We start from the raw sequence: 136259 nt of genomic DNA, 5'->3' as shown, positions 1-136259 counted from the left end.
AAATTGAAGTCACAGATTATTCTGCTGCATGTCAACAAATGTCCATTGTGGGCACAGACAGCAGAGTCTAAGCAGATGAGGGCAGAGCTCTTGTCTCTTTATTTGCTCATAAAAGTAAGTTTATTTAAGCATGAACACAAACTGGGCCAGTGGAACTCTAGGCATCAAGACCAACTTGCAGCAACCCATGTTGAGTTAGTTTTTCTTCTTTTCACCTTCTATCATCGTTTCGGGTTAGGCAGGTACCATCCCCCTTGGCTTTCCTTCAGATCCACCCAAATTCTCCCTCGTGAATGTCTAGAAATATATCTTATTGGCCACGTGAGAGCATTTCAATGCCAGACATTCAATTTCAACGTCAAACGTTCAACGTCCGACTTTCAAGTTTCACTGCCAAAGTTTTCATATTTATTTCAGTCACTTCGATAATTTTCAGTGTAAAAGGCTCTTAAAGCTGAATGCTGAGGTCTGGAACTCTTCATCCTCCTCATACCCTCAGAGCCACACGGTTCACCTTGTTTGATATTTGGGAGGGTTTTACCTTTGTGTGATACCTTTGCTGATTTCTGCAAGGAATTGTGGACAATTCCACTGCTCCCAAACTACTGGTTAATTTACAATCCTGTGTGATTCAGCAGCAGAGTGTTTTGAGTTGTCACGCTGATTTAGTTGACAATTATCATACATTATAATATTTATTACCCAGGGTCCATCTCGCTGCCTCCTCAGCCGTCCCTAACGCCATCCCCCTTCGTCTGGCCTTCTCCCACACACCGGCACCTTCCCGCTGCCCTCAGAGCTCGTCCTGCTCCACTCAACCACCTCTGGAAGCGCTGCCATCCTAAACCGCCATTTCGGCACCACACTGTGCAGAGACCAGGATCCCCCGGCACTGACGGACGGTTCACCTGACTCCATCGCTACCTTTACGGGATATTATTCGGGCTCGGACACGACCCTGCAGCGTTTTCCCGTCGCCTCACGGCAACGCGGGGCCCGGAACGCCTCAGGGACCGCGCGCCTCCCGTGAGGGGAAAAAGGCGCCAAAATCCCCTCAGGAACCGCGCGCCGCCCGTGAGGGGGAGGAGGCGCTAAAGCGCAGCGGGCACGAGGCGTCCACCGATCCCCCTGTGCGCCCGTCCTGCGCCGCAGATTCGCCACCGGCAGCCACCACTCGGGGCACCGTGACCGCGGTGCCCGGCGCGGGGGAAGGGGACGAGCACGATGCTGGGCATTGCGGGTCTGGGGCGCCTCGGGAGCCCCGACGACACCGCGAGGCAGCGCCTCCGTGCCGGTAATGGCGGGCGGGGTCACCCCTCGCGCGGCGTTCGTATTGCACCCCGCAGATTCGCCACGGCCCCTGGGGTCGCCGCCGTCCCGGAGGGCGCAGGGACGGCCCTGGCCCTTCAGTGGGGCGCGGGCAGCCGAACAGGCCCCCCCGATGGTGAGTAGGAAGTCCCCGGTGGGCCGGGGGCGATGTGTCGAAAGTGCGGAGCGGAGTGCGCAGGCGCCCGCGCCGCCGCCCCGGCCCGTGGGAACAAAGGGAGCGCGGCCGCGCCGAGCGGGTGAGTGTGAGGGGCTCGGCGGGTCTGGCCGGGGGGCTCGGGACGGCCCCGGTCCTGCACCGCAATCGCTGCGGGGCTCGGGAGGGCCCTCGGGCCCGGGGAGGGAGCGCTGGGGCCGAGGGACCCCCCCTCTCCCCGCCGGTGGCCGCCTTGGGCCCGCTCAGGCTCCACTCGATCTCCCCGAGCCAGCCCCGTGTGCGAGCCCCGGAGCACGTCGTTAGTAGGGATTCTAAAGGCGGTTGCAGCCGCCGTGGCGTTATTTGAAGAGAAAGGCCGAAAAAACACTTCGTTACAGCGTTGTTTGACGCATTCCTGGTTTCGGTGCTAAAAGGTTAAGCATTGCCTGTGAGACCGCAGCTGCCGGGCTCGGTGATTGTTGTATGTACCCTGTAAAGGAGAGACACATCATTTGGTCATTTATGTATGCATACCAGATTTCTGAAACAGTGAGTGTAAAATAATGGGCTATGTTCTTTTTATTCCGTAAGGGGCAAAATATATTTACTTAGATCCTTCAGTATGAAAGTGACCTAAACCTGTGTGCTCTTGCACAGCTATTTAAGGCCAGGTTCCTTGGAAAGTCCATTCGTTTTGCAAAGAGATAACGCCTTGGTTTCTGAAAATTCTTTTGTCTGTATTCCAAAACTGACAAACTTTGATGATCACTGGTATCGATAACAATTGAAGCTTCAACGTTTGGGGGGGGGGAGGGGGGCAAAGGCACAACATTTACTAGCGTGATCTTCTTTTGTCTTGCAGAAGTAAAAATATAATGTCAGGTGGCTGAAAATTTGACTATCAAAATGTCAAGTAAGTTTTTTTTTTTAAAGGTTTTTTTTTGTTTAACTTGATGTTTTAAAGATCTGTTTCTGCAGAACCTGTTTGTGAGATAATGCCATTATTCCTGGCATTAAAAGAAATTGTAGGAAGTGCAGTGACAACTCTTGGCCTTACATCCTGCTGTGGCTGATTCCTAGCATATTGTTCTCATAGGAAATCCAGATATCACAGCTTCTAAATCCTGTTTGACTGCATTTATGCTTTCCCTCCATGTAATTGGTGTGCATATTAATGAATTTCATATTCTCCAGTTTTCTGCTTGAATAAAAGTCTGGGACTAGAGCAATGGGGGGGCTTCAATTTTTCTTTCGCTTGTGTTGCTTTTTGCTCTTCAGTGGCAAAATATAAAGTCTTTCACAGTAGAATTTGTTTGTTTTTATAAATTCCTTTAAAAATGTTGTTCACAGCAGATGCCTTAAGAATTCGTTCAGATTTTCAAGAAAAAAAAAATGTGCTTACATTTCTATCTTAACAGAAAGGCCATCCTATGCCCCACCTCCTACCCCAGCTCCTGCAACCGTAAGTATAGCGATTTTTCTCATTAACACAGAGCCTTTAGTAACCTCCCAGAAAAGTAATTATGGAGTTGCATCACCTTCCTGTATGGGAAACACGATACTAATTAATGTGATATGAATTGTTTAAATTAATATCATTCTTTTTTGAGAAGTTTGGGAAAGAAAAGCTGAATAAATTTGTTTTGCCTTCAAGGCTGGGATCTTGCAAACACTGAATTTTCTGTGAGCAGTCGCTCGTCTCAAATGACTTACAGTGGGTTGCAGCAGTACTGGAATAGTTAAGAAGCAACTGATATATTTGATGGTAAAACATCCTACTCAGCCTGTGCCCAAATCACGGGCAGACATTGCGTTTTTCCACATTCCTGTTGTACTGAGCTGCTTTTCAGTGGAACGTAGGATTATGAAACATCCTGTTACATTGGCTCACAACAATGAAACTCTCCTGATGCCAGTCTTGCATTCCTTGAAATCACTGGTATTTTGGAGTCTAGGGCCTAGGAAATATTTCACTTTCTAGTAAAGTGGTGTGGCATGACACTGAGGAAAACATGAACAGGAGCTTTGAATCCTGTCCAGTGACATTCCTGGATGTACAAAGGTGCTGCAGTAACAGTGTGCTGTGGGCAGAGAACTGTTTCAAAGCAAATGCACCTCTTTGGTCACATTTCTGAATAGTTTGGATTTCAGGACAAATCCTTTGTACAGAAGAATGAGCAAAGATGCTATAATGAATTTTTTTACCAAAGTAAATTGGAAAACTATTACCCAGTAGTATGTCTCTGATTTCTGCAGGATGGGAGTTAGAAGGAATGTGATCCTTCAAATTTATTGTGCCATACTTTACAGGAAAAGGCTTGAAAATTATATAATGCATAAATACAAGTTACGTTTTTGTAAGTTTACATAAATAAAACTTGATTTGTATAGTTTGCTCAGAGTTTTCATTTTGCACACAGCGAAATAGATCTATGGCAGTGTTAGAAGGAACATGATGGATCCACTCTGACCACTGGATTCCTGCATCAAGAGTTGTGCATACACGTGTGATTCCTTTGGGATGTAGCATGGATGCAGTTTTTTAATGGTTTACGTTGATGTGGTGGTGCAGTCCTTCAGAAGGATACATGAAGCACATGTCAGAACTGCAACCAGTGATGTGCATTGCCTGTCTTACAAGCATCTTTTTTTTTATTATTTTGTATTACATTTTATACAGTTCTTCAGATGATGGTCTGTGCTCTGTTAATGCAAGTCACAAAGTAGCCAAATAACCTTGCTTGTTCTTCCACAGCCAGTTCCAGGTGCTGCAGTCAACAAAATCCCAGTAATTCTCATAACTGCAGTAATGTAGATGAAATAAAAGTTCTCCATGTGATGCAAGGTAGTTCCCTGGTAACATTTAAATCCTGTCTTGCAGAAATAAAGAATTAAGCAGACGGAGATTACAATTGTCACCTGGTTTTATTGAAGAGGTGTAGTTCAACATATTCAAAACCTGTTGTTATGGTAATACGAAAAACTGTAGTAAAACGGTGTCTTATGAAGTAGTGAATGTGTATGTCATGAGCCCAGGCATACAGATGAGCACATCAGCTGCTGTCACTGAGTTAAAAAGCTTGGCAATAAAATCTGTATTGAAGACTGACTGTTAAAGGATAATTTTCCTCTGCACTTGTATATTTAGAAATAAACTCCTGCAGTGTGTCTGCATTGACCTGAAACCTTCATAGTTACTGTAGTCAGCTCCTAGAACACTTCTGTTCAGTGTTCGTATGTGTCATACTTTGGTTCTTAGAGTCCTGAACCTATTTGTCAAATTTTTATAACTGTAATCTGGAACAGGTCCAGTCAGCAAACTTCTGTGAAGGACTCTTGAAGTGTTTATTAGGGCTGCTGGAGAGTGGGACACCGGGGGAATGACACCTAAAATGTCCAGAAACACTCCAGGCTCTTGTGAATCCTAATGGAATCATAGAACCACCAGTCAGGACTTAATCACAATTATCATTAAATAGTTGATCTATTTTTCCAACAAAATCCAATTGGTAGAGGGGGGATAACGGGAAAAAGAAATGTATTTGAGGAGGGGAGTACAGGGAACCTGGTGAAACTTGAGTGTCCATAGATAAGTGAAAAGGGAATGTAAAGAAACGAGATTTTTTTCTGTGTGACTGAGGTGAGAACAAATCAATCCACTTTCATGAATGAAGATGTATTGATTAACTTCTGAATTGTCTTGGATTTGGTGATCTGTTCAAACTACTTTAAAGTTTTTAACTTACAGGTTTTACTACAGATGTAGAGTCCCTCAGCTCTGTCAGTCTACAGCCTGCCTTATAACAGAGGGATGTCTCTGGAAATTGTCTTCAGCCACTGGCGGTGGAGCACAAATGGTGCTTTGAGAGATTTCCTCCCCTGGCCCCATTTGTTGGGAAGGCAGAATGCTGGGAAGAAAAGCAGGCAGGGATTTTCATTGGTGTAATGAATATGGGTACTGGGGATTTCTGCCCCACCACCGGGTGCTGTGCTGCCCTGTAACTTTCACTCTTTGGGGACAAGAGTCTTCTGAATTCCTTGGTGGCTTATGTTGGAAAACTTTATTAGCCATGAGCTGAATTTACAGAATACTTGTTTAAATGAGTTACACATTTAATAGAAATAAAATCACCAGTTTCAGGCAGAAATTTGTAGTGACACATTTACTTAAAAGTCCTGTTTCCTTACTAGGTTTATACTGGAGTAAGTTGTGTGTGTTGGGAAGACACCAACTGCTACACCTCATTGCTTGTTTGAATTCTGGTTGCTTTTGCATGCCATATTGCAGTTCATTTTCATTTCTGTGTTTTCCTCGTTTGAGCTCATTTCTCATTCGTGTTTTTGTCTCATTTGTTTCCATCAGCAAATGCCCAGCACCCCAGGGTTTGTGGGATACAATCCATACAGCCATCTGGCCTACAACAACTACAGGCTGGGAGGGAACCCGGGCACCAACAGCCGGGTCACGGTAGGAGAATCAACTATTACATCCTCCGGCAAACACCAGGAACTGACCAGAAATGGCTTTAGGGTTAGGTTCTTCGGAGTCTTGGCTGCTGCCACTTCTTTATAAAAAAAAAACCAAAACCAACTTCTGATTCTTACTCCTCACCCTCCCCCCCTTCCCCTTCACTCTGAAACCTTTTGCAGGAAAATGGGCTTTTACTCAGCAGGGAAAACTGGTAATGGTATATGATGCAGACGTCCAAAAAGACACTTTGTGGTCTTCAGTGACCACTGCATGCATAGGAAAAAGTTCTGTAGCTGGGTATGAATTTTTGGAGGGAGGGAACTGCTCTTTTTGCTGATTGGCACAAAAATAAGGAAGAACATTTTGCAAACTGGAGATCGTTGATAGTCGTTTCATCATCCTGTTGAGCCATGTGAGAGGTACTGGCCTTTATTTTTCTTTCTGGTCGTAGTCTGGTAATAACTGCACAGTCCCAAGTTCAGTCATTATTTTTTCAACAAAAACGTGATGATGATAAAAAAATAGAATCCTTTTAGCTCGTATATATGTCATTGTGTGGGAAATGGATGTTACATTCATTTTTCATGGTGTAAACAAAGTGAGATAGAGACAAGTGATGAGGTAGGTGACAGTTTCTTTCAAATATGAATCAAGTCCTGAGCATTGTATGCAGTTAGGAAACAAAAATAGGCAGTGGAAATGTAACACTTTCATAACACAACAGAAATAGAGTAAATCCCTGGTATTTTCTTAAATATCTCACAACTTTAAGGTTTTTCCATGTAAAACTTTGTACCTCAAAAATTCTGATCAGTTTGGAAGGTGATACAAAGGTTTCTCAAGGACGAAATACATGGTGCTTTTAAAGAAGTGAACTCTTTTTATGCCTCTTATTTAAACCTTTCAAACTTCATATATGAAGTTCATCCAATACCTTAAAGCATTTACAGAAAGGACCTTCCCCTACAAGCTGGAATTGACTGTCCGAATGGATACTTTCCTTATACAAGACTAAGTCAGGTTTTGTCTGAGAATTTCATTGTTTCTGTATGTCACAAGCATACACAGCCTGCTCTGCCATGCATATCCCAGTATATGGATGGTGTCTTTAAATCCCTCTTAATTTAAAAGCATTAAACAGTTTCCGTTAATGTTTTTCCAACCCATCTGTATGTGTATCTATGTATACATTTTGGTAATGCATATACCTCATGCACATTATTTATACACAGTTCTGTATGCATTGTTCATAGAGCTCCATAAATTCAGCAGAAAAAACTATCAGGAGGAAAACCGAGTATTTAATGTGAGCCTTCTGGGCTACACCCAACTATTGATCTACAGGCCACAGCCCTGAAAGATCTTGAACTTGCTTTATATTTTCATGCAAATACTCAAACTTAATAGAACTCCTGGCATGTGGAAGTGCTGGAAGAGTGGACGGTTTCAGACCCTGCAGTTGACAGGAGCTGTGATGTAATTGCACTGTTTTAGGAGCAAACCCTGGTCAGGTGTTTTGTGGGTTGAGGGGACATGAGGGGAGGCAGCAGCTTTCCAGCAGCAGCATTAGAGCTCAGTGGCCTTTTGTGTGGTGCCAGCACTGTGTCTGGCAGCATAAAGCCAAAGGAAGACAGAGCACAGGAGCATGTTCCAGGCTTGCTTGGGACAATTCATTACAGCTTGGCTACAAGTAGAGCACATATTTACTTTTTAGCTGCATAGGGTTGTTTTCTTTCCATAAAGAGTCTGTTAATTGGCTCCAAATTACCACTGACAAATTTTGCAGACAAGTAATTGTGAACATTATTTGATAATGTCTCTAACTTAATGGTTTAAAACTTTCTTCATATCTTTTTTCACCTGTACAGTAGCCACATTAAATTTGTCAAAACAGATGAAATAAATTAGTCATCAGAAGTGAGAAAAAACAACCTGCTGGGATTGGTGTTTCCATGTCAGTTCCTAAGCTGTGTAGTTCAGTTTTAAGAACATGGAGCCCTTTTAAGGATTTATCTAGTTACTGCTCTGTAAACTTACAGAGAAAAGGACAAACTTACATTGGGAATTATTCCTGTGAGGACCAGCTCTAGTTAGTGCTTGTTCACTTACAGACTGGGTAATTTTTTTGATGTTGCTTGCTTCTCTTGGTGGGGGTGTGTGAATGCACAAGAATGAGTGTTTTCCAAAACTAGTGCGTGTCCAGCGACCCCATTAACAAATGGATTTATCCGGTTCTTTTATAGGCTTCCTCTGGTATTACCATTCCAAAGCCCCCCAAACCCCCAGACAAGCCCCTGATGCCCTACATGAGGTACAGCCGGAAGGTGGGTATTACAGTGTCCATCAGTAATAAAGTCAGTGTTCGTTTGTGCTAACAATTAATTGCTATGATCTTAGTTTCAGCTTCTAAACGTTGACTCCTAACAGCCTGCGCTCTCTTAAGGGGATGTAAAGTACAGAGTCTGCCCTGCAGAACAAAGGCAGAAGTAGTCTGGTCACACAGTTGCCAATTTCTGGGGGGAAAATTGCTAAAATGCTAATTCCTACCACTGTCTGCTGACAAGGATCCACCCCGCCACATTCAGAAGTTCCTGTGACTTACTGACAGAACTTTTTTATATAAAGGAAGTATTCCTTGCGTTTTCTGGGCTTGGTGCAGTGCTGTAGCTGGACTGAAGAGTAGCAATGAGTGGACTTTGCATGTTCTCCTTCACCACCCTAGCCTGTGGCAACGTTCGCTTCGCTATTCTGTGAACTGTTTGACAGAAAGTAGGAGAGAGACTCTTGTGGAGTCTGGAATCTGATGGGGCATGGGGAGGGCATGGCAGCCTGGCTGAAGCAGGTGAGCCAGAAGGAATTTCTTCCACTTCTGGTAAAGTATCTTTACCAGCATGTCTGTCTTAGGCCAAAAAACATCAACACACACACAAAAAAAAAAAGTCAAGTGGCACAGCAAGAAATTACACTGGCAGCTCTCCTTTTTTTTTTCCCTATAAAGTTAGAAACCTTTTTGGTGGAGTCAGAACTTGTTGGAACTCAGATTGATCAGCAAGACTGAAATATTGTGAAATGTTACATTCTGATCTGAAAAGCTCAGTCTCTTTGTCATAATCTACTGCTGGATGTGTTTACTCAGTAGCATTTTCTCCCCGAGATGCAGCGATGTGCATTTAAGAAGAGAATTGAGAGGGTTAAAGGCAATATTCCCATGAGACCAAAGCCACTCAGCAATTGCCTGGTTCAGTAGCTGGCTTCCTACTGACTTCCTGCCCCAGAAAATAGTCCAGATAGTTTAGCCAGACTCATTCCTAACTTTATCCTGTTTTTCATGGTGATTCCAGAAAGAACACTGAGATGACAATATAAAATGTTTAATTTGGAAGTATTTAGATATCATTAGTAAAGCTCCAGCTGTTTCTGTTAAGGTCTGGGACCAAGTGAAGGCGTCCAATCCTGATTTGAAGTTATGGGAAATTGGCAAGATTATTGGAGGAATGTGGCGAGATCTCACTGATGAAGAGAAGCAAGAGTATTTGAATGAATATGAAGCTGAAAAGGTAAATGGAAGAAATCTGGGATGTTTATTACAGCTGATTCTTCTAGGAACTGGTCTGAGAAGAAAAATTCATCTTCCCCATGCAGGGGTGTTTGAGGCATTCACGAGAGCCCTGTATGTAACTTAAATGGAAGTTTGTCCTGACACGTCTCTTAGATTTTTTTAAATAACTGTGCATCAACTGTGACTGGTCAGTTTTTAGACCTAATTCAAAATGAAGTATTTATAATTGAGTGTCGATTTTAACTGTTTAATGAATGGATTTGATTGTACAACATCAGTATTGAAAAGATTGTCTCAACACCAAAATCCTCTTTCAAAACTGGTGCTCTGCAACTACTGCTGTTGTCATGAACGTGTTCCTAAGAGACTTCCAGTCACGTGGGGTTTGGTTTTCCTGGTGGAACTCCACGCTGTGGCATTAGTGTTTTGTTTCTTAATAGAAAATGCTACAACTTGTAGGGGTTTTTTGTGCTTTTGTTTCGGTTTTATTGATCTTAATGACAAGAGATGACAGCTACCTCGTGTCTAGTTTGGTAAGTGTTGAGCACCTGTACGAGACTGTTCTTGTGATTCTCAGGTACCAAGGGAGAATTGTCCAGCTGATGTGTTGTGCTTACACCTGGCAGGCACCTGAGGCTGTGGATACCTGGTCAAATCTCAGCTGGTTTTATTCCAAGGCAATAGAGAAGTACTGCAAAGCTGGGTGCTCTTAGCTGAGAAAAAAAAAAAATCCAGGAATTACTGGTTTTACCTTGGTAATGATGTTTAGATTGTAAGCTCCTTGGGGCAGGGGCCAGCTGGTTTCTATTTGTGCAGTGCCAAGGCAGAAGGATTCTGGTCCTGATCATAAACAAGAGTTTTAGGTACCTTTAACAGTATCATAGATTGTAACTATTTTTCATTGGAAATACCTGAAATCACTGTACAAAATCTTAAAAGTGAGATTAAAGAAAGCAAATCAAAGGGAAGAGGTAATTTCAAAGAATGTGAAAAATAGTGCTGCTGTCCTGCTGCCAGAAGGAGACAGGAGCCTGGCTGCAGCTTTCTGTGCCATCCCAGTGCGGGGATGGGTCAAAGAATGGACAAGTCTTGAGTGATTTTGAAAAGTGGTTCATGACATACTGGCATAAGGAAAGAGAAGAAATCAGAACCACAGATTTAGTTAGAACTCCAGAGAATTACTGAGAATATTTTGTGTTTGCTAATTTCATCTTACCAGAACTTAAATGTTCTGAGGTGTTTGAATTTGAAATCTCAGAAAACAAAGCTATCATAAGACTTCCAGGTAGTAAAACTGAAAAGGACCTAAAAGACCAGCTGTGTTTTTAAAACACGAACGACTGTAGAAGAAGTTCTAATTTGTAAAAAAGAAAGACTGAGAGAATCTGGTCATTTGTCTCTCAGCCAGACAATTCAGAGCAGCTTTATCTGTGTAACCGCACTGTGAGTTACACAGCACAGTTGTGGCGAGGTGGGAATCACCCAGTGGTGCAATCAAACCGTGTTGGTCACCTTTCAGATCGAGTACAACGAGTCCATGAAGGCCTACCACAACTCCCCTGCCTACCTGGCCTACATCAACGCCAAGAGCCGCGCCGAGGCAGCGCTGGAAGAGGAGAGCCGGCAGCGGCAGTCGCGCATGGAGAAGGGGGAGCCCTACATGAGCATCCAGCCTGCAGAGGATCCTGATGGTAAGGAGTGTGTGTGCACTCCCAGTGGGACACCTTCCTGGCAGGATCGGCCATGGAGATACAGAAAACCACTCGTGTGCACCTTAGGCAGCACTTCACATGGCTTCATTTCTGCTTTGGTGCTTTAATGCCAATTTTCGTTACCGCATTTTGTTCCATACAGCTGACTTTGTTCCCAAAAGTAAGGTGGCACCTGTGGCAAAAGTTATTCCAATCCATCCTGATTAAGTGTGAAGTAATGCTTAATAGTTCAAACCAAATCAGTCTGCTTACAGCTCCATAATGGCTTTAGCACATGCTTTAGAAAAGGCTTAGATGCCTGATTTAATCCGACTTGGATGGAATGTTGTGCTTTATTACCAGAAGTGCGTAAATCTGACAGGCAGAGTTCTGGTGTCATTAAGAGCACCTGAACTTTGATTGTGTTCAGCAACTGTCATTTGAGATTGTGTAGGGAGTGAGGTGCCCTTGCTGCTGACAAGTTGATGAGAAAATTCTGAAAGTTTATTTGACTGCGAGGAAATGCACCCCACCCAGTGGGAAAAGTCAGCCTCACACACCTCATGGCTGCTTTTAAATTCATCACCAAATACTTGTTGAAACCTGAGGGTGAAAAATGTACTCAGTTACACCCTTTTTTTTCCTTCCCCCTTGTTAAAGCACACCCCTGAGATAAAGCTCATGGCAAACGGCACTTTCCCCCGTGTGAGGTAATTGCAACATTTATGTAAATACATTTCATGTTGGAATAATTGGAACCTGGGGACTTGAGATTCTGTTCTGTGCTACCTAAGCCAAGTAGACTCAGGCAGAACCAGCCGTTACCTCTTTTTTGCTTTGTTTATTCAGATACCCCCATAAGAAACTGAATATAACACTTCGAAATAAAGAAACTTTCATTACTAGTTCTCTTCTTTGGTAGTGTCTGCTGGCATGATGTTCAGCTTCTTAAGGTTTCTGTGAATAGTTGGGATAGTCATCTCCAGTAGGAATACTTAACGTAAAACAAATCAGACTTCTGGACTTTTCTACATGGCATCGTTCTGGGACATAATTCGTACTTGTTGCTTAACTGGTTTCTCTTTAGAGAAATGCACTTACTAATAAATAATCGAATACTCTTAATACATGCCTATGAATTTTCAGTGATGAGTAAACATGTCTTACTGCTTCATGCTTTCAGTCCTCGGTGTTTCAAAAGAATAAGTGGTTTTGATCTGTGCTACAAAGGTTATTTATAGAGGAGTCACTGTCCTGCTGACGTTTTGTTCTGCAAACATGATTAATCAGGAATGGGTCTTCTATTTGGTGTATTAATAGTCCCTCTTACTGTGGAAATATGGAAGGCAACAGAGTGAATAACTAGGTCAGTCCCAGTTTCAGCTGTGGGAAATGCATGTGAAATCAGCCATCGGAGCTGTGCTAGGTAAATTCTGCCCTGGCCACACTTTGTCTCCTTTTCTGATTCCCTGATGCTCTGTGTTTGTTACTGTGAACTTTGTGACGTGACAGCTACTGGTGTTAGGGCTGATATTTTGTTTTTGGTGAGTGGTAACATGGGTATGGTGTCGTTAGACTTGACACTCACTTTGTGGAATCAAAGCAGTTACCCCTTAAACTCGTGTTCCAGATTATGATGATGGGTTTTCCATGAAGCACACGGCCACAGCTCGGTTCCAGAGGAACCACCGGCTCATCAGTGAGATCCTGAGCGAGAGCGTGGTGCCCGACGTCCGCTCCGTGGTCACCACAGCCAGAATGCAAGTCCTGAAACGCCAGGTTCAGTCTTTAATGGTTCATCAGGTAAAGAGAAAGGATGCGGATGCAGCTAAAACACGGTGGTGTTGGGCTGGACTCCAAGTCTCAGATCATTTGATCACCTACATGACTGTTCTTGCTGGGTGTCAATGTTCTGTGTGCTCCAAGAGCTGATCCCTGGGATTTCTTGGGAGCTGCAGAAGGTGAGACTTCACCTTCAGTGCAGTTTTGTTTCGGAGGATCATGTTAAGCTCTGTTCTGTTCTTTGGGATATCCTAAGTGTTAGTTCCATAGTTCTTCATTATTACACACAACCCTCTGTATGCAGTGTCAGTCTGCTGATTAATAGGTACTGGTAGGGTTGTGATTTCAGGTACCTGACCACTCATCTTGTTTGTAATGATTCTTTTTTTTTTTTTTCAGTAAATTGTCCCTATTCTAACATTTTTCACTGAAAGTTAAATTCATACAAAACATATGGTGAAGTCACACCTGCACATTTTACCTAGCTTTGGGCATATGCCTGTGTTTTCCAAACACTCATGTTACCAAAAGAACCCTTTCAGCATGGTCAATGTGTGTGTGGGTGAAGCGAGACCAGAATTAGGTAGAGATTTGTTGGGGGTTTTTTAATTAGAAGATTTTGGAGGGTGGAGGGGGTGGTTGTCCTTTTTTCCTGCAAATTGTGGTCTTTGTTAATTGATGTGGAGGGTGTGTCTATACCTGCAAGCTGTGTATATACAGACCTGTGGGATACGTATGTACAGACCCGGGGGGTGCAGAGTAGGAAAGAAAATGTGCAGATTTCATGCTGGAAGCTTCACCTCAGGTACACAGTGTTTCATTTACAATATGCTTGAACTGCTGCACAGACCCATTTACTGTTCCTACTTTTCAGTATGAACTTCTGAGCTAGTGGGTATCAGAGGCAGGCAGAAGGATGTTTACATGTTAGGCCAATATTTAAAAATAAACCCATATGAAAATTTGTATGCGTAGCTGTATCTTTGCCCAGCTCTCAGGTGGCTGCACAGTGAGGTTCTTGCTGTTGGTTTCACTTCCAGCGTAAACTCGAAGCTGAGCTGCTGCAAATTGAGGAGCGTCACCAGGAAAAGAAGAGGAAGTTTTTGGAAAGCACAGAATCTTTCAACAACGAGCTTAAAAGGGTACAACTCATTTTTCTCACTTTGAGGAAGCTGCTGGTTCCACAAGTGCTTCAGTTCTCTGTTCAGTTCTGAGCAATTGCCCAGCTGCTGGGGCAGTGCCCTGGTGTGGGTGGTACAAAGTGCAGGATGATTTCCTGCTCCTTCAGTGACCTTTAGTGGGGACATTGGAGTGCCTCCAGGCTGGGCTGGGTGAGTTCACTCAGAGCAGCTGGAGGAAGGTGGTCTGAAGCCACTGTGGAGGTCACACTGCTCTCCTTGGCTGCATTCAAATAACAAGTTCTGTGTTGTTTATTTATTCCCTCTCCCCTTTTTTTTTTTTGTAGTATGCCTGTATCTCCCTCCCTAGTTACTTTTAATATAAACTTTGTAAAATCAAAAGGACTGTGCTGCGTGTAGAAATAATGAACTCATTGGGGTTTACCGATGGTTTATTTCTCAGGGTAACTGAAGTAGTAAAAGAGCTAAAGAGCTTTCCTTTGTTTTGTTTTGTTTTTAATTGCTAGTTGTGCAGTTTGAAAGTGGAAGTGGATATGGAAAAAATTGCAGCTGAAATTGCTCAAGCTGAGGAGCAGGCTCGCAAGAGACAGGAGGAAAGGGAAAAGGAAGCAGCTGAGCAAGCTGAGCGCAGTCAGAACAGCCTGGCAGCTGAGGAGGAGCAGGCAGCCAGCAAGGGGGAGGAGAAGAAGGAAGAGGAGAGCACTCCAATGGAGACAGGTAACTGCATCTGAACATCTGCTGCAGAATCTCCAAGGATCAGTATTAAAGCGTCTCTGAGGAGAACAGTTCACTGCATCTTGGTGAACACAGGCATTTGCTTTCTTCTCATTAAATTACTCATTTTTAAAAGAGGAGAGGATAGGATCCAACAGAGGCCCATGTCATGCTTTGTGTGTGATGTACCCAGGGGAAAAAAATTCTAAACCCAAAGTTAGACTTCAGTTAACTGTGTTTCCTTGTCCCAGTGTCTGTGTCCAGCCAGGATGATGCAACAGCACTGTTTCCTATGCTGCTGTCAGGCAGATTTTCCAGCTGCTTTGTGCTTGGAACAGCAGCAGTAAGAAATGTTGCTGGATTCAGGAGTCTCTGTGTCACTGCTGCAACAACAGGAGCGTTAGGAAAGAGGGATCAAGGAGTTTGAGTTCCAGTGCTTCTGCTTTAACAAGGCGCATGGCTTTCTTATGGCTGGAATCCTGAGGGCAGGCAGCTGTGGCTGACATCAGGATGCTGTGGCAAGACCACATGCATCCTCAGCATTGAGAGATCCCTGAGCTGTGCCTGTCCCTGCACGTTCTAAGTGACAGAAGTAGCTGCTATGGAATACTCAGATTTATTACAGCTTCTGTTGTTTCCTAAATCCTAATTGCACAATCTAAATAAATATTGCCATGTAAATGACACTGAGAAATATGTTATTCCAGAAGAGCCTCACCCGGAAGAGAGCACGGAGAACCAGCAGAACGGTGAAGAAGGAACCTCCACCCCAGAGGACAAGGAGAGTGGGCAGGAAGGGGTGGACAGCACGGCCGAGGAGGGAACCAGCGACAGCAACACCGGCTCAGAGAGCAACAGCGCGACCGTGGAGGAGCCGCCCGCAGACCCCATTGCTGAGGAGGGTGACAAGAAAGAATAATCACTGACTCAGTTCCTGTGTCTCTGTAATGAAGTACTGTTTGATTTCAGAACGTGCTCTGCGGCTGTTGTACCTTCCCTGCCTCTGTCACTCGTCTCCAAAGGATACTGGGGCTTAATGACATGTCAGGTTATCAGCGTAGCAATGTGAAGGGGCCTGTAGAGGCACAGGGTGTCCTGCAGCAGGCAGAAAAGGAACCTCACGTATCTAAACTCGGCTGTTAACAGTGTGGAGAAGTGCTTATATCACTTGGAATTCTTCCCTAGAAAGACACCACTGCTTTTGGTTTCTGTATGAGAAATCAGGCCTTCTCCCTTTCTTCTGGTGCCATGGACACAGTGGCAGTTTTCCCCAAAGGCTCTTCCGGCCCCTTTGTGGCAGCAGTGAGGTGCAGGCATCTCGCCTGTGCTGCAGTCTTGGCCTGACTGCATGAGGGACCTGCTCCTGGCAGTGGCACTGGATTTCTGGAGAGGTTGGAATGTGGCTGAGGCATTCAGAGCTGATCTCAGCATGGAGCGAAGAAGACCTGATGCCTGCCCAGGGTGTCACCTGGAGCCTCTCCTTACCTAACAACCCCAAAAGTCCCCTGTGTCCCACCACTGCTGCACTCCATGCCAGAAGAGCAAGTTCTGCTCTAGATGCTCCAGTCTGTCCTTTTAAAGAAAGCTCTCAGTCCTCTGGAGCAGCTCCAGAGTGAGGCTGAAAGTCTGGGGTTTAGGGGTTTTTAGTATAACTTGTTTTTCTAGAGTAGCTGCTCTGCAGTGATGGAAACTTGCTCATGCTCTGTGTGTGGCATGTCAGGAGATCCAGTTCCAAAGAGCTCAGTGTAGTCTTGCAGGAAATGACACATCTTGAGGGATTTTTTTCTGTGGTGCAGGATTCTGTTGAACAAGCCTTTGCTTTTCTTTACCAATTAACTCCTTTATTTGCTACCAAGAGACCCTGGTGTGGCCTCAGCCAGAGACCTGGCACAGAAGAGAGCAGGAAAGCGTTTAAACACGCACATGTTCTCTGAGCAGACAGTCACTGATATGGCACAAATGGTAAAAAATAGTAGTTTTGCTTGTCATGAGCGTTCAGAACCTCTGGGGACTCTATAAATGTACTGAAAAGGCCACAGTTTGCCCTATATAAGCAAAAGCCCTAAAAAAAATTAAACTGAATTGCAGCAACAGCCACGGGCCACTTCTTGGATTTACAACTGAGAGAACACATGATGTTTCAATGAACCAATGTGTTTTTGCAGAGCAGTGGGTCTATCAGGTGGTGTTTTTTAAATCCTTTTTTTTTAAAATGGTCTAAAAATAATAAAATCCAACATGTTTGGTTTTTTTTAAACTCACAGTGGTCTGTTCTTGTCTTCTAAGGTAATGCCGTTGTTTGGTTCAGAGCTTTCATCAGCTGTTCTCTACCTCAAGCCAGAGGAAAATAAACACACAGGATTTGATTTCTTACACGGTACCAGCTGCTGGCTGGACTGGAGCACCCCCTCCCTGCCCCCACCCCACAGGGCCCAGGTGAGGCTCCACACCTGAGGTGCTGCAAACCCTTGTTGTGCAACAGCTTTTATCTGCAGCAGCCCTGGGTTCTGTAGGCTGGGGGTGCTTTTCATCTGCTCCAGATTCTCAAGGTGAATGTAAATAACTAATTATTGGCAAAGACGGGTGTGTGCAGTTCAGGGTGTGTACCTGAGGGAGTAGGTGTCGTCTTCACAGATGAAATAACTTGTCCAAGCACATGAGAACCTGAACAAATGCCTGTGGGCAGCGTTGGAGCACTGACCAGCTCCATGGTGCCTGGCAGAGATGCCCACAAGGGACAGGAGCATCAGGGACCCAGCACAGGAGAGGGACTGGCCTCAGGAGAAACCTGGCTCCTGCAGCAGCCCTTCCTCAGAGCAATCTGGAGCTCCCGATGGGCGCCATGCCCTCCTACAGGTCCTCAGTGGGATGTTCTTGATGGACCCTGTGCCCACCTGCAGGTCCCCAGCAGGGCCAGGAACCCTTTCTCCCACGAGGAAGAGCCCTCATGCTTTGCTGCTGGTCTCGCTGGAGCTGCTCTGCTTCCTGGGTGCCCTGTTTGGCAGGCGGTGGGTGCAGGCTGGAGATCTGGGGTGCAGAGAGCTGGCAGTTCCTCACACCCCCAGGGGCCTGAAGCAAAGAGGCAAATCCAAGCCTTGCATCGTGCGAGGGAGTTGTTTTCTTTGGTTTGTTTTTCTCTTCATGAAAAACCAGGGGTTTTCGAGTGTGACTCAGGCGTTGTGACCTCTGACATTACCATGGTGCTGCTGGTGGTTTGCTCTGCACGCAAAGCTTCTCGTCTGTGTTGGGTTGTTGTCAAAAATATGCTTTTATCTCACCACAAAAACGCACTCAGTAAAAGTTATTAAGAAGCCTGGTTTAAAAAAAGAACTGATCTTAAGATTTCTTGTTGGTTTGGGGGTTTGTTGGAGGGTTTTCTTTTTTGCATTAATGTAATTATTAGATTTTATCACCCTCAAAACCTTCTAACCTACAAAGCTGGTACAGAGTAACGGGTACATAGCACAAAGCAGGCCCAAAGGGTAAATTTTGAAAGGGATTTAGATGTTAAAATAAGAACCAGGCACCTTGTGAGGTTGTTCAGAAATGATTCACCAGGCAAAGTGAACCCAGAGCCCAGGCCTCCAAGAGCTTCATCCACCCAAATCCCTTCCAAACCCCTCACCTACACACAGGACTGAGCTTGGCTTCCCAGAAAGACAAAAGCCTCATGTTTGTGCAGTAGCTGAACTTTCAGAGAAGAAAAAACTTATGGAGGAACAAACAAGGGTTTTTTTTTTTAAAAAGGTAAAAAATCACCTGTGTATCACCTGGACAAGTCTTGCCAAGTTGCTCTGCCTGGAGCCAAACGAGCTGCAGACACTGCTCACAGACAGGATTATGCAGGTGACAGAAATAAAACAGATTAAAGGAGCTTTACAGGAATAAAATATCAAAGCAAACGTGAACGCTGGCACAGAGGGGTGGCTGGGGCAGCTCTGCGTGTCAGGGAACCAGAGCCTGTTCAGAGCCTTGTGCTGCAGCAACGCAGCTCAGGGCAGCAGCAGAGAGACCCTGAACCCCAACCCCAGGTGCTTTGGGGGAGCAGGTCCAGAGGCCCTGATGGGGGAGCCCACAGCCACACTTGCATGGTGATAAACTGGAGGCGAGGAGGGTCCTGAGAAGGGGAGGTGTGGGTGGGCAGCACACAGGGAGCAGGGTCAGACCCTCGCTCTTCTCAGGCCTTTGCCGAGGTCCCTCCTCTATCCCAGGATGTGCTTTTCCATTTCCCACCAGCTCCAAGTGCAGCCTCTGTGCCTGCCCTATCCCAAGAAGGCAGGGATGGTTTATCTCTCCTTTCCTTCCCCCTGGTTTTGCCCTGAACCTCCAGCCAGGCAGGCTTTGCTGTTCCATTTTTTAAAAAAAAGCTATTTTGGATTTTTTTTCTCAATTCATCAAAAGCTACTCAAAGCATGTTTGGTCAGCCACCAATCCAAACCCCCCCACCACGCTGCCACCACCACCAAAACGGCGCAGTCCTTGCTACTGGGTGACCTCCTATTATCCACTTAACCGACAAGTGTTCCCAACAGGAAATACTGGGGAAAAACACCCCTCATGGCCGACTGGAGATGGAACTGGTGCAGGTTGTGTGCTGGCAGAGGTGTGTGAGCTGGAGCAGGCGCTGCCACCAGGAGTCCCCATCAACCTGCCCTGAGAAGGACACACAGCCCTACCCTTGGCTGCAAACGTGAGCAGTGTTTTTCTGGTACAGGATCTTCAGCGCCAGCCAGCAGCAGTTGTGGCAGCTCATGCTCTGTGTGACTGCTCAGGGCTTGAAACGACACAACTCCTGCCTGTGAATTCAGCTTCCCCCACCCCGAGCTGCTCAGAGTGAGATGCAGTGGGACCAGCTCACAGTGTAAGGCATTTGTACCAGTTTGCCAAATCAGGGTGAGATGCTCACAGGTCACTCACCTGCAGCTTTGAGCTCTCCAGGCACCTGGATATGAACTGCGGGTGCTGCACTGCAGAAGTGGGGGTTCAATTATGTCAGGCAGTCAGAGGGGCTGGAATTCCATGTGTTCTCCCAGGCAGGCACCCAGCAAGTTCCAGTTCCATCCTGGACTGTTGCAGCCAAGACTTCGTGCCTCCCAGGAGCTGCAACACCTCTTCAAGACTTTGAATCCAGGGCTTGGATCCCTAGGCTTGAAATCCCCCCTGTGTATGCAGAGTGTTACTGACAGTGACTGGCAAACCTCTCCCAATGGGATCTGATGACCAAGTGGGATCAGGCACTCAAACCTGAAAGCCCAGATCCTGCTTCAGGTCTGTCTTGCTGTTTGTGCTCTCAGTTCCCTTCTTTCACTTTGACGTTTCTTTTTCCACAGTCTTCGAGGGGTTTTTTGAAGTGGTTTCGCGCGTATCAGGCTGGTGTCTTATTTTTTTATAAATCACCAAAAAAGCTTCACTTCTGACTCCAGAATTCAGTAATTTCTGTCAACAACCAGTTTCAATTTGCTTTTATCACCCGATTCTGTTGAAAAGTCAAGAAAAAGCCATCTTAGTTCTGGCACCAGTTTCAGGGTGGGGAAAGCCAAACCAGAAAGAGTGACAGTAACAATAACAGAAACCGAGTGAAAAGTCACATCATCATGGGTTTATTACACTTTTTTAATCCCAGGGATGAGAAATGCCAGATCTGTAACAGAGAAGGCTGGATGAGCTCTTCTGGGAGCAACCACTGATGGGATTATTTCTGCTTTCTATATCCAGTTTTCATCCAAAGACAGCAGCAGGTTGGTGTTAAACCCTCTATCTTTTGAACAAGGTAACACAGCTCGCAGGAAGGATGTTTGCTGCATGGCCAGGGACACTTCAATTCTCAATTATTTTTATGGGTCATAATGCTTTATCTCCTTAATCAATATCCCTTTATCTCCCTAAACCGTATCTTGTTATGTCTCTGAATGATTCCCTGCTTACTAGTGTTTGATATCCTGTAGGAATAGCCCAGCAGTTTGCCCACCTGGGTGGGAAGGTTCAAACTATCTCTAGACACAACTGGTCCTCATAAGCCCCCCACCACCACCACCACCACAGTTTCTGTAACATCCCAGGAGCTTTTCTTCCCCTTTTTAATCACCTCTCCTTTCCCGCCCATCATTCTGAGGTGACCACTGTCTCCTTCATGTTCAGGCCAGAAAGGATCCATTTGTTCATCACAGCCCCTCTGTGTACAGCCTGGGCACTGTGGGCAGACAAGAGGGAGCAGATCCCATGGGAAGCTGCCCAGCCCTGCCCTGAGGGACGGAGCGACCAGCAGTGCCTGTGGTCAGTGGCCAATCACCCAGATTGCCCTTCTCACCCTGGGGTTGGAAAGGGGAGTGCCGCTGTCCCTGACAGCCTGACCCCTCCCCACTGGCGTCTCTGGGTCTGCTTCCCTCCTCACATCTCAATTCCTGGGCTCCAGGGCAAGAGAGCTGCTTTCATGGGATAGAATCATAGAGCATCTGGGTTGTAAAAGACCTCCAAGGTCACCAGGTCCAACCTGTGACCAATCCCCACCTTATCACCCAGCCCAGAGCACTGAGTGCCACATCCAGTCATTCCTTGAACACCTCCAAAGATGGGGACTCCACCACCTCCCTGGGCAGCCCCTTCCAATGCCTGACAACCCTGTCCATGAAGAAATTCTTGCTGATGCCCGACTGTTTAGTGCAGGGCACATGCCAATTTGGTAAATCTTTTTTTTTTTCTCTCAGAAAAGAACTGGAGAGCCAGGCCATCACCTGGGACATGATATGGGCTCAAAGCAGGTGAATTCCCAGTGACACTGGGTGTGCCCTTCCCCAGTGTGGCTGACCACCACGGGCAGCTGTGCATCCCAATCAGAGCCTGGCACTGCACAGACTGCTTCCTCCCTCCAAAGGATAACGATCTGTTAATAACCTGGTGGTGAGATCACAATCACGAGATGCTTCTCAGGGCATCCCCTACACTGGCTCAAAGAACTCTGCTGGGTGAGGAATCCCAGTTCGGTGCCACTTTTAAGGTCAGGAATTTACTCACGATTTCACTTCTGCTATTTTATATTTGCCTGAGGAACAACAGCGTCAACACCCCCCTGGAACAACACTGCTGACTTCCACCACCAACCCCCCTGGATGTCCCCAAACGTCAGAGGCAGGGTCTGGGCAGGAGCAAGGCCGGAGCTGGGACATCCCGGGCACCTCGGGTTGGCACTGCCAGGCAGAGGGAGCAGCAGGACAAACGTCAGGGTCCCTCCTTGACGTCAGTGCAAGAATGTGACTGGGAAGTGCAGCTGGGACAGGTCCACCCTGAACTCACCAATGCTTCTGTCTGGGCACTTCTGGCTTCCTCCAGCCATGGGGACAAACCTTCTCATGGCTCATGTCAGCCAAAGGGTGGAACAGGGGGACAGAGTTGGTGTTTCCATCTCAAATCACCTAAAGCAAAACTGGTGGAAAACACCAAAAGATTATGAATCCAGGATGTAAGAACATCACATGTTGTGCTTCTCCCAGACTGAATTCCACCTCCTTAGACAAAGCCCTGAGTTCTGATTTCCAAGCTCCCCCAGCCCATGCATGCCAGCTGGGACCCCTCTCCTGGAGCTCTGGGATCTTTCCCACTTCAGGATGTCTCTGAGACTGTGTTGAGACATCCCACAGGAATTCCAGTTTTAGACACAGGCCAGGGATGTGAAACTAAACTTCCTTGTGATATTCCATTGCTGAGTGAGTTGCAATTTAATGTCAGGACAATTCAAGATTACGCAGTTCAATTCAGTTCAACTCAGTATTTCAGTTCAAGTGGAACCAACGTGAGCTGATCTGAAATTTCTCTGAGCAAATTCCTGTGGAATTTATCAGGAACTGCACTTTTGTTGAGAAGTTTATCAATGAAAGCTGCCACCCAGCCCCCGCTGCAGCCTGGGCAGCAGGTCTCAATCACTGACTTCCACTTTCCTGGGCACTGGAGGGGAGCAGAGGAACCCAGGGACTGGAATACCTGGTAATTTGATTCTTTTTATATAGGTAATTAACTTTGGGATAACAAATAGGTTCTAGTAGCACAGTGCAATGGCTTTCATGGGCACAGCTCAGGCCTGGCGCTGAGTTTGGTCTGTTTGCTCACACAGGATCCCAATTTTGTGAAAAGCAGCTCATGGGGCACCCAGGTTCAGAAAATGTGTCAAAGAGATGGAATCACTCAGGCATGAAACAGGCTGCAAATATACACAATCAAATTAAGCAAAGATTTAATAAATGTTCTGAGAACTCCTGGGGTATAAAACATGACTGTACAAGAAGTTCAGTGTCATACATCAACAGCAAATTGTTTATTTTAAATATTCCCATTCTTTTTAACAAAAAAAGTTTGCTTGAATGAGCTCTGACAACACAGAACTTGGCATGCACCAAAACTTTGACATTGAATCTTGGGACCATGTGCAGAAAACAAATTGCAAACCACCGGCCTGCCTCCCCTCTCTTGCCTTTGGCTTCAACCAGGGTGGACCTGGGGTTGGATCCACCAGGACACTGCCTGGTGCCTCTCCCTGGAGCAGGGTGAGCACGCAGCACCCCGAGAGGCCTCTGCACACCCACGGCTCCCCAGGCAGCGCTGTGACCCTGTGTGAAGCTTTCACGGCCCTGTTACACCCCTTGATTCCGGGTATTCTGCTGCTACCCAAGGGAAGTCTTTCATCTCTGGTCTTCCTTGGCGGAAGTGGTTACGAGATAAAGCTCTCGAGGCAGCGTACCTGCCTGGATACCTGGTGAGCAAAGGCAAACAGAGCAATAAATAGCTGCAGAGATGTGAACGGCACCTGCTGTCTGAGATAAGTGCCAGGCGAGGTGCGGAGGAGTCAGTGCCGCGCACTCAGCACCAACGCGAGTGAGGGTCACCCTGTGTGAGCAGGGGAAAACCGTCACAGTTCTGCAGCCCCAGCACCCTGCCCTGGAGCACCCCAAAATCCTGCCCCGGAGTACCCCAGCACCCTGTTCCCCGAGCATCCCAGAGTGGGCTCAGAAACATGCCAGCACTGGTGCACTAAGAGGGAAGCATTGGGAAGGATTTTGAGTGACATTTGGGCTGGGACCACATCAAAGGAGGGTCTGAAACTGGATCTGGGTCTTCATAAAGGACCTAAGACAATCCACAGGAGCCTCAAAACTATCCTCCACTTCAGATATATTTAATTTGGGCTGGGATTCCATCCTGTGATGCCCTATTTTTCCACCTGCCTGCAGTAACAGTACTGACAGAGTGTAAGAAGATGGAGAGGACAAGATGCCAAAGGTATCACTTCTAGGTGACCCTGGCCTAGGAGGAAAGTGAGTTTGTGAGGAGCTGGAGATGTTTCTGTCTGAGGAACAACCCCTCTGTCAGAGGGGTTCCAAGAGCAGAGCCCTCTTTGACATCCACTAAACGAAAGCCACTGGTTTGCCTTGGGGGAAGGTATGAGACTGACAAAGGGCAGAGCCTTTTGGGGAAGACAAAAATACACAAAATACCCAGAAAGAGAAGGGGGGGGAAGTCACTGAGCTGCTGAGAGTGTAGCAAGGGAGAAGGGCAAAGGGCTGCTGGCCATGAGTGGTCCTGTGCACTGAAACTTTTCAACCTGAACACCCTTCCGAAAACATGTCTGGTAGATGGGATGGGATCCTCTGTTTCCTCCGGCACTGAGGGCTCACAGATGAAGCAGGATTTGCTGGAGAGGAGAGGTAAGAAAGGGCCTCCTTCCCCCGTTTCCTTCACCACAGACCATTTCTCATGTGCCAGTTCAAAAGCAGAGCACACTTCGCTTCCCCGAGTGTCAGTAACAGCTCTGGGTGTGCGGAACACGCCAAGGCAGCACCTGAGCACCCCGAGAGCTCAGCACAGCTCTGAACTGATGAGAAGGAGGAGGAGGAGGGTCTACTGAATGTCAGTGACATCAGGGTGCCTGTGATCTCCTCACAAGGGTGCAGGAAGTATAAAAGCAGAGTTCCCCGAGGAGGGTCCCTGGCAGGAGCTGGGGAAGCAGCGCTGGAGCGGGTGATGCTCTTGCTACCTCTGTGACTGGATCCTGCTGGAACCACACCATGGATGGGGGTGAGTACCTGGGCTGCAGCCTCTGGCTGTGTCTTCAGCTTTATTAATGATGTCCAGCCCCTGTTCTGTGACACAGGAGTGGAGCACTTCTGTTAGAGTATTTAAACAGTATAAAAGACTTTCATCTTCCTCGTTTTTACTATTTTTAAAAAAATGGACAGTTCTCTTTTAGAAGCTCAAAAACCTCAAATCACTTCAGAAACAAACACAAAAAAAAAAGAGGTTGGGAGGCAATTTTAAGGGGCCCTTTTGTTCCAAGGCAAATGGAATCTTTCATAATTCACATCTTTTCTTCTGTGTTCTTAATTTAAAGAAAGAGAGAGAGAGACCACTCTCCCTGGCAACGTTTTAATTCAGTGAATCAATCGAGGAACTGGGAGCAAGAAGAGCTGAGTTTGTTCGATAAGTCCATCCAGTCTTTTGCAAATTATTTCTATTAAGAAATATCTGCAGGAACACTGGGGGATGCAGGAGGCTCTGGGGATGGTCCAGGGATGCAAAGAAGCTCTGGGGGATGCAGGGAAAAGAGGGGGCAGGTCCCACAGGACCCTCCAGACTGGAGCAGGGAATGGGCCAAGGGAGTCTTCTTTCTCCTGGATGTCTCCTCACAGCCTCTGGCAATCAGTGGCTTAGGAAATTCCTGGATTTTGGAATCCCTGCATCCAAACAAACACCCAGCTGCAGCGGCCCACCAGACATCACTCTTCTCGTTTAAACTTTTGACCTCCGCATCATCCTGTGGGCACTTTGTGGGCTGCTTGTTCCAAGGGGTTCAGCGTCTGGGGGCAGCTGAACTCAGCTCCTGAGAAAGGTTAATCATGACAGGGCAAAGAAAGCGTTAGTGAGAACCTGACAAGATTATGATAATGTTCCTGCTTTGGGGTTTTTTGTCCTACTGTTGTATTTCAGAGGAATATTTCATTTCCCTGGAAGATGCACAACCATGGTGCTTTCTTTAAAACACGACTGGCTCATTCAGCAGGAAATTTTCGACTTGCTTTTCTCTGCTTATCTTGTCTTTTGATTCACAGTTTCCTGAAAGGAGTGGAGGTAGATAATTATTAACTTTCTTCTGTGATAGATCAGTGAACACATGAAATAAGAGCATGACTGGGTTTCGCTGGGTCCTCTCGCTCCCGAGATGACAGTGTCTTTCCTCTGCCAGTTTTGAGGAGGGGAAGGGGGGAGAACAGGCTGATAACTGCCAATAGTCATTAGATCGCTTAAGTATGATTAACTTTTCTCAGAAATACCTAGTTCTTCCCCCAAAAGCCTCCTGTACTGCTGGTGAAGGGGCACCAGAAACTGGTACATGTATAAAACACAGAGAGCAGGTTACTCACTGCCTACACGTGTGCTGAGACCGGAACTTGCACTTTGCAATTCTGGATAGCCAAAAAACATTCTTTCACCATGAGGGTTTGGCCAGAGCAGGTTTGCTCAGCTTTGTCAATGCTCCCTAAAGCATTCCCAGCACCTGCTTTGCTCTCATGCATCTCTCAGCTGTAGCTGCAGCCAGACCCTCATGAGCTGCCCCCGTCATTTGTGTGATCTGATCAACCACCCTCAGCACTGTGTCTCTCCCCTCTTCCAGGCAGGTGTCCTGATACCAAATACTTCCACTGCCAGAGGCCTTTCTGGGTTCACCTGAGGGGATTCACTGCTCCTGCAGCTGCTCTTATCTTGATGACAATTACTAGCTGGTGCTGAGGGAGATCCAGATAAACTGGGAGGGATCTACCTGTCCAAATTCACCCACTCTTCTGCCACAGCACGGCCTGAGCTGTGCCCCAGGTGCCCACCCCAGGTGCCCACCCCACAGCACCTGAACTCCAGCTTAAAAACACCTGTTTCTTTCCCTTTGCTATTGAGGGAGCCTGAACAGCTCAACAGGTGTCAAGGGATGAATCCCACACCCTGTGCTTAATCTGTGCAGGAAGATTGTAAAACTGAGGGGTTCCCATCCACTGCCATGAACAGACCCCTTCCTTCCTTCCTTCCTTCTCATGGAGCAATTCCCCTTTCCACCTGTTTCCAGGTCCTTCAGGACAAGGATGGCCTCAAACCAGCACCTTCCAGGCTGAGAGACATGGGGGCTGACACGGGGCTTTAAGGCCAGGCTGACTCATTTGCTGTGGTGGGGTTTTGGTGTATTTTTATAAATGAGGTTTCTAGTGCAACTGGCTGCAGGGACTTTTGGGAGGGTTATTTTTTCTTTAATATTTTGAGGAACAAAACATTAAAAACTTTAAGAAAATACCCACAGCAGCCAACTGCCTGGAGGTGTGAAAAAAAGAAAGGAGGTGTGACAAAAAGAAAAGGAATGTAGCTAAACTGCCTGATAAACTGCAGAGCAAAACTCATGTCCTGATAATTGCATCTGCCCACTGCCCTAGACCACAAGACAAGTTGGGGAGATGCAAGTCCTGTCCAGTCTGACTGAAACCAGTGACACAAACGTGCTCAAACTGGTACAGAGGGAGCAGGAGGCAGCAGGGCCTCTCTGGTTGTGCTTACGCAAACATGTAATCTGAGGTGGGGGCACAGAAGAGGGGCAGAAACAGCACAGGCTTTCTTCATATTGAAAAGTCATTTGACATTTAAGACACTTGAAACAGCAACTGAGAAGGGGGAGGAAAAAAACCTATGATGATCTTCAAAGGAATGATATCGACTGAACTGTTTCAGGAGTTGGTTGAGTCACGTTCTCAGTCCTGTTTTTCTAGACCTTCACAGGGTGATAAGGAAACAGAACAGAGCAAAGGAGCCCTCACCAGGGCTGAGTCTGGGCCTGGTCAGGTTAAGTCAGGGCTGGACCTGGAGTTTACAAACCAAGCCACGGAGAGCTGGTGGAGCCTGGTTTAGGTGGGTGCTTTTCCTCCATGTAATGAGGGTGGTTCTTCTCTGCCTCTTATCCAGCTGCCACAGGGGTAATTGCCTGTGGGGCTGAGCTACCAGCACAGGTACTTATCACCCAGCCAGAGGCAGCCAGGAGCACCATCTCCAGGAGTCCCGGGAAACCAGGCTGTTCAGAAGGTGGAACAGAAGACTAAAGGCTGCTATGGGGTTTGCAGAGTCAGGGACCTCGTGCCCGTATCCCAGGCAGGTAGAGCAGTTACAGTCTGGGCTTGCTTAAACCCACCTAGTGATTCTCAATCCTTGGGGGTTTTAGTGTATTTCCTGTGTCATATGCAAAAGGAGAGGAGCAGCTTGAAGGGGTGACAACCACAGCAGACACCAAACCTCTTCCTGCAGTCTGGGGCTGGTCAGAGTGAAAGCCACTGGCTGGACAGAACAGCCAGAAGCTTCACTTCACCCCTCAGTCCCAACCTTGCTCTCCTCCACTCCTGAGTCACCTGCACTAAGGGTTCCCTAGGGAACCTTTCAGATACGCCCAGGAAGGTTTGGAGAAAGTGAGGGGTGGACGACCACAACTGAGCACACAGCTGCATGAGCATAAAAGATGAAAATGAGGGGGGAAGGTGAGACAGAACTTCTAGAAGACCTCAGGGGAGGCTCTCACACAGGCCTGGGGATGAGCACTATGACTTTTCACATGTGATTGAGGATCTCTTACCCACACATCAACCTCACGTATAAAAAAACATCCCCACTCACAGGTACAAGAGTAACTATCTGTTATTAGTGAAGCTGTTGCTTAACATGGGGGACTTAACATGGGGACTTGGTGCAATGTGTGCAGTTACCTGTAGTGGAAGTTCATCATCCTGGTCTGGTACAACGTGAGCAGGAGCCTGGCAGAGCAGGCTCCAAACTGAAACCAAGCAGAAACCAAGCAGAGCTGTGTCCAGCAGACACTAAGCACTGGAATCCGCCACATTCATGAACAACCAGGCCATGAGGAGCAAGGCAGAGTTCTAGGAGGAATAAGGAGCTGAAAGCCAAAGGTATCTCCTTGCCCAGGGCCCCTAGAGCAGAAAACCCTCAGGGAGTGAGGGGCTGCAGGGACCAGCCAGTGCCTGGAGGGACATCGTGGGTGAAGGCACCCCTCAAGGAGGGACACATCTCCTGCTCACACCAGAGTGGATCCCAGGATCTCACTGCCACCTTCCAGCTGAGCAACTTTCAGTGGCAACCGCCTGAGGTAGATGCTGGTACGAACTGTAAAACAAGTGAGGAGAAAGCTTTCCCTGGCCCCGGCCCTGCTAACCACAGCAGGAAGAGCTGCTTGGCTGAGATTGCTCTCACCACCACCACACCTGGCTCTGAATTCAGTTTTTCCTCCCAGCTGTCAGCGTCCTCTATTTTCATATCCCAAGGCAGCAGAAGGCAACTCTTGACATTTAGAGACAAGCAATAAATTTCAGCCAGTTCCAGTTCTGTCTATCCCATGGGGAGCTGAGCTCCCCTCTCCACAGCCCAGGCACCACACAGGAACAGCTGGGCCAGATTTATGGCCCTCACAGCGGGATGTTTTCACACGGATTAAGCTGCACCCTCACTGCTCAGACACAAGGGAACAGGCTGCTGGCTGCCCGCAGGGAAAAGCATTGGATAAAATCTAAATGGGTGCACTGTGCCCGAGTTAAGAGTCTTCAGCTCTCAGCCTTCACTGGATGGGGCTCTGAGCAACCTGGTCTAGTTGAAGATATCCCCGCTCACTGCAGGGGGTTGGACTGAATGACCTTTAGAGGTCCCTTCCAACCCAAACTGTTCTACGATTCCATGAAGCCAGAGGGGCCAGGCTCCTGAGACTCCATCGGTGCTGACAGTAACGTCCATGACCCTGGGTTATCTTGCTGGCATCTTCCCCAGGTTTTGGTTTCCTCAGCGGTGAGGGCTCTGCAGGGTTCACAATGCCATGGTCAACATGATCCACTGCTTTTTCAAAGTGGGAACCGTGTGGAAACCCCCACTCAGCCACTAACACAGTATCTCCTTCTTCCCTAGGCAAGCAGCTAAAGGTCACCCTTGTTTTCAGCCTGCCGCTTGTTTTTCAGGTAAGATGTTTTCAACAACATTGTTGAAATCCCGCTGCTTTGTGTTGTGGGTAAAGGGAGATCTCAAAAAACTCTGAGCAGCCACCCACAGTCCCAGAAATGTGGGGGGACACAGCTGCTCACCCCAAGATCCAGCTGTGGGAGGTGAGAGCAGAGCCCAGCTACAGAAAAACAAACAAGAGAAACAAAAGGAAGGAGAGCAAAACGGTGACAAATGCAGTGATTTTCAGATGGCCTGGGCTGTGTGAGTCCCCTTTTAGCCCCAAAATGAGCATTTCCAGGTCACACAGGAGCACCCCACATTGATTGCAGCAAGCAGCTGGTTCCCGCTCCCTGAAAATTCCTGGTCAAGGTGCCGGGCTCTGACCGAGCACAGTGCTGGAGAGGGATGTGCCCAAGGAGGAAGAGTTCAGCATCTTCCTCTGCCTGTTCTTGCTCAGAGTCCCCTGGCACAGCAAGGAGCACCCCAAGCATGGAGCTGTGCCATGACCTGCTCCCAAACCAGGGGCTTGGTCCCTCAGCAGCCTTGGCAACCCCCCAGCCTGTGGGGCTCCATGGGCTCAGCCTGAGGGCAGAGCAGAGCAGCCCGTGCTTCTCCCTTTCACTGCTGGCAGCCCGGCAGGATGTGGTGAAAGCCAAACTGCCGAGATGGAGAGCACCGAGATGCTCACCGATAAAGGGTGAGGGTATCCAGGGGAAACCTTTCATCTCTGTGCGATGGGGAGAAGGTTCTGGAGACTAATAAGTCACAAAAATCAGGGCACAGATACCACAGGCTCTGTCTGCCCTGCAGGTTATGGGAGTGTAGGAAGATGAAACAAGAATAATCAGAACTGAAATCAGGGGCCTGAATGAGATGCCAGCACCGTGTCCGCGCTGACACGGAAACAGCTTCTGCTGAACTCACCTCACTTCCTCACAGTCACCTTCCTTGATTTTTAATTTAGCTGAAGGACATTTTATTTCTCACATTTTATCTGAGAAGCAGCTGTGTACACACAGCTGGAGGCAGGTCCTGGACATTCTGGAAAGCTGCCACATGTCTGAGGGTTTGCAGGTGTTGCTTTGGCTGAGCACTAAACACTTCTGGTGGAATTCCCTCTTGGAGCCCCCCGAAAAGCCCCAAACCTCACATATTTATGGGAAACACTTTCAGCCACAAGGTCATGTCAGCTCTGTTTGTGATGTTGGCATGAGCCTGCACTTGGGAACTCCCTGGGACTTCTCTCCAGGCCCCCTTCCCAGCACGGCCACGCAGGCACACAGTCCTTGTCCCAACACACTCTTCTCTTTCCTGTTCCAGATCTGTGCTGGGGACAATGTCACTGATGACTACGACTCCAACACCACCATTGACTACAGCATGTTCGAGTCCCTGTGTGAGAAGAAGGAGGTCCGTAACTTCCGTGCTGCCTTCCTCCCAGCCATGTATGGCCTCATCTGCATCATGGGACTGCTGGGGAATGGGCTGGTGATGCTCACCTACATCTACTTCAAGAGGCTGAAGACCATGACAGACATCTACTTGCTGAACCTGGCTCTGGCAGACATCCTCTTCCTGCTGACCCTCCCCTTCTGGGCCACAAGTGCAGCCACGCACTGGCTTTTTGGGAGCTTTGCCTGCAAAGCCGTCTACTGCATCTGCAAAATGAGTTTCTTCAGCGGGATGTTGCTCCTCCTGTCCATCAGCATTGACAGGTACTTCGCCATCGTCCAGGCTGCCTCGGCCCACCGCCTACGTCCCCGGATGATATTCATCAGCAAGGTGACATGTGTCTTCATCTGGCTCCTGGCCTTCATCCTCTCGATCCCTGAGCTGGTTCACAGTGGTGTGAACAACTCAGAGAGCAATCCCCGTTGTTCCATCATTGCTCATGACTTGCAGACCTTCAACACTGGCATCAAAGTGTCCCAAATGGTGTTTGGCTTCTTAATTCCCCTCCTGGTCATGTCTTTCTGCTACCTCATTATCATCAAAACGTTACTCCAGGCCCGCAACTTTGAGAAGAACAAAGCCATCAAGGTCATCATCGCTGTGGTCATCGTCTTCGTCGTCTTCCAGCTGCCCTACAACGGCGTCATGCTGGCCAAGACCATCTCAGCCTTCAACCAGACCAGCTCGTGTGAGGAGAGCAAGACGCTGGATGTGGCGGATGATGTGACCTACACCCTGGCCTGCTTCCGATGCTGCCTCAACCCGTTCCTCTACGCCTTCATCGGCGTCAAATTCCGCACCGACCTCTTCAAGCTGCTGAAGGAGCTGGGCTGCCTGAGCCAGGAGCGCCTCTGGCAGCTCACCACCTGCCGCGACAACAAGAGGTCCTCCTTCGCCATGGAGACAGAGACAACCACCACCTTCTCCCCGTGAGCCGAGCTCCAGGCATGCTTTGGCTGAGCTGAAATGGTTTTGAACATTTTCTCTAGGGTGAACTCCTGGCAGAGCAAGACCTGCCACACTGCAGAGAAGGCGAGGGGAAAATCCAGCAGCCTCCCCCTATTTCAAGCAGCGAGGACTGCTGGCCAATATCCCATGAGTGGAGAGACTTTACAATAGAGTTGTCACTAACAGCAAAGCAAGGGAGAGGTGGTGAGTCTACAATTTCTCCTGTCATTTCACCTTTAGCTTACTCTTTCCCTGTCAAAATGAGAAATGCTCAAAATAGAACATTCACCCTAAAAGTGACAAGTACAAGAGAAAACAGACGTTGGTGCAGCAGAACTGTCGTTTGGAGCTGAGCTTCCAGGAGCATCACCTTTGCTTTGGATGTTGCTTTTAACAAGACAACCCGTTGCTCTACAGCCCCACAGAAATGCCCTTGCACTAAGTCAGCCCAAGGCAAACCCACAGCCTCGGGCTCGATGCAACACACAACCCCAGCTGTGGAGCTTCGGAGCACACGGCTGCTCCGCCTTCCCCACAGGAAGTGAGAGATGACCACAGCTAATGCAAAATCCACACAAACTCCAGCCATAATTTCAATTACTTCATATAAGACTGTAGCCACTCATAGCTCTGTCAGGAAAAGTACAAATTCCACTTTACTCCTGCCTGTTTCTGAGCTATCACCTGCTGACCTCAAGATAAATATGAACGTGAGTTTTCTCCTTCATTCCCAGTCCTTCTAGCAGGACTTCAGCTGCCTTTGAAGTCAGATCTGTATTTCACTCATAAGCTACTGGGGCGTGTTTTGCATCGGCGCTGTCGGCGCCAACAAAGACTGCTCACTGAGGTTTGATCTGAACACAAAGGACAATCCCATCCCACCACTGCCAGGGCCATGGCAGCTGAACAGCAGATTATTGTCATGGAAAGTCAGACCTTGGAGGAGCCCAGACTGTAATTCCAGTTGGCGCTTTTACAGGAAGAGCGAAGATTCCTGACGACAGATGAACACTCTGGGAACCACTGTTGTGGGACAGCTGAACGTCAGCTGGGAGGAGCTGCTGCAGAGTCTGGGCAGCTGTCCCTGTCCTTGTCCTGTGTGCTCTCATCCCACAGCACCCAGCTCTCCCAGAGCCATCACCAGTGGAGAGAGGTCTCAGCCTGGAGCTGCTCCCGGGGCTGACAGGGAAGACATGTCCATGTTCCCCTGAACACACAGAGCCATGAGCAGCAAAACACTCACTAAACAGACATTTATCCTTTTTTTCAACACATGGATCCATCAGGAGTGACACAGAGAACTCTCTGGTTCATAGGTTGTAAAGCATTGCTTTAGAGAACTGAGGACTAAAAATCAGCTTTCCAAGACAGAATTCACTGGCTGGGTCTGAGACAGCACTGCCAGTTATTTTCCTGGCTGCCACCAGATCTAAATAAATTCTCCATAAACCATTTGCCTCTGGTGTACGGGATTTTTGCCAAGGGCTGGGATTTGGGAAGAGAAGATATTCTGCTCGGTGTTACTTGACTGTGCTGAACTGTTGAACTCATTTTCTTTTACAATGCCCAGGTAATTGTACAGAAGTGCTGCTTCTCTGTCACATGAAACAGGGGGTGACAACTAACACTGAACAGCTTTTTGCCCTTGATTTCCTCCTCATCCTTATTTGGGCAAGACACAGCTATCAAGATCTTGGCCAGAGCCAGGGACACCCCCAGCACAGGACACCCTCAGCACAGGGTATTTGCAGTATTCCTCATCAGTAAAAATAGGTCGTTAACGTATATTCAACATGTAAAGCTGCTTCACACAGACAAAGTTCAATCTGTTCATGAATGTACCCTGAGAACACTCTGCTTCCATGGAACCTTTTCATGCAGAATCCATTCACCCTATTCCAGCCAGGAGACTGCTCCACCAGCACCTGGAGCTGTACTTGTGTCCTGTTGATAAAAGCCATTCCCCTCCTGCAAATGGAGAGGTCTTCAGGTCTTTATAGACCAAACGAATTCCAAACAGCATAACACACAGCTGCTTCCATAAATGAGATGCAGAGGCACCCTCTGGGACAGCTGCAGCTCAGAGAGGCAGTGGTGATGTCGGAGTGACTGGCTTCCCCTGGTTAAATTTAACAGACACAACACATTTGCATCTAATTTAGATGAGTCATGTTAACACTGGCCTAAGATCCCAGCCTGAGGTTCCCCCCGATGTCTGAAAACTGACTGTATTTTGCTACTTGAGAAAAATAAATTATAACGATTTAAACAAAATACTTTTGGTTTTCCATTGCATTTTCTCTATCCTTGTACAGTCCTTGCCAATCCTTCTGTCCTGTCAGGAGCTGTTTGATCAGCTCAGCTTCACACCAGTGCTGCCCTGAAGGTGGGAGAGCATGGAAAATAAACTAAATAGAAAAATGTTGGTTTACTTCACCTGCTGATGGATTATAAAAGAAACAAGTCACCAGCACTTTAAGGAGTTTTTAACTATTAACCCACCTGTTATAATGCTGCTCCACAGCTGGATGTACCTGATGGCTACTCATCAACCTTTAAGTAAAAAGTCTTTAAGCTGTAGCATTTTATTGTTCACATTTAATTAAAATTCAGTAATAAGCCACCACATTACTGTGGGAATTGCTCACAGGGCGAGGCAGCAGCTCTGGGGGCTACAACCCCTACCCACAACCAGGGTGAGAGTAGGAACTACAACAATGAACACAATGCTCCTGCCTGACCTCCCCAGTTAATCTGTGCCTCAAAGCACACGGGGAAAGGCGGGGGGGGCCCATATCCTTCACAAAAAGTGCCTTGTAATTGGAACTATGGAATCAAAGAGGAAGAAACTCAAAGAACACGACAGGAGCCTGACACCCGAGTGCCAGAGCCAAGGCACATTTCTGCTTTCACTGAGCCATGAAAGTCTCCCGTTTTCTCCCAGAAGAGAAAGGACAAGGTGAGTTCCAGCATCTGGCCCAGAGTCTCAAGCAGCATCTCCAGACTAAGGCACAACACAAGATGCAGAACCCCAAACCCAGGGATCCTTACATAAACATTGGGTCTCACTGCAGCGAGGTCCTCAACTGCCCCAAGAGCTCATTTAAAGTGCACAAGGTGCAGTCAGCTGAGCAGGGCTTGGAGCCAGAACTGGGGATCTGCAGAGAGCCACAGCCCTTCCAACCATTCCCCCTGCTCCTCTGAGGTGAGCCAAACTCTTAATATTCAAGAACTTTCTTGATTAAGAAAACAGAGACACCCCCTTAAAGCCCTAACTTAAACCGGTAAAATTCACCCACCGAGCAACTGCACAAGATCACAACTTGGGCCACAAATATTACAGCCAAATCACACAGAACCTGTTACCAAAAAAAACCAAAAAGTTCTATTTCTAGGATGGATTTAACCCACTTTAATACCTTTCACCAGCAAGAGCTGCCTATTTCCTTTCACAGTTCCAAATCTTCTTTAAAAAGCCAATAAAAAAGCCTGGCCCTCATTAGAGAAAGGGGACACAGATTTGCCATAAACCACATAAAGGCACGGGAGGGAGTGACTGCCCAGTCCCAGCTGTGTGGAGTCTGGGTGGTTCCTGCAATCCCTGTTCCATGTTATTGTGGGGAATCCTGCATCACTCAGAAGCCCTGGACTCCTCATTGCTCTGGATAAGCATCACTGCTGATCATTTCTCCTTCCCTGACAGTTCCTTATCTCTGTGCGTGTGTATTTTTAAGTTACAGTTTGAAAGCCCTTCGTGCCAAATGGATCTGGGCTGGGTGGGAGCCAAACTGGAACGAGGAGCAAGTAAACTGGGAGCTGGCAGCTGCTCCCAGCTATCTCAGAGCAGGGTGCTGGTGTGTCACCTCCCTCTCTGTGCTGTCCCAGGCGCTGCCCCCACCACTTGCTGGTGCATCAGTTGATGGGAAGGGGAAAGTTCTCCAGGCAGGGCTGTGGTTTCTCGTGTGCCACCTGGGCAGCTGCGTGAGGGAAGTCCTTGTCACCCTAAAAAGGAATGAGCTGGAACCGGGTGAGGTAAACAAACCCTAAAAATAATGCCCGTGGGCGATGGGGAAGGGTGGGGGCACATTGCATCAGTCAGAATAGCTGAGAGCGGGCCATGGCTTCCTCCTCACAGCTTCTTTTGTAAGGAAAAAAACCCCAAACTCCTGTTCTGGGGGTGGAGGTGTCACATCTCAGGGGAGAACGTTTTGTACAGCCAACTGTCCCTGTTGGCAGAGCTGCCTTGCCTGGGGCCACCTCCCCCAGGGAGGATGGTGAGGGTTCAATCCATCCCTGAGCCACTGGAAAAGGGATCCGGGGAAACTGAAGTCAGCTGAGCCATCACCTGCCTTTTGCTTGCATCATCACAAGCAGCTTCGTGACCTCAAAGCAAGTAAATCAAAGAGTCTGACGAGGACATTTTACGGATTAGAAGGTGGCAGGATCAGCTCAGAGCCAACTGTTGGCACCAAGCAGGGGACAAGAACTTGCAGTAGAGATATAAGGAAAAGTAACCAGCTAAGCAGCACCATGCTGCATTCAATGGCAGCAGCACAACCCACTGCTAGACCACCTCAGAGCCCTGGAGTGGGGGGTGTCCCCAGCCCTCCTCCTCACAGAGCCCAGCCCATCCTGCTCCTTCCCCAAGCACTAAAACCAGGTAGAATGTCCCTGGCTCTGTGCTCACAGCACTTGTGGGAGCCCTGCCGGCCTCTTGCTGAAATGAAACACAATTTCATGTGTTCGGATTTAGCACAAATCGCCAGTTTTCAAGCCCAGCTGGGGCAGCCACCAACCCAAAATGAAAGTTATTTTTTCACTCTCACCTTTCACTAAGACCCCAGTTCTGCAGAGCTGAGTATTGATATTAAACCAGCAGAGAGTCAAGTGTTGATATTAAACCACCACCTGTCACTGCCACAGCTTGTTGTAGAAACCTTATTCAGGTCTGAACAGGTACGGAGCCTTCTGGCTCCACGTGCAGGGCAGCTGCAGAGCCAGCCCAGGCATTTGTCACTGCCGAGCCCCTGCAGCTCCTCATGTGCAGGAACCGAAACTTCCCTTCCTGCTGCTTTGTTTTTAATTCAATTGTCTGCAAAAAAAAAAAAAAAAAAAAAAAAGAAAAAAAAACAAGCAGAGAGCTGCTTTCCTTTCTGTGCTGCTGAGTGCTGGCACAAAAATTATTGTTGAGTGATCAGGGGCTTTACTGGGAAATTTCTGTGACTGAAGGACAATACTAATGTCCAGAATCGTCCTGCAGGAGAGGAAAAGGCCAAGTAACTTCCAGTGAAATAGACAAAAAGGCCGTCCAGGATTTAGAGTCTGTGCATGCTGCTCTGTACCAAAATCAGAACTTCTCTCACCAGTTCCAGTTCCTGGATCTTGGAGGTTTTACCCATGACTTTGTCTCCTCATCAGGGAACGTCCCACCTCCGTGTGAAGCTCAGTGAGCACACACACGTGTCCAGGTGTGCACACCTGTCCCAGCAGCCCTGGTTTCACTCCAGGGCAATCACAGCAGAATCAAACCCCTCTGGGGCAAAACCCAACTGTTGGGGCTGCACAGAGAGAAACTCACGTTTTCAGGGCAGAGTTGACTGATTCCCTGGGAGATAATATGTTTCTCCTAAGTTTTGGCCACACCAAGCAGCGAGAAAGAGCTTCAACCCCTGTGCCAGGGCGGGGAGTGGGAGAGGAAAAAAACAAAGCTCTTTATGGATGACTAACCCAGGCTCAGCTCCTCAGCGGGTGCTGCACGAGCCCCTTTGAAGAGTTCCACACTTTTGCAGGTGGGTCCTGGTTCTGCCTCGCCAGGGGGTCACAGGTAGGGACAAGGCTCCTGCCTCAAACGTCACCCCCCAACTGTGTGCGGAGGGTGGGAGTCGTGGGGCACCGCAGAGCTGGGCCCCCACAGACGTGGCTCTCACCAGGCTTTGGAGGGTTGCAGCAGACCTGGAAAGGCACCAGATCCATGTGAGACTCACCCAGCTGTGTTGCCAGCAGCTCCTGGCAGGCCCCCCCAGCCCTCCCCACGCGAGCCGACCTCACGTGCCAGCGCTGCCTGCGCAGCCCAAACAGCCAGAGGCGTGAGGCTGTTTTGGAGCTGCAGAGAACAGCCAACAGAAAAGGTCCCCCCAACACCACAAAAAAGCCCTGAAAAGCTGCCAGAGCCTCCTGCCTTCACTGGGCAGCCTGCTCCAGGCACTACCCAGGCTGTGGCTGTTGGACCTGCACCCACCACACCAGAGAAGGTCGTCACGGAATGGTTTGGGTTGGAGGGAGCTCAGGATGGGGGAGCAGCCCCACAGCCGTGCCACAGGTCCTGTCCCAGCTGCCCCAGGGCCGGGGCACAGGGGTGATGCTCTAGTGAGGCATCAGCTCTGCAGAAAAGCTGCTCCTCCTAGGGGACTTCTGGTACATGTTCCACCCCTGCCAGGGACCTGCTCCTGATCTCTGGCAGGGAAATGAGCCCCCTGTATAATCACCAAGGCAGAAGGAGCCTTCCCTCACGGGGCATTTCCTCCTGCAGCCATGGAGGAGGTCATGGCACATGGCCTGAAACACACCATGAAACGGAGCTCCAGTGACCAAGACGGAAACACTTCCTTCTCTTCCCTGACATCTGAAACAAAAAAAAAGAGATTATAGGAAAAGCCCAGAACAGAAAGAACCTCCCAAAGCACTGGTGACCTCCCCAGGGCCTGAGTGACAGCCTCAGGAATGACAGGACAGCCCAGACAGGCTCTGAGTGACCCACAGCACATCCAGCACAGGTCTGTGGTCACCATCCCCTCTTGCCTGCGGCCATCCTGGCCCTGGGAACCAGCAGAGACAGAAAGCTGGGATAGAGGACAGCAGGGACATGGTCTCCTCCCTGTCCTTCCCTCGGAGCCACTCTCCTCTCCTCTTGCCTTGGGTCACAAGTTCCCTGTTCCTGGGAGAGGGCTCCCAGCCAAACCTCTGAACTCCCCACAGGCGGCCAGGACCGACCACAGCGCTCTCCTTGAGAGCTGCTGACACCATGTGGGAACGCCTGGGAAGTGATCCACAGACACCTCCTGCCCTCCAAGCCAGGACTCCGGGAAAAACTCGGGAAAGCTTACCCCTGAAGTAAAGGTGTGGGTTCAGATCGTGTGGAATCCCATTGAATCCCTCTGTCAGGCTAAAAAATGGACTTGCTCTACTTTGGTTTAATTTAAATCTACTGGAAGTGATTTGGCTTTGATTCACTTGATTTTTCCCTCTGGATCAGCCCATGCCTCTTCCACGTGATTTCAATAATCCATTCTCAGTGCTAAACTCCATCCTGTTTCTTACATCTTCCCATAGAAATGACATCTCCCACAGATCACATTCCACTGGCTTTGTACCCAAATTTCCTAGACAACTCTGGAAAACATAAACGGCCTTTTCCAGCCACCTCCTACTACGTGGGACCCTGTGGGAAACTCCAGTGCAGCTGCTCTGGAAAAATCCCAGCCTGGAAAATGGGATTTGTCAGGCAGCAGAAGATGCTTTCTTCAAGCAAGCTTTACAAACACACCCACTTCCCCACGAGGGCTCATTGTGCTTTTCAATCTCTCTCTCACCACGCAAGAATGGGTGGCTTCAGCTTCTGAATTTGTAGATGAACTGAGAAAAACACCATTGCCACTTCAGCGATCAGTGACTCAAAGACTTGTTCACCGTTACGCAGGTGCCAATAAACAGTTGCAGAGGTGTGAATTCTGCACCGAGGTGAAGCTACAGCTGGCAGAGGCTGGGACAGAAACTCCGACAGCAAATGGTGCCTCTGCTGGGAGGTTCTGTCACCCTAAAACCCCACCGCGTCAACAAATTGTTCTGGAGTCATCCCTGTGTAAAAGATAAAGATCTAAAGCTATTTGAGAGCATCCGAAGGGGGCTGTGAGGGGTGAAGGATCTGGAGGGGAAGAGTGTGAGGAGCAGCTGAAGGCACTTGGCTCCTCAACATCCTCCCGAGGGACAGCTCCGATCTCTGCTCTGGTGACCAGGGACAGAACCCCGGGGAACAGCTGGAGCTGTGTCTGGGAGGGTTAGGTTGGATAGCAGGGGAAGGTTCTTCCCCCAGAGGGTGGTCAGGCACTGAACAGGCTCCCCAGGGAATGGGCACGGCCCCAGGGTGGACAGAGCTCCAGGAGAGTTTGGACACCGCTCTCAGCACAGGGTGGGACTGTGGGGGTGTCCTGTGCAGGGAGGGGAGTTGGACTGGATGATCCCTGTGGGTCCCTTCCAGCTCAGGATATTCCCCGATTCTGTATTTGTCACCAAAGACGCACATGAAAATGTACAGAATTTAGTGCAGAAATACTGAACACAGTGATTTCAGGCTCCTTTTCCAGGGGGTGGCCAAACCCCTCCAACCTGGCACCTCTGTGCTCCTCCCGTGTGTGCGAGGACCAACTGAACTCCTCTAATCCACCCCCAAACCCGCTCCCCCCAAACTGAAACCTCCCCGGCTCCACGCACGTTTATCCACTTAGGTTTTGTCTTTTCTCCCTTGTTTGCATAGCAAAAAAAAAAAAAAATCCTTTTTTGTGGCTTCTGCAGAAGACAAATGGAACAAAAACAACCCCGCTCGCCCCACCTATGCCACCAGCTTTTATCTGCGGGGGCCAGAGCCCAGAGCCCACCCCTTCAGATCTTATGGAAATAAACACTCGGTGACATCAAATCTGTTTTCAAGGAAAGGTTCCCACACCCCCTTACAAAACACTTCGGTATTTTTTTTCCCCGAGATGCTGCCCACGTGTCTCCCTTGCACACCACAGCACCAGCACCAGGCAGGGAACCCTCACCTGCCTCCCCCCCGTGCTCACCTGTCCCCACCTGCCCTCACCTGTCCCCACCTGCCCTCACCTATCCCCAATTGCCCTCACCTATCCCCACCTGCCCCCACCTATCCCCAATTGCCCTCACCTGTCCCCACCTGCCCTCACCTATCCCCAATTGCCCTCACCTATCCCCACCTGCCCTCACCTATCCCCACCTGCCCCCACCTGTCCCCACCTGCCCTCACCTATCCCCACCTGCCCTCACCTATCCCCACCTGCCCTCACCTATCCCCACCTGCCCCCACCTGTCCCCACCTGCCCTCACCTATCCCCACCTGCCCCCACCTGTCCCCACCTGCCCTCACCTGTCCCCACCTGCCCCCACCTGTCCCCACCTGCCCCCACCTATCCTCAATTGCCCTCACCTATCCCCACCTGCCCTCACCTGTCCCCACCTGCCCTCACCTGCTCCCCCTTGTGTTCACCTGTCCTCACTTGTCCCCACCACTCTCTCCTGTCCCCACCTGCCTTCGTCTGTCCCCACGTGTCCCCAGCTGTCCCCACGTGGCCTCGGCCTGTCCCGGCCTATCACCACCTACTCCCACCTGCTCCCCCGGTGTTCACCTGTCCCCTCCTGTCCCCTCCTGTCCCCTGTCCTCTCCCCTGTCCCCTCCTATCCCCTCCTGTCCCCTGCTCTCCCCTGTCCCCTCCTATCCCCTCCTGTCCCCTGCTCTCCCCTGTCCCCTCCTGTCCCCTCCTGTCCCCGCGCTCACCGGTGCACGCGCACTCACGTGCCTTCCCACGTGTCCGCCGCGCGCGCCCTCGCTCCGCCCCCTCCCCGCCCTCACCTGCAGCGCCCCCTGGCGGCCCCGAGCCGAGCGCGGCTCCCGCCGCCGCTGGGGGGAACCGGAGACCGACGGATCCACCGGGAGAACCGGAGCCACTAGAGACCCCCCGATCCACCGGGAGAACCGGAGCCACTAGAGACCCCCCGATCCACCGGGAGAACCGGAGCCACTAGAGACCCCCCCGATCCACCGGGAGAACCGGAGCCACTAGAGACCCCCCGATCCACCGGGAGAACCGGAGCCACTAGAGACCCCCCCGATCCACCGGGAGAACCGGAGCCACTAGAGACCCCCCGATCCACCGGGAGAACCGGAGCCACTAGAGACCCCCCGATCCACCGGGAGAACCGGAGCCACTAGAGACCCCCCCGATCCACCGGGAGAACCGGAGCCACCGGAGACCCCCCGCTCCACCGGGAGAACCGGAGCCACCGGAGACCCCCCCGATCCACCGGGAGAACCGGAGCCACCGGAGACCCCCCCGATCCACCGGGAGAACCGGAGCCACCGGAGACCCCTCGATCCACCGGGAGAACCGTCCCTGGCACAGGGTGCCCGGAGCAGCTGCAGCTGCCCCATCCCTGGAAGTGTCCAAGGTTGGACAGGACTTGGAGCAGCCTGGGATAGTGGAAGGTGTCCCTGCCATGGGAGGGGGTGGGGCAGGATGAGTGTTAAGGTTCCTTGCAACCCAAACTATTCCATGATTCTATGATTTTATGAACACGGTTGTCACTGGGGGACAGTACTGCCAGGAGTGGAACTGCAGCAGGATGCAGGAGCTGCAGATGCCACCAGGATCAAGCCCTGATTAACCTTTTATGTGTTTTCTTCCCTATATTATCTCCCAGGAAAGTTTCTGGACCTGTCTCAGAGCTGTGTGCCTGTCACGCGGGGGCAAGTGGTGCAGTTGGTGCCCTTCAGTATTTTTGTTAGGGGTCTAAAAGCTCCGTTTGGTGCTCAGATGTCCTCGTGCCTCCCAAGCACATGCTGTTGCCACTTCCCTTCTTGTCACTGCTGCAGGGAGCAGGTGATGCCCAGGAAATCCACAAAAAATATTCTTGGCCGCAGTTGGCAGCTTCTTCCAACACAGCCCTACACCAGGTAAATCCCGGTGCCCCTGTCAGTGGCCACCGAGCACAATTCCCATTCCTCCAAACCTTGAACAACAGTGGCAAAGCCCAGATGGAAACCAGGCTGGAACACCATGCTCTTCATTGCTCTGGTACCTCCTGAGGGTCTCAGGGCCCTCTGGAGATGGGAACCAAGCTCCAAGTGTCTCACAGAGGGATAGAAACGAGTGCAAGGTGATGCTCGGGCTGTGAGCAGAGCCCGGAGCTGGGCTGCTGTTTCCAATGTCACAAGCTCGTTCCCGGTCCTGTTTTGCTGGCACAGCCCGTGGCACTGGAGTTCGCAGGGCTGGAGGAAGCAGCACTGCAGCACTCGGGTATGGAAATGAGCCGACAAATAGAGCATGACCCGCCTGCGGAGCACGGGAAGGGCACTGCAGCGGTCGGTTCCTGGAGAAAGTCTGGGAGCTGATCCCTTCCTCGTGCGGAGCTGTAACACCGTGGGTGATCCCCGGGGAGAGGCAAGTGCAAGAGGGAGGACAAGTGCTAACTCACAAACACGCAGGGAAACCACAAAACCAGGGGCAAAACCATCCTTGTTCTTGTAAATTCTGAGCAGCTCTTTTTGGTTTGTTCTGTTTCCCCACGGCACGTTTTTGCCATGAGAAAAGTCCTGAAAACTCCTAATGGCAAAATAAAAATTAAAGAGGCCGGCGTGTCACTCCTGGCACTGGGTCAGGCTCATCCCTGTGTTCAGGATCCAGCCCCAGCAGTGTTTCACCTGAGAGCTCCTCGGAGGAGGATGCCGGTGTTACCTGGCGGAAATGGGATGCTGGCGAGGCACAGCGTGAGATCCCCAAAATCCTCTGGAGTAGTGGCACTGGCCCCAGATTTCCCCACCCACCTGTCTCCGTGGTTTGCCTGGAGCTGCAAATCTTCCTCTGCTCTAATCTGTTGAAGCTGTAACCCCGAGGGATGTCTGAGAACGACAGCCAGAACAGCCCTGGAAGTGCGAGTGATCTGTTTGCTGCTTTTCTCCCTTCAGGACAGCTCGGCTGCCTCCCGGGAGGATCCTCACAGATCCATTAGCGTCCATTAGCAGCTTCCTCTCCTTTGCCTGGCAGTCAGTGTGGTCCTGTGAAAGTTGGCATCGTGGTGGTCCCGGGGGCTGGAGCTCACGGAGAGGGGCCAGCGCAGCCCAGCAGCCCCGGAGCTGCCCCGGCTCCGGGCAGGAAGGAACCGCGGGGGCCTCTGCTCCTTCCTTTTCCTGCAGGCTTGGACAATAGCAGGGCAAGGGCTGGGAAGAGACGAAGCAATGGATTCCCCAAATCAAAACGAAGAGTTTTAATAAAGGGGCACCTCTTTGTTTGTCCCGTGGAGGGGTTTCAGGGCGCTGGTTCTTAACTGTGAGCTGTCCCTGCTACCAAGTTATTGTGGGTTGTTATTATTATGGATAAAGTGGGCAGGGATGGTGAGATAGGTGAGGATCACTCAGTGCTGGAGGGCTGCCAGGGGCTGTGAGTGGGACAGGGAAGTGCTGAGGGGTGCAGCTCTCTCTCTGCAGCTCTGCAGGGACAGGCACATGCACGTTCCCATCTTACAACGGCTCAGCCCCACTGGAATCTGTAGCAGCTTTTGAGGATCAAGCAGTCTTCCAGCAGCTGTTCCCAGATTTTCCCATGCCATGGCCTTACCATCCCAGTCGGAGAGCCCTTTGCATCCCTGAGCCAAGGGCAAAGGCTGGAAAGGAAGAGTTCAGGACCATGTGGGACAGGAATGGATGGACTCGTATGGAGAGCTTTGGCCAGGAAGAAGAGCCGCCTCTTCACTGGGAAGTGGCCTGGCCTAGAGGCGGTGGGGGGATGCAGGTGCCCTTCCCATCCTGGGGCCCTGGCAGCAGCCGGGCCAGGGCGCTGCGGGCTGGGCTGAGGGCGGGGAAGGCAGGAGCCTTTGGCCCCGCTGTGCCCGCACTGCGGCTGGGAACAGCCTCCATAAATACCAAAATGCTTTCAGCGTGACAAGTGTCAGCAGCTGTGACTCAGCCCTTGGCACTGCCTGCAGTCACCAACCATGCTCCCATTGTCCGGGGTCCCCTGGAATGCGAGCCCACACCGGCAGTCCCGCTGCTTCTCTGGGCTGCAGACGTGGGTGAAGCAGCACCTTGTGATTCTCCGTGCGGTGATGCCCAGGCTGCAGTGATCCGAGGGAAGGTGCCACTTCCCAGGAAGTACTGGAGCGCTTTATGCACGGCCAGCGTGAGATTCAGTGTGGAAAACGGATCCTGGGAGCTCGTCCCAGGCCCTTCTCCCAGGAAAAATCTGGGAACAGCTGCTGGGAGAGTGCTTGATCCTCAGTCCCTCAAAGGCTGCTACAGATTCTAGTGAGGCTGAGCCGTTGTAAGACGGAAACGTGCATGTGCCTGTCCCTGCAGAGCTGCAGAGAGGGAGCTGCACCCCTCAGCACTTCCCTGTCCCACTCACAGCCCCTGGCAGCCCTCCAGCACCGAATGATCCTCACCATCCTTGCCCACTTTATCCCAGTAAACCCACAATAATCAGCCTATTCTTCTCCAGCCCTTTGTTGCTGCACCCATCCGGAGGCCCCTCAGTATACCTTGGCTCTACCTTTCCCTTCCTGACGTCCCTGCGCGTTCCTCCTCACCCCTGCTATTAGCAGTAAGAGCTGTAATTAGCGTTCTGGCTGTGCCCAGAATCCTCTCCCTTCCCTCCTCACAGGGTTTACGGTTTTTCCGTTGAACAAATATGGGAGCAATTCCCCTGAATTGCCAATCCCTATCAGTGCTGGTGTGGGGCACCACAGCGAGAGCAAACAGAGCTGATTGTGGAGGGGAAAAGCGAGTGTGGAAAGCAATTGTTCTCCTTGAGTTCACCTTGATAACAGAGACGCCAGCTCCAAGACAAAAGCCGTTTCACGGTTCCATGCCCTGGGGTTGGAGGAGTCTCACTCCTGAAAAAGGGAAAATTGGTGGTATTAGTTTAAAACGCAGTTCAGAGGTGGGAAGGAGAGTCCAGGCAGCGTGAGAAGAGCTGGGCTTCGTTTCCTTTTCTTTGTCCACCACCGTGAAACATCCAGCAGCTCTCCTACCCTGGAGAAGAGAACTTTGCCAGGATTATTTGTTTGGAAGCTGTCAGCAGCTATAGCTCAGAGGTTAATGTCTCTCCCCTCGCCGTGCTGTCAGTGTGTGCAGAAATGCTTCTGCTGAGAGGTCACTGGAGCGCAAACAAGGACAGGTGTGATGGCTCCATCTCGCCCCATCCCCACCTGCGCATCCGCGCCGTGGGCCCAGCTGCCAGCAGGATTTAGGGCCAGCACGCCAGGTTTCTTTACAGCAGGAACAGCAGGAATAGCCCAGCCTTGCACTGATGGGAAACAAACCCCTGAAGATCTCACTCTGCAGAGGAGAAGCCCCTCTATCTGTGGATCCACACAAACACAAACACCACCAGGATTTTTTCCCCTGGATTTCTCTTCCAAGAGAGCTCCCCCTTGCTGAGGAGCTCTGGAGGCTTCTCCCAGCACACAGCTCCCCTGGGATAGCCAGTGGCCAGCGAGTTTGAACCAGCTTATGAATTTAATGACGAAACTGCTGCTGGCTTACTGGGTAGGGTGAGTCCTACTGCCCGGCAGCTCAGCCTGGGAGTGACCAGGACAGTCTCCTCCGAAAATCCCTGGGATTTAGTGCTGATAGTTACTGGAATGACTCCAAGTGTGGGGTTTTTTCAGGCAGCGTCTCCACAGCCCTGTGTCACTGATCACACACAGAAGGAGTGTGGAAGTGCTCGCTGATTCATGGCTAATGTGCTCTTTGGAGATGTCTGAGGTGTTCTGGCTCTGGCTGGCTGGGAGCAGAACCTGAGGCAGTGTCTGGAGACCAGAGGACAGAGAAACAGCTCCCAGAGGCTCAACTGCAGCAGCAGGAGTGTCACTGCTCCCCTGGAAACACGGCATTACAGTTCCAACCTGGATGGCCCCTGGGTGTGTGCCTTCACACCATGCTGTCCTTGCGGAGCTGGTGAGGGGCCTGGAGCAGGCACTGAGAAGATCCTGAGAGCCCCAGTTTGCAGAGCCCCCTCCAACAACCCAGCTGAGGGTCCCCGGGGCTCTGCTGGCAGAGGTGGCTCCAGGGGGTCTGTGGTGACTCTCTGCAAGGGGATGGTGTCACTTGGCACAGGCTGAAAAGTGTCTGTGGTGGGGAGCCAGGTGGCTTCGTGATTCATTCAGCGCCTGACATCAATGTGGAATGGCTCATGGCTGGATCCGGGGTGGATCCTGGAAGCATCTTTCTAAGGAAAGTTTTGGACAATGACGTCCCAGCTTCTGACGATGGATGATGCCATGTGGGGCAACCTGTGCTGCCTTTTCCTGCCTTCCCGCAGAAATACAGAGGGAGGTACTCCCCTTGTGAGGTTTCCTCACTGGAAATGATCCATCCAAAGCTGCTGCAGGGAAAGGGCTTGCTGCTAAGGAAAGAAGAACCCAGTCTCTAACTCACTGAGGTTCTGAGAGCAAAACGCACCTGCAGATTCAGGCTGTGGAGAGCTGTCCTGTGCTCCTCTGCTGCCTTTAAACCTCTGGGAAACACCGCGGAGAAACCCAAGGTCTTCAACCTGGGGGACAGCACCTCAGGACAGTTGTGTGCTGAGCATCAACATCCTTGGGGCAGTGCCCTGTGGGGCAGGGAACCTCGAGATGCCAGTTTTCTTTTGGGCTTGTCTGTATCTCTTTGGCACATGGTCAACAACCAGTGTCGCGCAGCGCTGGCCAAAAACGGGCTTTTGTCCGCGCTCCACCTCCACAGCCAGGTAATTCCTGGTGGGAGGCAGCAGGAACCACCTGGTGCTGCCACTTCGGCTCTGCCCGTGCAGGGCAGCAGCGGGGCCTCATCCTGTGTCGTTGACGTCAGTGGTTTTCCCCTCGCAGCGCCCGGCGTGTGCAGGCACAGATCTGGAGCTGTGCTCAGCCCTGCCCACGCCTCTGGCACGTTCCGGGCCAGCACCGCTGCTCCTCCATTCCCTCCTGCACAGACACAGCTGCCAGCCCGGGACACCCCTCCAGCCCCACCGCAGGGCAGAGGGACACATTCCCTGTCCTTTCCCTGGCTCCCCACCGGCTCTGACGGTCACCGATGCTTCCAAGCATGATGCGACTTCCCTGGAGCCTTGCACTTTCAGACCGTGAAAACCGTAACTGTGAGGTCTAGGAAACAAAAGGTCCTTTCTCACTGCGAGGAGGCTGATTAACATCCCCTCAGGGAGACCAAAGGGCCTCGTCACCCTTCTGACTAAATGTGTTTTGTTGTTCCATGAAAAGGGTGACTCACCTGGCAAGGCCTCGGAAGCCGTGAGCCCCACGTGGCTGTTACAGGAGCCCCGCGGTAACGGGGTCCAGGGGAGGTGTGAGGGGCTGTCCCTGCCCCGGAAACAGCCCCTCCTGGGGTCCTCAAATGCCGAGGAGCTCAAACCCCCCAGTGCTGAACGCTTCGGGCTCCACACAGCCGAGCAGCGCTGGACACGGTGCCCTCCAGCTCCCACACCACAGGAAGGGGGGGAGTCTCTGGGGGTGTTTGGACCCAGTTCCAGGCCTTTGGGATCTTCTCCCCTGCCCTCTGCCACTGGTCAGGTACAAGGCAGGTCAGGAACCCCTCAGAAGGTTCCTTGGGAGCTGCCCAGACCTGCTCTGTTTGTACCAGCTGTGCCATCAATCCCCGGAATGTCACAGCCCTTCATGGATTTTTCAGGCAGGTATTGCAGCACTTAAGGTGTTTTCTTCATTTTCAAAGGGCCCAGAGGAAGGAGGAACTATGGAGGAGTGAGGAGAAGAGGAGGAGGGAGGAAGATAGAAGCAGTTTGCTTCCTGCCCAGATTTACTGCTCGGTCAACTTCCCATGACACTTCTGAAGGGCTGGACATGGTGTTACTTTGCTTCATCTGTGTCAGACTCCTGGAAGGTTTTCCAGAGCCGAGAGCAGGAGGGAGTAGGTGTCAGTGGCAGCTCAGGACACAGGGCAGAGCAGCTGCTTGGGGCCAACTCACGTGTTTTATGTGTTCTTTTTTTAGCTGTCAGGTTAATACTTTGTCCTTTATGAGCACGTCCTGGGTAGAGCCATGCCTGGAGAAATCTGCTCTGCACAGACAGGTCGGGTTTAGCCAAGGAAAGAAGAGGTAGAGGAGGTACCAGCAGAGGGATCACAGAGGATTCTGCCACGGACGCTGCCAAGAGGGGCTCCCGTGGTGAAGAAGGACCTGGAGGACAATCCCTTGTTCCAGCCCTTCTGCATGGCCCAAACGTGTCAGCCCCAAGGCCTCCCACCTTGCCCTCCACATCCTGCAGCCCGTGGAGCCACTCCGTGGATCATCTCGCCTCGCACAGGAGCCAAGCCCTCAGTTCCAAGCAGAGGTGACAAAGAGAGGGATGTTTCATCCTTTTCCCCTCGTTTGCACAGGTGCATTCCAGGGAAGCACTCCCAAGTGTTATTCATAACCAATATTTGTTCCTCTGAAAATGTTCTTTTATGTTGGGTCCCTCATCGGTGTCTGGGCGTTTATTTTTGCTCAAATCCCAGAAACAAGGAACCACACATTTGCAACCCTGCAGGTGGGACCCTGTGGCTCTCTGCCTCTCTTGTTCTTCCTCCAGCCTGTCCTGTGGCCACTCCAGTTTTCCTTGGCCATCTCCCGCTGTGAGCAGAGTGCTCTCCCCCAGTAAGTCTCTCACTCCTCCTCATTTCCTTCTGCTTTCTCCTGGGAACAGAAAAGTGGCATTAACTCACTGCTGACCACCCCACCCCACCTCAGAGGAGATGTGGTACCATGGTCTTGCCCACCTGCACACCTCTACCACCATTTACAAAGTTTAGAGATGTGTTGTTTGTTAATAATGTTTAGGGCCTTCAGGGTGGGAAAATCCAGGACGACGCAGAGGCTTGTTCCTGGTGGGATTTTCACTGCAGGGTAAGTTCACCTGCACAGGTGACTGGCATGTGGTTCTCACAGGCATTGCTGCTTCAATCCAAAACCTCTGCAGTAAATTCAGTGTAACCTGGGTTCTAATGGGGGTAACAGAGCCCTGATGTTAAGATTTTTACACCTGTGTGACACAGATTCAGGGCCAGGACAGAACACGCTGCTGCGTGGACAACCCTCCCTGCTGCGTGGACAACCCTCCCTGCACCCCACTAATTTTTCCCTGCTGATCTTCTGTGGATACAGAGAGCACAAAGAAAATGTAACAGCTTGGCCAAAGAGCCACTGAATTCCTTGGCCTCACTGCAGAAGCAGCAACGTCAAAGCCAGAGGTAAATTACGTTTTTTTCTGAGGAGTCCTGCGATATCTGCATTTGTTTCAGCACTGGGGAGGAGTTTGACAGCCTTGCTACAAACAAATCATTTTCTATAGCAGCTGCTCCCCCAGGCCATCTCCTCATGCCTTGCACAACACAGACGGAAAAGCAGAGAGAAAAGACAGAAAAGCAACGTTAGAGCAGCACAAGATTTGCAGTTTGGCTTCCTAAGTGCCAATAGCAGTAAAATCCCACTGCCTTGCATCACTCCAGGACACAGAGGCCTCTTCAGCCTGGGGCCAACACGGGATGTAAACACACAGCAAACAGCTTTGCACTGATTTCTGGGTTGCTGAGCATGTTGGTGTCAGCAGAAGGTGACAGTGGGAGGTGTCAGTGCCTTTCTTTGGGGAGGCCACTCTGGCTCCCCAGGTGAGTCCCATCCAATCCCACCAGGTGTGCCAGGTGCTGGCTGCAACTGGGCACTGGGATGGGGTGGCAGAGCACAGGGCCACTTTGGGGTGATTTTTCCAGAGGAGGTGCTTAGCCCTGAACAGATTTTATCCTGCTGAGCTTCCCAAGGCTGTGAACAGAGTCAAAGCCTGTGTGTGCTCAGAGCTGGCTGCAAACAATGGGAGGAGAGCATGGAGACACCTTGTTCTACTGCCAAACCCTTGCTCTCCCCACAGCCCTGGTGCTTCCCTGCCCTTTATAACCACCTGAGCACCCCAGGAGAGAGAAGATGCTCAGCTTGAGGGACCCAGTGCAGGTCCTGGTTCCTCAACGTTACTCCCCATTGGCTCCCCCCAGCTGGAGTCAGGCTGATGTGTGTGTGATACTGAACGTCCTCCAGGTTAGAAATTCCATCTGTCAAGGACCTCATCCAGGTGAATTTTACCAGCCAGGAAAAGGAAAGCTGCTGGGAAATCACTCCCACTGCAATCCCACAGCCATCGCAGATGGAAAGGGGCTGTATTGGCCATGTAACACTGTTTGCCCAGGGATGTAAGGACAGGAAAAAACAATGGCTGGTAATAAATGAAACGTTGGAGAGATTGTAAAGTGAGATGAAGGAATTTAAGGCAGGGAGTTTATATGGCCTATTTCCTGATAAAATCAGACGTTTCAAAGTGTCCCTTCACAGTGTGGCAACACTGCAATGAGCCCAAGGCATTTATGGGCAGCAGAATAGGCAGTTTCCTTGAAAAAGGGTATTTCAGAGACATGGTTTTAAAAGTTGCTCCATGGCTCTGTGCCCACTGACAGTGGAAGAAACCCTTGAGCCAAAATGTACAGCAATCCAGAAGGATGCTTGGGGGTTATTTATTATCCCCTGTTCCCAATGTGGGAATGCTGAGTGCAGCAGTCAGGCCTGTCTGCTCTGGGCTGGACACTGCAAACACGTGTTAGAGACATGGTTACCTTTCAATATGTTTTTAAATCTTCTCCCTGTAAGATACCAGGGATAACAGTCCTGGGATGATGGCGTGGGCAGACCCTTGGAAGGCGACAGATGCCCTTTAACCAGACTGATGATAACGTCTTTCCCTTTGAACCAATCTCTCTCCTTAAGGCAGCACCTTTGCCACGAGGCAGTGACAGAGGACAGGCTGTCCCCTCATCTACTGCTCCTCCCAGAAATGGGTCTGTGGTGGCTGCAGCACTCAGGAGCAGCTGGTACCTCTGGAAAGAAGCAGGAGGAACTCAACTCCGATGCTCCAGCTAGAGAAGAGTCTGTGCTTGTTGTTTCCTCTTCATTTATTGTCATACCTGACAGCCGAGGTTCGGAGAGCACAGTCCCCATCAGCCCTGCCCCACCGACAGTGCCATGGCTGAGGGCAGGGGCTGCTGCTGCCCGGGGGATGCAGGGGCAGGCACAGTCCTTGGCAGCCTTAGCACTGACTCCTCACCTGCCCCAAGGAGGTTACCTTGCTCTTCTCCAGCCGAAAGCCGTCCCTGGCTGGCAGCTCTCTGCCTCCAGCCCTGCCGTGCCGGGTGCTCTGGGGGCAGCCTGGCCCCTCACCAGCCCTGCGCTGCCCCGGCTCCTACCCCAAACGCGGCGTCTGGGTCTTCCCTCTTGCACCACACCTGCGGGGCACGGAGGGGCGGCGAAGCTCGGCCCAGGTGGGAGGGACCGGGCTCCCGTTAAATCCAAGCTCCCAGAGAAGCCGGTCCTTGCACAGACCCACCCTTGTGGTTTATGAGCTCCAGGTGCTGGAGGTGCCGCAGCGGAGCCGCGCAGGAGTGGGGACGAGCCGCTGCAGCCCAGGTACCTCCAAGTGCTGATTCCCAGGGCCATCTCTACCTTTGCCATGCCTCTTCCAAGTCCTTTTTTTCTTCCAGTTCTCATGCTAATGCTGTGTGCAGCTCGGATCGGTTCTTCCTTTCCATTGCTACTCTTGCTGCTGCTTTGCATTTAGCTGGGGATTATTCTTGTGCCTTGGGAGGAATCTGCTGCAGGGATCTCAAATAAGCCAAGACGTGGTTGTTCCTGCCCCAGCAGTGCTGCCGGTGGGCATAGACCGAGCGGTGGTGATCCAGGGTGGGGAAGGCTGCTGGATAATGCTGGGAGCAATGGTGTGGAATTATGCATATTGCTCCAGCTAAAGTTCTGAGGTTTTCTCAGTAGTCCATGGGGTTTATGACATGAGCAATTACCTTTCTTACCCTTTTGAAGCCTACTTAAGATTTCCAGTGGTGTTTGTTGTCTGTGCATTTGTCTAAGTGCATGTTTCCTCCACTGCCTCAAGCGAGCTCAGCTGAGGTGACGTGGCTGGGATTGTGTGTTCCAGTGCGAGTTCCAGTGTCTCCTTCCTCCCCGTGGGAGGCTGTGGTGTGAGAATTGTGGAGAGTTCAAGGCAATAAAAGTGCCACATGGGAGCAGAAGTGTCAGTGGCTGAGGCAGAGGTTTGGGGCAGAGGTGTGGGGCTCTGAGTTACTCAGGGTGTTGTGGTACCACTGAACCTTCTTAAGCCACAGACAGTCAGGGAGGTCAAAGTACTGGGAATGGGGTCGGTAACAAAAATGCTGTGTAACCAAAACCAGGTTTTGGGCCTCCATCCTTGTGTTGGAGGAGAGGGAGCATCAAGAGGCTGGCACAGAAGCTGTGCAGCCAGGGCTCCAGGTGGGAGCACTCGGATCTGGTGCTGGTGTAGGTGGATGTGTTGGGAGGAAAATGGAGTCTGAGGAGGGGAGGAAGAGAATCTAGTCCCACCTCTACTGTTTTGACACAAGGGAAGAGCTCAAAGCATGTTCTGGTGCTTCACAAGGTTTCAAGGCCTGGGTGCAGGGCTGTGCAGGGCTGTGCACTGCAGGGGATGTGCCCAGGCCAGCACAGGCGTTCAGGGCCCTTCTGAAACACCTGCAGTGTGCAGAGCCCCCCGTGCAGCAGCTCCCATCCTCTCCCTCCCCTTGGCACCCCTGAAACGTGGGGAAACAGCCTCTTATGCTGCAGATTCCTCTGTCTAATGCTGCCTAGTGAGTCCCACAAGGGCTGGAGGGAGATGTTCCCATGGTCTCAGAGAAGAAATATCCTGGGTGGTGTTCTGAAGAGCTTGTTAGTGTCTGTTCCTGTAACTCATCTCAAGCATTCTTAGGATTTGCTAATTTAGCCTATTTTTAGACAGACACCCTGTTCTAAAGACACTCTTGTCCCTGAGCCTCCCATGTCAACTGCTCACCCACAGAGAGGGGAGGGAAAACTTCTCCTGGCTATGCTGGGACCTCTCTTGGAAATGGGGACCAGGCTCTGTGCTGATCTTGTACCCAGAGAAGCTCTTGCCAGGGGGGAAAGAGCTGTCCCAGGAGAGGAAAAGGCTGTAAGGCAGTGGGAGGGGGAGCTGCTGGAGCAGCGATTTCAACATTCCTAATAACCCGCCTCTTCCAAAACCCTGGAGACCCTTGCAGAAGTCTGAAATGTTGCTAAACAAGCAGCACATTGGGGGGGGGGGGGTCGCTGGGGGTGGGTGGCTCCTGCTGTGGACGCTCTCGGCTTGCACTGGAGGGTTTCTCGCTGCCCCACCAAAACATCCTGCTCTGGCACTGGTCATGCGGGTGCTGCCCTGTGCTGTGGCTCCGGGGGCTGGTCAGATACCAAGATGCTGTCTGAGATTTCATAAACGCTTCTTCTTCTTGCTGCTGAGATTCCTAATTGCTCGTGTCTGAGCGAGGGAGGAGGCTCTGACAGACACCCCTTCTCCCCCGGTGTGGGAGGGCAGCCCCTCCTCGGGCACCAGGTGCTGGAACGCCCCGGAGCTGGGGTATATTAATATCTGCCATGTGATACCGCGGCTCTCCCTGCTCTGCAGGGAAAACACAGCATAACCATGGGAACTTTTTTCCTCAACCCCCTCAGCACGCCCCTCTAATCCAGGCAAGTCGCCTGCAGCCCTCGCAGTGATTAAACTGTGTGCAACGAGCTCTGGAAACCCTGGGTGTCCCAGCAGTTCCCTCTGCCCTTCCTGGCGAGGGGATGTGTAACAGGCTTGTCATCGGGAGGCTCCCAGGGCTCACGTTGCAGGGAAAAACAACCAGACTTGGCAGCTGGCTGAGCTGTTTTGGGGTCTGCGCAGACAGGGAGCGAGGCTGTGTCCCGGCTCGTATGTCTGAGCTCCAAATAACCGCGCTGGGACACCCAGCGTGCAGCTGCCGGCGGTGCTGCGGGGCAGCGCTGCCAGCTCTGCCCTTACCCTGCCCGAGCTGGTGCCAGCGCAGGGGCTGGGGGATCCCCCCGGGCTCCCTGAACTCGCGCAGAAGAAGCAGGAGGGACTTTGCTCCGTGTGGATCCCCGGGCTCGGCCCATGTGGCGTCGCGGGGCTGAGCCGTGCCCGGCGGGTTTGGGAAGGGCGGGCGGTTATCGAGGAGCCGGGGTGTGACGGCACAGCCCTGGCTCCAGGGCACCCGGCTTCTCCCAGCCGCGCCCAGGAGCGCCCTGCAGCCCTCCAAACTCAGCACCCACTTCCTGCCCCACGTGGGTGCTCCAGTCCCGACACCCCGAGCCCAGCTCCTTCTCCTGTCAGGGGGAGCTGCCTGCCAAGCTGGGCTGGAGCGGAACTGGGGCTACCGGGCTGAGCTGCAGCTCCAGCCCCACAAGCTGGGTCTCCTGGTACAGCAGGCAACTCCCTCACTGAGGACATTTCTAAGAGTGTCCATCTGCATCTGAAATCTTTGACTTGTCCCCTTCAGCTTAGGGAGAGTCGTGTTCCACAGTCCGCTTCCAGTAGCAGAAACGCTGTAATTTCCAGTCTGGGTGTGTTTGTGCCATCTTATTTCCATTCTTTCTGTGCTAGCCTTGACTTAGCTGAGACAACAGAGCTCCTTCCCCGGAATTTCCATACAGCCAGCAGATCTCCCAGCCAAGGCTGAACCAGCCTGTCCAGGCATGGCTGCAGTGCTGGGGTTCCTTCTGCCAGGGCTGCCCTGATTCTGTCACAGAGCTCACTCTGCTGCTGCCACGGAGCCCAGGGCATTGCTCATGGCACGGTGGGGATGTGTGTGACACAGGCTCCTACCTGTGCTCATGCCTGGCTTCTCTCCCTGGCCAGAGGGGCACACCCAGACCCTGCCCAGCCCTCACTGGGCCTGTGCATGGGGACACTGCCATTCTCAGTGGCTCTTGGAAGTCCTGGTGTCTATGGGCAGCATTTGCCCATCCCACAGCTGTGCCATGCTGGTGGCCAGCAGCCACCCTGTGATTCCCCTCCTTCACGTCAGCCCTTCTCCTTTGCTCCTCCAAGCAGAAGAGCCCTCAGCTGTGGCTCAAAACTCCTGTGAGGAGCCTGAGAGACCTTTCACTTCAACCCAGAGAAGGGAAGGGAGGAGAAATGAGGTTTGGAGGCTAATTCTGGCAGCATCACACATGAGAAAGATCAAAAACTCAGGGCAGGAGTACAAGAAAGGAGGGAAGCTGTTGCGTGCATGCTTCTGGAAGCCCCGACAGCCCTGGTTCATGTATCCTGCACGTTATTTCTGTACCTACTTAAATTAAAACCAGCCTTGTCTTGCGGATGCTGACTGGAGCCAGGCAGTTCTTCTCCCCAGGGGAGAATCCAATTTTCACTCCATCTCGCTTGTGTTTTTGACCTGGAATGACTCTTCTTTTTATATTTAACAAATGCTCCCTCCGAGCCTTGTACCGCACTGCACTTCTCATGCAGAGCCAGTGGTGTTGCGGCACACGGTGCCCCAAGGCAGGAGACCTTGGGTGGTTTCCCAAGGTGGGCATCTACTGACCTGGGCTCTGACCACCCTGCAGCAGAGCCGTGCTGTGACCCGACTGGAGGTGACAAGCACTTCGTGGGCAGAGCTCTGGCATGGCCAGCCCAGCTGCTGTGGGAAAGGGGGGCTGGGTCTCAGCCTGCTCCTGTACCCACTGTGCCCTGGGGCTGGGGTCTGGAAATGCCAAGGAAGAGCCGCGTGCTGGCCATGGCACAGCCAGCGGGGAGGGCACCGTGGGCTGTGGCACTACTGCAGTCAGAGGAGGGGCCCCACTACCTGCAGCCCCACACCCACCTGCCCCCCAGTTTCTGACAGATCCCTTCACAGCTGGGTCTCCACAGGGATAACCAGCTCCAGACTCAGTCCATCTGCCCTGGGAACTGGAGCAGACCTGGCTCCAACAGCATAGCCCCAAATTCCCAGAGGTTCCCACCTCTAGGATTAATTAGCAGCAATTCAGAGGTGCCTTGGACCTGTCTAATCCAGGCTCCTGAGGTGCTTCCCTTCCTGCAGCACAGCCCTGCTCCCAAGACATTCCTATGCCAGTCCTGTAACTAAAACCTGTCAGAGACTCAGGATACACCGCGGGGGCCGGGCTGGGAGGAAGGTAAATGGGGCTGAGGTATTTATTCACTCCTGCAGCCCTCCGGGCTCTCGGAAGCCCCGGAGAGGGCTTTACTTGCCGTGACTCGCCTGGGGCCGGGTGCTGACAGCAGCAGCAGCAGCAGACAGCAGCGATGTTTTGCTTCTAATTCCCTACGCTTCATGAGCCCGGGGTATCCCGGGTGTCTCTCTAGCAAGATGTGGGGCTTCTCCAGGGTTACGTAACTCATCCAGGACACAGCTGCCCTATTTTGAGCCACCCTCTGTACCTGCTCTCAACACCTGGCAGGGCAATTAGTCACCGATTACAGACAGTGACTCAGGGCACCAGCCCAGCTCCTGCCCGCGCCCACGGGGCTGAGGGACTGGCTGCCTCGGAGCAACGTGTCTCGTTCCTAATCCTGTGACTCCATCGTTAATCAGCCCAGGATAAGAGAGTAAATAAGTCCAGCATTGGAGACTGGTGCCGGACAGGACAAATATTTTATGAAGTGTGCCCCTCTGTTTGTGAGTGCCACGCACCAAATCCGCGGATGTGGAGAGGGAGCCTTGAGCTGTGGGATTAACTCCTGCCAGCAAACCTTTGACTCTGGATCTCTGGATACCTCGTGGTGCCCACCAGCGATGCCCTCCCCAGGGACCAGAGAGGACGGTGTGGTGCTGACACAGGGAATGTGCTGGATGTCCCCCACACGGAGATGCCGGGCTTGACTGCCACAGTGGGTGTAGAGGGGGACGGGGTTGTTGTCCTCATCCCAAGCCAAAGCAGTGAGGGTCCCTCTGAGTTCGGTGCCAGCGCACTGCTGAGGGACAGCTCCCGCCAAACAGGAGGGGAGCAGCAGCTGGGGGAACCCCATTTAATTGCTGATGCAGCAGGACAACTTCCCCACCTCCAAACAGCATTCCAAGGCCCTTTTTCCCAGACCCCAGAGGGAAGCTGACTTCATTCCATAGGGGCTTATAATGGGGAATAAAAAAATACTTTCCTCCTAAAGCGAAGCCAGGGAGTATTCAAAATGTATCTGCAGTCAGATTCCTCGAGCAGCACCATGACTGAGGCCGCAGCCACGTCCGCAGGCTTCCAGACTTGTGTTGTACCAGGAAAATAAAATCCTGGATTAGCTGTACACCCACTTGCAGCACACTGCCCTGGCAGGCAGCTCCGGCTCTCTGCCCCGCAGGGCTCCAGGCTTGCTGGCTGCCCTTGGATGGCTCCTGAGGGTCAGGGTCCCATGGGAAGTCTGTTAGAGCCTTCATTTCATTCTTAATCCAGAAAATTAGCAAATAAAAGCAGGATTCTGTTTTAGGCCTTTGAATCCTGAAAAGCTGCTCCCAATGAGTCTTTCATGTGCTTGCCCAGCTGCTGCTGTGGCACCAGGAGCAGAGGCTGGAGGGGGTGGAAAAGCAGGACAGGGTGACTTGTTTTCATATGAGCTGAATTCCAGCTTTCACTCCAAATCCCCGTTTTTATAGACTTTTCCGCTGAAGTCTGCTCCTGCCCGGGGCATGCCTGTGTAACCGCTCCTCTCTGCATTCCTCAGATTCTTATTCCGCTGGAGACTGGATTGAAGACGGGGTCTAAGCTCCCTGGTGGAGGAAGAGGGTGAGGAGGAGGAGAAGGAGGAGGTTTCCCTTGGCCTCTAAGCTGTGAAACCGGAAAACCAAACCATGTCACAGGTCATAGAATCCCACGTGTTGCGTGTTGGACAGACTGTGTGTATTTCCTCACCGGAGGAAAGCAAGAGCCTGCACCCAGCAGGGTATCCAGGCAAGTACGTCTACTACTCCACGGAGGCCTGGACTGACCCCCCCTCCATGGTGCACCCCAAGGCTCGCCTGCTCCCCGGCGGGAGAGCGTACGGAGCCCAGCCCATGTCGGAGCATGTGGCTGCTCACACGCAGGGGAAGGGGCAGCAGAATTCCTCCTTGGAGAGACCCCCTGCCCCGTGCCAGCCAAAGGAGGAGGAGAACACCAGCATGGATCCTGAGGCTCAGCCGATGTCTCCCTCCCTGGACATAACCATAGAGACTCTCAACCAGATGATCCTAGAAATCGACCCGACCTTCCAGCCGCTGCCGTGCAGGCCGGTGAAGGGTGCAGCCCAGCCTGCTGCTCAGGGGGACACTGCAGCCACCAAGAAGCAGGACCCGGAGGCAATAGGTGAGGCAAAGGCAGCGCTCGGGCTGTGGAGCCAGCGAGGCTCCCGTGAAAACCCTCTGCCAGAGCCTGGGGCAGAGGGGTCGGGAACACACCTGCCCCCTGGACCCACACAAGGTCCTGGGGAGGCTGGAAATGGGCATCAGGGACATTCCTCACTGTCCCCAGCGGGATCAACGTGGGGAACTGTTTCCTGACATCACAGTTCCACGTGAAGGAGCAGGACAGGCTGCGTATCGAAGCTCTGCCTAACTCTGGTGCTTCCATGGCCCTGTTCTGATCACTGTTAATATGTCTCCTGTCCAGCCAGCTCAAAGAGATCCAGATGGGAACAGGGAAAACAGCCTTTAGTTCTACCTGATATTCGTTTCCCTGTGTTTGGAGAAAACAATTCTCATTACAAATGGGACTTGCAGCTCTTGGAAAACTTCTAATCCTAGTTGTCATGACCAGTGACTGGCCCTGGGCTCTGGGTGCCATGTGAGCACCCTGCTCCCCTCAAGCGCAGCAGAGCCTTTCCCATGGTCACACTTGACCTGTGGGAACACATGGATTTGCAGCCAGATTTCCAGAGCCCTGGGCTAAGGTATCAAGTGTTGCACAACCATCTCGTTTAAGTGTTCCCAATTCTTTCGCCAGGGAAATTCTTTTTCCAGGGCTTGTGCACTCCTCGGGCAGCATACCTGGCATAGGCAAGGCACCAGCAGCACATACCAGCCCTGTCTCTGCTCACGAGTGCCTTACGTGAACCCTTGTGCAACTCTTCCCTGTCATCTCTGCAATCCAAGCTCTGATCTGGCAGCTGCTCCTGATCCAAGTATTCCTGCATGGGCTCTTCTGCTCGTTTAGGTGTTCAGTACCCTGTGCACAGGGCAGCCCCAGCACATGGGGAGCTGGCACTGACAGGACAGGTCTAGGGTGGTTCAGGTGCCTCAAGTCTCACTGCTTCCCAAAAGCCCTATTGCCCGTCCCTGTCTTTACACACGGAAATACCTTGGCACTCTGTCCCCAGGCCTCTTTCCAGGAAGGTCAAATGTGAGGATGTTAAAGGCAAGAAAAAAATTCATTTCTCCCTGAGTCCACATGCAAACATGAGGATGGCAGGGCTGGGGAAGGACGAGGTGGGTGTGAGGGTCCTGGCCTGCAGCAGGGCAGCAGCGCTGCAGGAGCCAGGCAGTTCCAGAGCAGACAGTGTCTCTGCTTCCCGCCGGGGTGGACAGGGTGGCCTTGCAGATAAAATGCTGTGACAAAGTGCAGATTCAGCTCAGGCTGCTCAGTGCCTGACCCATTCCACTGCCCCCCTTCAGGCATCGCTCAGGGGCTGGAGCCCCAAGCAGCTCCACAGGTAACGTGCTAGTGGTTTGGAGAGTCTGGCTCCAAGTGTGGAACTGAACTTCTGGAAAGCTGGCCACGAATTCAGTGGGAAAAGCCTCACTTCAGCTTTCATTTTCTTTTCTTAGCTCTTGGTTTTTACACAAACTTCCTCCCACAGTGCAGCGTCCCTGTTCACTCACTTCCTCCTGCTCCAGCCCTGCAACCTGTGCCCTGATGTGAGGGTGGCAGGGACTGATGGTGCCTAGAGAGGCAAGAGGGGCCTGTTCTTGTCTTGTCTGGGGAAGACCATGAGGAAGCTTTAAACATGGCACTCAGTCCTGATGGGTCCCTTCCAACTCAGCATATTCTATGATTTTATGAAATGCTGCAGCAACAGGAGACCTGTTCCTGAGAGTCACAGTTCCCTCTGGATCGTGCTCATTCCTAGAGGAGAGGAGAAAGGAGTTCTCGGATCTCAGCTTGCGTGACATCTGGGCTCCGTGACTGCGGCACTTTTGCCACTCCTTGGTGCTGGAAAACTTGCCAAGGTCTTGAGCAAATATTTGAGGTTTAACCACAGGTGATAAGAGGAGCAAAGGCAGAGAAGTAGGAGGTAAAAGGCCTCATGAGCCCAGTGCACAGATGCTTGTCAGTTCTTTAAAGGAAAATTAAAATCCCCGTTTCTTTCTCCTTTTGAGGAGACATTGACAAAAGCATCCGGCCAGGAGCTCGCTGCACTGATACCAGGACACGTGGCCGTGGAGCCACTCCGAGGCCAGGCACTGGAGGAGCTGCTGATGGGAAGGCTCTGGCTCTGTCCTGCCATGGTCCAGCTGCATCCCCACTGGGCACCAGCCCTCCTGGCTCACCCAGCGCCTCCCTGGTGCTCATGGCTGGCCATGTTTATCCAATCCCGTGCTGGGTTGGCACAGAGAAGGGGCTCAGGGAGTAACTTCTGTACAGACCCGTGCTTTTCCTGCTCATCCTGCTCCGTGTCCCAGAGCTCTGGCTGTTCCTTGCAGTAGCCAGGGCCAGCAGCTCCCGCACAGCAGGTCCGTCAGGACCTGTCACACCCTAGCCAGGGAGCTCAGGGCTGTCAGAGCAGTTTGTCTTTGCTGCAGCAAAAAGGATTTTCCCTCTCCGAGAAACACCTTTGAGAAAAGGAACTTTCCTGAACTCCATGGCAGGGCAAGAACCAGGCACTGAAAGCAAAGCTGGGCACGTCCAGGCTGGAAGGGAGGTGCACACCTCTGGCACTGGAGTGATTAACCACCGGAGCAGCTTCTCTGGGATGTGATGAATCTGCCGTCACTGCAAGTGCTCCAGTCGAGTCTGTCTCTTGCTAAAAGGCCTCTTCCAGCTCAGCCAGAAATGCTGGCTTAGTCCAAGGAAGCCAGGACCTGACATGCATCAGGCACCCCTGGTCCTGCTCATGAGGTTCCACTGAGGGTCTTGGATAAGAGATGCTCTGTCAGGTATGTTCCCCTGTCACTAATGGCACGTGGAGGGGCTGGAGATGCCTGGCTCTGAGCACGAATGGAAGAGAAGGAAGAATCCCACAGTAGGACACAGGCACAGAAACTGCCTTGGAAGTTACTTCTCTAGAGAGATTTGTGCAGGGTGGGAGAAAGGAGGAGGGAGCAGCCAGCCCCTGCCCAGGTCTGTGCTCGCTGCCAGCATGGCTGGTCCTGTAGTGGACACCAAGAGTGTTGTAACTGCCCCTGTACCACGTGGATTTCCTCTGCCTCACTGCCACAGTGTGGACGGAAGTCCAGCTGCACCTGGGGCTGGGTGACATCCCCCTGCTCCTCTGCCCAGTCCCCTCCCAGGGTGTGCAGGGCCACCCTCTGAACCTGACATCATCCCAGGGGGAGCAGCCAGATGTTTTTCTCTTGAGTCGAGTACAAACAGAGCAGCTGCTGGAGGGAACACCCGCCTCTAGCTGCAGGTCTCGGCAGGTCCTGGCTGGGTAATGCTGGCGAGGGGGGTCTGAGCAGCCAGACATGACCGCACGTAACCCCCTTCCCTGGGAGCCTGCCAGCACTGGGGGAGTCACTGCATCTTGGGATCCGTGAGGAATCAGCCCTCACAGGGTCTCAACAAAGAGTAGTGCTGGACCCCCAGCCCTGCAGAGCGGGAGCCATAATTCACAGCCGGAAGAACAGACACGGGTTCCTCACGGAGCTTTGCTAAGGAACCCAGCTTGCACACCAGATCCTTCATGACCTCCTCTCTCTCCCTGCAGACATCAAGTACATAGAGCTGACACCAGGCAGAGCCACAGGGCCCGACGTGCCACAGGGCTCCCCCAGCCCTTCGGGCACTCCCTTCTCCAGGTCCCCACAGACCAACAGCTTCCTGCCCCAAAAAGGGGCACTCGGAGGCAAATACAGCACCAGTGACAGCGTGGTTTTCTCAAGCCCACCCGGACCCTCGAGCCCCCAGTCGGCAGCCCTGAGCTGTAGCAAAGCACCCGAGAGCACCAGCGCGCCCCAGCAGTGCCTGGCAGGACACACGGACACCATCTCCTACAGCCTCGGGGCCCTCGGCACCTCCCCAGGCGCTGACAATCTGCTGAAGCCCGTGCACGTGTTGAGGGGCCGGCAGAGGGGCAGCTGGGTGTCCCAGCTCTCCACGAGCCCTGGCTCTGACACCAGCTACATCCTGGGCAGGTAAATGCCACCTGTGCCTGGTGGAAGGGGCACAGGGCAGTAACTCAAGTCCCTCATTCCTTGGCTGGGAGGTGATGCCCTGCAGGGCTGGTGCAGTTGCTGGGGTGGTCTCTGTGTATGAACAACCCCCTGATCTCTGCTCTGTCTCCCTCCTGCAGCAGCACCCACTCGCTCCACGAGGACTCGGATGCTTCGGCCGCTGCCTGCTCGTCCCCCGGCAGCTCCCTGGGCAGCCCCTGCTCCCCTTCCTCTGGCATCGTGTCCCACTCCAGGGAAGCTCTTGGTCAGAGCCCCTCACAACCCAGGGCAGGCACCTGCCTGGTCCAGAAGGGCCAGGCCAGCAGCTGCCCCCCCTCCATCCTCACCTCCACGGCCGACATCCCGGTGCTGCTGGTGAACGGGTGCCTGGAACAAGGAGATGGACCCCCCCAGCTGGCCAAAGCCCCCCCCAGCTCTGCCACGCAGCCCCCGCTGCTTGGCTGCAGCCCGGCCTCAAGGCTTGGTGGCCCGAACAACACATTGTCAGCACCAGCACTCAGCTACCTCTCAGACAGTGAGTCATGGGGCAGGGCGGGGAGGAGCTGCAGACCCCAAAAGCTGCAGGGAAAGGGGGAGCGAACCCCATTTTCCCTCTGGTTTAGCTGTGGATTATAGACACAGAGGATGAGAGGTCCTTGCTGGAGCTCCTTGCTGTGTCTCCCTGTGGTCCAGGTGGTGTCCAGCTCATGGCTGGTGACCCTGGATTAGCCACAGCCTTCTGCCCACCGGTGTCCTGTGGCATGGGCTCAGCAGACAGGAATGCTCTGCTCCCTCGAAGAGATGCAGATGCACCTATTTATAGTACCTGAGGATGAGAAACATCATTCTGTCCTGTCCTGCTTGTTTGCAGACCCAGAGCGGGTTGGGAGGAGGGGTTGGGGTTCTCATTTGCTCTGAGGACACCAAAAGGTACCAGGGTTCACAAGGTCCCTCATTCAAGGGCAAACACTGGGGCTATTGTTCTCTGGAGGAGATGAGCAGAGGCAGCTCTCGGGGCAGAGGGTTTTAATTGGCACCCTTATGGGAATAGCAAGAGGGTGTGTGGGTCAGATCCTGGTGTAAATCCCATGGTCCAGTGGATTGTGCAGGGCTGGGCAGGCTGGCACTGCCAGGGGATTCCATGTGACCCTCTCTGCACTACATCACAGCCTGCCAAGAGAGATAATTACATGGAGAATGAGCTATTCTGAGGAGTGGGGAGGAAAGGATTCAAAAGGATTGAAAAACCTTCAGCACTGGCCAGACTGAGAAACGTCTTTGCGGGGCTCTGGCATCTGTGGAGGTCCTTCAGGTTCCTGCTGGCCTTGACATCCTGTGGTCTCTTGCAGGTTCCCCCAGGGCTGGGCAGCCCACCATGAAGTTTGTGATGGACACATCGAAATACTGGTTCAAGCCAAGCATCAGCAGGGACCGAGGTGAGGCAGGGAAGGCTCTGTGGGTGTGACCCCCCCTCGGGTTCTGTTCTGTCCCCAGAGTTCTCCCGTGTCCCTGGGGGGACTCAATGGGGGCAAATCAAAGCCTGCTGGGGGCTGATGGGTGTGGAGAGACCCTCTCACAGGTTGAGTGGGGCGGCTCAAAAACAAGGGCTGTGCCACGGCCCCTCTGTGTCCTCCAAGTCAGCAAAACTTCTCCTGGCTGTCACACATCGTGGCCTGGGCAGGGGCTGAGTGTCCTGGGGAGTGCAGGGATCCATGGGACCAAGCCAGGGCCCTGCAGGGACGCTGCAGTTGGTGCCACACAAGGGATGTGCTTGTCCTTGGCACACGCTCCAGGGCTTTTCCTGCTGCTGCCAAGGAGAGACTCTCTGCAGAGCACCAGGGCACAGCGTGGGGAGACCCCACCTGTTGTGTTTGGCTGAGCCCCTCCCTGTGCCCTGACAGCAATCCAGCTGCTGAGGGACAAGGAGCCAGGCGCGTTCCTCGTGCGGGACAGCACCTCGTACCGGGGCTCCTTCGGACTGGCCATGAAGGTTCCTGGCTCTCCATCTGGCAGCCAGACAGGTATGGGGGGCAAACGCGGGGGCTGCTTCAAGGGTTTAACTGAAATTACTCAAACTAAAGCCAGGTGAGAAGCTGCAGGACTCTGGCGTGTGGGAGATGCTGGCAGCGAGTCTGTGGGTGCCCATTCCACCTCTCACAGGGGCTGGCAGTGCAATGGCAGCGCAGAGCAGCTCCTGTGATGCCCTGCGACAGGACTCTGGGGTGGGCAGGGGTGACACAGTGGCACTGGGGCCGATGCTGACACTGATTATGGTCCCTCTTGCAGGTGAGGAGAGCAGTGACCTCATCCGACACTTCCTAATCGAGTCCTCCACCAAAGGGGTTCACCTGAAAGGTGCCAGCGAAGAGCTGTATTTTGGTAAGGACGGTGCCGTTGCCCACAGCAGCCCTGGCAGCCCCAGGAGCTGTTTCCAAAGCCCCTGGAAGCACCAGGCAGGACCAGGTGAATGTGTTGCACACCTGCCAGCACAGGAACCTCCCAGCCCCTGGTCCTGCCCATGCTTCCCTGACAGTGGGACCATGGCAGTGGCTCCAAAGCAGGAGCATGAGCTCCCTGGGACACTCACAGGGTGGAGATGGTGGGAGGGGGGGTGGATTCAGGCAGCAGCACCCTCCTTACTCACGGTTCTTATTGCAGGGAGCCTCTCTGCCTTCGTCTACCAGCACTCCATCACCCCGCTGGCGCTGCCCTGCAAGCTCAGCATCCCCACCCGAGGTAAGTGATGGGACAGGAGGGATGCTCCGAGCGCCCGGCGCGGTCCTGCTGTGGGGAGGGGACTGAGCCCCCCAGGGGCCTGCGAGGAGCTGCTCCCCTGGCTGCAGGTGGAGCAGGGACCTGCAGAGCTGACCTGGGGATGGGACAGCAGTGACTCCCTTCTGCTGGGGATGGAGAGAGGGCAAAGGAAGTCGGAGTGGGAGATCAGAGGTGAACAGAGCCCGAACAGGGAAATGGAGGACAATTAAGTTAATTACTGCTCTAAACCCCTGCAATTAGAGCGGTCCTGGGCCTTTGAGCCTCTTGTGAGATAAGGAACAGCCAAAGAGGTGACCAGCACAGCCTGGCCTGTGGCATCACTGCTCCTGCTTGTCCTTTGTGCAGATCTCGCTGATGGAGAGGACAGCCCTGACTACGCTCCCGAATCTGCTCTGTCCCTGGCCAGGAAAACTGCAGGTGAGGACAGGAGCCGGCTGCTGGCCCTGGGGACAGCCCAGCTGGCAAGAGCTGGAGCCCTGGGCACACCATGACAGCAGCAGCTCACTCCTGTGCCGTGGTGGGCACTGGTGTGACATCCCCCTCCAGCTTCCCTGTGGAGCTGGAGATATCCGCAGGATTTCTGCCGATTTTTCCCTGCAAAGGAACCTGATATTTTTAAGGAAAGAAGACTTTGGGTCCTCAAGATGCTTGAAAACACAGTTCTTGAGGCCATGAGGCTGATAAAAGACGCCCAGTTTCCACAGTTTTAAACATTTCTTGAGTTTTAAGCCTCTTTCCTGATGGTCTTCAATGGGGGTGGAACAGCTGGAGCTTTAGGAGAGGGATGGGCAGGCAGGGGCTGGTTAAATTGCTGAGGGACCTTATGGGGCACACGTGGCAATGACAGAGCAGGATGGGGAAGGGTCTGTGCACCTCAGCCCGGGTGGGCTCCAGGTGAGGGCAAAGAATGAAAGGCAGGAGACCGCATGGACGGGTCACAACGCAGGCTGGGGAGCTGGGGAGTGCTTTGTTTTGCTGGAAACTCTGAGAAATCAGTTGGCAAGTTGGAAAGTTTAGTTTGACCCAGAACAGCCCTTTAAACAGCTCAATCAGCCTGAAATGTCATGTTTTAGGTTGGCCTTCAGCCCTTCATTGGCTTGGGGTATTTCTGCTTTTCATTAAAGGAAATATGTAATAAACAGAAAAAAAACCCCAGCAAATGTGACATTTAGAAATGGGAAATTAAATACTTTGACTTTTACAACAATTAGTGCAAAGAATTAAAGTAAACCAAACTAAATTAGCGAAGAATTTCTGAGTCACCAAATCTTTTAATTTTCGTCAAAACAAACCTGACCCGGGTCCGTGTGAAGGATCTGCAGGATGACCCCTGGGACCCAGCCCTGGGTCTGGCCCGTGTCACATCCGTGCTGAGCCGGGCCCTGTGCTGTCCTTGCAGTGTGCAACGTCCTGTACCTCAACTCGGTGAACGTGGAGACACTGACGGGAGCCCCAGCCATCCTGAAAGGCATCTCCTGCACCTTGGAGCTGGAGACGCTGCCCACTCCCACCCTGGTGCACTTCAGGGTGACGGAGCAGGGCGTCACGCTGACCGACGTCCAGAGGAAGTAAGAGCCCAGGATGGACCAAGGGGGTGGCCCAGGGGGGTTCATGGAGAGGCAGCTCCCTCCTCACCTCCCAGCCTCAGGAAGGTGGTTGGACAAGCCCATGTCAGGATGCAGGGATGGACTTGACCCCTTGTTACACATGGTGCTGTGTGTGATGGCGTCACAGGGGTGGGATGCAGGAACCAGCTGCACCCACGGTTGGGATTTTGGGGTGCTTTGAGACCCTCATTCCCCCCCAAGCACAACAAGGCTTGGATTTGCAAATTTGTGTCCTTGCCCAGGCCCTTCCCTTTCCTAACAATTCCCTCTCCTCTTCCAGGGTGTTTTTCAGGCGACACTACCCCTTGGCTGCCATCAGGTTCTGTGGGATGGACCCTGAGAACAGAAAGTAAGTTTTGGCCAGCTGTGCCTGTTGGAGCCACCTGCTGTGCTCCCTTCCTTGTGCTTCCCAATGCTTCTGCACCACTTCAAATCCCAAATCCCATAAAACTGCCCTGGGCGCACCGTGCTGGGGTGGATCTAAACATAACCCTTGGCTTTGCAGCTGATGGAATGAGTTAAACATCAGCCTTTGAGCAACTCCAATTCTGTTCTTCCCCCAGGTGGCAGAAGTACTGCAAGTCCTCCAGGTAAGAGCAGGGACCTCCCGCATGGAGTGGGGGGCTGGAATCCCGGGGAATGATGCTGCTTTGGAAAGTGGCTGCATTGCAGAGCAGCAAAGAATCAGCTTAAAAATGAGGATAGAAGTTACCATGGTGGCAGGATGAGACATGGGACTGATGGGTGAAGTGTTAGGGGGGGTTTGCTCTGTAGGTTTCTATGAGAGGTTTGGCTGAGCCCAGTTCTCCACATCAACTCGTGCAGAACCCCCCATCCAAATCCCACAGCCTTCCCAGAGACTTGTGCTGGGCTCAGGAAGTGAGTTTATATCTGGCTCTACCTTGTGCTCAAGAATCTTTTCACAGCTGGGGAAGCCTTGCCAAAAACGCTCCTCCCGGCTGCTTGGCTTCCAAGGAAACGTGATTGGGGAGCGGGCCAAGGTGGAATTGCTGGAACTGGGATTTGGCTTTGTGGCTGGGGCTGGTTTCAGCCCATTCCTTCAGATTCCTGGATGCAAACTGAATAAGCCTCTCTCCTTTCTCAAAGAATCTTCGGGTTCGTGGCCAAAAGCCAGACAGACTCGGAGAACCTCTGTCACCTGTTCGCAGAGTACGACACCGTGCAGCCAGTGTCCCTCGTCATCGACCTGCTCCGCCAGCTCCTGCCCAGCCCATAGGGACAGAACCCCAGGATGCTCAGGGCCAGCAGCTGCCCACACACTGCTGAGCTTCTCCTGCCCCCCTTCTCCTGCTTCTGGGTTGCATTTTGGCAACAGCACGTATTTAGACTTTTTTGTTATGCACCATCCACATCAGGAGTCTCAGCTAAAGACTTTCAGCTCTGGTGGGAAGAGATGCTCCTCTGAGCCTCTCCGTGGGGCACTGGCTGCCCAGGGGAAGGGACAAGAGCTGCCCAGACAAGATGAGAGCTGTGCTCTGTATGGAACTGTTGTCCTTCAGCTGGACCATCTGCTCTGAAGGACCCCAGTGCTCTGGCTGGGGTTCCTACCAGACATGGGGTTCCCTGTTCTTGGGGTGTCCAGGCTTAGGGAGGTCATGGAGCTGAGGTGAGCTGAGCTGAGCTCCCATCATCGGGGACTCAGCCCTGACCCCCCCCAGTGCTGTGGCAGGAGAGGTCTGGGGCAGGCAAGGGGGAGGAATCACTCCCTGAGCAGCACAAAGAGGCAGCTTTGCAAATCAAAGTGTATAAAATCACTAAGTCCTGCTGGAAACCCGCTTCCCTCAAGGAGCAAGCAGCATCCACAGGGAGGAATGACAGAGCAGCGCATTTTTCCTGGTGCTGGGAAATTCTCCTGCCCTTTTACGCAGAGCGGGGTTGCGGGCAGGCTCGATCTCCCAGCATTGCGGAGAGCTGGGAAATAAATGGTGACATTTTCATGACAGTGAAACATCGGGTTTTTGGAAATGACTTGCCTGAATTTGGGCCGGATTCTCAGATGACGTAAATTGGCAGGGCCTCGAGGAAGACGGTGCTGCCGTGATCTGCAGCAGCTGAAGGGTCAGCTCATGCTGTAGCTCAGAGCAGAAAGCGGCTCCGAGGCCACTGCGCTGTTCTCTGCCTTAGTTCTCACTTGGTGCCTCGGCGTTGGTTTAATTTTGGCCCCCATGTTAACAAACCCTCTCAGGGGTATTTTCAGTGAAGCAGTAGAACATTTATCCCGCCACAGGCAGCACAGGGATGGCAGCAACGGAGCCACTCGCTCTGCTCCAGAACAGCTGAACAGATGCACCCGTGGCAGAGTCCCTTTCCTCCAGCCAGGCTGTGGAGCGCGTCCAGCTTCAGCAGCTCTTGGCAGTGACCAAAACAAATGCTGGGGTCACTGCAGGGGGAGCTCTGCTCAGCCACAACCCAGCACCGCAGGGTGGGCTCCGGAGCTGATCCCCAGGGGCTCCCGGCACCTCTGCTGTCCCCATCGTGCTGCAGGGACCCAGCGGGCTGCAGTTCGGGCTGTGGGACCTCGGCCCTGAGACCCCGGCGCAGGTCTGAGACCCCCAGAGCTGGACTCTCTTGTGGTTATCGTGATGCTGGTAAGGATCAGCAATTGGGAATGGGGACAGGCAAAGGCTTTGGCTCCACACGGTGCTTTGGGGGGGTCGTGCTGCCCCCCCGAGTGCGGCCAGCCCTGGTAGCCATCGGCACAGGGCCGGGGCAGGGGCCGGGCTCCGGGAGCACTGGCGTCGGCCCTGGTCCGGTGGCCGATCTGCCGTGCCAGCAGATTTCTGGGCTGTCTGTCTTGGCTGCGGCCGCCTCCGGCCCCGTCCCGGGGGTGTTTGCGCAACACAAGCACGGCCGGCCGCGCGGCTCCGGTAACCGGAGCATCGGGCTGGCGCCAGCCCCGGGTGGCACTGCCGGCGCCGGGAGCCACCAAACAGGGACTCGGCGACCTCCTGGGCCGTGACCCCGGGCAGCACTGGCTGCATACACCGGCAGAGAGCCAAGCCGTGACCGGGAAGTGTGCGGCTGTCACAATTCCTGTGCCTGGGCATCTCCCGTCTGCATCCTGACACCCTCCCAAAACACCGAGCGGGGCTGGAGATGCCCGGTGCACCCTGGCACCAGCAGACACCTGCACAAGTGCCTCGGGCTGCGGCTCGTCAAGGCCGGCGGCACTGCTTGGCCCCGAGCCCGTGTCCCTGGAGCAGCCGGTGCCTGTCCCTGTCCGCCCCTGAACTTTGAAGCCGGTCCAGGGTCCCCTCCCCAGCCTGGCGCCGTCTCCAGCCCCGCCGCTGCTCCGTGGCGCTGCGCAGGGCCGACGGTGACGATCCTCCCGGTGGCACCGGTGGAGACGCTGAGCTGGGAGTCACGGGGAGGCAAGAAATCATTTGTTTCTCACCCCATCCCTGCTCAATGAAGTTCTTCCAGAGGCTTGTGGGCACCTGGGTTTCCATTTGGGCTGCTGAACCCCAAACCCAATGCAGGACCAGGAGACCAGGTCCTTGGGCGGGGGTGGTGACCAGAGCCTGTCCCCACGCCAGTGGCATGCCACAGCCCCCTTGCTCCTGCTCTGCTTCCCTCCTCTCCCATTATTTAAAGCCATAAAAGAAAAAACACACTCGACAGAAACACATCAAATAACAGGAAATTAAATACAGTAATTACCTTTTTTGAGGATACAAAGGTTCAAGTGTACTGTAAAAGGTCGGTGCTACACGGGAATCTGATGGGACGGGCTTGGCCCGGGAGGGACGGATAGGGACCCCTTGGGCGCCAGGGGACGCGCTGGGGGTGGGGGACACTGGTACATGGTCGTGTGTAAATACAGCCCTAAACTACAGGAGAGACGCTACGAAACGCTGGAGCCCTCGGAGTGGGACACAGAATGTGCCCTGGTGCATCAGCATTGCCAGGAACCCCCAAAACAGGAGAGGCCCTGCTGGACCTGCCCTGGTGTACGCGGTGAGGGGCCGAGGGGCCGAGGCCAGCGGGCTGGCACTGCCACTGCACTGTGTCCTGCTGTGGTGCTGCCGCAGGGGACTGGCACAGGGACTGGCCCCGGGAATCCCTTCCTTGGTGCGGTGGCTCTGGGGGGCTGAGGGGTGGCAGGGGCAGGGACCCCCCTCCCCACCAAGGACTGTCCTGGCAAATTGACTCCGTTTAGAAGTTGTGTGTGAGCAGGGCCACAGGCAGCCAGGGCAGGCAGGGATCTGGCAGGGCACAGGGGCAGGCAGGGGATCAGGAGGGCAGAGGGTGTTTCACTAAAACTGAAACACTTCATTCCCATCGGGGGGCCTTGGACAGGACAAATCCACATGGAAGACCAAAACCTACCACTGAGGCCATGGAGCCAGAGGATGGGTCAGGAGGGGAATGGGAAATTCCCCTCTGTCTTTGGCACACTTTCCATGGCATTTTTATGTGAAAAATTTCCAGCCCAGCTTGAAGAAAAAAAGAGTAGCTACAAAACCAGTGACAATTTCTCAACTGAGAACTTTGTGCTGGTGAAATCTGCAGATCCCATCACGGAGACATTCCAGAATCCATCCCACTTTTGTCACATTGGCCAAGAAGAGAGTCAGGAGCCATCACCGCAGTGCCCCTGGTCCCTGGGGATGGAGAATTCCAGCCTCAGGGCCACACAGTCACTTTTTAGATCCCAACAACAACATTTTTTAAATATTAAAAAATTAAGGGAAGAAAGAAAAAAAAGCAAACTAAAAGAAGCTCTTCCCCCGGGATGTTTCCTGGGCATCCCTCATCCCTCCACCCTCCTCTCAATGCATGTGGGGGCACTCTGATTCTTGCCTGGGGGTCCCAACCCCCTCACCCCAGGATGGAGCAGGGGGAGACAGGATGGATGGGAGGCTTTTCCCTGCACAGGGAGCGGGATGGGGCTGGGCCGTGGGGAGGAGGTCCTGGGCTGTGGGGCTGGGGGGAAGCAGGGAGGGGGAAGGTCTCTTATTGCTCTGTGTGATCACACTGCCCTTCACACACACGCGCTTGGGGTGGGATGCAGGCGGGGGGATCTCTCCAGGTCCTCCAGTCCTTGCCTGGGCAGCCTCTCGTTGCCAGGGAGGGCAGGATGAGGCACTTCTGCTGCTGCCCGTGCAGAGGTCTGGCATGGAGGGCACTGCGCTGCAAATGTGATGCTGCCACCACACCCCCAAAGGCGCTGGGTGTCCGGGGCTGCCTGCGGGGCCAGGCTGAAAACCGGGGGTACCATGGGGCAGCAGCAGCAGCAGCATCAAGGGTGCCCCTCACCCACTCCACCCAGGCAGCCCGACCCCAGTCCCAGGGCAGCATCGTCCAAGCTGTGTCCGTGTGGGATGGAGGTGCCGCTGGCGCGTGCCGGGACCCCTGGCAGTGGCTGATAGTGGTCATGGCGCAGGTTGAGGTGCCGAGGGCAGCCCGTGGCACAGAGCATGGTGCGATCCGAGGCACATCCCGGGGTCCCCCAGCACTGGGGCACTGCTCAGCAGTCACGTCCCCTTTCCTTCTCTCCTAGGCAGCCCCGGCGGGGGTCCTGGCCCTGCACGGCGCGGGGCCGCCGCGGTCATGCTCACATGCTGTCCGCCAGCTGGTGACAGTCCAAGTCCCCTTTCAGCTCCAGGAAGCCTGGCAGCTTCACCCCCGTCTTGCGGTCCACACACCAGCACTTGCCCCGCTGCCCATCCAGCGCCGGGTGACACTGTGGGGATGGGTTCGGTCAAGGACACCCAGCCTGGACCCCACGGCCCCATTCCCATGGGCTGCCTGGCAACCAGGAGCTCTCATAGGGGCTTTACCACCCCCATCCCACCCCAGGGCTTTTGCAAAGAGCCCCCAGCACCCAAAGGGTAATTCCCACCAAAGCCAGGAGCCAGGCAAGCTCTGCTGTGCCTTGTCACTGTCCCCTCCACCCATGTCCCCCTCCCAGCCTCACTCTGGCTCTACAAAATGCCCTCCCAGTCCCCCATGATAGGTCAGAGCCCATCCTACCTGCTTGGGGTGGAAGTTGCCGTTGCGGTCGCAGTTGGGGATGGGGATGACATACAGGTCCTCGTGCGTCCGGGTCTGCGAGGCCGCCAGCCTCTCCAGCGCCCGGTGCAGCTCGCTCTGGCACGAGCCCTGTGCCTGGGGAAAGGGGGGGCTGAGCTGGCTGCAGGGCTGGCACATGCCCCTGGCCCAGAGCCCCAGGACCCTGACCCTGGAGCACCCACCCTGCCCTCCCCAGCCCTCCTGGTGCTCACCATGACCCGCGTGTCCTCGCGGTGGTGAGGGCTCCCGTTGCTGCGCATCTTGTTGCCGTTGTTGACCCTCTTTGCCTGCTGCTTCTGCAGGCACTTGCGGTCGTGGATGCTGCAGGGGCTGAAGCTGTTGTTGGGGTGGTCAATCTCCTCCTTCTCTGCAGAGACACAGACCAAGGGGGCTCAGTGCCACAGGGCAGCCCTGGGGATGGCAGAGCTGCCACGGTGCCCCAGTGTCCACAGTGCCACTTGCACCCTAAGGAACAACATGCAGCGGTTTCTGGCAGGCCCCACATCACCCTCTCCGGTCCCCACAGGCATCACTTCCAGCCCTGGGTCCATCCTGCCCCTGCTATTGCACTGGGCTGAGCTCCCTGCAGCACTGGGAAAGACTCCTGGGAGTTTTTCCTCCTCATTAGCCATGACTAACAACTCGTTGCCATGTGTCTGTTATTGTAGGGTCACAAATGCAAATGCCGTGAGTGCTGTGCAGTGGCTCCAATGTGCTGGGTCTGGCTGTGCCCTTGCCAGCCACGTGTCACCAGGCACCAGGTGCTCACTCACACCACCGGAGCTACGGAGCCTGGAAGCTGACCATGGGACACACAGAGAAGGAGCCCCAGGAAGCGCCCAGTGCTCCCCAAAATCTGCCTCTGAGGAGCCACAGTGGCAGTGGGGGCACCGCGGCGGTGCTGAGCCCCCGCCAGGCCCGGGGCGGCACCGGGCGCCGCGGCTGGGAGTGGAGCAGTGCTCTGCTGCAGGGCACGGCCCCCGCCAAGACATGAAAGAAGAAATTCCTGGAATAAGAAAGTTAATCTCCCGTGGGGCCGATCCCAAAAGGCGGTGCTTGGCATCCCCGCCTGCGCCAGGAGCGCAGCCAAGCTGCCGGCCCAGATGTTGGCAGCTGGACAGAGTGTCATGAGACGAGTGCTCGGTGTGACTTTAGTTTTTAAAAAGCCGCCAGTTCCTCTGGTTTGGGGCCCGGGAAGACTCTGTGGAGGGGGGACACCCCAGGAGCCGGGGTTCCTCCTGTGCTCAGAGCTGTGTCAGGCGCAGCCCGAGCAGTGTTTTGCCCCCCCAGACCATCTGGGCTGTACAGGGAAGTGGCAGAGGTTATCCTGGGGTTGGGCTTCAAAGAATCAATATTGCAGCTGGCAGCAGGGAAAACCTTCCCAAAGTAGGCAGGGGGTGGTCACTGTCAGGGGTCACACCCAGCGCCTCACAGGTCACACCCAGGGGCTCACAGCAGCAGGACAGAGGCTGCTGGGTGACGCCTGCCCCTGGCTCTTCCCACAGGCAGGCAGAGGGGTCAGAGGCACAGCTTCCTGCCCATTGTATCCCCACGGCATCCTGGCCCTGATCAGCACCTCTTGCCACGGTCCCTGCAGTGCAGGGCTCCTGGCCCAGCTCCTGGGGGCCCGGTTAAAGTCCACAGCGAAGCCCCAATCAAAGCCCCCTCCCTCGTGGGTGTTATTTGCTTTTTGCTTAATCTGTCCATTTTTTCCAGGAAATAGCTCATGCCCTTGAAATTTGAAACACAAACCCAAAGTCTCCAGGACCCTGCACAGAGCGGTGCCAGCGCCAGCCCCGGCGGCACAAACCGTGAGGCTGTGGCGCAATGCGGGCGCTGGTGGCAGAGCCGCGCCGGTGGCTCGGAGTCTCTGGCAGGGATGCTCCTTCCCTCCCCTGTATCCCTGTGGGGACACACAGGAAGAGCTGGGCAGATTTGGCACCGGTGGGGACCACCGCGCCAAAGTTCCGGCACCTCCAGGCGCTGCTCCCACGCCAGGGAAAGGCAGGACCGGGAGGCACCGGCGCTGCCCGCACTGCCCCCGCAGGGGAAGCCCTTACCGATCGCCGGCACAGCAAAACCCCCCTCCTCCCCCCGCCAGCCGCCTCCAGAGCATCGAATCTCCCGGCTTAAATAAAACCAGATGCCAATAACATTTTCATAAGGTCACATGAAACACCGGTGCCTCTGGGCAGCGAGGCGGCTCCTGACAGCACTCGGGACCCCCGCTCCCCGGTTCTCACGGCAGCTCCAGCATCCCTCCCTGCCACGCTGCTGTCCTTGGGGTTACTGTCCCCCTGCTAAGTGACACACAGCAGCTCAGGGAACCTCTCACCTCCCTGGCGATCCGGCTGGACCAGAAAACTCCTCACCGTCAGCACAAAGACTTGGGAAAAGCAACCTGTGTGGAGCCCAGAGCTGCCACGCCCCACACTGCCCTGATGCCACCCCATCTGCCACCTATGCACGGGCACCACCACCCTGGAGGGATGGAGGGCAGGGGGGTCCCTATTTGTCCAAGGGAAGCCCCTCTGCTCAGTTTGGGATGGAAGCGGGTGCCAAGGGGATGGGAAGGGGGTGCTGCTGTCGCCGGACACATAAAACGGCCGCCTGTCTCGGAAGGAGGAGGATTCCTGCCCGGCCTGTGGACAGTGGACACAAACGAGTCATTCAGCATCGCCTTCAATTAACGGGAGCTGCAAATGAGGTTGGTCACGTGCCGAATTTGTGATTCACAGCGCTGAGCCCGAGGGAGCGGTGAAGGGCTCCGGCTCCACCGCGCGGATCCCGTGGGAGCAGAGCCTGGGGCAGCAGCAAAGCCCTGAGACCTCATGTGTGTCCATGGGAGAGACAAGTGTCATTGACCCCCCACAGCTCCAGCCCCGCTCCCCCCCGTGCCACCAGCCCCAGCACGAAGGACCTCATGCACCTCAAAGGCCCGGAGGGACATCCACGTGACTGTGACCAACATGGCACAAGCCACAGTGAGCCCCAGCACCCTCCATGTCCCTGTCCAGCACCCCCAATGTCACCTGTGGGTGGTCCTGGCAGGGCCGTGGCAGTGCTGGCTCTTGGTTTCCTGGGCTCTCGACTTGGCAGGCACCAGTGCTGGGAGGGCTGTGCTCGTTTCGCCAAGTGCTGGCTCCGACAGAACGTGGGGAGCCGGGGATGGGGGTGGCAGGGGCACAGGCACCAGGCACCCACTGCCCCTTGGCCTGGGATGCCAGCTGGGAGCCTGGCCCACCCCCAACCTGGGACACACTGCCGTGCTCAAACACAGCTGAGCACCTCCCACCTCAGCACCCAACATGGGACCGAGGGAGGGAAGGTCAGGATGCAGGAGAAGGAGCGAGGGATGCAGATGCAGGTGATTCCCCAGAGGGACCAGAACCTTGCCAGGAGCAGCACCCAGCCTGGAGAAACCCAAGCATGGATGAACCCCCACCCCACGGAACAGATGGGACATGGCTGAGCCTTGCCTGGCTGAACCCAGCCTGTCCCTCCTCCTGTGCACTTTCCAGCCATGGCTCAGCCACCGCCATCCGTCCCAGTCACTGCGCAAAGAAAGGAAACAGGATCTGTCCCAGCTTACAGAGACCACATGGGATGAATGCAGCTCCCATGGGTCAGGTTTTCCCAGACATAGTCATTTACCCAGCACTAAATCACTCATCATGCGTGCTGGGGAATATGTCCTCACCTCCTCCTGGCTGCCACACATGGGCTCAGCCACCACCACCCGCCGGCTGTGACAGAAAGCCGTGGCTGGGACCTTCTGCCAGCCCCTGCACAGGGCTCTGGCTGAGGAGTGGGATCCCAAATCCAGCCCTGAGCTGGCAGGGCTGGGAGCGGAAGGTAGGGACAGGGTCCAGCACAAGGTGCCACAGCAGACGGTCTCGAGTCAGGCGAGCAGCCACCGCTCCCTCACCTCCTAAGAGTCACATCCCGTGGGTGCCACAGGTCCTGGGTGAGCAGAGAGGCTCTTCCTGGCTATGGAGCCAGGAGCCACGTCCAACTGTTCAGAAAGCCCAGCCTCAGCCCAGCCCCCTGATCCCAGCCTCTTCCCTGGAATGCGGAGCCCCCCGGACAGAGCCCCCAGACAAAGTGTTTACTGTACGAGCTGCGCGTTAACCGCTTCCCAGCCGCCGGCACCCGCTCGGCCCCGGGGCCGCGGGCACAGCCGGGGGCACCTGCTCCGTACGCCCCTGCCCCTGAACAGGCATTCGATTCCCTTGTGCTGATCCCTAGGGGACACATCAGAGACACTGACCATGCCAGGGTGCCCTCGCTGTGCCAGGCAGGGCTGTGTGGGAGCGAGGGAGCCTGCAGCCCCCAGCCCCACACTGCCACTGGCTCCGGGCTGTGGAAGACCCACGGAGGGATGTACCACTGGGACTGCACCGAGCAGTTCGCTGTGGGTGTCCTGCTCACATCCTGACGGGCTGTCCTGGACAAAGGGGCTCCACTGCCCTCTCGCCCATCCTGCTACCTGTGACGCCGCTGGCCAGCACAGTGCCCGGCAGGCGACCCGGCTCCCATAGCCACCCACCCATCTCCAGCCAAGCCAAAACACCGCGGGAAGGAAGGGAAAAAATGCAAGTCTGTTTCCTAAAGGCTCTGGGAAAAAATGTTGCATTACACGGGGCACAGCCAAAACCAACAGGGCTTGGCAGCACGGCGCAGCCCCGGGCCAGGGAGCCCAGACAGCTCCTGCAGGATGTGGGATGAGGACAGGCAAGCAGGACAGGGGGGCTCCAAGCACTCCCAGCCAGCTCCTGTCCCTGCAGGGGGGTGACTAGAGGGGCCTATCCACAAACGGCAGTCATCACAGCAGGGACACCAGAGGAGCTGCCATGGATCAGCCATGCAAGGAGGAAATGGAACTGGGATGCAGCCTCCCGGATGGGCAAGAACAGACACTGTTCCAGTCCCTTCTGCCCCTCAGGGAGCTCCAAGTGACCCCACGTGGGGACCCAGGGCCAGGCCAGACCAGCCTGTGGATTGTCCCGTGCTGGGATGCTACTCCCCAGCTTCAGGGGCCACGGTCCTGGTCACAGCCTGCAGGATGGGAAAGCGGGACCACCAACGGACCGGGTCCCCACACTCATTCCCTGGGAGCAGCTTCATTCCTATGGTGCGACTTGCACAGCTCTGAGCTCCCACTGCTGGCTCTGCTCTCAGCCCCCAGATCCTGCCTGAGCACCAGGGGGGTGGCAGGGGGCCACAATCACCACCTGCAAGAGGGTCCTGGGGCAGACAGAGAGCACCAGCAGCAGCTCCTCCAGCCTGGCCCTGCCTACACCTCACTGCCCTGTCCGGCACAGACAGACACAGCTCCCGCACAGCACCCAGCTGGACCTGCCTGGAGGGAAGCAGGTGCCCCGTGGCCTCTTTCCTGTTTCCTCCCAGCGGTGCAGTCGGATCTGCCGGCAGCATCCCAGGGAAGGGGCAGCGCAGGGGTCACTGTGCAACGGGAGCTTCCCTGGCAGCCAGGGTGTGTCCCCAAGGGCTGCAGGTGCTCGCAGGACATTGAGTTGTCCCACAGTCCAGGGGCACGTGTCAGCCAGGACAGAGCAGGTGACAACTCCTCCCTGAAGGGTGGCTTCTCCAGCACATGCGGTGCCACTGGCTGTGACACTGCTGTGCCCACAGTGGGTAAGGATGGCACAAACGTGAGCCACTTGTACCAGGTCTCCTGCAGCCCACCTCTGCTCCCTCCCTGGAAAATATGCTCCCTGCTCTCCTATCCTGGGCTGTCCCACCCCATCCTACCTCTTAGAGTCATGGAATGGTTCGGGTTGGAAGGGACCTTAAGGACCACCCAGTTCCATCTTCCTGCCATGGGCAGGGACACCTTCCACCAGACGAGGTTGCTCCAAGCCCCGTCCCACCTGGCCTTGAACACTTCCAGGGATGGGGCATCCAGAAATATTCTGGGCAACCTGTGCCAGACACCTCACCACCTTGACAGGGTGGAATTTCCTCCTAAAATCTAATCTAAATCTTCCCTTTTTAGTTTAAAATCCTTCCCCTTGCCCTGCCACAATCTATCCATGTAGAAGTCACTCTTCATCATTTTTATAAGCACCCTCTAAGTACGGGGAGGTCCCTGATGAGTCCAATGCTGTGGCCCCAGCTCTTGCCGAGTGAGCAGGGAGTGGGTTGGTGCCAACAAGGGTTATGCCACTGCCCCTGTGAGGGACAAGGACCCTCAGGCACCCACCCAGGGTACCCACCCTGGGCACCCACCCTCTGCCGCCCCTCCGCCGCCTCACCTGGGGGCTGGAGGCTCTCCTGGATGGCCTCGACGTCGGCCAGGTCTGTGCAGATGCCCTGGCCGTGCATGAGGGTGCGGAGGGGCCGGGGCTCGCCGCGGGGTGGGTAGCAGCGCAGCCCCGCACCGCAGCGCGCGGTGTAGACGCCGCAGGCGGTGCCGCGGGGCAGCGCGCAGGTCGCGCAGCACCCGCAGCCCGGCTCCCGCACCAGCTCCGCGCAGCCCTGCGGAGCCTTGCACCGCGCCAGCCGCTCCTCCGAGCACGGCGGGCACTGGATCGCCTCCTCGCCGCTGCCCGGCCGCGCCGCCGCCGCCAGCAGCGCCAGCACCACCGGCAGCACCGGCAGCCCCGGCAGCCCCGGCCCCGGGCGCATGGCGGCCCCGCTCCGGCCCCGCTCCGCGGCGCTCGGCTGGCGGCGGGCGCGGGGCGGCGGCGGCGGCTTTATGCGGCTTTATGCGGCCCCTGGCCACACCTCCCGCCGCCGCCACCGGGGCCACCGGCGGGGCCGCCCCCGTCGCCACCGGGAACCCACCGGGCAGCGACGCTCCCCCCGGCGGCGGCCACACCGGCACCGGCAGCGGCTTCAGCAGCGGGGCCACCGGCGGGGCAGCCCCGGCGCCGGGCAGCGCGGAGAGCCGGCCCGGAGCACCCCCCCGGCCCCGCGCCACCCTCCCGAATCACCCGCCTCCTCGACCCCTACTCAGTCCCGAGAGCAACCGGGACGAACGGGGTACACACACGCCGTGCGGGGCTGCAGCGCGGGGGATGCGGCCAAGACCCCCGGCGTGGGCTCCGAGCTCCGGGCATGGGAGACCCCGGTGGGAGGAAAAGTGCTGCTGGCAACGCAGCATCCCGTGCGGCTCGGCCCCGGTCTGTCCGGGACGGCCCGGGGCGGCCCCGCCGGCTCCCCGAGCCCACCTGCCCTCGGTCCCGCACCCGCGGCCCCCCGCGCCCCCCGCCCCGCACAGCCCGGGATAGGTTGAAGGCTGCCGGCACCTAGTGGCTACTCGGGAAAAGCGGGAGCGGGAGCAAGCCCCGGCATCCCCCTGGGACCCCAGCCCCGCCAGTCTCCGCAGCACCGGGCGAGGGGGGGAGCCTGGGAGACGGCGGAGAGCAGCCCCTGGGCCCGGGGGAACAGTCCCCGAGCATCCCCCGGGGCTGGTGACCCCCGAGTTGCGCCCTGGGGCATCTCAGCCAGCACCGGGCTTGGGGCAGCTGGGGAGAGCCGTCTGGATGCGGCAAGGGTGTTGTGGGCACTGCAGCGGGGTGTTGGGCGCAGCAAGAGTGTCTTGGACATGGCGGGGTGGCCCCTGGTGTGGGGGTCAGTATAGTGGGTGGGGCATGAGCAGCAGAGCTGCCTGTCATGCAGGCCTGGGCTGAGAACCCCAAACTCATCTCATGGGTGAGTACATCTAGTGCTTAAACTGGCATTTTGAGGCTTGAGTGACAGCACTGGTGGCATTGCCACGAGGGCTCTCAAGACCATCTTCTCTCTCCCATGCAGATGAGTTGGGCATCACCAAGTACAGGCAAGACAGAGGCAAGCAGGGTCTATGTCCCCCACAATTCCCAGCCCCAGGCCCCACAAGGCATGGTCACACAGCACCGCTCTGAGCCCCTGCCCTGCCTGGGACTGCTGTGCAGGGGCCGTGACTCGGGGCAAAGGCACCAGCCTTGACTCAGTGTCCCAGCAGAGACAAAACCCAAACAGGTGCCCAGCCCCGCTCAGGCTGTGGCACCTTATCAGGCCTTGGCAGTGCTGTGTGCCTGCCAGGGACACTGTTGTGTCTGCGGGCAGCGGCAGGGCCAGTGGCTGGTTGGGCATGCAGGGGACGGGGACAATGTTCCACCACCTTTGCCCAGGCACTGCTCCTCTAGGTCCCTGTCCCAGCACCATCCTGTGAAATGGAGTGGGGCTGGGCTGGTGCCCTCACAGCCGTGCTGCCCCCACCCCAACCACAGCCCTGTGGCCATGCAGGGCCTCAGTGCTGGTGTTTGGTGCTCAGCGTGGTCCAGGTCCTTGCCTGGGACAGACCCATGCTCCCAGTCCTTGATGGGGAGCTCTTCAGGATTCTCGAGGCTATGGGAGCCCAAATTGGCTGCAGCTCCTCGGCCACTCGCCCCAGCAGGGCCTGGAGCTACCCCAGCCCTGGGGAGAGGTTGCAGGTCAGCAGGAGGCAGGAGCAGGAGGGGCTGGGGGTCAGAGAGGGCTGTAGCCCCCAGCCAAGGGTAGCTCTGATGAAACCAATGAGACCCCAGGCCTTTTGCATGTACTTTGGGACATAGTGCCTGTGCAGATGGCCAGGTGCCTCTCCCACCAGGCACCAGCAGAAGGGCAGACCTCAGGGACGACCTGCAGCCGATGCCCCCTGCTCTCAGCCGGCCCCCTCGTCCACTGGATTTACTCCCCATTTCCAGGCAGCTTCTCCTCCCCTGCCCTCCCTCGCATCCATTCTGGCATCTCCTCCTGGCCCTGGCTCCCTTCCCGTGGTTCCCACTAGCGCTCCTCTCCCTTGGCTGGCAGGACAGACGGTGGCCTGGCTGCGTGGGTGCTCAGCACCCGCCGGATGCGGTCCGTGGGGTGCGGGGCGGGCAAGGGGCGTGTCGGGGGCCACCGATAACAGCAGGCGCCGTGCCGGGGCCACAGGACCAGACAGCACAGGCGAGTGGGATGAGCCAAGGACCCCCATCCTGGGCAGCCAGGCCCCGAGGCAGCAGAATGGGGTCCAGCAGTCCCCTGCATCTCCTCCACACCCTCTGCATCGTCTCGGTGCTGGCTGGGTGCCTGCACCCTGCCACGGCCCAGTGGTTTTCCCTGGGCTCAGAGGACACCACCCCGGATCCAGGCACCAGCCCCACGGCCCCCACCCTGGATGGGGAGGAAGGTAGGCATGGCGGGTTGGGGACATGGCTTCTCCAGCACCCCAAATTCCTGTACCTCAGCATGGAGGGGACAGGCGGAGGGTGAAGTGTGGGGTGCCAGGGTCTAGGGCTGCTGGTGGCACTGCTGTGGGCACGGCAGGTGCTGGGAACTGGGAGTTTTGTGCCACCATGGTCCCCCTCCAGCCCTGCCACCTCCCATCCCAGCGCTCCTTTGCTCCTACAGACGCAGACGCCAGCGTGGAACACATGGAGAAGGTGCTGCTGACCAAACCCCCTCTGGCAACAGCCCCTAGGCGCCGGGACCAAGCCTCCAGGGGGGCAGCGAAGGGGTCGGGCCATGCCCCACCGCGCACACGAGGACAGGTGCTTTTTCCCTGGGCAGTGTCCCCCCTCCAGCTCCTCCAGCCCTCCTGAAACTCCCCGGCTGCTGCCAGGCTCCTTGCTATGTCCTTCGCCTTATCCATGCCCTGCTCGCACACACCAGCCTGGGCACCATGCCCTGTTCCAACCGCGAGCGCAGCTCTCAGCTCTCTCTGCCCCCTTGGAAAGAAGTCACAGCAGCTCCCAGTGTCCCCTCACATGGGCTAGCCCCACAGCAGCGCTGGGGTTGGGCCCCCACACCCAGCTGAGGGCAGCCCCGACTGGGGGATGGTCGCATCTGCGCCCCGGGAACCCCTCCGAGCCCTGGACTGAGTGCTCCCTGTCTGTCCCAGCAGCACCGACCCACGGCTGCCCCGGAGATCTTTGAGGGGAGCGCAGTGGAAGAGGAGTTCCTGCAGATCCAGGTGGTGGAGGGGTCCTGGTCCCCGGGGCGTGTCAGGGCCAGCCTGGGATGGACACCTGGACACCCGGGCAAGGGCATGTGGAGGACACGGGCTGGGCAGGGCAGGATGGGATGGAGACGGTGGGAATGGGGAATAGGGATGGTGCTCAAGGGTCTCGCACTCAGCCCCTGCTCTCCTCCACACAGACGACGGCAAAGGGGCTGCCCCGGCGGGTCCCCTCGGCCCCGAAGAGAGGCCCTGCCCTCCAGGTGAGAGGTGGGCGCGGGGCAGCCATGTCGGACCCGTCAGTCGGGGCTCCGGTCCCGCGGCTCATCGCTCTCTCCCTCTCCAGGTGCACAACATCTCCGGCTGTGTCTGCCCCGTGCGCCCCGGCCCTTCCGGCCCTCCCGGCCCGAAGGTGGGGTGGTCCTCCTTGGGAAGGGGCAGGGGGGTGCCGGAACCCACAGGGACGAAGTCCTGATGGTCTTTTGTCTGTGCAAAAACCTTTTTGCTCAGGATTTGGACTCTAACTTTGGGATTTGGGTTAGAGAGTGACTCAGGTGGCCCCAGGGAGGGGGGGGTAAGCAGGTGCCCGTGGTGGGCTCCAGTGGAGAAGAGTGCCAGGAGGCGGAGCCAGGCTCTGAATTTCTCCGACAGGGAGAGAAAGGTGACCGAGGGTACCCGGGAGAGAGAGGCCAGCCCGGATTCTTAGGGGAGAGAGGGAAGTCCGGCAGTCCAGGACAGCCAGGTCACCAGGGCCCCCGGGGCCCCCCGGGTCCTCCTGGACCACCGGGGCCCCCGGGGCCCCCGGGCACCGCGGGAGCGCGGAGCCCACCCGCGCCTGCTGCACTCCCTGAGAGATCGGAGAACGAGGTGAGCACCGGAGCAGGGACAAGGACAGGGGATGCCGGTCCCGGCCGCGGTGTCCGTCCCCCGCTGGACTGGCGAGGATGGGGACAACTGGGACGCGTGGCTGTGTGGGTGGGCAGGGGGACCAGGGGATGGGACACGGCAGTTCATTGACTCTGCTCTCTCTCCTCTCTCCTCTCTCCCTCCAATCTGACAAGCAGCTGGAAGTCTCCAGCCCTGTGGGGAACCCAGGACCCCCAGGTCCCCCCGGGCTGCCCGGCATGCCCGGACCCCCAGGCTACCCGGGCCATGATGGCCCCCCGGGGGCCCCTGGGCGGGAGGGAAAGCCAGGACCCCCAGGCCCTCCAGGGGCTGTGGGGCCACCTGGTTTCCCTGGGGCTGAAGGACTTCCAGGGTCTCCAGGCTCAGCTGGGCCAGATGGACCCCCAGGGGCACCAGGACTCCCAGGGCCTCAGGGTCCCCCCGGAGTGCCTGGGCATGAAGGACCCCCTGGTCCCCCAGGACCTGCCTCACTCCCTGGCAAACCAGGGCTTCGAGGGGAGCCAGGATTCCCAGGACCAAAGGTAAGGGAGTCCCAGCCCAGCCTGTCCATGGCCCTGGGGTGGGATGGGGTACATGGGCTCACCAGCCGCTCGCCCTGCCCTGGGGGAACAGCCCCCATTACCAAGCCCTCAGAGGGCTCCAGGGCTGCCCCGAGACTGCCCCAGTCCCACCACTGTGGGGTCTAGGGGAACACAGGCGCTCAACCCCACACTCACCACCCTGTGCCATCTGCCCTCAGGGAGAGAAGGGCGAGTATGGGCTGCCAGGCATGCCAGGGAGCCCTGGCCGAACCGGAGAGCCAGGGTCCCCGGGCATGCCGGGTCCCACGGGGCCACCAGGACCACCAGGGGACTACAGGGTGAGTAGGTGGTCCCGGGCTATGGGTGCTAGGGAGGGGGCACCTGTGTCACCCCACACATCCTCTCTTTGCAGTGCGACTCACGCCACACTGGGCACCGCGGATCGGCCGGGCTGCCGGGCCCCAAGGTGAGCTGGGCAGTGGCACCATGGGCGGGGGTCATGGAGCAGGGGCACAGGCACAGCACTGGCCATGGCACCCTGACCAAACAGCTCCACGGCAGGTGGTACTCTGGCTGTGAGGCACAGCACTGCCTGGGGGTGTTCGGGAGGCCTGGAGACCCCCAGAGCCAGGTACTGACAGGATCTCTCACTTCCTTTCCAGGGAGAAAAGGGTGACCCTGGAGAGCCGGTTTGTAGCCACGAGCAGCAGTGTGGGGGAAGCTGTCTGGGGGGGTCCCATCCCCACACCTGAGTGTGCACCCCTGAGCCCTCTGTGCTGCCTTTGCTCCCCCAACGGCCTTCACCTCACCCCGGGGCACAGGGCGGGGGGGTGAGGGACACCGTTCCCTGTGGAACATGCATAGGCACACATGGGCACACCTGTGCCAGCACTCAGTGCACCCATAAACACCCCCAGCACTCCCTATCCCCACCACCCAGCACCCAGCCCAGGCTCTAACCCTGCCTCTCTCTGCGGCTCACCCAGGGGTGCTGCTACAGGGAACACGGGTGCAAACCGGGCCACCTCCCCTTCCCCAGCACTGGCAGCCAGCCCGACCCCTGGGGGTCCATCAGTAGATACCAGACGGTGAGTGCCCAGAGCAAGGGGTGCCCAGGAACCCCAGCCCAGCCTTGGGGACATTGTTCACCCCACTGGCAACACCACAGGACCCATAGCCTCAGATGAGGTGGAGGAAGGAGAGGGGAAGAATGGAAAATGGAGAGAGGGAGGACGGAGGATGGAAATCAGTCTCAGTCTTCTCCCTCCTCCTTTGCAGGGTGGCAAAGAGGAACCGGAGATTTATGGAGCAATCATCCCCCATGTGAGAGTCCCTGTCTGCACTGCCCCAGCCAGGGACATTCAGCCCTGGGAGGGGACAGGAGTGGGAAGCATGGGGGACATCAACTGGGTGTCATAGCTGCCCCCCTAAAAGGCAGCACCAAAATGACCCAGTCTAATTTCCACACTGCTCTACCGCAGGGTCTTCGAGGTCCCCCTGGGAACCCTGGTCCCCCTGGGCCCCCCGGCCCCCCTGGCCCACCAGGTCTCCTCTACCTCAACGTAAGGCCCAGCACTGGTGTGCACACGCCTGTGCCAGAGCACACACACGTGTGAGCGTGCACAGCACCAGGCCCCCTCCAAACCCTCCTGTCTTTGGTTCCAGAGGATGCACCCTGTCCATGCCCAGCCACCCTGCAAGCAGCCGGTAAGCCACGGCCTTGCTGTCCCTGAGAGTGTCCCCGTCCCCTCCCTGTGCACCAGGAGGGGTGTCCCTCTCCCTATGCCCAGCAGCAGCAACAGGCCCCGTTTGCCTTCACAGGCGTCCGCAGACCGCAGCTGGCCATCAGGTGAGGGCGTTTCACAGCTGTTTTGGGGGCTCCAGTCTCCTTGGACACACCTTTCTTGAAGTCCTGCCTCCCTTCCTTCGGTGCCGGGACCGTGACAGCACGGGTCCCTGGCACCACTGCTGGCTCTCTGACCCACTCCCACCGCATTGCTGTGGGGCCAGCTCCCATGGGAGCATCCAGGCCCTGTGCTGGGACACCTTGTGACCCCACACTGTCTCTGGGCTCTCCAGATGCCAACGTCCCTCAGACGGAGCCATTGGACTCCCGCGCTGATCTCCAGGTGCGTCCAGGCTGCAGCCCCCGGGCAAGCCCCACAAGCTGCCCCATACCCCACAGCAGGACCCTCACCCTCTGCATTCCCCCAGCACCAGACATGGGTCTTCAAGTCCAAGGAGCTGATGGTGAAGGCGAGCAGTGCTGTGCCCGAGGGGAGCCTGGTCTACGTGCGGGAAGGGAGCAACGCCTTCCTCCGGACCCCCACCGGCTGGAGCCGCCTCTTGGTACCGTGTGGGGTCGCTCACAGGGCTGGGGGTGCAGGATCCAGGGCTGGATTTGGTGCTGGGGCAGCAGATCCCCCGGAGGGAGTGGATTCCCCCTAACCTGTCCCTCTGCTCATGCCATTGAGCAGCTGGAGGATCCGAAGTCCTTCTTGGCTGGTGATGACCCTTCTGCCTCCACCCCACAGAACCAGGTGAGGAGTGCAGGAGCTGCAGGGTCCGCTCATGCCCCTGTGGGACAGAGCCCTCCTCCACATAATGGAGGGGACAGACCTCATAGGAATGTCCTCTCCCTCTTCTTCCACCTCTCCATCCAGGAGGCAAAGAGGGTGCAGGCGAGAGGTCCCAACACGCTGTTGCAGTCTCCAATGGACTCACTGGTGAGCCCTGCTGAGGGTCTGCCCATGCTGGGAGGGATGTGCCATAGGGACAGGCTGGATGCCGGCAGGGCAGTGCCAGCTTGGCATGAGCAGAACCTGGGATTGTGTTGGTCTGGGGAGAGTGCCCCCCACTCATGGCACATGGATGGGTGTCCCCAGACTGACCTGAGCTGTGTTTTTCCAGACTCAGAAAGAGGAGGAACAAAGGCTGACCCAGATTCTGCCAACCACCATTGCCCCCCGGATCCCATCGGTAAGGAATGCCTAGCCCCAGGCTGGGGATGAGTGGCCCAGCCATGGGAGAGTGGGGCAGAGGTGCCCAGGAGACCACCAATCCTGGCCAGCACTGCCAGGGGCTCACACCCTCTGGTAAGTGGGGAGCAGAGACCTCAATTCCTCCCTGCCACCCCCAGCTCCGCCTGGCTGCTCTCAACGTGCCCCTCTCTGGTGACATGAGCGGGATCCGGGGCGCTGACCTGCAGTGCTACCGGCAGTCGCAGGAGGCCGGGCTCTATGGCACCTTCCGGGCCTTCCTGTCAGCCCCCACCCAAAACCTGGTGTCCATCGTCAAGCGGACAGACAGGACCCTCCCCATCATCAACCTGAAGGCAGGTATCCCCATCCCCAGGGGGGCTGTGGTTGGCAAAGCCCCACGGCCCCCATGAGCTGCAGTGGGTGGGGGACCCCCACCCAGTCCTGCTCTGGGGCTGCTGCACCTGGGCTGAGCTGACCAAGAGGACATTATTGCCCACACATGGTGGGGACAAGGGCATTCCCCTGGCCCCTGGCTCATGGCTCGTGCCCACAGGGGCAGCTGCTGGCCAAGTCCTGGAGCTCCCTCTTCGAGGGTCAGTCTGGTGCTGCCCTGCGGGGTCCCATCTACTCCTTCAACGGGCGCAGCATCCTGACAGATCCCCTCTGGTGAGTCTGGACACGGGGTCCTGAATGGATGTCCCTGTGTGGGAGCTGGAAGGGGGGTCTGTGGTGGGTCCCTCCCTGCTGAAGTGCAGGAGCAAAGAGCTGGAGGTGCCCCAGCCCCTCTCATCCCATCCCCACCCACAGGCCTCACCGGCTGGCCTGGCACGGCTCCACACCACGGGGTGGCCATGCCCGCCGGTGGGATTGCCAGGGCTGGCGCAGCTCCGGTGTGGCTGAGGGCATGGCCACCGCCCTGGGTGAGGGCAGGCTGCTGGCTGGGCACCGGCACAACTGTTCCACACCGCTGGCCGTGCTCTGCGTCGAGGTGGCCTTTCCTTACCAGCACATGTGGTGACAACAGTGACACCCAGCCACATGCTCCAGGCCTTCCTCCGGTCCTATGTGGCCGGGGAATGTCCCTGGCAGCACCATGGGCAGTGTTGGAGTTGTGCCGGAGCACTGAGGGGACACTGGTTCCACAGCCAGGCTGTGCTGTGCCCATCCTCAGCTGTGCCATCCCACGGATCCCTGTGCCATGGGGCAATGCCAGGCTGTGCCTGCAGCCCCTCACCCACTGGAGCCAACACGGTCACCACCCAGAAATAAAGACACAAAAATGTTGGTTTTTATGACACCCTGCTTTGTTCTGGGGGGACATGGCCAGGTGCAGCAAGGGGCTGGGGGGGCACACTACGACCACCTGGGAATGGGAACAGGGGCTGGAGGGGCTGGGAGCGGGTTCCAGTCCCCTTGGGATTGGCAGAAACTGGGAGGGGACACCCTGACACAGGTCTCCATGTCAGTGAGGTCAGTGTTGTAGTCCCAGAACCTGCCTAGTGTGTCCCAGTATATCCCAGTGGGTTGCCAGGTCTTGCTCAGTGTATTCCTGTGGGTTCCCGAGGCCTTCCCAGCGCATCCCAGTGGGTGTCCAGTGTCTGTCAAGCATATCCCACTGATCCTCAATGGGTCCCAGTGGGTCCCTGGGGCTTGCCCAGTGTGTAGCAGTACCCCAGTGGGCCCACAGGGTCTGTCCAGTGTATCCCAATATGCTCCCAGGGCTTGCCCAGTGAATCCCAGTGTATCCCAGTGTGTTCCCAGGGCTTGCCCAGTGAATCCCAGTGTATCCCAGTGTGTCCCAGTGTGTTCCCAGGGCTTGCCCAGTGAATCCCAGTGCATCCCAGTGTGTCCCACTACATCCAACCACCCACGGCAAACGGGCAGCCTCAGCGCCCGCCCTTTCGCTCCTCTATTGGTCGGTCTCGCTGCCCGTCTCGCCGCTCTCCCTTTCGATTGGTCGGTTTGAACGCGTGGAGCAGCCTCTGATTGGTTAGAGGGCGGAGAGAGCGCAGGCCTTGTGTCCAGCCCCTCTACTGCGATTGGCGGAGCGCAAGGGGCCGCGGGCGGGGATTGGCTGCGCGTTTCGGCGGGACGAGCGGAGGTTTGAAGGGGACGTTGGCGCCGCCATCGCCGCCTCAGCCGCATCCGCCGCTGCCGCCGCCGCCATGGAGCTCTCGCAGTCCCCGTCGCCCCTCCGGGTGTGTACAGCGATCGCCGCCCCCGACCCTGCGGGGTTTCGAGATCCCCCACCGCACCGTCCCCTCGGGGTCTCGGGCCCCTCTCAGACCTCGCCGGGCACCCGCAGGTTCCCCCCGGGCCCCCTCAGGGTCTCCCCGGTTCCTTCGCAGCCCCCCTCGGTCCTCCTTCAGGGTCTCCCCAGGCCCCTCTCTCGGCCCTTTCCCCAGCCCTCCCTCTCCTCAGATTCCCCGCTCCTCTGCGATTCCAGTTCTCTTCGCCCCCCCTCCCAACCCCGATCCTGTTCCACTCCCCGGCCTGGCCCCCTCGTGTTCCCCTCGTTCACCCCCCTCACCGCTGCTGCCTCTCCCCCGACAGCCCGCGGATGAGAACGCCCGTGTGAACAAGCCCGATGGCCCCAAGAAGCTTTCGGTGGAGCACATCTACCAGAAGAAGACGCAGCTGGAGCACATCCTGCTCCGGCCAGACACCTACATCGGCTCCGTGGAGCTCGTCACCCAGGCAGGAGCAGGGGGGAGCAGGGCTGAGCGCCTCGGGGCAGGCGGGGTGTCTGTTTACAAGGCGCAGAACATCTGCTTTACAAACGGATGGCACAGGAGAGGGGCTGTACCTGGGCACTTACAAATTTCTTCTTTTTTTTCCAGCAAATGTGGGTTTATGATGAAGGCATTGGCCTCAACTGCAGAGATGTGACCTTTGTGCCTGGCTTGTACAAAATCTTTGATGAGATTCTGGGTAAGCTGACAGATCCGTTGAGTCAGTGAGTGGCAGGTTATTAAGGGGGGTTGAACGCAAGAAACTGGAACTAAACATAAATTATCAAGAACTTATTAGCACTACTTAATAGCAAACCGTTCATGGAAAACAAACGAAAAGAAAAATTTCAAAAATCCAATTACAAACCTGATTTCATTCTGCGCAAAATTCTCCCTTTTGTGTTAATGGTTGCACTGGAGGAATTCAGAGGTCATTTCCAGCCTTCATAATTCCATGATAACTTGTTGTACTCCTCTTTGTAATTTACAAAATATTTTCATGCCGAGATGATTATTAGTAACACTGTAGTGAGTTTTTGTGTTCATTCTACTGGAACACTTCATAGTTCATAGTTTTCCCTTCATTGAGAATGTAATAAATTAACAATATTCTCTTTCCTTTCTAGTCAATGCTGCAGACAACAAGCAGAGGGATAAAAACATGTCGTGCATTAAAATCACAATTGATGTGTAAGTTTGATTTCATTGTTGCCATCAGCTGTTCTGCAAAGCTGAGGTGGCACTGCAGGGCTCTGCTGTGGGGCTGATCTGAGATAGCCCAAACTTAATTCACCAGTTGTGAAAACCTTTCTCTCTGCTTAGTCCCCTGGTCTCTTACAGAGGGCTGACTGAGGAAACGGCTGCTCTTTCGTTGCTGTTGTTTCCCATCCTCTTCCTCTCCCTTCTCATCCTGATTGAGCACAGATGGAGGGTTTTGTGTGTGGGTCCATTTCAGAGCCGGCATGTGCAGATCTGGGCATTTCTGTGTTGCCTGTCCCCCCTCTGCTGGCAGCTGCTGCACTTGCTGAGCACAGATTTGTTCCTGGTGAAATGGTGCCTTTCCCCAGAGCCTTTCTGTGACTTTTTTCACAGCTAAGCCATTTGCAGCCTTAAAAACAGACTTTTCTTTCCCTCCCCAGAGAGAATAACACCATCAGTGTGTGGAACAATGGGAAAGGTATCCCAGTTGTTGAACACAAAGTGGAGAAGGTCTATGTGCCTGCTCTGATCTTTGGACAGCTGCTGACATCCAGCAACTATGATGACAACGAGAAGAAAGTCACAGGTGAGGAAGGCTCAGATATGCACTAATGTCTCTGAACAGCTCTAAGTGTGTGACCTAAACTAGAAAGGGCAGAAAGGGGGTCCTTGATACAGTTTCCAGATGAAAATTGAAAGAGAGGAAATTTAGGTGAGATATACAGAAAAAATTCCTCTCTGTGAGGGTGGTCAGGCCCTGGCACAGGTTGCCCAGAGAAGCTGTGGCTGCCCCTGGATCCCTGGAAGTGTCCAAGGCCAGGTTGAAGCAACCTGGGATAGTGGAAGGTGTCCCTGCCTATGGCAGGGGATGGGACTGGATGGGCTTTAAGGTCCCTTTCAAACCAAACCATTTGTGATTCTATGAAAATTACGTTCTGAATCTATCAGAGAAGTCTCTGTGCTCTGTTTAATCGTAATAACAGTGCAAACATGGAAACAGGAAAAATTGTCTTTGAATATTCTCTTAAACCCTAAGTAAACCAAAGTTTGTAGTTGCATGCTGAGCTTGTAGAATATTGTTGCTTGTTGACAGCTGTCTTTGGATTGGGCTGACGTTGACAAACTCCAGTTAGTCTTGGATTCTTTTAGATGGTTTTGGACAAAGATAATAACACGAGTCTGTGTTCCTTCTAATTCCAGGGGGGAGAAATGGTTATGGAGCCAAACTGTGCAACATATTCAGCACAAGGTTTACTGTGGAAACTGGATGTCACGAATACAAAAAGTTATTCAAGCAGGTAGGAGCACTTTTCAGGGAGTTTATACCTGAGGTTTTCAAATGAGACCCTCAGTCTTTGTTTCAAAATTCTAGGCACACCTTGCAGTCAGTTCACTGTGATTAGAGAAATATAGACTCACAAAATATAATTCAAAGGAATAATGAAATTAGCAGACAGCATCAGAATCTGGTTTTTAACCAGAGTTTTTGTTTAATTTAAAGGTATCTAAAACATAAACCATCTTAGCGCTTTTAAAAACTAAGGTAGTTATTTGTGTGTGTTTGACTTGCAACTCACCAAAGCTCCTTTCCTCAGACCTGGACAGACAATATGGGAAAGGCTGGAGAAATGAAGCTGAAATACTTTGATGGAGATGATTACACCTGTGTCACTTTCCAACCTGATCTGGCCAAATTCAAAATGACCATTCTGGATAAGGACATTGTAGCACTGATGTCTCGAAGAGCGTATGATATTGCTGGATCCACAAAGGATGTCAAAGTTTTCCTGAATGGACAGAGGCTGCCTGTAAGTGAGCATTGAAAAGAAACACAAATACCTGCATTTTTTGGTGCCATTTAAGCAGTGAGATTCCACTGAGGCCATTCCTGTCATCACACACAGCAAAGGAACACGTGCAGGAGGGATTTCTGCACCCGCTTTGCAGGAGGATGTGAATTAAGTATTTATAGGAGCTGTTAACAACCAGTTGTCTGCTCTCATCTGCGTGCAGGTGAAAGGATTCCGCAGCTATGTGGACCTCTATCTGAAGGATAAGGTCGATGAAACTGGGAATGCACTCAAAGTTATCCATGAGGAAGTCAATTCCCGGTGGGAAGTGTGCTTGACTTTGAGTGAAAAAGGCTTCCAGCAAGTCAGCTTTGTTAACAGCATTGCCACCACAAAGGTAACTCCTCAGTGTGTTTAGTCAGGCTAGTGCCATATTCTTCAACTTTAATATTCTTGGCTATTTGTAAGTGTACATGTTAGTGAAAAATACTTTAATGTTGCAAAGAATATGCTTAAAGGTTTAAATAGGTATTTGTGGGTTTTAGTGGCCTCAGTCCCAGGTCCTTGTCCCCTTCCCCACAGGGTGGCAGACACGTGGATTATGTAGCTGACCAGCTCGTGACCAAACTCATTGATGTTGTGAAAAAGAAGAACAAAAATGGAGTTGGAGTGAAGCCTTTCCAGGTACAATGTCAGAATTTCCCAGCTGGGAAACACAACTTGAGCATTACTGCAAATAGTAACTTCAGCTTAATCCATTGATTAATAACATATTTCCATGGTACAGACAATAGATATAAGATTGCTAATTATAGCAGTCTCATATTGTCCAGTTTAATCCAATTAACTTCTCTTTGCTTGACTGATGAGTTTTTGTAATCACTATAAGTCAGTGTAGATGCACTAAACCTCAGTATCTGTTAGATAACACCTCTTCAGGCAGAGAGATGCCAATTCCTTGACATCCCAAATCATCTAACACTGTTCATGTGTGTTCATTAGCTGTTCAAAATTAACAAAATATCTAGGAAAATTCCAAACCCTACAGTGTGTTTCCTTGTTGTGTGATTGACAAGTGGGCTGAGCCTGTACAGTGTGTGATCCTTGTTGTGATTTAACTACAGGTGAAGAACCACATGTGGATTTTTGTGAATGCCTTAATTGAAAACCCAACCTTTGACTCTCAGACTAAGGAGAACATGACTCTGCAGGCAAAGAACTTCGGCTCTACCTGTAAACTGAGTGAAAAATTCATTAAGGGTGTAAGTCCTGATGTACACGGGCAGTCAAGATGTCTGTAAAAATACGTAACAAAAGTTTCTCTCATGTTGAGGCTTTTCCCACAACTTTGGATTGCGTTTTGTATTGCAGGCAGTTGGCTGTGGCATTGTTGAAAGTATCCTAAATTGGGTAAAATTTAAAGCTCAGAACCAGCTGAATAAGAAATGTTCAGCTGTGAAACACTCCAAGATTAAGGGTGTTCCTAAGCTGGATGATGCCAACGATGCTGGTAAGTGTTTGACATCCTTTTTAACCAATGCATTCAAAAACAGTTAAAACTTGTTTGTTAAACATAAGATTTGTCTCCTAAGGAAAAGTGAGAAAACCTGTCATTATAGTTTTACCTCCATTTCATGCTCCCATTTACTATGATTATCCCCATTTACTGTGTGCAGTGCCAAAAAAACTGTGTTAGAAGATTATTTATACTTGCTCAGTCATGAATGTGCAGCCTTGGATTTCATTTCTTAAGTAGAAAACTGACTCGATTTTCTTCTTTTTTAGGCAGCAAGAATTCTCTAGATTGTACACTGATCCTGACTGAGGGAGACTCAGCCAAAACTCTGGCTGTTTCTGGGCTGGGAGTGGTTGGTAGAGACAAATATGGAGTATTTCCTCTTCGTGGGAAAATCCTCAATGTCAGGGAAGCTTCTCATAAGCAGGTTGGTTGGAAAATGGTTACAGTTACATGTTGGAAGGTGTGGTGAGATTTGTGCAATGAGTCGGTGCAGCTGCACCTGGAGCACTGGAACTCCAAGGAGCAGTGTCTTAAATACCTGAGTCTTCCCTCACTTTGAGTCTGCCTCACTGGTTAAGTAGGAATATTGATTAAGTCCTGTTCAGTGATTTGCCTGAGGGGATAATGTTTGTGTTGTGGATTGGAAAATGGTTGGAATTACCTAGAGTAATGCAACCATTAGAAATTACAAGTTTCTAAAAGGCAAAAAACACCAGCAGGACAGAACTCGGCCAATGATTCACTTATGGATAACTTTATACTTTTCTTGAGCTACATTTTGAGTCTGAAAGAAGTTTTTATTCTGTGTGATCTCTTTCAGATTATGGAAAATGCTGAAATCAACAACATCATCAAGATTGTGGGTTTGCAATATAAAAAGAACTATGAAGATCAAGAATCTTTAAAAACTCTTCGCTATGGAAAGATTATGATCATGACAGATCAGGTTAGGTTCATTAAAATTGAAAGCTGGGAGAGGATAACAACACTTAAATAAAGAGATAGGAAGAAAATACTGCTTTTCTCTAACTGCTCCTATTGTTGTCCCCAATTCTCTGTGTTTCTTTTTCCCATTTTACATTTTAGTGGGTCATAATGTCTTTTCAGCCACAAAAAAAAAAGTAAAATGGGGAGTAACATCAAACAGCTAAACACTGTCTTTCCAGTCTTTTCTGCTGATTCAAAGTCCTTGACCAGTCCTTGACACCTTTTTTTCACCAAGAATCTGCCTTTTCTGTTTCTCTTAATTTTCAGCAATTAACACATGGTCACCTTTTTAGAGGTGAAAGTTAATAGAGTCAGTTAGCTGGAATTACAGAGTCATTTACTATTAAGCCAACAGTTGTCATTTCCATCATTCCCTGATAAAATATGGTTTGTTTTTTTCTTTTATAATTCAGGATCAGGATGGATCACACATCAAAGGTTTGCTGATCAACTTCATCCATCACAATTGGCCATCTCTTCTAAGACACAATTTTTTGGAGGAATTCATTACTCCTATCATAAAGGTGAGGGCTGGGGGAGGATGAGGTCGACGACTGAGGATCCATTGTCCAAAAATGCCTTTCATTTCACAGTTAAAATGTTTGTCCACTGTAGGCCTCTAAAAACAAAGAAGAAATTGCATTCTACAGTATCCCTGAGTTTGAAGAATGGAAAAGCAGTACTCAGAACTACAACTCATGGAAAATCAAGTACTACAAAGGTTTGTGAAAACTTAATATGGTGAAACTGATCCAAGTTAGAGCATTGATGATTCGATGCAGTCAGTCCTGCTTTGCAGAAAGGATGTGGATTGGGTGTCTCCCAAGTCTCTTCCCTCCTGTGATATTCCAATTAGATTTCAGATATCAACAGGAATTACAGACAAAATCCAAAACTACAACATGCCACTGCTCACTTAATTGTAATTCTTATGATTTTTGTGATACATCTCGTTTTGAAGTAACTTTTCAGGAAATCATCTTCACACTGTATGTTCATATGGTGCATCACAAAAACTGGGCATAGCAAAGTATTTCTTTGAATTGGAACTTAATTTAGGCAAAAAGTCGTTAGGATTAACTCTCCTGTCCCTGCAGGTTTGGGTACCAGCACATCGAAGGAGGCCAAAGAATACTTTGCAGATATGGCAAAACACCGAATCGGCTTCAAATATTCTGGGCCTGAAGATGATGCTGCGATCACCCTGGTAACTAACACTTGATTTAATTGCTGACTTACTACCTTTGGTATTTCACCTTGTAGAGTGCTCTCTATTTTCTCTTAAAATGCTCTTCGAGGCCTTTTGGCTGGAGACAATCTCTGTGTTACCAAGGCTACAGCTTTACTTGAACCAGGAGCAGCGAATCTGCCCCTCAACCTCAGGGCAAGAGTACCCTTTTAATGATGGGCTTTAAATATAGCTCAGAACAAACTAATCACTACCAACCAATTGACATTTTCAGACACAATAGTAAATATTCCTTTAACATTTTTCTGTGTATTCTGCTGCAGTTTTCTCCAAGTCGGATCTCCCTTTCCTCCCCCAGTGCAAAATGGTGGATTAAAACAGTCCTCGTTTCTGTGAACTTCACCTTAGCTAGTCTCTGTTCCTGAAATATTCAGAGTTGTTAGACAATGCCAAAAAAATCAAGTTTTCCCCCAAAATATTAATTTCCTCTCAAATCTGCTTTAGTCTTCTGTTACTATATTAAAAATCTATAAATTTAAACCTAACTGCTCTGTCCTCTACAGAGTGGTGGAAATTATGCTCTTAATACGTTTAGCTACAGAAACCTTTTATTGCATTTCTTGGGCTCTTAAATCAGCCTGTTTTGCATGTTGTTCTCCTGGATAAGATCTTCCTTTTTCTCAAGTGATCCAATAGCGCACAACCACAGAACGTTCTGGAATTGAGTTACTTTTCATTTTGTAACATCCAGGCCTTTAGCAAGAAGAAGATAGAAGAGCGAAAGGAGTGGCTGACTAATTTCATGGAGGATAGAAGACAACGGAAGCTGCACGGTCTGCCAGAGGTAAAAGGTTTATGTTTGTAAGGAAACTGGTTTCCAGTCTCTGCCTGGGGCTGTTCTCAGCTTCATCCTGGCACACCAGAGCTGCACACAGCTCAGGCAGTGAGTCAGGTCTGGATTACAGGACGTTGAAAATGTATCAGGATTTTGCAGAGCAGCTTCTTCTCTCATCATTGTAACCTCATTGTCAATTATCCAACAGTTAATTTCATTTTAAACTCTCATCTTTCAAGTTGCTGTATCAATAGGAAAATGATAACTCAAGCAGAGCCAGATGAAGTCTTTCTTTCCTCCAAAATGGGGGAAATAATGCATCCTGGGAAATGTTTCCCTTTGCCATGCAAAGGGTGTCAGCACTTGAGCTGTATTTAGCTGGTCTTAAAAGGAGTTCCCATTTCAGTGAAACTAGCCAAAAAACTGATTAGGCCCTGTTAAAATTAAGGCAATCTTCCCTCTGTTTCTCTTAGGAATACCTGTATGGGAAAAATACCGATTACCTGACGTACAATGACTTCATCAACAAGGAGTTAGTGCTGTTCTCAAACTCAGATAATGAGAGATCAATCCCATCACTGGTTGATGGTAAGTGATTTCTAAGTCGTGATTCTGCATGGTATATCTCCAGAACTGAGGAGATGGATGTTCAATGTCACATCAGAGGCGGGGAACCTGCTGAGGTTTCAGGGTCAGTATCCTGAAGTCTGTTTTCTGCTGTCCAAAGGTTTTTCATCTTCGGATGAAACATCTTGTCCATTTTATGGTAAATTATTGCCAGTATCTTACTCACCTGGTGCAGAATCTTTAGGTGTATAAGTAGTTCTTGTATCTCTAAAGAGCACAAGCCAAGTGCATCACATCACATGCTCTAACCACAAGGTCTTTTCTTTTTTCATACAGGTTTGAAGCCAGGTCAGAGGAAAGTTTTGTTCACCTGTTTCAAGCGAAACGATAAGCGGGAGGTGAAGGTTGCTCAGCTGGCTGGTTCTGTCGCTGAGATGTCCTCATACCATCACGGTGAGGTAAGAACCTGCCTGGGTGTGCAAAACACTTTAAAGGAAAGGCAAAAGGCCCTTCTGTTGGTGTGAATTACGATGCCTCCAAAGCAAATTAGATGTTTGAGTGTGTACACCAAAGGGAAGTGGCTGTTCAGCTGTTTCCACGATTAATTCTTCAGTATTAATTTAATCTGACATTGGTCACTCTGCCTGTCCTGGACTTCATGGGAGCATAGTTCATTCAAAAAGTGGAAAAAGAAAAACCTACTTAATTTGTGATGGACTTAGGCAGATGTTAATAAGCTTTCTGGCTGGGTCAGGACAAGTTAAGCACTACAACAAGGTTCTCTGTGGAGACTGACAGAATCCTTCACTGGAGGTTTCCGAGCAGGTAGACAGCAACAGATAGAGACGTGGGTCACTAGAACATTTCAGATTACCTTGGGACACATTTTCCTTGAGTTTCCTCCAGCATTTCATCAACTGAGTTTATCCTCTGTATCAGTTAAGTTCTCCATGTGAATGTTGCCTTACTTTGTCCATCCCCTGAACCATTCTGCATGTTCAGTTTTGCACCTCCTTTCGTTGCAGGCCGCACTGATGATGACCATCATTAACTTGGCTCAGAACTTTGTGGGCAGCAATAACCTCAACTTGCTCCAGCCCATCGGTCAGTTTGGCACAAGGCTGCACGGAGGGAAAGACTCTGCCAGCCCTCGATACATCTTCACCATGCTCAGGTCAGCATTCCAGAGTTCTTACTGTCTTAAAAGACTCAATTTTACAGCAGTTAGAATGAAAAACTAATTTTCTTTTTCCCTTTAAAATTTTGGTCTATACTTGCATGCTCAGAGTAGCAATAATTGAAGTGAGATTCAGGTGCTAGATTATGGAAACATGGTTATCAGAGCAGAGAATATGGAAATGGAAGCAAAAACGAAGGGAGAAATTTGGGTGGGATAATAAAAATTAGGGAGATTTCTTTTTGCGTGGTGGTCGTGTTCTGTAACAAGAATTGGTGCTTAAATTCCCTTCTCCATTCCAGTCCCCTGGCACGCTTGGTGTTCCCACCGATGGATGACAACATCCTGAGATTCCTCTATGATGACAACCAGCGTGTGGAGCCAGAGTGGTACATGCCCATCATTCCAATGGTGCTGGTCAATGGGGCTGAAGGGATTGGTACTGGCTGGGCCTGTAAGATCCCCAACTTCGATATCAGGGAAGTTGTGAACAACATCCGCCGGCTGATGGATGGAGAAGAGCCACTGCCAATGGTAAATAATATAAGTAAAAGGCAAATGTCTTCCCTGTTAGTTTATTGAGCTCATATTGAGCATTTTATGGGCATGCTTAAAAAAAGAGGCATCCACACAAAACTGAATCCAGTGTTTCTTCTCCTCAGCTTCCCAGTTACAAGAATTTCAAAGGCACCATAGACGAGCTGGGGCCTAATCAGTATGTCATAAGTGGTGAAGTGTCCATCCTTGATTCTACAACCATCGAGATCACTGAGCTGCCTGTCAGAACATGGACACAGGTAATAAAGAGGGAATTTGCTCTGGGAATGTACAGTTTGCTCTACAAAGCAAAAAGGGAGTAGTGGGGTTTGGGTCTGACTTTGTTTCTTTCCTCAGACATATAAAGAGCAGGTTCTGGAGCCGATGTTGAACGGGACTGAGAAGACCCCCCCTCTAATCACAGACTATAAAGAATATCACACAGACACCACGGTGAGGTTCGTGGTGAAGATGACTGAAGATAAACTAGCAGAAGCTGAAGCTGTGGGGCTGCATAAGGTCTTCAAACTCCAAACAAGTTTAACATGCAACTCCATGGTATGTGACAGATTTTGCTGAAGGAATTTCTTGGTTTAACTCAGACTCTGTGGACAGCTGCAGTCGTTGCGTGAAACAAAAATCCTCTTTGGCAGTAACCTATTCACTTTGATTTTTCTGCTGTTACTGGTTTTAAATCAGCTTTCAAAGGTCAAGAGCCTGGCTTAGGAGTAGGCCCAGAGTGGATGGTTTGCCTGAAGGAGGCAAAATGATCTGAAATCACAGTTTGCAGAGCTCTTTGAGCCAGCAGCAAGGGGCACTGAACGTCTGGCTCCAGACAATGTGTGAAGCTTGATGCAAGATGTTTGTCCTGCACAGAGCTCTAAGATTCAAGTAACCTTAACTCTACTATGCATATTCAAGTATGTCAAAATTCTAAAATTGTCTCTGCTGCTGTGCTCACAAACTGAAGTAGTTTCTAGAACAACAGTGAGATTTGATACTTTGTTGGTTCGGTGGTACCATCACACCTGTGTTACAGTAACTTTCAGTGGATTTGGAATCAGTTTTATCATCATAACGCCTGTGTTCTTTCATTTTCCTCCAGGTTCTCTTTGACCATGTTGGCTTTCTCAAGAAATACGACTCTCCCCAGGATATTCTTAAGGAGTTCTTTGAACTCCGGCTCCGATATTACAATTTGAGGAAGGAATGGCTTATTGGGATGCTGGGTGCCGAGTCTGCAAAGCTGAGCAACCAGGCTCGCTTCATCCTGGAGAAAATAGATGGCAAAATTGTGATCGGTATGTTGTTCTTGGAGACTGGGATTGTAACTGGGAGAACTGGGTGATCTCTTGAGCTCTGTCAGCACCCCCTCAGCCCCAGGCTGGCTTTTACAAACCACACCAGGGCTTATCTCTCTTCCAGTGGCATCTAAGGGGAAAATGCTTCACAGAGTATCCTTGGTCTGTGTATTATACACATACTAATGACAACAGGATATTTATGCAGCTTTCCTGGTCCATGTTTGAGAATTTTTGAGTGAATTTTTTACTAGTTTAGCAATAATTCCCATTTATTTCTGACTTGGTAGGAGTAAGTTAATTATTTGTGGGGTTAGCAAGGGGCAGTGTTTGCTGTTAAAGGCATTCTTAAGAATCTGTATCTCTCTCCATTATCTTTGTGAACCTCTGCAAAGATATTCCAAATCACGTTCTCAGTGGACTGGGGGTTCAAGCTTAGATGATACTCAAGTAGCAGTATCTGAGAATCATGAGCTAGAAAAAGAAGCAGATACACATTTTTCAATCAACTTTTCCCCCTCGGTGTAAAAGCCGGGCTGTGTTCCGCTGCCTTCGCGGAGGATGCGGCCAGACAACGTGTCATGAGATGCTTTGTGGTTTGTGTCTGAAGGCAGCCCAGTAATCCCAGCAGCCCGAGTCTGTCTGACTGAACTCGGGAAGAGAAATAATTCCCCTGAAATGCATTTTCTTGGGTTTTTGTAATAAGTAGTTCCAAGGCTGCCAGAGCTGGTTTCATTTGTATTTGTGTCTCATGGATGATGGCTTCTGATACCTTAAAAAGGAGCAAATTCCAGCTGAAGCATTTCCAGTGGTTGAGCACTTGGAGCATAAATTTCCCAGGTGATGTCTAATGAGGTGCAAGCTATACCAAGCTATCAAGGGGTTTTTTTTCCACCTGCCTGTCATGATGAAACCTGTTTTGTACCATCATACCTTTTTTTCCCCAAGTTCAAAAACTACTTAAAGCAAGGGAAATGCGTGTATGGAAACAAAGAAAAATATTAACATTGTTTTGACTGGTATAGGAGCAATACTTGCCTGACAAATCACCTGCTAAATAGGAGCTTTTCAGGTGTTGTTCAGGCTCTTCCACATGTCCCAGCTGTGATGTGGAAAGGCTGGTTTGGAGCTCTGTAGGATTCAGAGCAGCTACAACCACAGGATCCAAACTGTAAAGCTCATCTGTCGCTCCTAACAGCGACTGGTAGTGGGCACTGAGTGACAATCCTGAAATGTCTGTTTGCAGAAAACAAACCCAAGAAAGAGCTGATTCAAGTTCTTATCCAGAGAGGGTACGAGTCTGATCCGGTGAAGGCTTGGAAGGAGGCTCAAAACAAGGTAATGCCTCAGTCATCCTCTGAATATGCCCAAACTGGCCCCAAGCTCTGAGGCTTCATAATCCTTAGAGAGGCTTTTCAATTTGCAGGATTCAAGAACTTCCGTGTTTGATCAGTAGCCCTACCCTTATGTGTCAGGGTTTTTGTTGACTGCATTTGTTTCAAATCCACATTTAGGATGAAGAGGAGGAGGAGGAGGAGGAAGAGAGTGACAAAGAATCAGCTGCAGCCTCTGGCCCAGACTTCAACTACCTGCTGAACATGCCCCTGTGGTATCTGACCAAGGAGAAGAAAGATGAGCTCTGCAAGCAGAGGGATAACAAAGTATGTGCCTTCCTTTCCTTATAAAAGCATTATATTCATATATATATTATGTGTTATATAGGGTTTTTTTGGATGGTGGATTGAAACGTGTGATTAATGATTATCACCTGTGATTCTCTTTAGGAAAAGGAGCTGGAAAACCTTAAGCGCAAGAGTCCCTCTGACCTGTGGAAGGAAGACCTTGCTGCCTTCATTGAAGAACTCGATGTATGTCATTGCTCAGTGCAGATGATCAACTCCCTCCTCTTATCCACCAGCCCTTCTTAGACTTCTGTATTTTTTGTGTTATTTTATGCTCCCCTCTGCAGGCAGTGGAGGCCAAGGAAGCGCAGGATGAGCGTGCAGGGATTGCTGGCAAACCTTTAAAGGTGAAAGGAGGGAAAGCGAAGGTGAAGAAGGCCCAGCTGCCAGAAGTAATGCCATCCCCTCATGGCATCAGGGTTGTTCCTCGGATCACTGCTGAGATGAAGGCAGAGGCAGAGAAGAAAACTAAAAAGAAAGTAAAGGTAAAAGGGAACATTCCAAATGCTTAATCTATCTTTACCTCCTCTTCAATACAATCCTAAAGAAGTGTGAGTCCTTGTTAGTGAGACTTGTCCTGTTGAAGCAGTTGTTCAGGGAGAGGGTCAGGACCTTAGGATTTGGGAAACACTGGGAATGGGGGTGTCTCAGTCTGAAGGAGAACAGACTCACTAACATACCAGGAGATGGCTTAGAGGGAAATTTTTGACATGTTGCAGTGCCAGGGATGGGCTGGTAGCTCAGAAAAGGGGGTGGATGCAAGTAAGGTTGTTCCAGGTGTCTTGGGAATTTGATAAACCCTCTAGCAGGCAGGAAGCACAGCCAGTACATTCCCTTCTCCATAACAGCCTTTGCATTCCCAGCAATGTTTTCAGCCACTTAATGCCATCATTGTTCTCTGTATCAAGGAGATAAAAAAGATTGAACTCTTTTTATAGGACTGATTGAAATTGTGCCATTCAGCCATTTCTAACAGAAAAAACTAACCCATCCCCTCACCTGTTTGGCCCTGGAAGCCACACAGGTCACTCCTTTCCTCCACATAATTCCACCCAACAGTTTTTCCAAATAACTTGCTTTTGTTTTTATCCCACCCTGTCCAGTCCTGCATCCCCATCCCCCCCAGAGCCAGCACGCAGCAGCAGGACCAGAGCACTCAGGAGTGGGGCCACAGTTCCTGTTTTTGTTCATGTTGGATTTTGCCTTTTAAGTCACCTGATTTGGGGGCACATCCTGTCCAATTTACAGATCCTGTCTGTAATCAATTCTACACACAGTTTGTTTCACAGACTCAGGTTTCTTGTACCACTAACTTTTACATGTCTAAAATAAGCAGCTCCTTCCTCCATTACCCTATGTGCCTCTTCTCCGTGAGCTGACTCACTGTTTGCTATCTGCTTGCATCTGCAGAGTGAAAAAACTGAATTTGATGAGAATCAGGATGAAAACACATCCGGAGAGAAGGAGTCTTCAGGCCTGAAGCAGAGACTAGCACAGAAGCCGAAGACTGAGCAAGGTAAATGCTTTGATGTTACTCTCTCCATGGAAAGGGAGGGAAAGGATTGTCAGTTTGATTATCTGACCTCTTCCTGAAGGTGGTAAGCAACATCTAGGATCAGTAGTTTTGGAATAACTAGGTGAGAAAGTGGTCCTGAATACCAGTCAAGCAGGATAAATTCCTATTTCTCTTTGCTTAAGCCAGACTCCTCTGAACTCAGTGTATTTCTAAGCTGAGCTTGAACTGGCTGAGCCTGAATTACACATGGAAGTTTGCTGGTTCATCCTGCCTCCCAATATTTTTCAGGAGCTAAGAGACAGGCCACTCTGCCTTTCAAGCCATTAAAGAAAACCAAGAAACGAAACCCTTGGTCTGACTCAGGGTCTGATTCAGAGTCTGATTTTGAAGCACCTCCTCAGAGAGAGCGAGTGGTTCGCCAGGCAGCAGGTGAGTGAGGACACGGATGCAGGAGAGGGATGGTCCTCCTTGTGGAGGAGAAAATGGAACAGACTATTTAGGGACCTCCCAGAGCCTCAGATCACATTTAGAAATCATCTTTAAAAGGCTTCTTTATTTTACTGTCTGAAACTATTAAATATTTCTACCATTTGTGCACATATTCAAGGAAAAGCAGAAATGGGCAACTAGAGAAATATGGTTATTGGGTTTAATTACACAACTGTCTTGGCAAATTAAATGTGTTGTGCGTGAGGTTGGAAGACTCCAAATGACAGAACACACTTGTCATTTGGAGTCTTCTCCCTGGCAGTCTCAGCATCTGCTTGTTTTTATTCAGATCCTTATTTTTTAATAACTGCAGCTAAAATATTGAAAAAGAAACTGAGCTGCATATTGCCAAATGTGTAAAATAACACATCTGTGCCCTTCCATCAGCCAAAGTCAAGCCCATGGTCATTTCGGACTCAAATCACTCCAGCTCAGATGAGGAGTCTGAATTCCAGGGTGACAGTGAAGGCAACTCTGAATCGGACACAAACTCTAAGAAAAAGGCTCCTCCCAAGCCCAGACCTGCTCCCAAGTGAGTATTTTTCCATAATCACTGGAAATGAGTTGTGCTTAATGCTACACAGAAATTAAAAGCGCTTTTTTTAATGCATCTATTTAGTGCATCATAAACTGAATTAAAAACTTGGGGTTTTGTTTTCCAGGGAAACCACTGAAAAAGCAGCGAAAGCTCCCAAGCAAAAGGCAGTGCCAAGTGCTGTCCCTGGTGAGTACAAGACCTCTAAATCATGTGGATTGTAATCCCTCAGCAGTGCACAGGGAAGATCAGAGGGGATAACTTGGCTGTTTCAAGCTGACTTTCTGCTTTCTTTATCCAGTTCCAGTCCAAGATGTCACTGAGGACAAGGTGAGCCAGGCTCCTGCAGCTCCGTCCGTCCCTGTGCTGAGCACCAAGGCCGTGCCCAAAAAACCTGCTGCAGCCAAGAAAGCCGGAGCCACCAAGGGTAAGGGCAGCTCAGCAACATCAGTTCTAGAGAACAATTATAATTCCTGTGGGAAATGGTCCGAGTGATTTCGCTTGGCGTTCCAGGGCCTGGGCAACTGGAGTTTACATTTCAGCAAAGATCTGAGGTTTGTGGCAGAGGTTCTCTGGTTGTCATGTTTGAGGTCTGTTTCCAAACATATCATGTTCTAGTTCATGTTGGACATGTTTGGAGGGAGGGAATTTTAGTTTGGGAACAAGAAAAGTGAATGCTTCCTACAGCGCTATGTAATACTTGGCAGGGACAATCCGAGTGGAATTTGTGTCTTGCAGTCAATGCCCCACTTCACGTCTTTTTGGGAAGAAAGCTGCCTTGGAGCAGGCAAGCTTTTGGGGGCAGTTTGATCTATTCAGCTCTGGATCCATCTCATGCATCTCCAGCATTTGACTCAGGGTTTTTTAAACTCAACTGCCAGACTTTGACACTGTTTTGCATATTCCAAATGGAATCAACTCAGTGTTGATCCCAGCAGGAAAATAGTGTTACTTCCACTCCTAAATTGAGAAAGCATGTTATCACTCAGAGATGGCCTGACATGAGCTGAACTGGAAGTTGTGCTTCAAGATGCTCTTAAAAAAAGTGAAAATATAGTTATGAAGGAATGAGTGAGTGTTTGGGAAATTCCCTCCTCCCTGTGCAGGAGTTTGAAGGTCTGAGATGGGTTATGGAGCCTTGAGAGATCAGGACTTTTCAATCTGAAATAGTCTGTAAATTGCTTTGGGGACGCTTTAATTCGATCCTCTAAATGTAGCGGAACTGAGCAGATAAACAACCTCATTCCTCACCATCTGTGGAAGAGAGATCTTTCTAGAAAACCCAGCTTCAAACGGAGATGACCTTTGTGCTGACCCCGCGGCAGCGCAGAGCCTGTTTGTGTTGGAAGTAATTCCCAAACTGGGAACAAGAGAGGAGCGAAACAGGGGTTTAACGCCGTGTTCTGTTCCAGACAACCAGCCCTCCATCGTGGATATCCTGGCCAAGAAAAAGGCTGCACCCAAACCCAAGCCAGCGGCAAAGGAGGGACCCCTGCGCGCCGCGGGTGACAACGCCAAGGGGAGGAAGGTTATGAAGAGGCAGCCAAGCTCTTTGGATTCGGATTCCGATTCGGATTTCGGCTCGAAGCCTGCCAAATCTGTTGCATCAAAGGTTTGTGCAATGCCATCGGCGCCGAGGGAACCACAGAGAGTGGGGGTCAGTTCTTCCGGCAGGAAAAGCTGGTGGAGGTCAAACCTCTACCTGGGTGTGGGGAATGGGGAGAAGGGGGGGTCATGGAATCATGGAATATTCTGAGCTGGAAGGGACCCACAGGGATCATCGAGTCCAACTCCCTGCCCTGCACAGGACACTCCAATAATCCCAACCTATGCCTGAGAGCGTTGTCCAAATACTCCTGGAGCTCTGGAAGCCTTGGGGGCACAACCAGTCCCTGGGGAGTCTGTTCAGTGCCCAACCACCCTCTGGGGAAAGAACCTTTCTCTCATAAGAGTCAGACACCCCGGATCCTTGGTCTGCTCCCACCACCTCAAACATCCACCATCCCCATGGCAGAGCGGGCATGTGGTGCTCACTGTGTTCCCTGTGGATGCTCAGATCCGTGACTCCTTTCCTGCTTTCCCTCCAGAAATCCAAGCTACAGGACGACACCTTCACCGTTGACGCCAGTGCTGACAGCCCTGTAGCTCAGCCCCGTGCCAGGCCTGGCCGCCTCAAGAAACCTGTCCAGTACCTGGAGGAGTCCTCTGAGGACGATATATTTTGAGTTTTTAGGAAAATTTTAAACTCCAGATCCACAACGAGCCTTCAGCAGAGCTCCAGAGCTCTCACCAAAGACCACCTCAGCCTAAGAAATCTTCACCAAATGTAAACCACTCCAGAATGTTCTTTACAGGTGAACACAGCTCGTTTTTTTCTTGGTTTTAAATAAGTTAGAGTTGTTCAAACAGGAACATCCCCTTTTTGGTGAGCACTGGAGCCACGTGCCCAGCGAGTGCTGCCACACTTCCCTCTTCCCCATTATTTGGCACTTTGTGGTCATTTTCATGTTAAAGTTGACTTTAGAACATGCCAAACCCTTTAAAATTTATACACCCCTCTTGAAATATAGTACTAAAATACATGAACTTTTAATTCCACCACCCAACACAGGTGAGCTGGAGTCATTTTTCCAGCACAATTCCTTCACTATGTAAATATTTTCTTGTTGTCCTGAGTTGTTTCTTGTTCGGAGTTTGTCCTTTTTAATATTTGTCTAATAAAAGTGTTTTTACTTATTTTCTTCACAGAATTTGTGTGTTTTTAGAAAAATAACCACTGCAGAGCTTGTGCTAAGCTCTCCCTCTGTCCGAGCAGAGGGCTTGGCACAAGCTCTGGGGGGTGCTGGGCTGGTTGGCCACTTCCCCACTGGCTGTGGTCCCCAGCATGGGGGGAGCTGCTTGCCCAGAGAAGCTGTGGCTGCCCCATCCCTGGAAGTGTCTGAGGCCAGGTTGGTTGCTTGGAGCAATCTGGTCCAGTGGAAGGTGTCCCTGCCCATGGCAGGGGATGGGACTGGATGAGCTCTAAGGTCCCTTCCCATCCAAACCATTCCATGAAACCCCAGGGCCCCCCGCGCTATCGGTGCTTTGCTGGAACCCAGTCAAGTGTGGAAAGCCCTGTCAGATTTTCCACTGGCTCTGGAGAGCGTCTCCGGCGCGTCCCGTCCGAGGGCCGGGCTATTTACGGCTCCTCTTGCTGCAGAACATGACCCATGACAGAGCCACGGGTGGGTTGTGGGGCTGCTCTCAGAACCCTGGCATCATCCTAATGTGGATGTGGAGCTCTGGGAACACAGAGTGGACCACAGAGTCCATACCAGGAGTTTCCCATCCCAAAATCTTGGATGGGGTGCTGGGGATGCTGCTGGATGGGAACTGGGCTGTGGGGCATCAGGACTGACCTACCCTGGGCATTGCACGTCCCCGAGGGGGGTCTGGGGCTGACCTGTGTTGTCCAGGGCTCTGTCCCCATTACTGGAAAGGGGATTTGAGGCGCCAGCAAAGGCCAACAGCGCTGGCCTGGGCTGGGCAGGGCAGGGGCTGGCAGGAGTCCTGGCTGTGCCACACAGGATTTTGTAGGGATCAGTCCACAGGTGCCAGAGCAGGGACAACCTTGGAAGATCCATGGGACCCCCAACAGCCCTGGCACAGCATCCTGGGGCAGGGAGGGCTGGTGCCAGCCGTGAGCATCCTCCAGGCACTGCAGGGCTGAAGCTGTGGCAGCAGGGCTGGGTGTACCCAGGCTCTGATGGGTCAGGGGGGTGATGCCAGCACTGGGGGGGCCTTTTGGGGCCGAATGCTGTGGCTTGGGGACACTGAGGCCCTGCGGGTTTGGGAAAGCCAAAGTTTGGGGGCATTTCTGCACTGGGGGAGCCACTGCCCCTCTGCCAACCTGTGCCCTGGGAAGCTCCTGGCCCTGGGCAGGGCAGCTTTAGTCCTTGAGCCCCACCGGCAGTGCTGAGCCCTTCCCTCCCTCCAGGCGCCCCTGCGGGTGCTCTGTCCCTTTAAAAGCACTCCAGGCGTGGCTGTGGGACCATTATCCCATCCCAGCTGGACAAGGGACTGGACAGTCCTGGACAGCCCTGGACAGCCGGCGCCAGCAGCGCTGGCACACTGTGGACCGCAGCCTCCGCAGGTACGGGGCTGCTGTGGGGGACCGCAGCTCAGCCAGGCCGAGCTGTGGTGGGGGGCAAGGGATGGGGGAATCTGCTGGTCCTGTCCCCGTTGGTGTCCTTGGATCCACCCCTGGGGGAGCGAGTCCTGGGCACAGCGGGTACCTGGGGACACTCCTGGCAGGGCTGAGCTGGGCTGGCGCTGCCTGGGCACCCTCCCGTGAGCGGGGACGCCGTGGTGCGTTTGGGAATGGCGGGAGGATGGAGACCTGGAGGGGCCGCGCTGCCGCCGGGGTCCGACCCCGCGGGCACTGCGTCCCCCCAGCGCTGACCCCGCTCCCGCAGCGCGGCCATGGGCGAGTGGGGCTTCCTGAGCTCGCTGCTGGACGCCGTGCAGGAGCACTCGCCCATGGTGGGCCGGTTCTGGCTGGTGGTGATGCTCCTCTTCCGCATCCTGGTCCTGGCCACCGTGGGCAGCGACGTCTTCGAGGACGAGCAGGAGGAGTTCGTGTGTAACACGCAGCAGCCGGGCTGCAAACCCGTGTGCTACGACGCCGCCTTCCCCATCTCCCACTATCGCTTCCTCGTCTTCCACGTCGTTGTGCTCTCGGCGCCCGCCGCCCTCTTCGTCATCTTCGCCGTGCACCAGGCGGCCAAGCCGGGCCGCGGGGGAGCTCCCGGCCAGCGCGCCCGCCGCCTCCAGCCCTTCTACGTGGGCAGCGTGGTGGCCCGGATCGCCGCCGAGCTGGGCTTCCTGCTGGGCCAGGCGCTGCTCTACGGCTTCAGCGTGCAGCCGCTCTTCGTGTGCCGCCGCCGGCCCTGCCCGCACCGCGTCGACTGCTTCGTCTCCCGCCCCACCGAGAAAACCGTCTTCATCCACTTCTACTTCGTGGTGGGGCTGATCTCGGCGCTGCTCAGCCTGGCCGAGCTCGCCCACCTCCTGCGCAAGGGCCCCCCGGCCCGGCCCGGCTGCTGCCACCGGCCACAGGAGCGGGGCCCGGCGCCCGGGCAGCCGGCGGGGGCTGCGGAGGGGCCCTGTGGTCCCCACCCGCGAGGGGACCTCACCGTGTGACCGGGCCCCGGCTGCCGCTGCCGGCGTCAGCTGTGCCCGGTCTCGGCCCGGCGGGGACCGCGGCTCTCCGTGCCCCACAGGGGTCGCGGCCCTCGCCGTGCCAGGGAAGCCGGGCCGTGCCGGGCTGGGCTGTGCCCCGCTGCTCCCGGTGCCCCCGGTTCCTGTTGTGGGTGGCGGATGGGCCTCACCCGGCAGCTGCTGGAAAAAAAAATACGGACAAAAAGAAAACAAACAGGTCCCATCCCTGCACAGTGGCAGGAACACCTGTGACCCCCCCTGTACCCCGCAGGCCAGCACGGGGGGGTGGCCAGGGCTGCCCCCAAACCCTGTGCTGGGAGTGTCACAAATGCATCAGGGCTGGCCCCTGGCATAGGGGGACATGATTGTGGCCTCAGGACTGGGAAGGTCAGAGCTTTGGGGTGCTGGGGGACCCCAAAGGATTCTGTCCCAGCCTTTGGGGATGACCAGACAGGGAGAGCAATGCGGGGGGGCCTGGGCTGCCCTCGTGCAGCGAGGACTTGGGGTGCCACAGCCTGACCATTTCCTCCCCACCCCTGCACCCCCTCCTCCCCTGGTACCCCCACAAGAAGAACGAGCCAGGCACTAGAATAAATAAACTTTATTCTGGAGCCAGCCCCCCCCGTCCCCCCTCCCTGTCCTCCCCGTGCCGGCAGGGCCGGGCCCCCCATCCCCGCAAGGCTGGGACTGGCACCACCGTGTGCCCCCCACAGTCCCCTCCCCGCCTGGGGGGCCGGGGCAGGGCCCGCCCGGTGCCCCCCGACTCTAAATCCACTAAAATCTCAACAACAACAACAAAAAAAAAAGAATTTAATAATAATAAACCGTGTGCCCCCCCCCTCCCCCGGCAGCGCCCGCCGTGCCCCCTCCACCTGCACAGGCCTAAAAACCCCTCCAAACTTTTACAAAGGTTTTAAAACGTATTTATAGATATTTATAGATATTTATATATATATACTTTGCTTTCTTTTCTCTTTTAAATGACTCTGCTTCCTCGGCGTGCGGGGCTGGCCGGGCCCCCACGCGGACGGCCGGGGTGGGGGGGGGGTGGCTCGGTGGTCGCGATCCCGTGGGTGCTGGTGCTGGTGGGGCCGGGGCGTCCCCGGGGCCGCGGCCGAGGGTCCCCGCGCCCCTGAAATGTGACTCAACCAACGCGCTGGGCCCGGGGCTGGGGGGTCCCCGCAGGGGCCGCTCCGGCGGGGGCTGCCGAGGAGTCCGCCCCGGGGGGGCTGCAGCCGGGCCGGGCGCAGGGACCCCCCCCGTGCCGGCGTGCCGGGCTCTGTCCTGGTGCGCGCCGGGCGCGGGTCACGGCGAGTGCGTGGCCGGGCTGCTGCGGTTGGAGCTGGGCGAAAGGCTGGGGCTGCAGCTGCCCGGGGGGGGGCCCCAGGCTGCCCCCGCGGGGGCTGCCCGCCTGCCCCCCCAGCGTGTCCATGCCCTCCGAGTTCTCCAGCATCTCCTGAATGAGGGGCGGCATCGAGCCCGGGATCTCCATCTTCAGCGTGATCACCCGCTCGGCGCCTGCGGGAGGGTCGGGGTCAGCAGGCACCCACAAACTGACACTCCCAAAATAGCACCCTGAAACTGGCAACCCCAAACGGCACCCAAAAAACCCCAAAAGGGCACCCCCAAAATGGCACGCTAAAACTGGCATCCCCAAACCAGCACCCGAAAAATGGCACCCCCAAAACAGCACCCTGAAAGCAGCACCCCCAAACTGACACCCCCAGCTTTGCTTCTCCCTGGGCACTGAGGACAAGGGACAGTGTGGTATCTCCAGCATCCCTGGAAGATGCAGTGCTGGGTGTGTCCTCCTCTTCATCCCCTCTGGAGGATGCTGAGTGACCCAGATGCCCCAGTGTCTCCTGGATGCTCCCTCAGGACCCAAAGCCACAGGAGCCTCACCCTTGGCGCTGATGCTGCGCAGGTCTGTGATCTTCATGAGCATCTTGGGGAACATGTGGGGCTTGTTGGGCCTCCTCTTCCTCACGTAGATCTTCAGTGCCTCCAGCAGTGGCTCTTGCAGCTTGTCCACCTTGTCAGGCTGCTCCAGGTCCTGGCGGTCTGGGGAGGGGGCACAGAGTTGGTTGGGGGGAACAGCACATCCCCGTTGCCATCCTGTGGGTTCCCAGCTCCCACTGCTTCGGCTTCATTTGGGGTCTGCTTGCTCAGCCATTGGGGGAGGACGGCCAGGCTGTGCCTGTCCCTGCACCCACCTCCGCAGATGAGGCAGATGGCACTGAGCAGCCCCGTCTCGGCGTCGTCCATCTCCAGCGGCAGCAGCTGGTTGGCGAAGGCGAAGACCAGGTCGGTGAGGGGCCCGAACCCCGCGTTGTGCATCTGCGTGCGGTTCAGCGTCAGCCCGTCCGAGAAGGTCATGGTGTCCTGCTCCGGCGTGTAGCGTGTGCAGATCCGCAGGATCTGGTGGGGAGAGGCCAGGGGGCTCAGCCTGGTGTCCCCTCCCCGTCCCTGTCCCCATCCCTGTCCCATCCCTGTGCTCACCAGGATGTCGAGGCAGGCGGCTTTGAGGAGGGTGATCTGGTCGGCGATGGTGAGCGTGGTGAAGCCGGGGAGCTGCTTGGCGAACTCCACCGTCTTGATGATGCACTTGGTGGACAACTCGCTGAACTTGTCCCACAGGTCGATGTCCAGGGACACGCGCTGCTCCGAGCTGTTGTTCTGTAGTGGGAGGTGGGGGATGAGGGCACGGGGGGGTGTGGCCCTCCCCAGTCCCTCCGGACCCCCGGGACCCCACGACACTCACCGTAGTGTATTTGCCGAGCTGGCAGAGCGCGGGGAAGGTCTCCTGGTGGGCTTTGCGCACCTTCTCGATGAGCTCCTCCACCTCAGGTGTGATGATGTAGCTCTCGGAGCACTCCGGCTTGGGCACGTCCTTCTTCTTCTTGTTCCGGTCATTGCGGACGGCTGCGGGAATGGCAGGGTCAGTGTCACCTGTGCCCCAGTGCCACCCAGCCCCTGCCCCACCGCGCTCTGCCCCCAGGGCAGGATGGGAACCTGCCACCAGCAGTCGGCTCAGCTGTGGTGACAAGTTCCCAGCGGAGCCATCAGCCCCACAGATTGCCTTAAACAACCCCCATTAGGAGCAATTAGGGGTGCGGTTAGACCCTGCACCCCTGGGGGGGCCTGCGGGGATGGTGCTCAGCATATCAGAGAGGGACCTGGGGGACAGAGAATGGCAGCTGAGCCACCACACTGGGTGAGGGGCACAGGAGGGACCCTGGGGGTGACAGCTGGGAAGGGTGGAGCAGCTGGGAGGAGCCCCGGCCCTGCAGGGATCACCCTCTGTGGGCTGGGAGGGCCAGGACCCCTCTTAGGTGCAGGGTAAGCCTCCAGGGATGCTGAACTCCCCTGGCAGTTCCTGGTCCCCCAGGCTCTGCCAGCTCCTCCCAGGGGTGCCAGGCCCCCAGGGGTTGGCAGATGGGGCAAGACTCAGGGAGGCAGCTGTGCCTCAGCAGCCCTCTCCCCCGGGCACCCACCGCGGGGGCACAGCCGGGCACCATGACAACTGCCAGCGGAGCGGGGAGGCCTCGTCAGCGTCATTTATCTCTGACATGATCAATCACGCGTTGCCCAGGCAACTGCCGGGCTGTGACACAATCCCAGGGGGTCCCCATCCCCCGGGCCTTGCTGGGCACTCGGTGGGGGCTGCTGGGATGGCCCATCATATCCAGAGCCCCCTGACCGGGACGCCAGGCAGGGTGTTCCCATCCGTGTTCCCATCCCATCCCTGCTCTTCATCCCTGTTCCCATCCCTGTCCCCGTTCCCAGCCCCCACTCACACTCCTTGGACATTCCAACTTCGAAGCACTTCTGGAGCCGGCAGTACTGGCACCGGTTGCGCGTCACCTTGTTGATGATGCAGTTCTTGTCCCGGTGGCACGTGTACACCATGTTCTTCTGGATGCTGCGGCGGAAGAAGCCCTGGGGACCCCGCACGCCCCGATCAGCACCCGGCACGGGGACACCAAGCATCCCAAGGATGCTCCCCCCGGGGAGCTGTGGGGGCGGTCGGGGCCGGTGGCAGCGCTCACCTTGCAGCCCTCGCAGGCGCTGACCCCATAGTGGTACCCCGAGGATTTGTCCTGGCACACGAAGCAGGGCTTGTAGATGCGGGGCAGGGGTGGGGGTGAAGGGGGGCTGGGCACGATCTCCTCCGAGCTGGTGCTCTGCGTCTCGACGGCTGTGGGGAAGGGGTGGCACTCAGGGCACAGAGCCCCCCGGGCAGGGACCCCCCACCCCGCACCCCACGGCTGCTCCCCAGCTCCAGGGGTCCCGGCAGCCCCAGCCCTGCACTGCCCACGCCGGCCCTGGCGCCAGGTCGAGCAGGGCCAGCGGGGAGAGGACGCGAACTGGGAAGATGCAACGTGACATTTCCAGGTCACAGAGACGATGTGGAATTCAGGCAGACAAAAAAAATGAAAAAAAGCAAAGAAAAGGGCTGGGATCTCAGAAGCCCCCAGCCCAATCAGCATTGCCAGCGGATGGGGGGACGAAGAGTGCAGGGCCAGCTTGGGGGGGGCCAGTGCCACACACTCACTCACACATGTGGGCACATGTACAGTGTGGCACCTGTACGTACAGGGTGACCCCCACATGTACAGTGTGACCCCCATATATACAAGGGAACCCCCACAAACCCGGGGGTCACCCACCACCCATGGCCCCCCAGGAGGGGACAGGCACAGTGGCACCCAGCTGGCACCCCAAGGTTCCCCAGTGGAGGACATCCCCAAGGGCAGCGCTGCCTTTGTCCCCGTAACAAGCAGACCCCGGCCCTGCCAGCACAGGGGATACAGCCAGTGCCCCTGCACCCCAAAACCTCATGGAACGTGCCTGTTGCCCTCCTGCACCTCAAAACCTCGAGGCATGCACCTCTTGCACCCCAGAAAGCACCCCCATCCCCCAGGACCCTGCAGGAGGTGCCCAAGCCCCCCAGGTCAAACCTTGGCCCCTGCCCTAGCACAGCCCAGGCTGGGGGGGGGCGGCGCAGTTGGGGTGCACCCCTGGAGCGGGGGGACTCAGAACAGTCGGGGTGCACCCCTAGCCCACGGGGGGGGCTCAGCACAGTTGGGTGCACCCCTGGAGTGCAGGGGGGGCATTCAGCACAGTCAGAGCTGGGGAAGGGCTCAGCACAGTCGGGGTGCACCCCCGGCGTGGGGCGCAGCCAGGAAGGGGTTAAGCGCTCCCCGGCTGCTCCGGGATGTTTGCGAATGTTTTTCTGCAGCAGAGCCAAGCGAACCAGTCAAACAGGATATTAAAGGCCGGGCCCGGCGGGGGAGCCCAGGCCCCCCCCGCCCCGCCGGCCTCTGCACCCCAAAAAGGGCCCCACGGCCGCCGGAGTCCCCCCGGGGCCGGGGAGCCGTGGGGAGCCCCGGCAAGGGACACCCGGCCCGGAGAAGGGGCCCCAGTGGAGTGGGGGGTTTTGGGGAGTGAGGGCTGGGGGTCCCCAGCCCGGCAGTGCCGCGGGCCCCTCGCCAAAGGCCACGGGATGGGGCCAGGGAGGGGACACCATGACAAAGCCACGCCTGACGCTTGTCCCCAGGCGCCAACGGGGACGGGGAATGTGCGGGGTGTGACAGGAGCGTGCGGGGCAGGGTGAGGAGTACGAGGGGTGGGATTTGAGATCATGGAAATGAGTGTGTAAGGTGGGATACGAGTGTGTGGGATGGGACATGAGTGTGTGGGGCACCAGGGGAATGTGTGAGGCGGGATATGAGGGCACGGAGGCGATTGCGCAGGGTGGGATATGAGTGTGTGGGCACGAGGGGAGTGTGCAAGGTAGGATGTGAGCGTGCAAGGTGGGATACAAGCGTGTGTGGTGGGCTGTGAGGGTGCAGGGAGGGATGTGAGCGTGCAAGGTGGGATACGAGGCTGCGAGGTGGGATGTGGGTGTACGGGGTGGGACACGGGCGTGGGGGCGAGCACCGGGCAGAGCTCCTGGGCTGAATAAATCACCGCTGCCACTCGAGGGAGCGGAGCCATTAAAGTGACTGAGCGAACGTCGTCTATAATTTATCGCCTCTTTTATATAATTTAAGAACTTCCTCGTGGAGAGCTGCACTCACAAAACGCGGATTTGACAAGATTTTGACGTGCTGGGTGCGGAGGGGGGAGGGGACCCGGCTCCCTCCGCGTCCCTGCGCTGGCAGAGCTGCGCCAGCACCCCGGGAATCCCCTGCCACCCCCACCACCGGCCAAGGGACCGAGGTGCCACCACGGAGGGGACACGGACACAGGCACAGCGGCCAGCCTAGCCAGCTCCCCAGGAGCCCCTCATGGCAGCATCAGGCCTGGGTGCCCCTCGCGGCCCTGGGGGGCATGGGGAGGGCACAGAGCAGCACCCAAAGGCGCGCTGAGCAGGCAGGATGGGTGCCAACCTCCCCTGCTCGCGCAGGGCTGGGTGACGGGGTGCAGCTGGGGACACGGTGGACCCCAATGCCCAGGCTCATCCCCTCCCCCAGCCCGCCCCCCTCCCCGCAGCAGGGGGGACCCCGCTGTCCCCCCCGGCCGAGGCAGCGGAGCCCGGCTCCAGCTGCAGACCAGATGCTGCGGCTCCGCCAGATCCCGGGTGAACGCTGAACGCGCCGCCCCCGCCCGCGGCCCCGCCGGCTGCTTCCTGCCCGCGCCGGGGGACCCCGGGGCACCCCGACACCCGCACCCCCGCCCTGGCGTGGGAAAGCGCCCGCGGGGACACCCCGTGTGCCGGTGCCCGGCGGGGACACCGGCCTCCGCGCCGCCGCCACCCCGGCACGGCTCCGGGATAGACCCCGGCCAGAGGGGGAGGACGAGGATGGGGGGACTAGAGGGGGGAGCCCACCCGAGGGCGCAGCGGGGGTCACCGGGGGTCCCCGCAGCCCCGTGCGGTGGCAGTGCCGTGCCAGAGGTCACAGCCCCCCACAGGAGGGGGGAGGCCCACCCAGGGCTTCCCTGCGGATGAGAATCCCACGTGCCCCGAATTCCTGCGCTTCTGCAGGAGAAGGGGGGGGGGAGGGAAGAGGGTGCTGGGAACCCCGAGCCGTGGGGTGCCCGCTCCTGCTCACATGCCACCAGCCACGGGGCTCAGCCCACCGGGCACCGCCTGGTCCCCTCAGAGCATCCTGCCCAGGAGCCGGTGTCTGTGCCCTGCCAGCACCAGGGCCTGGGGTCCCCAAAACCCCGACACACCCATCTGTGACCCACAGTTTCACAAGGCCATGTGAGGCCACCCTGTGCCCAGCGGGGGGGGGGGGGGGGGGTGCCACTCACAATCTAACCCCACGTACCCCTCCCACACCCGCACAGCACTCCAAAAACCCCCAACAGCACATGGCCCCACAGGGGCAGGGGGTTCCCACTGTTTTGGTGGGCTCCTACAAGATCTTCCCCCACTCTCAGGAGCTGCCTCGTGCCTCCGTTTCCCCATGGTAGCAGCCCCAGACCTCTCTGAGGGTATGGATGGGCTCCCCGTGCCCCCTGAGCAGCTCTGGCTGCTGTGCCAGCGCAACACGCCCTGCCGGGCAGGGCAGTGCCACGCTGGGCCAGCAGCCAGCACCGCGGGGCCAGCGGGCACAGCCGCAGCTGGCTCTGAGGAAACTGAGGCACAGCACGGCTGCTCCGACACCACCGAGCCCTGCCCGGGCTGGCACCCCCGGGCTGGGGAGACACGGCACCTCGTGTGACGTCGGGAGCGGGGCGCACAGCCAGGGAGTCCCGCCAGCGCCCGCCGCCCACGCGCCCGCCAGGTCACGGTCACCGTGACCAGAGCCCCGAGGTGCCCTAGCCAGGGAGGGGACCCACGTCCACCCAGCGCTGCGGCCCACGGGGAGGGGGCTCCGGCCCCCGCAGGACTGGGGGGCACAGAGAGGGGACAATGCCCCCCAGCTACCCTGCTCAGGGCAGTCAGAGCCGGGTGACCCTGCCCTAAGGGGTGGCGCTGGAGCCTGGGACCCCCCTGCCCACCCTGCCTGAGCGAGGCCTCGGAGGCAGCCCCCCCCTCACAGAGCCAGCGGGAGCCCCCGCGTGTCCCCAGCGCAGACAAAGGCCCCTCGGCCGCGCTCGGTGCCAGCGCAAAGGTCGAGCGGCCCCGAGACAATGCGGGGAGTGAGACCGGGGTCCACGGCCACACACCCTTTGCACAGCGCCGGCCACGGGCACCCCGCAATGGGCCCCCGCCCTTATCGGGGTGAAAAGTCCCACGGAACCCGACAGGAGTTTCCCTGGGTTGTTGTGGTGGCCCCTGGGTGCCAGGGCACCGGCTGCCCACAGCGGGGGCACGGGACTCCTCCAGCCCCTCCAGACCTCACTCGCCCCCCACACAGTGGGCACAAACCACAGCAGGGTCCCACATCCCCTTGGGGGAAGAGCTCTCAGGCTGGCCGCCACTTGGGGTGCGCTGCCCGTGTCCCCCTGCTGCCCATCCCGGTACAGCGGTGTCCTCACGCCCTCCCTGCCCCCCCTCGCACAGGGCATGGGTATGGGAGGGGACACCGGGCTGCGACCCCTCAGGGACACAGGGCAGGGTCCCGCCAGCAGGAACAGAGCTGGCCCGGCCTCACATCCACACCCAGGACCCCCGGCCCAGGGGGATCCCCCGATCCGGGGCAGGGTGGGGGCCCAGGCTGGGGCTCCCCTGCGCCTGGGCAGCAGCGGCGGCTCCGTCTGTAGTTAATTGGATTTTCCCGGAGCCTTTATCAGGAGAGAGCGAAATTCCCGGCGGAGCCGGCGCTGCCTGGACCCCGCTGCGGGAAGGGGGGGGGCGAGAGGCGACCCCCCTGCCCCCCTTCACCGAGCTCGGCCCCGAGGTCCTGACTGCCCCCGAAATAGGGGAGGGGGTGCTTAAAGAGCCGGTGGCATCTGCGCATGGAGCGGGTGGGGAGACGGCTGGGGGGGCTGAGCCCCGCACCCCCCCGGGACCAGCACTCAGCTCAGCCCCCCGCCCACGGCCAGGGCCCCCGCACCCAGCACCGCACCCCGCACCCATCCCCGCAGCCGCCCCCCACCCCCGCCCGGGTTTCGGGGCCCCTCTCCCCGGCCCGATGCGACGGAGAGGGGGCCCGTCCGCCCCCGGCGCGCAGGTACCTACAGCGGCCGGAGCTGCTCCACGGCGGGGGGCGGCGGGGGGGGCAGCCCCGGGGGCCCGGCCCGTAGAAATCCATGCGGAGGAAGGGGCCGGGGGGCAGCCCCGCCACCGCCGCGCCCTCGTACATGGCCCCGGGGCGGCGGGGGCGGCTCCCCCGGCCGGGGCGGCCCCGGGCGGTCAGTGCCCCCCCCCCGCGCCCCCGGGGCGCCCCGCGCCGCGCTGCCATCGCCCCGCGGAGCGGCCCCGCCGCTCGCTCCGCGCCCGAGCGGCGGGAGGAGGAGGAGGAGGAGAAGGAGGAGGAGGAAGAGGAGGAGGAGGCGGGGGGAGGGGAGGAAGGCGCAGCCCCGCCGGCTCTGCGGCTTCGCCAGCCCCGGTCCCTCCCGGCACCCGCCGCCTCCTCGCACTTAACCCGCTGCGCGCCGCGGGGCCGCCGGACACCCGCACGCCGGGGGCACACGGACACGGGGCACGGACACGCGGAGGGCGCACGGACATGTAGGGGACGGGCACGGACACGCAGGAGAGAAATGGACACGCGGGGGTGGGGCACGGACACGCAACACGGACAAGCACACGCGGGAGGTGGGGGGCGCGGACACCGAGGGGGACACAGACATGCAGGGGGGCAACAGACGTGGTGGGGGCACGGACACATGAGGTGACACGGCCACGCAGGAGGATACGGATACGTGGTGGAGAAATGGACACAAGGAGAGGGCACGGACACGCGGGGCCAAGGGACACGCAGGGGAACACGGACATGCAGAGGGACACGGACACGCAGGGGCAGCACCACACGGGAGCGAAATGGGGAGGGGCTCAAGGCGGGGCTGGGGGGGCCCGGGGACTGCCCGGCGGAGATGACGGGGGCCCTGGGGGTCCCGGGGGCTGCCCGGCGACCGTGGCTCATTTGCCTAATGGGATGCGGGTGAACTGCGGGTGAACCCGCGGGAAAGGCTCACCTCGGCCTGACCCTCGGCCCCCCCCCCCCGGTGGGGTGGGTGGGTCTGTGTACATGCATGTGCACGTGTGTTCATGCATGTTCCCAGTGCATGATGCGTGTCTGCATCCCGGCTGCAGCGGAGCCACGTGTGCTCCCGCTACACAGACGCACGGGGAGGTGCGTGTGCCCGCGCAGGGCAGCCTGTGTGCACACACGTGTGTGCATTCCTCCTGCACACACACGCACATGTGTGTGACACCGTGTCCCTCTGAGCACGGGAGCAGCTGAGAATGTGAACACACGCGTGTGTGCACAGCCTGCTGTACCTGTGTGTGCGTGCACACGCGTGTGCTGGCGTGTGACCCACGCAGGGCAGAAAACCATGTGCCACCAGTCCCCACCACTCCGCCCCTTCACACAAGCCCCCACTGAAGCTGACACTGCAAACCCAGGGACCCCTGAGTGGTGACGGCGCTGCCCAGAGCAGGGACGGTCACACGCCAAGGACAGGCCCTGGGGGTGCCACTTCCCGCTGCAGCGGTGACCTCCCTGCTGCACAGCGGGCATGCCACGGCATCCACACTGCCCCAGCCCCACGCTGCCTAGCCCAGGAGTGCCCTTGGAGGGAGAGGAGCCCTCAGCTGGGCCTTGCCATGGGCAGGAGGAGCACATGCATGTGCATGGCTGGACACAGATCGGAGGATGTGGGTGCTGCCACGCACATCTGTGTGTCCGTGTGTGTGTGTGGCTGTGCGTGTGTGTGGCTCTGTGTGCATGCGTGTGGCTCTGTCTGGCCCTGTGAGTGTGGCTGTGACTGTGTGTGCATGCATGTGACTGTCCTGTGTGCATGTGTGGCTGTGCCTGTGTGCATGTCCGTGTGTGGCTGTGCACGCGTGTGGCTGTGCACGCATGCGTGTCCATGTGTGGCTGTCTGTGTGTGTGTGGCTGTGCACACTTGTGGCTGTATGTCCATGCATGGCTGCGCACACGTGAGGCTGTATGTCCATGTGTGGCTGTATGTCCGTGTGTGGCTGTATGTCTGTGTGTGGCTGTGCACACGTGAGGCTGTATGTCCGTGTGTGGCTGTGCACACGTGAGGCTGTATGTCCGTGTGTGGCTGTATGTGTGTGGCTGTATGTCCGTGTGTGGCTGTGCACACGTGAGGCTGTATGTCCGTGTGTGGCTGTATGTGTGTGGCTGTATGTCCGTGTGTGGCTGTGCACACGTGTGGCTGTATGTCCGTGTGTGGCTGTATGTCCGTGTGTGGCTGTATGTCCATGTGTGGCTGTATGTCCGTGTGTGGCTGTGCACACGTGTGGCTGTATGTCCGTGTGTGGCTGTATGTCCGTGTGTGGCTGTATGTCCGTGTGTGGCTGTGCATACGTGAGGCTGTATGTCCGTGTGTGGCTGTATGTCCATGTGTGGCTGTATGTCCGTGTGTGGCTGTGCACACATGAGGCTGTATGTCCGTGTGTGGCTGTATGTCCGTGTGCGGCTGTATGTCCGTGTGTGGCTGTGCACACATGAGGCTGTATGTCCGTGTGCGGCTGTATATCCGTGTGTGGCTGTGCACACGTGTGGCTGTATGTCCGTGTGTGGCTGTGCACACGTGTGGCTGTATGTCCGTGTGTGGCTGTATGTCCGTGTGTGGCTGTGCACACATGAGGCTGTATGTCCGTGTGCGGCTGTATATCCGTGTGTGGCTGTGCACACGTGTGGCTGTATGTCCGTGTGTGGCTGTGCACACGTGTGGCTGTATGTCCGTGTGTGGCTGTATGTCCGTGTGTGGCTGTGCACGCGTGTGCGTGCCCGTGTGTGCGTGCGGGGCTGCGCAGCGCGGCAGCGCCTGTTTAAATAATAATGGCAAGTCGGGGCTTTGCTTAGCCAGCAGGTTTCGAACAAAAGCCCAGCGCTGCTCCAACTTCCTGCAGCGAACATGACAAATGTCTGCTCTGACTCATTTACCAGCGCTGGAAAGAATGTGGCTGCGATGGAGGGGACGGCGGAGGGGACACGGGCGGTGGCACCGCGCGGCTGGGCCATGCCGACGGCCGCCCCGACGGGCAGCGCTTCCCATCCCGCATCGCTTCCTGCACCGCTTCCCACATCCCTTCCCGTCCCGCATCCCCTCCCGCCCCGCGTCGGCGGCAACAGGAAGAAACAGAGATTTAAAAAAAAAAAAAACCACAAAACCTTAATTCCAGAGCCAAGAGGAACTGGGCGAGGGGACACCCCGCACGCAATTCCGCGGTGTGAGGGGGACAGGGACACCCCGCCCTGAGCCACATCCCACCAGCGGCCTGGGGACACGAAAATGGGGCCCTTCCAGCAACATTCCCAGCCCCGCATCCTCCTGGCCCCACTTCCAGAGCGATGCTCCGGGGGGACACAGATGCCTCCAAAAGGCCGACGAAAACCCAATCCTACGGCCCATGGGGACCCCATGGAGGACCCCCCCGTGCCCGGAGGGGGCGACTTTGGGATCACAGGGTCACAGTCCCCACGGACAGGGATGCCGGGGGCCCCAATACAAACCCCCTCAGCCCAGCCCGGGGTATGGGGTGTTGGCCGCAGCCCCTTCCCCCATCGCCACGCCGGCACCTCGGGGCCCCGCAGCCCCCCCGGGCCCCGCAGCCCCCCTCTCGCCCGCCCACTTCAAAAGACCACATTTATCCCCTTCAGCCGCTTTTGAGCCCGGCAAATTCCCGGCTGGAACAGGCGGCTCCCCCCGGCCCCTGACAGTGATAGAGAACCTCCGCCTAATGGGCTTTCCCAGGCTGGGGGCCCAGCGCCTCATCAATCTTCCCGGGTCAGGGATGGGGGGGCCGGGGGGTCCCCAGCACCGCACCCCGCGGGGCTCCCCGGCCACTGCCCTGAGCGGGGCCCCCTAGCCCCGCGGCCCCCCCGCGCACAGCCCCCGGCCTACAGGGAGCACGTTTTGCTCATTAATTTTTAAAAATTAATTAATTACGGGGCGCTGCGGGGGAGCGGCTGCGGCGCGAGGAAACCGGAGCCAGCGGGTAGGGTGACAGGCCAGCCCGGGCGCGGGGCCCCCTGTCCCGGCAGCCCGGAGCGGGGCCGGGGGGGCGCGGCTGCAGCGGGGGCTGGGCTGGGGTCCCGCTTCCCGCAGCCAGGCCTGGGAATCAGGGCGAGGGAGGGTCTGGGGGGGCAGCTGCTCAGGGAGCCCCTCAGGGACTCCTGAGACACACCACGGGCCAGCACTGGGCAAGGGGAGGGGACCTCCAGGGACAGCCAGGCGCCACGGAGCCCCCGGGGATGGGGATGAGGGCACAGGCGCAACCCAGCACCGCCACACACACCAACACGCGTGCACCCACCCGGCACAGGGACACGGGCAACGCTGCTCTGCGTGTGCCATCAACACACAGGCACAGCAGGCACTGACACACACATATGTGACACACGTGTGCGCGCTCCACACAGCCCCAGCTGTGCACACACAGGCACAGCGGGCACTGACACACACACACACACACGTGACACACGCATGCATGCCCTGCGTAGCCCCAGCTGTGCACACACAGGCACAGCGGGCACTGACACACACACACACACACGACACACGCATGCACGCTCCACACAGCCCCAGCTGTGCACACACAGGCACAGTGGGCACTGACACACACAAACACACGTGACACACGCATGCATGCCCTGTGTAGCCCCAGCTGTGCACACACAGGCACAGCGGGCACTGACACACACACACACACACGTGACACACGCATGCACGCTCCACGCAGCCCCAGCTGTGCACACACAGGCACAGCGGGCACTGACACACACACACACACACGACACACGCATGCACGCTCCACACAGCCCCAGCTGTGCACACACAGGCACAGTGGGCACTGACACACACACAAACATGTGACACACGCATGCATGCCCTGTGTAGCCCCAGCTGTGCACACACAGGCACAGCAGGCACTGACACACACACAAACATGTGACACACGCATGCATGCCCTGTGTAGCCCCAGCTGTGCACACACAGGCACAGCGGGCACTGACACACACACACACACACGTGACACACGCATGCACGCTCCACGCAGCCCCAGCTGTGCACACACAGGCACAGTGGGCACTGACACACACAAACACACGTGACACACGCATGCACGCCCTGCATAGCCCCAGCTGTGCACACACAGGCACAGCGGGCACTGACACAAACACACACACACATGTGACACATGCATGCACGCTCCACACAGCCCCAGCTGTGCACACACAGTTGTGCAGAGACACACCAGCACTGCCAGCAGCACGCGGTGCCACGGACACACAGCTCCACGCACACACACCCAGCCCACAGAGGGCACACGTGTGTACATCCATCATGTGAGCACACACATGCCCACATGCAGCTCCCAACCCACCAGATCCCCATCCCAGCACTCATGGACCCGCTGGGCTCCCAAATCCCGGGAGGGGCATCTGCACACCCAGGAGGGCCCAGCCGGATCGGCCCTGGGGCCGCACAGCTGCAGCACATCTGGTGAGGGCTGGACACATGGTGAGGAGGGGGTGGCAGCACTGGCCCCCCCGCAGCCGGGACACAGACACCGGCACCTCCCTGCACCAGGAGCGAGAGCAGCGGCATCAGGAGCCACCCCAATATTGCAGGGCCTACCCAAACAGAGCGCCCACCAGGCTGTGTGGATGCTACAAAGGGGGTGGCAAGACACGGTGCCCCCACCCCTTGCATCCCTCGGGCACCCAGCAGGGAAGGCCAAGGGGAAACTGAGGCACGATTCACCGGTCCATCACCCGCCCCAGGACACCCTCCAGCCGAGCCCGCGGCTCTGTCCTCAGTGTCAGGGAAGGGGGGGGACACAGGCGGCACCCCCAGCCTGTTCCCACACGCCCGGAATGGCCCCAGAGCCAGCGCGGGGGAGTGGCCCCACCCGCCGACACCCAGTCGCTGAACTGGTCCCACTGGGTCCCACCGCCGCCGGGGCGGCTCCGGCGGGGGACAGCACCCAGGGCCGGCCCTGCCTGGACCTGCACCGGCCCCCGGGGCCAAGGACGGGCCGGGGGGGCCCTGCCACACCCCGACCCACGGGGTTCTCCCCGCCAGCAGGCGCCGCAGGGCACCCATGATGCAGCAAAACGGGCACGGGCACCCACCCACCGTGGGACCGGGGTGAGAAGGGGTCCAGCAGCCATCCCATGGCATCCAAGATGGCATCCAGGGAAACTGAGGCACTCTGAGGGGTGCTGGTTCAGGGGGACCCGGGGTGGATGCCCACCTCCAGCAGCTCCCAGCTGCCATCATGGCTGGCAGTGATTACCGGGACCGTGATGAACGACCCTGTCACGGGGAAATGGAATCGGGAGCAGCCGCGATGATGATTGTCTTCATTGCCTTCATCGCCTCCCCCATGGCAGGCCCGCCACCGGCGAACAAAGAGCCACCGTGGGGACACAGCACCCACCAAGCCACCCAGCACCCAGTCTGGTCACAGTGAGGGACAGGAACACCCTGGCCAGGGCCCATGGGCCATTAATAACCAGCGTACAAAATAGCCATTAACGAAGGCGGTCGCAATTAATGACACAACCAGGGCCACTGAGCACTCCCTGCCTCAGTTTCCCCAGCAGGAGCACTCAGATGAACACATGGGGAGCAGCACCCAGTGCTTGCATCATGAAGCCCCCAAAATCAGCTCCCCACAGGTGTGGCGGGGAGCAAGGAGACCCCACCTCACCAGCGCCACTGCCCTCGGGCACGTTACGGACCAGTGCTGGAGCAGCAGCCTGGGACTGGCACCCACATCCCATGCTGGGGACAGAGCCCGGCCTGGATGGGTCTCCACATACCCCTCCAGCACTGGGGGTCCCACCAGCCCCTGCAGGGACGCAGTACTCACTGGCAGGTGATGGGGTACTGTATCCACTGACGGGGAGCTGGTGCTGGATGCCGGCCAGGGTGCTGGGCGGTGAGAGCCCCCCCAGCATGTGTGGGAAGAAGAAGGCATAGGGGGGCACAGGGTAGCCATTGAGGTGCCCCCCGCCCGGTGTGGGGCAGGAGCTGCTGTTGCTGGCCATGGCGGGGTCTCCGGCGCAGGGGGCTCTCAGGTGCGGGGTCCGGGGGACAAGCAGAGCATGGGGCCCGCGGGTGCCCTGCTGCCGGGCTGTCCTCACCGTTGGCGCTGGTCCTGCGGTGCTGTGGGGGAAGCAGAGAGGGGCATTAGCAGAGGGGCTGTGACCGCTGACTCCCACCCAGTGGGGTCACCCACCAGCCGTGCCTCAGTTTCCCCAGCCCCCCCCGGGGCCACATCCCCTCCCGGCCCCAGGAGGGCGCAGCCGGCTGGGCCTGTGGCTCCGTGGGGGATTAAAGCCGATCCCCTGATTAACAACACCGGGACGGCGGCACCGGCAGGCGCAGCTCCCTAATCCCAGCTTAGCTTAGTGGGGGGGGACGGGCGGACGGTGTGGGGATGGTATGGGGACACTGTGGTCCCACAGGGCACCCCTTCTAGCCAAAGGCCGCACCACGACCCCAAACCTGCTCTGCCAGGCCTAGCATGGGAGATGGGGCACGCAGCAGGGTCTGGGGGCAGCAGCCCCTGCCCAGCCTGGGGGGCTGCGGGACAGCTGGGGACGGGGGCGGGACACGGGCACACCGGGGTCCCCTGAGGACAGCGGCTCCGCTCCAGGCCGGCTCTGCCGTCACGGCCACGCGCCCGCTCCGGCTCCGCTCCCCCCATGCTTGCGCGGATCGCGAGGGGGCTCAGCCACCCGGCCTCAGAGGGAGGGGGCTCAGCCCCGCGGGACCAGCACCGGGGGGCTCAGGCTGGCCGCAGGGCTGGGCCGTGCCCGTCGCGACGCAGCCCCCACCCCGTGCCATGTGCCACGCGCCAGCTCACGCCGTGCGCCGCCAGCTCCCACGCCAGCCCGGTGGGCACGGACCCCTCGGCCCTGGCCAGTCGGGGGGAGGTGGGAAGAGGGGCACGGGGCTTTCACAATCCCGGGCTGGCTGTTTATTTAAGTGCTGGCGCGGGGCCCGGCGGGGGCTGTTTATTTGCCGAGAGTGCTGGCTCCCGGCCCCGCGGAGGCGGAAAAGGATCCAGAGGAACAAGGCTGGGCCGCCCGGCAAGGCGCTGGGGAGGGGCCGGGATGGGCATGGCCCTGCCCGCCCCCCCAGAACCCAGCTGGGTGCACCCACTGGAGGCAGGACCCCTCACAGTTCTCCCAGCTCACACCAGCACCCACTGACCCAGTGGGAAGCACCTATGGGGAGACCCATGGTCCTGTCACTGTAGAGTGGGCACCCATCAGTGCCTGGGGGGGGCCACATTCCCCCCAGCACAGGGTGCCCCAGTGAGTGTGGGATTCCCACAGCCATTGCCAGGGCACGGTGCCGGATGCTGGGTCAGCATCAGACTGGGGACAGCCCTTGCGTGGGGTCCACACATGGCACTGCAGGGACCCTGGCCTGCGGTGTGGGGGACTGCCCATGGCCCCCCCCCGGCCAGGCCGTGGCCCCCGAGTTGTGCTGGCTGGGGGGAGCCAGGGGAGGGAGGCGCGGGAAGAACTGTTTATGTTTGCCGGTGCCAAGTGCTCGCCGGGCACTGCGCCAGCCATGCCGGGGCCCAATTACTCAACCCACTCCAGCCCCCCCACACACCGCCGGCCAGGGACCGAGCGAGGCCAACGCCGCCAGGCTGGTCACCGTGCACCCCAACCCAGCCAGCAACCCCCTTTTCCAATGCTCCACATGACCAGCAGTGGCCAGGAGGGTCCGGGGATCCTGGCCAGCCTTGCTCCCGTGGGTCCTGGCGGGCAGGAGGAGCTGGTGCCCAGAGGAACTCCCCCAGGACCATGTGCCGGCACAGCCCCCAGCACATGGCTGCTCCCCAGCTGGGGGGTTGTGGGCATCCCAAATATGGGTCCTGGGTGTTCCAAATGGGGGTCCTGGGTGTTCTGACCAAGCTGCACTCCCAGAACCCGCCAGGCCAGCGGTGTGGGGCCAGGGGCCATGCAGCTCCTCGGCAGGGCCCACGTTCACCCGCCCCGACGCCTTTTCCTCCAGTCCCCACAGGAGCTGGATGAGGCCCGGAGCTTCCTGGAATCCAGCGCCTCGTTCCAGCCCCATGGAAAACGTTGCTGCGGGGCCCGGGCCAAATCCAGACACGAGGAACCTCCCACCCAGGCCGGGGGTGGCCCCCGGGAGTGGGTGGACAGACGCACGGACACGCAGATCACACCATTCCCAAGGCTGGCAGCAGTGTGGCTGGTGGGGGACATGATCTGGGGGGCCATGGCTGGTGGGGGGACACAGCTGGGGTGGGACAAGGCTGACCTAGCCACCATCCCACTGTGACCCCAAAGAGATCACAAAGCCCTCCGCAAAAATCTGTGCACACCCAGGTAGGCCAGGCAGTACTGGCACAGTCCCCCAAGAGACCCCTTTCAAAAATGCAGCCCCCCATTGTAACCCCCCAGGCTGGGGTCAGTGCCCACAGGTGCATCCTGCTCCCCGACATCCAGCACAGCCAGCACCAACCGCAGAGCAACCAGGATCCCACCGGAATGGCCACACCGCAGCACCCCGTCCCCAGTGACCACCCCAGCCAGCTACACCTCCAGCCCACCCTGAGGCTCCCCAAACCCCCCAGTGCAGGCAGTACCCCAGCTCCAGCCCACATCACACCCCCAAACCCAGTTGTGCTTCCTGCCGGGGCACACGGTGATGGCAGCACCAGCACCCGGATGTGACACGCTGGTGAATGGGGGCACCGCCCTGGCCCCCCCGGCAGCGGGGGGCAAGAGGGGCTGGGGGTGTTTGGGGGTGCCTGGCAGGGCAGCGGGCAGCGACCCAGCCCTTCCTGTCATGCCGGCAGGCACCATGCTCCAGGCCGCAGCTTCCCCTTGCCACTCTCGATTCCCAGGCAGACAGGTTTCAGTTCAGTCCTGGCCCAGTTGTCACAGCCCCTGTCACCCCAGACTCTCTCACCATGCTCCTCTGCCACCCTAGACTCTCTCACCCCATTGACTTATCACCCCACTGACTAATGACCCCGCTGACCTGCCACCTGAGGCCCTTGGCCCTGCTGCCATCGCAGGGTTCACCACCGCAGCATCCTGCACTCCCCAAATCTGGCAGCAGCTGCTGTGTATGTCCCCCACCCTCACCAGAACCGGCAATGGGGACCCCCCCGTGCCAGGCTGCCCCCACGGTGTGTGGGCAGAGAGGGGTTGCCGTTCTAGGGTACGGGGGCACAGGATGGCAGCCTCGGGGCAGGGCAGGAAGCGCCTGCGGAGCCGCTGCGGTTGCAGCCTGCGGTTTCCTCGCTGGCGGCAGAACCAGCCCGGGGTGGCCTCGCACGCGAGGCCAAGGGCCCGGCTGCCCCCCGCTGCCCCCCGCCGCCACCGGCCCCTCCGGGCCCTCCCAGGCCAGCCAGCATCGTGCAGGAGGGGTGAGGTGACCCCCTGACAGGGCTGCTGAGAGAGACCCTCTCCCCGTATCCCCAAAGCTCTCCACGGTGAGTCACCGTCACGTTTCTCACGTCCCCGGGCAGGCGTGAATCATGCCCAGCCTGCGGCATGGCCGGAGCCAGCGGCACACACTGGGCCAGGCAGCCTGTGCCGGAGTTGAGGCTGCTGGGAACAGGAATCTGAGGATGCTGAGGCCAGTGCTGACCACAGGACCTACATCCTACTCTCCAGGGCCAGCAGCAGACCAGGGGTTTGCCCCACCACAGGTCCCGGGGCAGCACTGGTGTTCCCGCACCCCAACACCAACTGCAAGATACACGGAGCCACCACCGCTCCCCCAGCACAGACACAGGGCCGGGGACACCACGCTGGCCCACGGGGACGCTGTCCGTGCCAGCTGGGATGGTGGCCATGCTGGCCTCCCATGGGGAGGGGCACCCCATGGGGGTACATGGGCACCCCAGGGAGTTGCCACTGGCCCTGTGGTGTGGGTCCTCACCCCAGCACCCCACATCTTGCTGCCGCAACGAGCCACAAACTGAAATTCCACCTGTTGCGGCCGGGCCGACTCCGGTTACGCCGGGAACGCGCCGCTCCGGTTACACCTCCCGCACCCACCACCAGATGCGCCATTCTTCTGCGGGAACAGGTGCCCCAGCCCCTGCCACGGCCCCTGGGATGGCCACGGCTGTGCCACACCACCACCGGCACTGCTCCGGCCTGGCTGCACCGTGGGTGCCTGAGAGGAGCAGGCCGGTCCCAAAGGTCCGGTGGTGTCCCGGCCAGCGTGACCCACCAACCCCTCACACTGTGGGCTGCCCCCACAGCACCCTGGGGACCCACACCCTCTGCTGCCTGCCCATGGAGGGGACACCTCCAGGTACACCCCAATCTCCACCCTGCAACCCAACCTTCAGGATGAAAGCAGGGAACCACAGGCCCAGAACTCCCAGTCCCGGAGTGCCCCATCCCAGGGGTCCCAGAGTGCCCCATCCCAGCTCCCCAGGGGCTCCCGGGAAGCAGGGGGATGGTGCCCCGGCAGCCACTCGCGGCAGTCCCGGTTGTTTTTAGCCGAGGCTGCGGCGGCAGCCGGCGCCCTGGGAATGGCGTGCCGGGAACAGCGCGGCCCCAGACAGCCCTCGCTGGCTCGGCGACAGCCGGCAGACAAGTGCAGCTGGCACAGGGCCGCTCGGGACACAGCGCGGGGGGACCCGGCGGGCAGGCGGCCGTGTGACACCCCCGGACACCGAGATTTGGTGGCACCGTGCCCCCAGCCTGGGCAGGCTCCGAAGCAGAGACCTGATGTACCTGGGGGGACCAAACCACTCCGTGCCGCAGCCACCGCGACCCACCGTGTCGCACCCGGGCTGGCTGCGGGCAGGCAGGCTGCCGTGTGCCGCTGCCACGTCCCCTTGCCATGTCCCTTGTCACTGCCTGGCAGCCGGGGCTCAGTGGGGACAGCGGAGGCCACAGCGGACGCACGCGGCCCCTCGCCGGGCCCTGCCACGAGCCACCCCCCGCTAAGCCTCCTCCAGCCGCAGGGAGATTAACCCATTTTCCGTAATCAGCACATGTGTCACCGCAGATATGATCGCACCCCCCGCACCCGCTGCGCCCCCCCCGGGGCTGGCGCTTGCCAGGGGGCCCTGCGGCACAGGGGTGCCCCATGGCCGTGGGGCACCTTGAGGCTCCAGGCACGCACTGCAGGGGACCCACAGTTCCCCCAGCCCTGACGTGCTGCAGCAGCACCCCAAAAAGGGCTGGGGGACCCCAGAGCCCAGCCACCCTCTCCATGGCAGCACTGGCATCAGCACTGGACATTGCCAGGACAGTGGCCCAGGGCACGGTGGCTCAGGGCACGCGCGGCCAAGTGTGGCACGTTGTCACGCCAGAACCTCCTGGATATAAATAGATCCAGAGCGGCAGGATGGTAAATCCCAGCGCCGCAGGGCAGGCGGTGGCAGTGGCACAGGCCATCCCCAGGCTCCGCGGCCGCGACGCTGCTCCTGCCACAGGGACCGAGCGCAGGGACACGGAGGATGTACAAGGACAGCTGGGTGAAGCCAGGCATCCCTGTGGGACGGAGCAGCCGCAGGCACCAGGCAGCAGCAGACGAGGCACAGTGCACTGCCCTGCTCCTGCCATCCCACTGTCGGTGGCCGTGTCACCGCGTCACCTGGGGGGGCTGTGAGCAATGGGCAAAGAGGCCGGACACCCACTGAGGCACCCACAGGCATCCCCGGTGCGAGCACCCACGGGAGCAGGCGCATCCCCGCGCCGCAGCAAGGTCACCCCCAAGGGCAGGGTGGGGGCCCACGGGTGACATATGGCCCGGGAGCAGTGGCCGCGGGGCCGCTAAGCCACCGAGCCGCCACCCGCTAATCTCGGCGCGGGGACGCAGCGGGTGCTGCACCCGGAGCCACCAGCCGGTGCCTGCCCGGCTCCCCGGAGCGGGGGGACCGGCTTGGGGAGCCCCCGTGTTCACCCCCAGCACCCGCCGCGCTGCGGGGCGGCCCCTGCCACCAACGAGGTCAAAGGTCAGAGGCACAGATTTGGGGGACAGAAGCACAGATTTCTCTCCGCACCGGCCCACCCCAGCCTGGAGCGCCGCTGCCCGCCCCCGGGGGGGAATCCCCCCTCTGCAGGGGTCGAGCACCCGGGGGACAGCACCCCCCACCCGCCCACCCCGCCCGGAGCCCGCGGGGGCTCCGCCGCCCCCGGCCCGGCCCCGGGCAGCTGCTGCGGGAGGGAGGCGGCGGCCAACGGTCCCCTCCCCGGCCCCGCCGCCCCCCGCCCGGCTCCCCCGGGCCCCCCCGCCCGCCGCCGCCCTGTCAGCCGCGCAGAGCGATGGCTTCCTCCGCCCGCCGGCCAGGAAACGGCGCAGACGCCGCTCCCGCCCCCCGGCCCCCGGCGCCCCCCCGCGCTCCCGGCCCCGCTCCCCCGCCGGGCCCCGGCCCCGCCGCACCCCGAAAAGGGGAACCGGCCCCGGCCCCCCCCGCCGCGGGGAGGTGGGGGGGAATGTGGCTGCGCACACCGGCGGCCCGAGGGAGCCCGGTAATCCCGGGGGGGGGGGTCCCCTCAGCACCGCGCTCCGTGACGGTCCTCCGGTCGCCGGTGGGGTATAGAGGCTATCGGAGCCTCCCCGGAACCCTCCCCGGGGTGGGGGGGGCAGCGCTGCCGCTCGGGAGCGCCCAGGCGGTCGGTACCGGGAAAGGGAACTCCGGCACCCCCAAGCCAAATGGCAGGAGGCAGGGGCCAAAGCCGCGATCCCGAACCCGCTGCGGCTCCGGTGCGCCCAGCAGCCGCAGCCCGGCGGAGTCCCTCCCCCGCTGCGGGAACCCCGGGATCCCCCGTTACCGGAGGGGGATCCCCAGAGGCGGTACCGGAGCCGCATCAAGACCCTCCTTCTCAACCCCCCCTTCCACTCCCACGGGTAGATCCGGAGCCCACTCATTACCTGCTCACGGAGACTCCAACACCGAAATCCTTAAACCCGGGGAGCTCCCGGTGGTGGCTGCATGGCGGCGGCACCGGGAAGGAGCTGGGGGGGGTTCGCCCCGGCTTAGAGGGGCGAGGGAGGGGTGGGGTGGGGGTTCCCGGGGGGGTTCACCGAGCGGCGGCCGCGGCCATTGCGAGTCATGTGCTCGCGGGGAAACTTTACCCGGGGCTGGGCCGGGCGGGGCGGCGGCGGCGGCGGCGGCGGCGGCGGCGGCGGCGGAGGGCGGGGGGAAGCGGGAGGAGACCACGCCCCTCTCGGTGGCCACGCCCCCGCTCCGCCCCAACGGCCAATGGGGCGCGGGCGAGGGCGGGGCGGGGGCGGGGCCAGCCCCGCGTTGTAACTCTTTGAAGTCTCCAGAAAGCGGAAGGGGAGAAAGTGGGTGCGCGCGCCGCGCCGGGTGGGGGGGCTCTTAAAGGGGCCGCGCACCGCAACGTCGGTGCCCCTCTTCCCTTTTTTCCCCCCCCCCCACACACTCACAGAAGGAGGTGCTCCAACGCTCCCCCAAGCCCGCTTCCTTTTTCTCTGCTTCTGGATACTCGCCCCCACCCTCCGGGTGGAGGATTGGGGCACCCACATGAGGGAAAACACGGGGGGTGGGTGCTCCAGGGGTGTAGGGAAGAGATGGGAACACACTGGGGAGAAGAGGGGAGAGGAATGGGGAGTCCCTGAGCTGCCCCCCCAGGCTCAGAGAGGAAGGGTTGGGGCACCCATGGTACCCTGGGGGTATAGAGTGCCTGTACCCGGGGGGATTCCCTGGTCTGTCCCCGGAGAGATGCTGATCCCAGGAAGGGGATGGCGATGGGGACACGGACATGGACACAGGCTACCCAGCCACATTCTGGGAAGCCAGAAAGGGCACCCAGGGCCCTGCACCCACTAGCACAGACCAGACCCTGCATCATGAGAGCTGGGAGGGCAGTGGGGCAGGAGCTCCCCTGGGAAGACACACATGTGAGGCGTGTGGCCAGCCTCAGCACATACCCCGGGGGGAGTCACACTGGCCCCCTACTGCCCAGGACTCCTGCGTGCCTGTCAGGATCCCACACCGGAGGGTGGTGCCCACCAGGCCACTCAGCACATTCCCGTGCCTCAGTTTCCCCCGTGTGCTCACCAGAGCGAGCCTGGATGCTCTGGCCAGTCGTGGCCAGCCAGGCCGGGGCACCCCCAGCCCGGAGCGGCCGCTGGCCCCCTCCCCGCACACCGGGGCCGCGGCGGCGAGGCCCAGGCGCCGGCATGTGCTCAGCCCAGTGGAATGTGCCAAATCACTCCCAGATGTGCACGGCGGCCACTCCGACCCCCCTCCGCTCCCACCGGGGCAGCCGCCGGGCACCGGGGACCCCCGGGCACAGCACCGCGGGACTGAGCCCATCACCGGCTGGATCCTGCCCGGCCATGGCGCCCAGCCCCGTCCCGTCCCGCGGCGTCGCGGCACCGAGGCCCGGCAGTGCCCCGGCAGCGGGTGGCAGGGCGCGGCAGGAGGTGCCACGAAGACACGAAGGGTGGCCGTGTCCCCATCCCACTGAGGCCCCACAGAGCTCGCCCGGCGCGGGTGCGGCGGGGTCGTGCGGGGTCCTGCCCCGCACCCCCGGCCCCGGTGCCAGGCGGGAGCAGCCGAGCGGAAAGGGGCTGTCAGATGGAATCTGGGTGCCGGCGGTGACGGCGCGGCGGGAGGCGGTCGTGCCCGCCACGTGGCCGCTTATGTAAGGAGAGTGCAAGGGAGGACAGCGAGGCAGCCGGGGCACCGGGGACAGCGCCGAGGGGACGCCGAGCCCCCGCCGAGCACTCGGGCGGGTGCGCGGCCGGACGTGCGCGCGTGGGGCTGCCCACGGCACAGCTGGGCACTGCCCGGCCCCGTGGGCACGGCACGTGTGTGCGGGGACAGGGGCCACGGGGACACGTGTGGTGGAGCGGTGGGACAGGACCCCAGCGGCCCCTCGGCCTCCCCACATCACTGCTGGGTGTCCCGGGGTGTCCCCTCGCCACGCTGCTCCCACCGCAGCACTGCCAGCCCTCGGTGACGAACGGCTCCGGCGGGAGCTCCGGCACCCACGCGCCTGGATCCAGCTGCGCCATCGATTTTTCATCCACTGCGGCAGAGAGCGGAGCTGGGGCTGGCACTGGCATGGCCAGGGGGGCCGTGTCCCCCACGCTGCCCTGCTGTCCCCATCCCCACGCACACAGCTAGGACACCTCAGGGACAGTGCCAGGACTGGCAACTCTCCAGCCTCGCCGTGGCCAGTGTGGCCCAGATGTGGGGGAGTCCTTGTGCCCTGCCTGCGCCTGCCTGTGCCACCATCACCTCAGCCATCACCGTGGGGGGACACAGGGGGACCAGGGTTGGAGCAACTGGGGGTACAGAGAGAGAAGGATGCCCGCCTGCGTCACCGCCACACCACCGCAAACCCACACGCTGCCAGGCGCTTCCTTCCTGACACTGTCACCGTGTGCCGTGGGGCTGCGTCACTCCCTTGGGCTGGCGTAGGGCAGGACGCGGCCACCGTGGTCCGTGGGGACATGGGGATCAGCAGATAGCCCATGCTCAGCCCA

The 136259-nt window shown here is 55.9% G+C and overlaps 8 protein-coding genes and 1 long non-coding RNA gene across 15 annotated transcripts in view; 6 read left to right on the top strand and 3 right to left on the bottom strand.

Annotated features, from left to right (window-relative positions):
• LOC116435425 overlaps positions 1-1313 on the bottom strand; it is a 14255-nt gene extending 12942 nt beyond the window's left edge. Inside the window, exon 1 of the long non-coding RNA XR_004236780.1 lies at positions 1-1313. This exon is cut by the window's left edge and continues 94 nt beyond it. This is a non-coding gene — a long non-coding RNA (uncharacterized LOC116435425).
• Positions 1314-1485: 172 nt separating this feature from the next.
• Positions 1486-17079, top strand: SMARCE1 (SWI/SNF related, matrix associated, actin dependent regulator of chromatin, subfamily e, member 1). Of its 3 annotated transcripts, XM_032091755.1 has the most exons (11): positions 1493-1565; positions 2325-2375; positions 2881-2924; positions 5826-5930; positions 8177-8257; positions 9359-9490; positions 11012-11183; positions 12814-12986; positions 14006-14107; positions 14611-14821; positions 15526-17079. In XM_032091755.1, exons 2-11 carry the CDS (start codon positions 2369-2371, stop codon positions 15735-15737), a joined length of 1239 nt encoding a protein of 412 aa, XP_031947646.1. In that variant the 5' UTR covers positions 1493-1565; positions 2325-2368; the 3' UTR covers positions 15738-17079. The 3 variants fall into 3 exon arrangements, with proteins under 3 accessions (XP_031947649.1, XP_031947648.1, XP_031947646.1); XM_032091758.1 differs by lacking the exon at positions 9359-9490 and having other exon boundaries at positions 1486-1565; XM_032091757.1 differs by lacking the exon at positions 5826-5930 and having other exon boundaries at positions 1492-1565.
• A 7525-nt stretch (positions 17080-24604) lies between these two features.
• On the top strand, positions 24605-33678 carry CCR7 (C-C motif chemokine receptor 7). Its single transcript, XM_032134361.1, has 3 exons — positions 24605-24880; positions 29792-29841; positions 31145-33678. Exons 1-3 carry the CDS (start codon positions 24871-24873, stop codon positions 32207-32209), a joined length of 1125 nt encoding a protein of 374 aa, XP_031990252.1. The 5' UTR covers positions 24605-24870; the 3' UTR covers positions 32210-33678.
• An 18716-nt stretch (positions 33679-52394) lies between these two features.
• On the top strand, positions 52395-69563 carry TNS4 (tensin 4). Of its 2 annotated transcripts, none has more exons than XM_032134360.1 (13): positions 52395-52500; positions 58592-59211; positions 62768-63194; positions 63356-63747; positions 64562-64648; positions 65114-65233; positions 65499-65591; positions 65871-65948; positions 66333-66404; positions 67387-67555; positions 67875-67943; positions 68158-68184; positions 68702-69563. In XM_032134360.1, exons 2-13 carry the CDS (start codon positions 58719-58721, stop codon positions 68829-68831), a joined length of 2157 nt encoding a protein of 718 aa, XP_031990251.1. In that variant the 5' UTR covers positions 52395-52500; positions 58592-58718; the 3' UTR covers positions 68832-69563. The 2 variants fall into 2 exon arrangements, with proteins under 2 accessions (XP_031990251.1, XP_031990249.1); XM_032134358.1 differs by having other exon boundaries at positions 63353-63747.
• A 1680-nt stretch (positions 69564-71243) lies between these two features.
• On the bottom strand, positions 71244-80316 carry IGFBP4 (insulin like growth factor binding protein 4). The gene is made up of 4 exons (XM_032134362.1): positions 79906-80316; positions 73843-73997; positions 73592-73726; positions 71244-73301 (listed from the first exon to the last, which is right to left on the bottom strand). The coding sequence occupies exons 1-4, from the start codon at positions 80276-80278 to the stop codon at positions 73173-73175; spliced, it is 792 nt and encodes a 263-aa protein (XP_031990253.1). The 5' UTR covers positions 80279-80316; the 3' UTR covers positions 71244-73172.
• An 890-nt stretch (positions 80317-81206) lies between these two features.
• Positions 81207-89261, top strand: LOC116455849 (collagen alpha-1(III) chain-like). Of its 2 annotated transcripts, none has more exons than XM_032134184.1 (23): positions 81207-82790; positions 83012-83151; positions 83505-83573; positions 83759-83821; positions 83905-83970; positions 84210-84425; positions 84623-84985; positions 85204-85323; positions 85398-85451; positions 85648-85674; positions 85972-86073; positions 86264-86308; positions 86467-86547; positions 86651-86692; positions 86807-86834; positions 87065-87114; positions 87200-87334; positions 87520-87525; positions 87649-87711; positions 87896-87964; positions 88125-88319; positions 88520-88632; positions 88774-89261. In XM_032134184.1, the coding sequence occupies exons 1-23, from the start codon at positions 82268-82270 to the stop codon at positions 88982-88984; spliced, it is 2781 nt and encodes a 926-aa protein (XP_031990075.1). In that variant the 5' UTR covers positions 81207-82267; the 3' UTR covers positions 88985-89261. The 2 variants fall into 2 exon arrangements, with proteins under 2 accessions (XP_031990075.1, XP_031990074.1); XM_032134183.1 differs by having other exon boundaries at positions 81209-82790; positions 87463-87525.
• A 798-nt stretch (positions 89262-90059) lies between these two features.
• TOP2A (DNA topoisomerase II alpha) lies at positions 90060-108258 on the top strand. 2 transcript variants are annotated; one of them, XM_032134174.1, is made up of 35 exons: positions 90060-90164; positions 90520-90663; positions 90807-90897; positions 91325-91388; positions 91838-91983; positions 92598-92695; positions 92993-93205; positions 93411-93584; positions 93770-93871; positions 94312-94449; positions 94559-94697; positions 94973-95130; positions 95527-95652; positions 96107-96217; positions 96309-96414; positions 96791-96900; positions 97634-97726; positions 98191-98305; positions 98621-98742; positions 99310-99458; positions 99764-99995; positions 100124-100258; positions 100356-100556; positions 101104-101299; positions 102546-102637; positions 102814-102960; positions 103084-103167; positions 103269-103466; positions 104392-104497; positions 104786-104926; positions 105374-105518; positions 105649-105710; positions 105829-105948; positions 106934-107133; positions 107609-108258. In XM_032134174.1, exons 1-35 carry the CDS (start codon positions 90132-90134, stop codon positions 107744-107746), a joined length of 4629 nt encoding a protein of 1542 aa, XP_031990065.1. In that variant the 5' UTR covers positions 90060-90131; the 3' UTR covers positions 107747-108258. The 2 variants fall into 2 exon arrangements, with proteins under 2 accessions (XP_031990065.1, XP_031990064.1); XM_032134173.1 differs by having other exon boundaries at positions 105823-105948.
• A 1269-nt stretch (positions 108259-109527) lies between these two features.
• Positions 109528-111515, top strand: GJD3 (gap junction protein delta 3). Its single transcript, XM_032134272.1, has 2 exons — positions 109528-109653; positions 109976-111515. Exon 2 carries the CDS (start codon positions 109983-109985, stop codon positions 110700-110702), a length of 720 nt encoding a protein of 239 aa, XP_031990163.1. The 5' UTR covers positions 109528-109653; positions 109976-109982; the 3' UTR covers positions 110703-111515.
• A 41-nt stretch (positions 111516-111556) lies between these two features.
• RARA (retinoic acid receptor alpha) lies at positions 111557-133844 on the bottom strand. 2 transcript variants are annotated; one of them, XM_032134231.1, is made up of 9 exons: positions 133671-133844; positions 126643-126938; positions 114770-114918; positions 114518-114659; positions 113482-113642; positions 113220-113396; positions 112934-113138; positions 112623-112781; positions 111557-112238 (listed from the first exon to the last, which is right to left on the bottom strand). In XM_032134231.1, the coding sequence occupies exons 2-9, from the start codon at positions 126818-126820 to the stop codon at positions 111865-111867; spliced, it is 1545 nt and encodes a 514-aa protein (XP_031990122.1). In that variant the 5' UTR covers positions 126821-126938; positions 133671-133844; the 3' UTR covers positions 111557-111864. The 2 variants fall into 2 exon arrangements, with proteins under 2 accessions (XP_031990122.1, XP_031990123.1); XM_032134232.1 differs by lacking the exons at positions 126643-126938; positions 133671-133844 and adding an exon at positions 119800-119953.
• Between the last annotated feature and the right edge of the window lie 2415 nt (positions 133845-136259).

The sequence above is a fragment of the Corvus moneduloides genome, chromosome 26, assembly GCF_009650955.1.
Source record: "Corvus moneduloides isolate bCorMon1 chromosome 26, bCorMon1.pri, whole genome shotgun sequence".
In the NCBI taxonomy this organism is placed as follows: Eukaryota; Metazoa; Chordata; class Aves; order Passeriformes; family Corvidae; genus Corvus; species Corvus moneduloides.
This window is presented reverse-complemented; position numbering and strand designations above follow the sequence as displayed.

Excerpts from the sequence above, each read along its gene's own strand:
- TNS4 (XM_032134358.1), top strand. The coding sequence starts at position 58,719 with ATGTCACAGGTCATAGAATCCCACGTGTTGCGTGTTGGACAGACTGTG. Across the intron at positions 66,405-67,386 it reads CCTGGCCAGGAAAACTGCAG|TGTGCAACGTCCTGTACCTC; the intron begins GTGAGGACAGGA and ends CTGTCCTTGCAG. Across the intron at positions 67,556-67,874 it reads CTGACCGACGTCCAGAGGAA|GGTGTTTTTCAGGCGACACT; the intron begins GTAAGAGCCCAG and ends CTCCTCTTCCAG.
- CCR7 (XM_032134361.1), top strand. Across the intron at positions 29,842-31,144 it reads GCCTGCCGCTTGTTTTTCAG|ATCTGTGCTGGGGACAATGT; the intron begins GTAAGATGTTTT and ends TTCCTGTTCCAG.
- IGFBP4 (XM_032134362.1), bottom strand. The coding sequence starts at position 80,278 with ATGCGCCCGGGGCCGGGGCTGCCGGGGCTGCCGGTGCTGCCGGTGGTG. Across the intron at positions 73,998-79,905 it reads GGAGAGCCTCCAGCCCCCAG|AGAAGGAGGAGATTGACCAC; the intron begins GTGAGGCGGCGG and ends GTGTCTCTGCAG. Across the intron at positions 73,727-73,842 it reads GCGAGGACACGCGGGTCATG|GCACAGGGCTCGTGCCAGAG; the intron begins GTGAGCACCAGG and ends CCCTTTCCCCAG.
- TOP2A (XM_032134173.1), top strand. The coding sequence starts at position 90,132 with ATGGAGCTCTCGCAGTCCCCGTCGCCCCTCCGG. Across the intron at positions 96,901-97,633 it reads ATGATGCTGCGATCACCCTG|GCCTTTAGCAAGAAGAAGAT; the intron begins GTAACTAACACT and ends TGTAACATCCAG. Across the intron at positions 107,134-107,608 it reads CCAAATCTGTTGCATCAAAG|AAATCCAAGCTACAGGACGA; the intron begins GTTTGTGCAATG and ends CTTTCCCTCCAG.
- GJD3 (XM_032134272.1), top strand. The coding sequence starts at position 109,983 with ATGGGCGAGTGGGGCTTCCTGAGCTCGCTGCTGGACGCCGTGCAGGAG.
- LOC116455849 (XM_032134183.1), top strand. The coding sequence starts at position 82,268 with ATGCCCCCTGCTCTCAGCCGGCCCCCTCGTCCACTGGATTTACTCCCC. Across the intron at positions 83,152-83,504 it reads CACCGCGCACACGAGGACAG|CACCGACCCACGGCTGCCCC; the intron begins GTGCTTTTTCCC and ends CTGTCCCAGCAG. Across the intron at positions 86,309-86,466 it reads ATGGAGCAATCATCCCCCAT|GGTCTTCGAGGTCCCCCTGG; the intron begins GTGAGAGTCCCT and ends GCTCTACCGCAG.
- RARA (XM_032134231.1), bottom strand. The coding sequence starts at position 126,820 with ATGGCCAGCAACAGCAGCTCCTGCCCCACACCGGGCGGGGGGCACCTC. Across the intron at positions 114,919-126,642 it reads CAGTACCCCATCACCTGCCA|CCGTCGAGACGCAGAGCACC; the intron begins GTGAGTACTGCG and ends CCTTCCCCACAG. Across the intron at positions 112,239-112,622 it reads GCGCAGCATCAGCGCCAAGG|GCGCCGAGCGGGTGATCACG; the intron begins GTGAGGCTCCTG and ends ACCCTCCCGCAG.
- SMARCE1 (XM_032091755.1), top strand. Across the intron at positions 5,931-8,176 it reads GCACCAACAGCCGGGTCACG|GCTTCCTCTGGTATTACCAT; the intron begins GTAGGAGAATCA and ends GTTCTTTTATAG. Across the intron at positions 9,491-11,011 it reads ATGAATATGAAGCTGAAAAG|ATCGAGTACAACGAGTCCAT; the intron begins GTAAATGGAAGA and ends GTCACCTTTCAG.